Raw genomic sequence first — 136068 nt, forward strand, 5'->3', positions numbered from 1 at the left:
ACACACCCTGAAGTGGAGCTCGGCTCAACTTCTCTCTGTGTGGAAGTAATTACTGAGGTGTTGAAGTTGTCACTTTTCCTTTCACACATTCGTTTAAACTCTCACACAGACACACTCTATTTCAGAGGAGACTTTATCCTCTGCAGGCTCTGTAGGCTCACCTGTGTGGAGCAGTGGAATTAGCATGTCCCTGTTTGGCCGATAACGACGGACACACCGACTCTTTCCAGTTCAGACACATAATGTTTTGATTTTACGGTCGTTTAAGTTGCAATAACCTCAAGGTCTCACCTCTGCCAGCCCACTGCTGCTCAGCCTCATGATGAGAGATGACAGTTTCTTGCAAAGTAAAGAAGGTGCTAAAATCTTCAGCAAATAAGTTGGAATTAATAATTTTCCACCTGTCTACTTTAAGCAATAACAGCTGTTAAATGAAGGCATGACTTTGACCTGACCGTGTTTTTGAAGTCCTCCTCAAAAAGTTACAATACATACAAAGATACAGTAACTACTGAAGGTGACAGGTGATTGTGCCGGGATTACATAATAATGTTTATACCTCAGTTTACGGGCACCATAGCCTAAAAAAACACACCGTCTGCTAGCTTTTTGTTAATCCAACTTGGAAAGTTTTTTACAATTGACAAAAAGAACTTGTGAAGTCTAAAAGAAAACACAATTTCTGGCAGTTTCTTCTACAAGAATTAACACAAATAAATATTTCTACTAATATATACAATTCATCTAACTTTTACTATTTGTTAACATTCTGGTTGCACTCATTAAAAAACTGCTCTCAATACGTAACACCGCAAAAATTACAAATGCATGCACTGTATAATGTGAGCTCAGGGCTGGGAGTAGGGGTAACCATCTTGGTAAAATGCATGAATTTATTTTCCTATTTTCTTTTTAATTACATGAATTACATAACTCATCCGGCTGCCATCTTTGTTTGAGCAAAGAAACTATGATGCATCTTGTGAAATTGAAGAGACACTAGTTCCTTGCACACTTTTTGTGAAATATTTTTGCACTGGAAGCAAATAGTGCTCTCTGAAGTTAATTGGCATCTATTCCAAAAGTTTTGTTAAATGACCTAATAAGATTTTCCAACATACATAGCTAAAAAATTATAAGCATATCCATTTTTCTTTTTATTCGAACAAATCCTGTCAGTGCGATAAATATTGTTGTTCCAAATCAGAAGCCAATAGTTTCCCCATAAAGCACCATGTTAACGTCAGAGTAATATTCCTCACATGCAGTGACCTGTTAAGTGCATCAGCTCATACATGGATATGCATAATGATGTAACAGTAATCTGATCCCTTCATGTTTCACTGCTCCTACGGGGGCTGTGATTCCACATTGTCAGGACTGATTTGCAGCAGGAGTCGTCTCCAGCTGGCGTTTCCATAGATCTGTATCTAAAAGTAAATGTTCTGATTAATGAGAGAGTCTGTACCTAAAACCTATCTGACAGTTACTGGTTGAAAGCTGATGAACTGCTGGGTTTACAGGCAGCAGAGTGTGGAGCGGCTCCATCGTCCTATCAGAGGTGGCCGAGGGGACACGGCCATTTTACAAGAGAAGAGGTAAGTGTTTGGTTTCAGTGTCACTCAGGGGTAACTCCTGCATCTACACTCTTCAACCCCTGCCCTCCTCACCCTGTGTCCCCCATCACCAGTATCCATTATGTCCCAATATATGCCTTCCTCCCTCCCCCCCCCCCCTCCCCGTGGAGGTCTCGCTACCATCCCATGGCCCACTGCGCTCCCAGTCTCTGTTTCACTGCAGTAAATGTCACCTGAGTTACACTCTCTCGGCTTTCTACAGACGGCCCTTTATTCGCAACCCCTTTAAAAAAGACCCCCGCTCACATTTCATGTTTTCTCATTTTTACTACGTGTCAGAGAGCCCTTTTCCTCCCTATACGCTCAGCCATATGATAACATGCATATATTTTCTGTCAATGCCATAATTTCTTTCCACATTTCTAAGCAGCAGCTTTGGAGTTGTCTTTATTCAAGATACACTTGATCATTAGAGTGTTCACATATGGGCAACAGAGGTCTTGAGCTTATCTAAATTGAAGTAAACCGCTAGTTTACAGTTTTTAGTAAAATGCTTTAAACACAACTTACTATTTATAAGTCATTGTTGCCACGTCTTCTCATAATACCATGCATTTGTGAAAGTAAATGCTTCAGAAAGAAACATTTTCAATATTAGGATGAACATAAACCTCTATTATTTTGATAATGTGACATTTAAAAAATGTTTGACATGCAAAATGATGTAGCCTACTGTATGTACTGTTTGGGCATACACTTCTTTCACTGCATCATATTTTTGTTTAATATCTTTCTAGACGCTAGACTTTGCAAAGCTTAAGAGTTTTCTGATTTAAGTCAATACATCTATTCATTTAGGTGATTTTTCATCTACGGTTTTAAGCTAATCTAAATGTAACCTATAGTTTTCAGCTTTTTGATGTTGCAAGGCAATACTTGCTGGTTATAAGACAGTGTTGTTAAATCTACTGAAGCTCAGCGCAAGTTCAACCAGGAAGACCTTCTTTACTCATTCATTTACTATGTCCATGTTACTACTCTCTCTCCTCTCAATAAGTGATCGGGGGCGTCACTCTCCAGCTTAACCAATCACTTCGCTCTATTCTCACAAGCCTATCATAGCGCTCCGCTAAACCTTTTAAATCTGCTCTCCCCTCCGACAGCTGTCATTTCAGGTGACTCGACGCAACCCTCCTCCACCCCTTTGCACCTCCTGTTCCTCTGAATCCAGGGTCAAACCAAGCCACTCCTCTTCAGACCGACCCCAACTATCCATTCACCACCACCAGTGTCTAGACCCCGGGGGGTTTCATCGGATCGGTTCTCCCCTCCCGAATGATACTCCTGCACAACGGGGCCTAATCGCCAAAACTCCACTACATTCATTTGTGTATTCCTGGCAATAAATATGTATTCTTACATCAAAACCGTCTCTCCTGATTGAACTCATAATACCATGAAGTTGTGACAGTGATTGGTGGTGCAGAAAGACATTTTTTAAATACTAGGATGAACATAATCACCCCTCAGTAACTTGGAAAATGCGACATATTACAAATGTGTCAGATGCCAAAATCTCTGATCAGACCCAAGTTGATGTTGTTCTAACATATGGTTCATGCAAATCTCTAAGGCATGTTTTAACACATTTAACATTACACTATGTCTTTGAGCGCAGGAGGAGTCTGGGAACCGGGCCATTAGATCATTAAACACTTACGATCTTGGATTCTGACTGAACGCGATATACACACAATCCTTCCATGATGCAAGGTCTGTATTCTGTGGAGGCCGCGAGAGGCCGCGTTGACGGTGATGACAGCATGATTAATGCCCGCCTCCATTCCCACTCACACACTAACTTCACACAGAGAGTCAAAGTGGGTTGAAGAAAAGCTGAAGAAAACGTCCTGCTGCGCCGACAGAAAGTAGACTGTGTTCATCTGGAGATAAGACGCTGTTTGATGAGATACAGTTTGACATTAGCATGAAGATTCAGTTTAGATTTATACAGAGGTTTGGCTAACTTCAAGGCTGTTTCTGTGATGATCAATGCTTTACAAAACCTGCTTTATAGGCCTGTAATGTATACTTATAAAGTGGTTTAATGAACTTCTCTGGGATACAGACATTCCTCTCAATCAGCTTATTTACTACTTCATTTTATTTTCTATACCATACCTTTAAAGGGAACCTATCATGCAAAATCCACTCTTCTACATCAACATGTGTCCCCTCTGTGTAAAGAGACTCTGAAAGTTTCAGGAAAAAAGATTCTCTCTCTTTTTGTCCTGATCCATTTATATAAAAACCTGTCTGAAAATGAGCTGATCAGATTTTGGCCACTTTGTGATGTCATAACGATTTTTTGGCTTGTGTAACCATTAGCCAATCACCAACCAAGGTAACCCCCCCCCCCCCACCTTATCACCTGAATCTCCTCCTAGAGCACCATTGTGTTCTTTTTAACCAAATATCTCTCAGAGGGGCGTGGGGAGGGGCTCCTTATTTTCATCTAAAGTAACAGACAGAGAATCAGCACTTTTGAAACAGGGCTGAAACAGAGGGGATTATGGGTAATGCTGCAATGATCTGTTTGGTGTTTGGAGCCAAACACTTCAGAGACATGTTTTAGATATATCTGAGACCTATAATATATTGATGAAAAACAGTATAATAGGGGACCTTTAATGATTGATTCCTGAGCTTCAATTGGTTCCTGTTTTTAGTTTTGTGTTAAAATCAGTTGCAGATTTGTTAAATTTCCTGATAGTCATTTCATTTTTGACTTTTTTTAGCATCGTCTTTCATAGTTTGTCTGAGGGACATGCAGACATCAGAGGTTACAAATGTATCTTGTGCAAAATCACATAAGACAGGCAAAAACAGGAGAATAAATGTAAAAAAGTTCTTATAATGACTAACTCTTACTCAATTCAATATGTAATACAATAGGTGGCAGAATAACCGCCTCCCCCCCTCTTCTCAAAAAGTTCAGAAAAGTTGGTATTTGTGCAAAACATTGATTTTATTATGATGTGATTCTGCAGACAGAATCCCACTTTTAAACAACAACATATCATCCTAACTGTGCTGCAGATATCTTGCCCTGACTTGCATCCAAACTTTTCTTTGAGCTTTAATTAGTTAAAATAGGGCCAGACATGCAACGTGCGTCACCAAAAATAAATGTACTTTGTGGCTGATTCATCCTTCGACATTTAAATAAAATCACTGAAGAGATGCAGTGATGTGAACTCCTTCTGAAACCACCTTTGTTCCCCTTACCACCTTCATTAATCTTCCATGCAGTCTATAAAGGAGCCTGTGTGGAGATTGAAGAGGTTGGTACATCAGAGTAAAAGGAAACTGGGGTTGGCACGACGGTTCGATGCCAGCCTCTGCCAATACAAGCTATCAGGCCACATAGTCCAAACCCTTGACAAACGGCTGCAGACTGCCAGAGCATCTCTTCACTGCCAAGGCTTATGGCAAACCTGAGCATCCCTTAATGGAAACCACAGATTAAAAGGGCACGTCTGTGTTTTTCTTTCTCCATTTATACATTTCATGTGATCATGATGTATGAAATCCTATAAAAAATGTCAGCAACACACCTTATAGACCCATCCAAAGTTCACATATGAAAAATGTTTTTATCATCGGAAATGGGTTTTTCCCCATGTTTTACAACATATCATTAATTATGTTACAATGTGAGCATTTTGTCCTGGATATTTTTACATTATCTGTTAATAATTTACGACACATGTCATGTTAAAGACTCTTAATGTATAATTCATTGAAATGTCCTCCCCTGGCATTGAAGTACTGAAGAAATTAAACTTGTATTGCTCTGTACAAATGCAAATACACCCATTCTAATGTATGATATAGTTGCCTTATTTAATGTATCACTCATACTATAGGGACATTTAAATCTCAACAATCACAGTGAGGCCTTTGATTGATTTCTGTTGCGTTTTTTGTTCATGTCGTGTTCAAATCTGGATCAGTTTTGATCAGATCCGTTGCAGCCCCTTTTTTAGAGATTTGGGTATGGAGGAAAATAGAGAGGGTTGTGTTTTCTGACACTTGGTGAGTTCCCTGGAACACCGGGGACACGTATATAAAAGACGTACAAAAGTGCATTTTGCATGATAGGTCCCCTTTAATGTATCACTCATACTATAGGGACATTTCAATCTCAACAATCACAGTGAGGCCTCTGATAGATTTCTGTTGCGTTATTTGTTCATGTCGTGCTCACACAAAGAGTTTGTCGAAGCAAGTCAAGCAGTATGGCTTCCCTTGCTGCTCCTTGAAGATGCCTTGGCTGAGCTGCCGCAGACAGAAGGCGCACACAAAGTGCTCCGGGTGGAACTTGCGCTCCAGAGCGGAGATGCAGCGGCCCGTGATGGGCTCCCCGCAGCTCCCGCACAGCGTGCCCTGTCGGGAGTGGAAGTGCTGCGAGCAGAGGGGGCGGCCGTTCAGCTCCATGAAGCAGCCGTCAGTGAAGGGCTTCAGACAGTCCTGGGTACAAGAGCAGAGGAGAGACGTTAGGAAGAGATGTGGAGGATAAAGAGAGACAGATTTTTAATTATAGTGTCTGGATAATTAACCCGTTAAAACGTCGCCCTTGGACTCCTTTATTTACTTCAGGCACATAATGACATCACTATGTAAATCTAACGCTTCTATTGGCCAGCGCTTCAACACATTGTAGGTGATAGGCTAAGGGGTTGGACATCTCTAAGCGGTTGACCAATCACCACAGAGCCGGCCAGATAACCAATCAGAGCAGACAGGGCTCTGGTTTCAGACAGAGGGTGAAAAGAGGTGCTGCAGCACAGGCAGTATGAGTACAATAAAGAGCTTTTTGAACATTAAAGCATGGAGACATGTCCCAGTAGAGACACTACATTAAAATATGAACCAGAAAGCATTATAGGGCCCCTAAAAAGGCAAGCACGATGAGTGGAATGCTAAATGACCTTAGATTTGTTCTCAACGGCTGCAGATATAGCATTCCCAAGCTAGCCTGCTAAACATACATTGAGAACATCGAAGAACAAGGATGTCATTAAAATAATGATAATGTTATGTTTATAGCTTCGTGCGTTCACGGCCTGCTTCTTGGCCGCCGGTGTGATGAATAACTGCGTTTTCCTTGGTTGACTAATAAGGGAAGCTTTGAATGTAATTCATTTTGATTAGACCCTGCTCACAATTGTACAATCATGCAATTATAATGTCACTTCTACACATGTGAAGTTAATCTTCATGTGATGGATTAACTCCATCGTAAGTATCTGTCAGTCCTCTGTCATTTTTACAGTCTGGTGAAATGAATTCAAAACAAATGAAGATACTTCTGATCCTAATCTATACGGCATGCTTTGTAAAATGGTCATCAGTAACGTAAAGTACGGCTACATGCTCAGCAAAATCACTGACATGCATCTTCAATAAGTAATGAAGAGAAATTAAAACAGTGTTACAGATGTTTCTGTTCATAATCCATCAATACTTACAGATATAATACTAGCATGTTAATGTTTAGCAGGTTACATTTATCCACATGTAAAATTGTGATCATTACCACTGAACACACTTTACTGAGGCCGAAGGGAACATTATGAGTATTTAATGCAACAGCCATGCATCTAAAGAGGCTAAACACTGTTATATGATTTAATGTGGCTGGTGTGTCTCCAGCTCATCCATTAGAGTCGTGGAAGGTACAATTTGTCGGGTCATTATTTACCCTTACTTACAACATAAACTAAATGTGTCTGTACAGGGGGGATGATGCATATGGTTTCTCTTGGCAGACAGTTTGACATGTCATAGCAGTAAAAGCACAGGTGTAACTCTTCACATTAGCCTTGGCTCTGTTCTATTTACACCTGAAAGCAAGCCACGAGAGAGAGCCAGAATGCACAACACCAGCTCTGGCACAGAAACACCTGAATTCATCATTAATGACTTTAGTAACACCTGTTTTTAACAAATCCAAACGCAAATCCAATGTGAGAAATGTCAGTGTTTCTATAGCTGGGTGCAGGTACAACTGAAGACATGTTTGATCATTTTAGAAAATGTTTATACATTTTAAGAGTTGTATGTCTCATATAACACACAACCTCTCTGATGTGCATAACACTGCCTGTTAATATAGAACTTTGTGAAATACACACTCGTGCAATATACCCTTGTGCAATGTACACTTTATTTTTCTTTATTTTAATGTATTAACAATTTGTAAACATTACCAGCTACTTCAATATGTTATATGGTCACTCTAAAAAAAAAAAATTACCTATTTTTTTACCATGTTGTTCTTATCTGTAATTTGTTTTTACTAACTGGGTTTTTATAATGAATAACGCGTGCCTACTTTTCTTTATGATATATGTAAGTCCACCCGCATATACTGTTGCTGTTTTAATGCATTTATCATTTAATTCTGATCATTATAAATGGAGTTTCGATGATAGCTTATCGACGAGCACGAGGAACTTCCTATTTGGGTGGTTTTAAGGTAACAAATGGTATTTTATTCAAATCTCTCTGCAGTTGTCAAGAGCCGGCTGTAGCACAGCATATTGAGAGTGTCCAAAAAGACCAGAGGTGCTACGTTTTGAAACCACCTTGTTTATTTTCAGCTGGAGGTTAATTAAAAAAAGGCTCGGACACTTTTTGAGTGTCCACTTCATCCTATATATGGAGTGTTTGACCTCCTGACCTCTGGAGTTAAGATGGAGGTTATCGAGGGTTAGGTGAAATCCTGACCTTACTGATAATGACTGCTCCGTGTAAAACAATGTTTAGTTTCTGTGCTGCTGGTGAGACACAGTAATAATTGGGTATGGTAGTCATCGTTGGATGTCTATGTCTGAATGTAATGTCGTTAATCTGAGTTGTATTTATGTCATTCTGATTGGTAAGCTTTAAGAGCAATACATTTCATGTTCAGGTTTACGGTCATTGTATTTTCAGTCATTGAATGATCTTCTTTAGGGGCCATAAAACATAAAGAGTTGCTACCTCATGTCAGATCATCTCTGCTGAGAGCGTTTTATGTTCAACAATTGCTCAAAGCTGCACGCTGAACCGTTTCCCACCAGATGCTGCACACAGAAGTAGGTTGGAGGAGAATGTAAGAGATACCCACACGGAGGAATATGGTTTCCTTGATTTATTTGCATCATTTCAACCGCAACGTATTCATCAGGCATACGGTTTGCATCAGCCTTGTGGTCAAAATGTTGCAAATAAAGCAACTGTGTGGGTATCTTTCTCATTCATTCCCAGGCGTGTGTGTGAGCCAGAGCTGTGTGTGTGTGTGTGTGTGAGCGAGTGCGTGTGCGTGTGTGTGTGTGTGTGTGTGTGTGTGTGTGTGTGTGTGTGTGTGTGTGTGTGTGTGGTGTGTGTGTGTGTGTGTGTGTGTGTGTGTGTGTGTGTGTGTGTGTGTGTGTGTGCGTGCGTGTGTATGTGTGTGTGGTCTGAGGTAAGAGGCTCACTGCGCAGACGAAGCACTCTGGATGCCAGGTGCCATTGGCTGCAGTCAGGTAGTTTTCCCTCACTGATTCCCCACAGCCGGAGCACTTTGGAGCGAAGAGGTTGTAGAAGTCCTTGCAACAATACGGCTTCCCGTCCTTTTCTAGGAAACCTAGCGACAGGTACGAGGCACATGAGATTCATTCTGAGCGAACATGCCTGAAATGATTTCCAAATGTTTGCTGAAGTTGTGGTTTCCAGTGAGAAAGAAATGAACGTCTCACCGTCGGGTCCAAACAGGCCTCCGCAGTGTGTGCAGAAGAAGTGGTCGGGGTGCCAAGTCTGGTCCAGAGCTGTCAGGATGTTCTGGAGAAGCAGCCAGACGGAGAAATATTACAGCTTTACTTCCTTTAAGGATTTGTAAGTCTCATCTCATACATGGATGTAACAATAAAGTGGATTGTGCACCACATGAAGCAAATTATTGGAGAAGTTGCATTAGTTTCTGATGAATGACTTTAGACTGCAGCTTAAGCCCGAATGCCGAATCCCAATATGGTTTTATGTTTTACTTATTTCGCTGACATGTGGGATTTGTCGAGGAAAATGACCTACATGCTATTGTATGTCATCACCCAATCATCGAGAGATAATACATTGATGTAGTATACGACAGCACAAATAAGAATCAGAAAACATTTAAAGGCATTTAAATTGAATATGTTCTGAATATCTTAAAAAAAACACTTTTGCAATGTGTATTTGTTTGTTTATTTATTTGTTGTTTGTTTGTTTTTCAATAACAAATGTATTTCTTTAAGAAAAAAAGAAATATATGTTAATAATTTAGTTTTTGGGAGAAAAGGTGGGATTAAATAAGTGTAAACTTCTTCCCACCTTTTTTCGGATGTGTAATTGAGTAGATCATTTGTTTATACATAATTTAAAATCAGTAAAAATGTTGTATATCAATTTGACACTGCTTAATTTTGTATTGTATAATAATTCTCATGTATTATTGTTTTACACATTCAAAATAAATCTAATCAAATCCAATCAAATGTCATGGTCAACAAAAAATGGATATGAAGCTTCCTCACCTTCACAATGGGCCCCTTGCAGTAGGCGCAGCGTGGGGAGAACAGCTGATGGTAATCTTTGTCGCAGTACGGCCGCCCCTCCCTCTCAAAGAAGCTTGTGGTGCTCAGCTCTGTGTTACACGCCACACACACAAAGTGCTCAGGGTGCCACACTTCACCCAGCGCCGTGATCATCTACAGAAGGTAAATAAAATGAAGGAACACAAGAAAATACGTTTTTTTTAAATCAATTACTATTAAGAATTTGCATGTAAGGATGACATTGCATCCTTTATGTTAAAGCAGCCCTATCATGTTAATTGGCATGTTCATATTTGTACGTTGTGCCTCTACTGTAACATGTTTACATGCTTTAATGTTCAAAAAGGTCTTTATTTTTCTCATACTGCAGGACATCTTCTCACCCTCTGTCTGAAACCAGAGCCCAGTCAGATCTGATTGGTTAGCTGGTCAATGGAGATTTTTTGGGGGGGGATTTACAAGCACATAATAACACACTTGTTTTTAAACTATCTGTATCTCTTTTAAGCATGGTTTTTATGAATCTGTTATTCCATTATGTTTATGTATTGTGTTCCTTTCTTTTGTCTTCTTAATGATGATGTAAAGCACTTTGAGTTGCCTCTGTGTCTGAAAATGTGCTATATAAATAAACGTATCTTACCTTACCTTACCTTACTACTGGAAAGGGAAAATACCAAAAGCAGAATAGGGCCTCTTTTAATTAACAATACATAGATTACAATGCTTATTATTGTACCTTTCCCACAATGTTCTTGTTGCAGGACGCACAGTGGCCCTTGGCTACGGTGCGCACGCCGATCTTCTCCAGGTCGGAGCTCAGCCCTCCGAGCAGCTCATCTATTGTTTCTGTCTTCCTGCTGGAGGTCGAAGCGTTAGCGTCTGACGCTGCTCTGCTGCTGCTCTCCTTCTTCTTCTTCTCCTGCTGCCCAGATTCAGTTTTCTTTCTCACGGACAGTTTTTGTGTCAGAGGTGGTGGGGTCGTTGAAGACTCTGGATCCTGAATGATGATACAAATTAGCACACACGTCTATTATTTCTAGCATTTGATACATGTATTGTTTTGAAGTTATTGCTTATCAACCATAGACTGTATATATAAAGTTATCAACACTCCTATATTGCATTTATATTAAGGCAGTGCTGAGATTGGTACAATGCTGCCATCTGTTGTTAGACCTGGTTCACTTCACTCATGTTTGGAAAGTGTATTAGTGTTTTATCATAATTATCAGCGTGTTATATGGAATATAAAGGAAAGTGTTGCTTGAATTATTATTTAAAGGTCCCCTATTATACTGTTTTTCATCAATATAGTATAGGTCTGATTCTCTGTCTGTTACTTTAGATGAAAATAAGGAGCCACTCCCCACGCCCTAGCTCCGGAATGCGGTTCACTTCCAGCTCCAAAAAATTGTCGGTAAAGAGGCAAGAAGCGGCGTCGCTTACGTCGAGGCGTGCAGGAAACTAAACCCACCTCCCCTGAACATGGGTCGACTGAAGAGTCTCGTCATGCCTGCCTACAAGCAGTAGCGCTGAGCAAAGTGACTAGAAGGCAACCACACACTTATAAAAAAAAACACACTTTATAAAGTCAGGCAATACTAACCAGGCTTCGTGTGGTTCTGTTTATTTGTACCTTACTTTTATGGGCTCAGAACAGTCTCATAATACACACATGCACACAGAAGGATTCACACTTGTATTTCATGATCCGCAAAAGGAGTCACACTTGTATTTCCGGATCCACACTTGTGTTTTTCAATGCACAGACAAATGTGTTCCGTTTCATATTCATGTAAATAAAATCCAAATACAGAAAAAAGTTTTACATATGTATTTTTGATCCTCACATATTTGTTTTCCGTTTAAAACCGCTGCACCTGCAAACACAAACCGCTTTCTGTGCATGGATCGCTGTGCATTCGTGTGTGGGTTTTTTGAGACTCCCCTGACGGTGACCCGATTCGTACTTGTAATTTTTTCTATCTATAGCCAATCAGATGTCTCCTCAATTCTAAGCCAATCACATGAGCGCGCCCCCACGAGGGTAGATTTATTGCGTTCATGACGTAGCGCTTCATGTACGCATTTTGCGCTGTCCGGAGCTGACAGGTCCATGGAGCCGATATTCAGTCTTAATAGTTTGATCGGTGCTCTCTATAAAGGCCGATCAGGAGAGCTGGATCTGATCGATATGGACATAAACGCGAGTGAAGTTTTAGCGAGCTGCATGAGAAACTGACGGGCTGTCAGGAGAGAGGAAGGGAGAGAGGAAAAGAGATGATCCTTACTCCCGTGTTATTATCCGGTCATAGTCCGGTAATTACCTAACGGAAACGCTGCTACACAATTCTTATTATTATTATTATTGAAACATGACCGGTAAGTTTCAAATTTGTCCGGTAAAATTAAATTCTGTCCGCGGAAACCCTGCTCCGGACAGCGCAAAATGCGTATATGAAGTGACATGAACGCAAGAAATCTACCCTCGTGGGGGCGCGCTCATGTGATTGGCTTAGAATTGAGGAGACATCTGATTGGCTATAGATAGAAAAAATTACAAGTACGAATCGGGTGACCGTCAGGGGAGTCTCAAAAAACCCACACACGAATGCACAGCGATCCATGCACAGAAAGCGGTTTGTGTTTGCAGGTTCAGGGGATTTAACGGAAAACAAATATGTGAGGATCAAAAATACATATGTAAAACTTTTTTCTGTATTTGGATTTTATTTACATGTATATGAAACGGAACACATTTGTGTGTGCATTGAAAAACACAAGTGTGGATCCGGAAATACAAGTGTGAATCCTTTTGCGGATCATGAAATACAAGTGTGAATCCTTCTGTGTGCATGTGTGTATTATGAGACTGTTCTGAGCCCATATACTTTGACCATCCGTTCGCTGTTATTGATCATTGTGGAGAGCAGGCAGACGTTTTGTTTGTTATTATAGCAGCTATCGGATGGAATCAATACATGGGCTGCACAGGTTGTCATGTCCGACTATCACAAGTAGAATCATAATGAAAAATACGCCGGTAAAATGTGCCTGTAGAAAACGGCTTAGCAAATAGTCAGTTTAGCTTCGGTTGCTATGCTAACATCACCCATGTTATACCAGAGAAACTTTCATAACAGCGTTGTGATGCCAAACAGCGTCAATTCAGACTGACACACATTCACTTAAGGGGAACTGGGGATATGTATCAGCTGCTTGTGTGACAGTCAGACAGTGAATACTTTAGAGCCGTATGAGCTAACGGGAGAATAAACTCCCGTTGAAGAGCAGCCAGCACTGCAGCGGTCGGTAAATGCCGCTGAAACACATTAATAAACAATGAACCACGGCACTCTGGAGAAAAGTATAAGGTTGGAGAAGTCGTTATTTAATTTAATCTGGCTTCGTATGATTAAAAGCAACACGATCATCGACCCGACGCAGTCCCCCCCCCGTTGTTGTTGTTGTTGTGAGCTCCGTTGGGGAGAAAATCAGCGATGTAAACGGTGACGTCATGACGCAGCAGCGGCAGCTCTGGGCGGTGTGAACAGAGCGGGAGCTGAAAAGGGAAACCGGAGCTGAACCAGAAAAGCTCTAGCTAGGAGCTAGAAAGGGAAAAGCGCTGGTGTGAAAGCCGCATAGGAGGAGATTCAGGTGATAAGGTGGGGGGGGGGGTTACCTTGGTTGGTGATTGGCTAATGGTTACACAAGCCAAAACATCGTTATGACATCATAAAGTGGCCAAAATCTGATCAGCTCATAAATGGATCAGGACAAAAAGAGAGAGAATCTTTCTTCCTGAAACGTTCACAATCTCTTTAAACAGAGGGGACACATGTTGATGTATAAAATATATGAAAAAGTGGATTTTGCATAATAAGTGACCTTTAATGTGCCAAAAAAAGATTAATGATGACACATTTCACTCATTCTGAGATATGCTTTTTGCAGACGCTGCACTGACCTCTTGTCCCAGACCCAGCATGTCCTGCAGGATAGCATCCAGTTCTTTAGTGGGGGAGTCGGGGGTCGGGGAAGCAGCCACAGGAGCAGGCAGGTCACTGAAGCCCACATAGGAGCAAATAAGAGAGCATAATAAAACAGATTATTTATTAAATGTACCTGAAAGAACACCATATACCCCATGATTAATGTACAAAATCCTATTGAGGGAAAACTGTGTTTCGTAAAATAATTGTGGGGTGATATTTTACAATAATTTAAAGTTGGATTTAAGAACTAGGGCAACAAATGATATTCACATAATTAATTTCCACACATAAGCCATTTTGAGGTTTTCACATGGGAAATCTGAGGCCATATGTGAACTGTCTGGCGTGAGATATGTCAAAAATTGTGGTTGAAAAGATGTGTTGCATTCGAATTTAGTTCAAAGTAGACAGATATAAAGTAAATAAGATAACTGTGTACATGTATATTAAGAGGCTTTAAACAAGTCGAAAAGAGACCTTGTAATTATAACACTGTGCAATGAATTTTCAGTCATTTCCTGTTTCCTATTCAGAGTTACACAAGCCTTAGCTTCACCTGTAAACATTTGAGCAGACTTTTCCTTTTTTGGTTGATGCTGAATTAACTGCAGCTGGCACCTGTGGACAAAACACCAAAAGACACCGTCAATCTGTGATTAAAGTACCAATATTACAAATGATCATAGAGTACAGTTGATTGAGATTAAATGACAGGTTTGACTACAACCAAGAAAGGTGATAATTATAGTTATTATACAGTGTAGTTTGTATTGGTGTGGCTTTTTCTTCACCTCTGCAGCAGCTGTGTCTTTGCTCCTGTTCTCACTGAGACTCTGCAGACCCCCTGGGTTCAGAGCCAGCTCCTCCAGCAGCAAATCTGTGGCAGGATACAGGCCATAAATCTTCCAAACAAATTCATAGCATCCTTAAGAATACTTTAACAGTAAAACACATGAATTGAGCTTTCAGGTTAACTATGAACTAAAACGATGTGAAGAAAGAACCGCTTGCATATCGATGAACAGATAAAGGTGCCGGCAGATATCTTTGAGGTTGCTTCATGCAAGTCAGCTTCCTCAGGAAGTGATGCACGACGTGTTGCAGAAGTGAAACCTCGATTATGTTGCAATACGCTGGTAGAAAAATATAACCCCAAATCAACTCTCCTTCACACAGTGTTAACCCACACATTTAAATAAAAGTGGGAAGATATGTGTGGCGAAGTACACAACACAGCAGTTTAAAAAAAGGTATTAATGTTCATCTTTTAGTACTATTGTCTTTAAAAAAAATTCCGCCTATGTCTCCACAAAATATGCACATCGTCAAATCTATTTTCAGATGAAAGACTTTTCAAAACGTGTGTGTTTTGATAATCAGTAAAGCCCACTGTTTTCCTTGATTTAGTTTTTTAAACGTTATCTCTCAATAACACTCTTTTTGAGATATAGTCCTGGCAAGAAATAGCATCATATTTCAAGATTCAAAGGCTTTATTGTCATATGCACAGTAGCTACAGTGTAGAAATGGCAATACAAATTGTAATACCCAAGCTCCTCCAACATTGCAACATAGTTATATGACATAAAACAAACTATTAAATCAAAATAGTGCAAGAAGAAATAGTAGAATCGATTAAAGTAAGATGCAGATTATGTTGCAAGACCAATGTGTATATTTAAACATTTAACAATAAATATCACAATGGTTATGACAAACCATTGTGAAAAACAGAACCAAGACACAGAGTTATTCAAATGACAATCTGGACTACTTTTATGAAGTACAGTATATTGTGTACTTTGTTCTTGGTAGCCCCATAATACATCCTGTTAAGCACTTTCATCTTATTGTATGTTCAATTATTTATTTTCCTTCTCCTTTATACAGTTGTAAATCATAGCACTCAATGTTTTAGAATGATATTAATGTATTTATATCTAATAATCTGTGTACGGATCATTTTGTGGATGATCAGTTGCGTTAAAAATGACTGACAGTTCCTTACCGAGCTCGTCCATGTCGTCTGCTGCTCTCACTTCTTCAGAGTGAACGTGTGTGTATTTGTGCTGCTGGTTAGTTACTAAGGTAACTGCCTCAGAATCTCATCTGGTAAAAAAACATCACTTCCTCTGACTAAAATGTATTTTGTGTTCTTCTGAAGTGAGACTTATCTTGATCAGTATCAGATGTTGCCGTTTCCTTTCTGAAACTGAGACAACAGCTGACATTTTCTTCTCTGTTTTTTTTATGTGTTTAAGTCTTATACAACCATTACATTCATTGATTGTGTTTTTTGTATAATATGTATATTCATGTATATGACTGACCGTATGTTCATAAATATATGGGGACATGATCTCCACTAAGTAAGTAATGCAAAGTATTTATCTGTATATATATTATTTGTTTTAACACAAAGGCATTTTAAAGTGTTTACTTGAGCCTAGAATTTGAAAAAAATGCAATATAGTAACATAAAAATAGATGGTGGAATATATGGTGCTCTCTCAGTACAGTGCATATTCTATTCTATTATTCAACTGATTATTAATTAAGTATTTATTATACAATTTGTTTGTTCAACAACTTTATGTGTATGAGATTTTAACATTTCCGGGTAGCTTTAATAATTTATAATATTATAATGTAACTTACAGTCTTCCATTATAGGATCTGGCTATACAAAGAACAATTTAACAGTAAATGTAGCACAACCCCATTTACCACTACAACAAATTATAAATCATACTTAAAGCAGAATAATAATTTAATAAAAGGTCCCCTCTAATCACATCATGAAGTTCATGGCTCCATGGAAGAATTGACACCTGTAACTTCATATGTGTTCATACCTCTATTGTTTTTGTCTCTACGTTGCCCTTTATTTGTGTAATTGTGTATTTTCTTAAGGCAGATTCTAACCCATTTGGCCTTAAATAAACATAAATAAACTGACTTGTCATTCCACATAGCTTGTTTGTATTCCAGTATTCATAATGAACTCCCTGATTGTGTGATACTGGTGGTGGTGACCCCAACAACAAGTTCACAAAACAGACCACAGACTCATCTTTAAGATTTATTCTGACTATTTCCATTTCAGTCACTATCCACGCGTATCTGCGGTATCTCACACCACTTTGGATGCAACCATTAGCTTTTAGCGGAGGGGGATTTGGTACAGTTCTGTTTTTATTTTAAAAGGTAGAATTAAACTGGTTATTATGATATTTAATTCCTTAGTGATATAAGTCTTTCATATACCGAAAATATGTTTCCAAATACGCCTTAGTGACTAGTTTCTCAAATATTTTAAAGTCACCTCGTCCCCTGCTCCATGGTTTCGTCCTATACCGGAAGAGTCCGTGTTTACAGCTTCTCTCCACGTTAGCACCGTTGGTTCGTCCAGAAGTAAAACAGCAACGTATTTTGCGTTTTTCCTTGCGAACAGTTCGATCATTTTGTCAAATCGCTTGCTTAATTTTGCGCTAAGCCTCCATTAGCATGATTGTTTGCAGGCGGAAGGGTTACAGACACGCATAGCGATGACGAGCTGGCTAACGTAGCTCTGAGGTTAGCCAGCTAGTCAACTGACAACATTAGCTAACTCTACTTATCCTACCTACAGAGGAACATACAGATAAACAGCAACCAGGTGAGGTCACTTTATAATAAGCATTTATATTTGCATGCTTAACGACTGACAACATGTGACGTTGGGCTGGAGCAGTGGTGTGAAGTAACTAAGTACATTTACTATTAAAGTCAAATTTGCTTATGTGTACTTCTACCCTACTACAATTCAGAGGTCAATTATGTACATAGATTTTGATTTATTAAAGGAAATATAATCAACACTTAATAATACTTTAGTTACCTGGAGTAAATCCACAAGCTACCCTGCAGTATACAGAGTCATTGAAACTAGCTGCACCTTTACCTGCTTTTGATAACACTTTAATGATCAATAATTATAAAACATATCATATATATTATTCTGAAATGGGCCAATCTGCATAATGAGAACTTTTACTTTTGGTACTTAAAGGATATTTTGATGCTGATACTGTTCTACTTTTACTTAAAGGTCACCTATTATGCCAAATCCACCTTTTTCTACATCACCATGTGTCCCCTCTGTGGAAAAAGATTCTGAACGTTTCAGGAAAAAAGATTTGCTCACTTTTTGTCCTGATCCATTTATATAAAAACCTGTCTGAAAATGAGCTGATCAGATTTTGGCCCCTTTATAACGATGTTTTGGCTTATCACCTGAATCTCCTCCTAGAGCACCATTGTGTTCTTTTTAACCAAATATCTCTCAGAGGGGTGTGGGGAGTGGCTCCTTATTTTCATCTAAAGTAACAGACAGAGAATCAGCACTTTGGAAACAGGGCTGAAACAGAGGGGATTATGGGATGCTGCAATGATCTGTTTGGAGCCAAACACTTCAGAGACATGTTTTGTTTATATCTGAGACCTATAATATATTGATGAAAAACAAGTAACCCTTTGAATACAGAGCTTTTACCTGAAACAGAGTATTCCTACACTCTGGTAGTTCTACTTTTACTCAAGTATATGATCTGAGTAGTACTTCTTCCACCTCTTGAGTGTTTAACGTCCCTCTGTCCCCCCCCTCTGCCCTCCAGGTCTGGCGATGGGTGCGGAGAGCAGCGCGGCGCGGGGCTGCGTCCTGGAGGAGCCGCTGCTGACCCTCCCCTCCGGACTCACCATGTACTCAGCCATGCTCCAGGATGGAAAGCCTGCTTCCGTGTTTGTTTACAAACGTGGCAATGAGGACAAAGTCAACAAAGTGGCTAAGGTAGTTATCCTGGAGCCTCATCCTGGTACACTGTCACACTGCTGGGGCTGCACTACAACAGGTTACTAAAAGTAGATTCAAGATTCAAAGGTTTTATTGTCATATGCACAAAAGCTACAGTGTAGACATGGCAATGAAATTCTTCTGACCTGAGCTCCTCCAACAATGCAACATATATAATAAAATACAAAATAACAAATACTGCAAGAAGTCTATATACATGTAAATAGAATATGATATGTACAATAACAGAATATGAAATTAAATAATGTACATTAAGACAAAATTAAATACGGTTTGTTGCAGTGATAATTATTTATATAAATAAGTAGATTGATATAGTTATTTTTAGGGATGCACCGATCGATCGGCCGCCGATTGATATCGGCCGATACTCACTCTCTGCCGATCGATCGGTGCTCTCTAAAAATGTAAAATCGTAAAATTATGACGTAAAATACATGACACTTTTCTCTGTGCGCGGCAAAACAAGCTCGCCAAAATGGCTTCACCAGTCTGGCAGTATTTTAAGGTGTCCGAAAAAGACAGTAAAATAGCGGTATGCAACGTGTGTGTGAAGCAGAAATCCTGCAGCTCCACCCGCTGTGACGGACCGGTGAGCGGAGCGAAACACACAAGAGTTAGACCTAACACTCTTAGCTATTTGATCTACCTCTGGAACAAGCTAAACTAGTTATACATATGTTTGTTCTTCACTGTCGGGTCACTCATTACTGGATTAGTGAGCTGCATGAGACGATACTGACAGGCTGTCAGGAGAGGGAGAGAGAGGGGGGAGAGGAAAAGAGAGCGCTTCTGCTCATTTCTCCTGTGTTATTATCCAAAGTTAATGTAAACTTGAATAATGTACTTCATTTGAATGTAATAATTATGTTGGTTGTTGTTTGTGGAAGCGCCAGTGAATGAGCCCCATTAACTGAGTTTTAAACATCACTTTAAATGGAAGATCCCCATAGGCCCCGCCCACTCGATCGGATCGGCGATCGGTATCGGCCGATACTGATTCCGGCGATCGGCCCCAAAATTGGCGATCGGAGCATCCCTAGTTATTTTTGTTGGTAATTATTAGTGCAAGCATTGTAGTAGTGTTTAATTTCAATCAAACCTGATTACATTTTAGTTAAGGGATTTCAGTTCATTATCTACCCAAGATCTTCCTTCATGTCACTTATTTATTAAAAAGATAACATAACATTTCGACAACATCTTAGGTAAAGATGCAAAAACGAAACCATTTCTACCACCTTGCCGTTTTCAAGTGCAGTTCTCACAGGAAAACATTGAATAATTGGACTTGTGCATCTTACACTATCTACCATCCACTAAAAAGATTATCATTGTTTTTTGGGCTGGTGAGTGAAGCAGATCCAGCAGCCGCCTGCAAACGTCACCAGGATTTGGATAGTGCTGATTTCAAACCTGATTGCTAAAGTCATTGCCAACATTCTGTTCACACTTGCATTATCATGACAGACATTTTCCATGAAACAATTACCACCAAATTAATCATTTGCCAGCACTGCAGTCGTTCTTATTTTAATTGCTAAGTAGTGGTTTGTGCTCTCAGGCGGCCTAATCACTTCCTACTCTTGGATTTTCCCTTCAGCTGCATGGCTCTCACTTTTTACAGGAAGAAAATAAATACTTTTAATTTCCTGCAGCACCTGAAGACCTTGAGGCACCCGTGTCTGCTGCGCTTCCTGTCGTGCTCGGTGCAGGACGGGGGGGGCATCCACCTGGTGACGGAGCGGGTGCAGCCGCTGGAGCTGCTGCTGGACAGCCTGTCGCCGGAGGAGGTCTGCGCCGGCATCTACGACCTCCTGCAGGCGCTGGTGTTTCTGCACGAGAGGGTGAGCCAAAAGAAGCATTTTTAAAGTATCGCCTGCACAGTTCAAGATTCAAGGCTTTTATTGTCATAGCTACAGTGTAGTTATGACAATCGTAAGGTCACAGGCTCCTCCAACAGCGCAACACAATAAAACAGATAAAATAGTGCAAGTAAATCAAATAAAATAGAATATAATATAAATAGTGCAGAATAGTCTATATACAAGTAATTGGAATATTGATATGTATAAGTTGCAAACAGATGAATGTTATGGATGTTCTTAATGCATGGGATAAATAAACGTTAGGGTTCCCTTGCGTCTTGGAAAACAATCCAACCACATTCCAGTAATTACAAATAAATTCAAAGTAGTTCCTAACTTGTTTTTCTCGACCCGCAGGGCAAATCGAGCCACAACAACGTCTGCATTTCATCTGTGTTCGTCAGTGAGGACGGTCACTGGACACTGGGCATGATGGAGACTGTCTGCAAGTTCTCTGAAGCAACACCTGAGGTAAGACCCTGAATAAAGAGACAGAGTTGATCCGAGATGCATCTGTTGTGTGTGTGTATATATATATATCTTTTTTGCTTCACCAAGGTCACATTTGTGAGTGACTATCATTTGTATTTTTTTATTTTTACACTTCTACTTCTCAGTTTCTCGCAAGTATTCAGAATGTGAGAGAGGCCAGCTGGGTTCCTCCAGAAGAAAAGGTATGCGATTTAAACTATTTGGATCTAAAAATGGAAGAACCGTCCCCTTTTTTATGTTTCCAAGTTCTCATGAAACATGTTGCCTCCAGGTTGAGGGCTTTAAAATGCTGCCTGATAAAAACGCTCACTCTCGGGACTGTTACTCTTTTGGAATGATGTTGGAGACCCTCGTCTCTCTCCTGAATGGCTATGGTGAGCAGAGAGAGAACGTCATAATGTAGCTAGTTGCACCTTTAGGTCAGTATGCACTAATAACAGGTTAATCCTTCTGTTTCCTCGCTTGCTTCAGTGTCTCAGGAGCTGTCTGACAGTCTGAAGCAGACCCTGCAGGTCGGCCTGCTGAACTCTGACCCCTTGTGTCGACCCCCACTCAGCTCCCTGCTGACTCATGACTTTTTCAGGTTAGTGTGGTTATGTTTGCTTTTGCTATACCTTCACTACCTACTCAGAAATCATTGTTCTCAAACATATTTTCTTCTATGAATAGGAATGACTTCCTGGACGTGAGGAACTTCCTGAAGAGCCTGACCTTGAAGACGGAAGAGGAGAAGAACGAGTTCTTTAAGTGAGGATCTGGTGTTGGTTTACACACACCTTTTTCAGGGTGCTTTTTCTATGCAGACAGAGTACCAGTATCTTATTTTGTTTTCCAAGGCAGCCCACTCAACTTGTTGTCTTCTAGTTAGTTATATATTGCTCTGTATTGTTTTTGGTAAATTGGATATTGTAGGTTAATACAATTGGAAAGTTAAAATACTGTTTCTTATACGTCCCCTCAATTAAATAATGTATCATTTAAACTATGCTACCCAAGGAAACCTTTAACATGCTCACTGTGTGTTGTTGTTTTTTCCTCCATGTAGGTTTCTTCTCGACCGGGTCCAGAGTCTGTCTGAGGAGCTGATAGCTACGCGTCTTGTCCCCAAACTCCTCAACTCTCTCGTTTTTGCTGAACCCATGGCTGTCAAAAGCTTCCTGCCTCATCTGCTAAAGCCAAAGAAGGGTAAGATGGTCTTTTAATGAAACACTTTCTGCTACTGCTAACAAGTATATGGATACTTTAGTTCCCTACCAAGGAGAAAGAATCATTCTGTCAGGCAAAATGACTTGTGTACTAATGCTCTTTCTACTTTTCCTCTGTGCCACAGACTCCAGTGGTGGCGGTGGTCACGATGATGAATGCCTGCTCTCTGTGCCCCTGTACCGTAAACATGTGGTTCCTCAGCTGCTCAAGCTCTTCAAGGTCAACGAGGAACACGTCCGGATCGTGTTGCTGGCTCACATCCACATCTACGCCGAGTTCTTCTGCCAAGATGAGCTCAAAAACCACATCCTACCTCAGGTACAGTGCTGACATGGAACCACAATCTTTGACAGTGATATCAGTGAGCTAAATGTAAAGGAATAATTTGACACTTTGGGAAATGCTTGTGTGCTTTTTTTGTAATACCACTCTCGTGTATTAGCATTACTTCAGAGTTGAACTAGGAAGAACTTAGCTTAGCATAAAAACTGAAGCAGGTGGAAACAGCTAGCCTGGTCTGTTTAAATTAAGTGTTAAACTATTACTTCAATAATTCAATATTGGTTAAGATGTTTACGAAAAGGCGAAGAACACTTAGAATGTCAGCAGGTTTTATATTTGAGGTTGCACAAAAATACAATTTTGCAATCCTCCAATCCTTAACTTTTGTGTTGCTTGTTGCAGGTTTTGTTAGGAATGAGGGACACCAATGACTCGCTGGTTGCCATGACGCTGCAGAGTCTGGCGGTGTTGGTGCCGTTGCTCGGAGCTCAAGTGGTGGTCGGCGGAGAGAGGACGAAGGTCTTTAAACGCACCACACCCAACTTCACCAGGTCCACAGAGGTCACCCCTGAGAGTGAGTCAAGGTTACAATTGAATTGAGAGCATATGACTGGATACATGAGAGATGGATTATACTTCTTAGGTTGTGTTTTAAGGGATGTTCTGATATAGTTTTATTTCATCAAGAATTAGCTCAGTGTGTTCACTCTGCAGGCCTGCCAGAAATATTTCTTCAAGAATTCAAGTTAACAATGTGAGAGTAACAAATATACAATGATCATTTTCTGGTTTAAGTGTTCCTTTAAGAACAGTTTGCCGTATCAAACAACAAAGCCATATTAGATTTGTTAGAGAAAGCAAGTTTATACATGTGAAATTTAGGCTATGAAACAATTCATGTGGCCTTTTTTGAGTCGGATGGAAGATTTGTGTTCATTTGAGCTGAAGCTTATATAGAATTTTAAAACCATCAGTTAACCAGTACAGAGAGAGTCCAACTGAAATACTTGTTTGACTAGAGGAGAAACTCGTGCAGGAGTACTTTAGAAAGGTGTGAGGTGTTGGGAATGTCGCTCGATCGCTGCTTTTGTCCGTCACACACTGAAGGAACAGGTTTCTCTGGAATGAACCAGTCTGGATTTGTATAATCAAATGTCACTGGTTACATTTGCTTAACATTTCATCTTCCTTTCCCTGTATTCCTCAGCCTCTCCTGTCCATATATTCGGAGGCTTCCACCCTCAGCTGGCCCAGCCCTCAAAAGTCTTGAATATGTTCCCCAGACCAACAGGGACTGAAGGCCCGGTGCTCGGGCACATCGGTAACTTGAAGGCTTGTGTGGAGACTCCAAGAAGTTACTCTCTGCCTCCAAAATCAGGTAAATTAATACATTAACGGAGCGTCCACACAGCAGCGTTAAAAAAATCTTGGAGGTGGGCGTATCTGAAGCTTGGGGATTTTTTGCGAGCAAGGCACCAACAACCAATCACATGAATCTCCCGCCCCCGACATACGAAGCAAAAAAACCCGAAGTAAACTGGATATAAACTCCCCAAACAGGCGAAAACCTACCACTGTCTCTGCCACCTCCCTCCATGCCTGGCTCCTCCGGTTTATATCCCGGTAGGTAAATAGGGACTGGTCATAAAGCACCGGGTGATTCCCTACCGCTAATTTCTCCTCCATTTTTTGGAATATGAGGAAATGACCTGCGGTATGTCTCTCCCAGCATACATGCGGTTTGATTGGCTAGCGCTTGAACTGTCAGATTTGCGTACACGGGATTTGATTGGCTGACGCTTCCACCTCAGCTTCAAAAGTTGAACATTGCTCAACTTTGAATCCTGAAAATCCTGAAAATCTCCGCTCTGCTTCCCACAATGCAGTTCGGCGAAAAGCGAGGCAAAGTGACGTCACCCCATTCAAAGTGAATGGGCAGAAGCGTTCCAAGATTTTTTTTTTAACGCTGCTGTGTGGACGGGCCGTAAGAGGACATATTATGCTCATTTCCGGTTCTTATTTGTATTTTGTGTCTCTGATGTGACGTGTTTCTATGCTATTTAAAGGGAACCTATCATGCAAAATGCAACTTTTGATTTCTTTTATACATACATATGTGTCCCCGGTGTGTCAGGGAACTCACGAAATGTCAGAAAACAAAACCTTCTCTCTTTGCCTCCATACCCAAATCTCTGAAAACGGAGCTGATCCAGATTTGCGTCCGATATGACGTAATATCTGAAATGTGGACCTTCGGCACTATCAGAAAGTTGCTATCAGGAACAATGCCCGACTGTTTTGGACGTAATATGGTCTTTGTTTACATTAGCATCGCTAACACTCGGAGCTAACGCTGTACTGAAGAGAGCATGTGTAAAAAAGCAGGAAATAAAAAAAGGAACTCACCTTGTGGTAAACCCGCAAGAGAAAAAGTATTTGAGCTCCAAACTCTTTCAGAAATAATCCTTGATGTGGTTTAGAACATGATGGTGTTTAATCACGGCAGCATAACTGAACCTGCAGTTCTATAACAGGCCTGAAATAGAGGGATATGGGATGTCTAAAATGCATGATCTGTTTGGTATTTTGAGCAAAACATATCATAAACATGTTTTTTATATATTTTGATATATCTGAGAGACTCATAATATATGCCTAAAAATAGCATGATAGCAGACCTTTAAATCATCCGTTCCTGTGTCTGAATCTTTTTCTCTTCGCTGTGCTCCAGACGTCAGCAGACAGATGTCTCTACCTTTGAACGGCTTTCATCAGGAAGCTGAGGTGGAGTCCTTCAGCCCGGAGAAGGCTGTCAGACTGAGAGAAGGTCCAGTGGAGGACTGGCCCGACTGGAGCGACCCTGAGGGGAGTGAGGACAGGGGGGGGCAGTCGGTCCAGATCCACATCCAGGCCTCTGAGAGAGAGGATCCCGTCAGCAGCAGACTGCCGCTCTCAGCCGCGGAGCAGGAGCCGTGGGATGACTTTGAGGACACTGAAGCCACCTCAGATCTGTCCCCCACAGCTCCTTTATCAGTCATACTAACACCACCCAGAGGGGGCCCTACCACACCTGTACTACACTCTCCTGAAACACTGATTGTGGCTCAATCCAAACCCTTCAAACTGACCTCAGCCCAGCGGCCATCCACACAGAGCAAGACCTCCATGGAAGAAGGCTGGGCTCAAGAGGAGACAGACTTGGAGTTATCACACCACCCGAAGCATAAAGCGCCAAAGAAGAGCCGTGGGGGGGGGGGGTCTGGGGGAGGAGTTCACCATTAAAGTGAAGAAAAAGGAGCAGCCTGACCCGGAGCTGGACCTGTTTGCAGACATGGTGCCGGACATCCAGCTGTCCTCTGCTGCCTCTCCAGAAATCACCTCATTTCTGCAGGACTCAATCATCGACACGGTCACACTCACTGCCAAGTTCGCTGTTGACAACCAGACGGAGGTGAGTGTGTGTGATGTTTTGATTTATTTCCTTAGATTTTGATTGGATCAGGTTTCTATAGGATGAAATACTAAACCTCTCTTAAAAAACTGAAAACAATTCTTCCCTTTTTTTTAATCAAATACCATCATATAGATATTATAGGGTTGACTATTTGTGATTTGCACGATGAGCTTTTTGATGAATATTTATCAGTTCTGTGGGTAAAAGCAAATAATGGAACAGCTATAACAATGCCTTAAAGGGGACCTATCATGCAAAGTGCACTTTTGTACGTCTTTTCTACATGAATATGTGTCCCCGGTGTTCCAGGGAACTCACCAAGTGTCAGAAAACACAACCCTCTCTATTTTCCTCCATACCCAAATCTCTAAAAAAGGGGCTGCAACGGATCTGATAAAAACTGATCCAGATTTGAACACTGTCCTGACGTCAGGACGGTGGCGCTACGGCTATTGGGCCAACTCCACCAATCAGGAGGAGACGGCCATTGCCGTTCGAAAGCGCTGGAGACGCTGTAGTACATATGCCAGGCCAGTAGATGGTGCTGTTCTCACTGAATCTGCCCTTGCAAAAACAGAGCTATAAATTGTCAAATTGAGCAAAATGAGGCATGGCTAAAATGCATGATCTGTTTGGTATTTTGAAAAAAAAAAAGTATAAATATACCTTATATAGGTATGGTCCTACACTATATTATTCAAATATAGCATGATAGGTCCACTTTAAGTTTAGGCCTTTCAAACCAGGGTTGCAATGTTGATATCCAAAATGTAAACTAATATCTCGCCTCATACCAAAATATAGTATTGGTGTATTGCCCAGCTCTACCTCTATACTTTGTTTAGCCTTCCACAGCTTTTTTTTTACATATGATTAAGAACTATAAGAACCAGAGCTACACAAATGTTGTCTTGTATGATGAATATTTTGTGAGCCCTTAATGTGAAGGACTGATTGCAACCATAGCGTGCATGTTTGAGTTGTGAAAAGCTGTTCATCTCAGATCTGTTTAACTTCAATACTTTAAAGGGGACCTATCATGCAAAATGCACTTTTTGATGTCTTTTATACATAAATATGTGTCCCTGGTGTCGGGGAACTCACAAAGTGTCAGAAAAGCATCGCTAACACTCAGAGCTAAGCTGTACTGGATGTGTGTGAAGAAGGAGGAAATAAAAAGGAACTCGCTTTGTGAGGCAAGAGAGAAAGCCTTTGAGCTCCATACTGTTTCAGAAATAATCCTTGATCTAATAATCCTTGCGTTTCTTCACCGCAGCATTTGACAGTATCTGCCAGGTCCTGCATGAGCCGGCATAAGCTCCGCCCCCTCTTATTTTTATTTTTTGTTCAGTTGAAAAAGAAGAAAAAAAGCTTTATACCCAGAATCAGCACTTTTGTAACAGGAAGTGAGATGTGGGATATGAGGCATGGCTAGAATGGGTGATGGGTTTTGTTTTTTGACCAAAACACTTCATAGACATGTTTTTTATATTTTTGTATATATCTGAGACCTATGCTATTGCCTAAAAATAGCATGATAGGTGACCTTTAAAACCACATCATAAACACAGGGTTAGGAAAACGTATCTATATGTTGCACATTAGAGTATACTGGTCTGTATACTGTGTTTTTTAATTTGTTTAGTTGCTGGCCCTTAGTTAATTAAAATACAATTCAAATGTTGTTATTAAACTACACTTTGTTACTGTTTTTTTAAAAGGTGCTTTGTACAAATGTTTTGCAACCCATATTTGTGAAACTAGACTGAAGACAGCTTGATGAGAAAAGGGTAAACAGCAATGACATTATATAAACAAATGCAGTGAACCATGAGCTGATAATGGAATATACAATTATGTATTTAAAAAAAAAAGTCACTTTCTGTCCTGGTAATGATTGCATAGCCAATGAAGCATTAGAGCTTTCCTGTCATTTACCTGCCTTTCAATGATTCATGATTATTCTCCCTTTTCTCTCTCAGACGGAAGCAGAAGGCTGGGGAGACGGAGACGACGACGACGACGACCTGAACTGGGAGGAGAGCGTCTGGTGAGGACGTTTCCTGTCGTCTGGAGCAAAGACTTGACCACTTTAAAACTCTAATCTTGAAAGCTGCTCCAGTTCTGTTTGAACAGCATGATGCAGTCACGGCTGAGACTCTTTATAGCCCATCCTGTTGGGTCCTGGACGTTTATCATCAGTCTATTCATTCAGATAACCATTTGAACTGGAAGCTCATCACATTGTGCTGGACTTTTGAAGCCATCTTTTTATTGTTTGAGATAAATGAGGATCTGAATCAGAGGTCCTTTTTTTTTTTTTTTTTGGACTACTTTTTCTTTAGTGCCAACTTCTTTACTGGCATGAAAATCAAAATATACTTTTTGGCAAACAATACTCGGCCAAAATGTGTCCGGTTTGATTTACAAAAGGCTTGCACTTTGAATGAATGTGAATCAGAAATTACGTAATTTATTAGCTCTTTGGTTGCTGGTGAAGTAAAGATTTTACTGCATCATAATATGACCCTGTTCTGTTTTATAAGACTTTTTATAGATGTGTCTCATTAAGTAGGAATATTATAAGTACTTTAAGGAGTCAGACAACGCCTCGAGCCAATATGGGTACTCAATAGACTCCTGTTTGACTAAGTGCTAAATAAATACAAGTGAACAATTATCTGTAATCAAACAAGTTTAATAAACAAAACAACCGGTTTAAAAGCTGATACTTCACAGCAGCAGAGAAAGGGTTTCACAGACTTTAAATAGTTTTTCTATATATGAAGTAAATACATCTGGGGCTAGCTTGTGTGTGTGGCTGTTCTGATGTGTGTGAGGATGGTCTGGAGCTCCTGCAGTCTGGACTCCAGCCAGGGTGGAGGTGTTGGAGGAGAGGTGCGTTCTGTGAGAGCCTGCAGAGCTTTCAGAGCGCTCTCAGCGGTGGTGACGTAGCGGCTGAACTCCTCCTCTGCACAAAACTCCTGCCGAGCTTTCTTTGGACACGGCTGAGAGAGAGGAGGAGGAACGACAAGGACGTCATACATCCATTTATGAATCTAATTCTCACAACATGATTTAGTTTGACATGAGGCAGGATCGCTTGTACAAATGAAATGGTGACTTGCTGAGCAGGACGTTATGTAATAATCTGACTGAGAAGTATTTTGCTAAATAAAAGTACTATTTTACTTGTGTTACTGCTAAGGAACGTTTGTACTGAGCTACGAGAACGATATAAAGCATTAGGATTGTTGTAGTAGTGTATCATCCTACAAACCTAATAAAAAACCTTTACTTGCTAGATACTCTTGAAAAAAATGCATAATAAATGTAATCCCCTCTAGTGTTTTAACACATATCACAATTGCAATGTAAGTCTAAATAATCGTAATAAGTTAGATATCCTACAGATTGATACATTCATTTAAAATATATATAAATGCTGATTACAATTTGCAAAACTAACCAAACACTTAAAGGTAGGGTAGGTAAGTTTGAGAAACCGGCTCGAGATACACTTTTTGTTATATTCCATGGAATGCTCTTAACATCCAGATAGCAATGAATATCTTAAGTGCTTTGACAACAAATCCATAAAAAAATGTCATCTGTGGAAGCCGTAGTACTGTAAAAAGCACGACCAATCATTTTAGCCAGCCCGGCTCAAATAACTGGATGGCCTACCTGCCTGTCAGCCTTCCATCTGTGCACAAACTTATCTCGTGCCCTCATTGGTCATGTGCGCGTTCGTGTGTGTTGAAGGAGGGGCTCTGTAAGGAAGTGGCAGATTTTCTCCGGTTGTGTATTTTCAAATTCTCGCGATCTCGAGCCGGTTTCTCAAACTTACCTACGGCACCTTTAAAGGTAGGGTAGGTAATTCACTTCAGATACACTTTTTGTTATATTCCATGGAATGCTCTTAACATCCCGATAGCAATGAATATCTTAAGTGCTTTGACAATAAATCCATAAAAAAATGTCATCTGTGGAAGTCGTAGTACTGTAAAAAGCACAACCAATAATTTTAGCCGGCCCGGCCAAAATAACTGGATGGCCTACCTGCCTGTCAGCCTTCCATCTCGTGCACAAACTTATCTCGTGCCCTCATTGGTCATGTGCGCATTTGTGTGTGTTGGAGGAGGGGGCAGATTTTCTCCGGTTGTGTACTTTCAAATTCTAGCGCACTCGAGCTGGTTTCTCCATTATTACCTACCCTACCTTTAACTCGCATATCCTTCTCCTATGCCTCTTTAAGTGTTTCCTGGAAACTATCAAATTAAAATAAAATAAGCCTGGTTCATATTATACTACTACCTCCTAGTGAACATGTGTTAAATTGTCCACTAGGAGGTAGTGTTGTACTGACCAGCTGCCATTCAGAGTGACCTGGAGAGTCTAAAGATGAAGCAAGACTGCATGGTGAGGAAGATTCAGGAAACCATTGAATGAAGTTGTAATTAAACTTTGTGACACCACTCACCTCTGAGTCTGCTACAACTTCAGCAGCCAGTGTTTCAGCAGCAGCTTCAGCAGCCAGTGTTTCAGCAGCAGCTTCAGCAGTGAGTGTTTCAGCAGCAGCTTCAGCAGTGATTCTGTCAGAAGCATTTTCTTTGTCGCTCTCCAGCCTCTCGTTGTGTTTCTCAATAACGACCTTCTCCAGTTTGATCCTCTGCAGCCGTGACTCCACATGTTCCCGAGCATTTACAGTCTGCAACGACACATTGACTCGTTTATGTCAATCTGTTGAAGTGAATCTGATGAAAATAGTTTTCATTAGAATCTCCTTACCTTGCTCAGATAGTTCACCACCTTCGCCTTGGTTTCTTCAACACACAGACTCTGGGAAATGACCTCTTCATGGTTTGTAATCTTAAAGAGCAATATGACACGTTAAGTTTACAACACAGTCAAGGGCAGTACAGGATAACTTCTGAAACAGCTTTTACATCCCTGCCGTACCTCTGCAAAGTGAGAGAAGGCCTCCAGAGCGTGCTGGTGCAGCGGCCAGGACCTGTCGGACAACATGGCTCCAAACAGGCCGCTCAGCCTCGGCAGGATCTGACTCTGTGGGACACAAAGTGGGTTTGAAAGAGAAATCATAGGATTATATTAAAATGTTCTCATTTCATATCCACAGTTTTGACTGTTACTGATTAATGTCAAATACTATTACTTTTTTTAAATGTAAATGTTTTTTTATTACATACTATACAATAGAAATGTTATGAAATGGCTTACTATGACAATATCTTGACTTTATTTACATTTTGAAAAATACAATTTTCATGACTTTTTGTCTGTAAAATGTCTCAAAAGTGCACATCTTAAATTTGAAGTGAAGTTTTAAACTGCATACGTGGCAACGCTGAAATATCAGTAACTTCATGAATATAAGAGAGAGAAAAGCAACTAAATACAGAACATGATTAGCATATTGTTAATTTGCAAACAACAGACAAAAGATCATCCATATTTTTACTATCTTCTTCAAAACTAATTTGCATTTATATTTGACCTATCTGTTGGCCTAAATGTTGGGAGCAACTTCGAAGGAGAACAGCGGTAGAATAAATGTCTGACAACATCTGGTGAGGAGTGCAAAGAACCAGAAGGTGAGACACTGTGCAGCAGAGGGGTGTGATCACCTGGCTGTCTGTGGGGACGAAGATCTTCCCCAGAGAGGAGAGGAACTCCAGAGCAGCGAGCGTCAGCTGATCGGCACACCGCTGAGACACCACGGCGTCCACACACAGCAGAGCCTGGACACACACACATAAACACACAGTTACAGTCAACAGAAGCTCCCTCCAGTCCTGATCTAATACATGTGAACTCTGAAGCTAACGTCATACCTGGTAGATGACTTGAGGTTCGATGTTTTTCACTAGAACGGCTGATATGGAGAGCAGCAGCTGCAGCGTGCAGTGGAGCGCGGGCTGGCTCTGCACCTGGAGCAGGGCAGGGGTCAGGGGTAACGGTAAGAATGTCTGTATCTAATCTCAAAGATCAGCATCGTACAACATCAAAGCATTTTTTAACTGTTCAGATTCGATATGTTAAGCCTGATCTGATCCTTTATTTATGACTTAAAAAGAAAATACATGAAGGAACAGCTTGTTATTTGTTGTTAGGGTTAGCCCTTTTAATAAATGAAATGTCCTTGTTTGCACTGTGCAGCTGTTCTTGGAAGATAGAAGGATCAGATTAGGACTTGGCATCATCAGATACTCAATATTAAATTACTTGGATTGAGGGGGCAACAAAACCCTGACTGCGACATTCCTGGTTACAGTCATGCCCTTACACTACACTCATGAGTGTGTGCATGTATTAGGATCTCACCTGCTCTGGACTCATTCGTAACCACAGCTGTGTGAGGACCCTCAGAGCAGACAGCACACACTGGTCCTCAGGAGAGGTCTGCACCCGGACCACCGCCAGGAGGGGCCGCAGCACCGTGTTCTGCACACAGGAGGGACTGTCAATTCCAACATTTGTGCAGATTGTCCCGTTTAACTATCCCCACCCTGCTTCCTAGCATTGTTTTTCACAGCTGGATGTAATCATTCTGCCCAGAGTTTGACTGATAGCAACTGGACGACAATCCTGCAAACACTGTGACACATACATCTGAACTAAACTGAGAACAATTCCACAGTGACTAAAAACCAACAAGATCAAAAAATAATCAGACAACTTTTCACATGAACTTTGTATGCCTGAGTAAACACTGAAGGCTTAATCCTACATCTGAGTCTAACAGCTTATAACAATCCAAAATGAATCATAAAAGAAATACAAAATAAGACAAAACAAACAAGTTATAATTCAGTGCAATAAGTTTATATTATGCCGTCAAGACTTAAAACCTTATTAAAACGTCCATGTAACGTTAAACTGGCGAGAAGGTGGCCTTTCCTTCAAGTGAGAAAACTACTGCCTCTACATTTGAAGGCAAAGCAGATATTAGGCTACTTCTAATTCATGCTAAGGGTTGGTTAAAACTAACAGACGTAATCAGAGCCGTATCTAGGGTCGTCCTCACCATTTTGTCCACTTGTCCTAGTTTGTAGCCTCCATTCTGCCAGTCAGTCAGAGCTTTTTGAGCGAGGCTGATGATGTCGGTCTCGACACGGTGACGAGCATCTTGGGAAAGAGCTCTGAGGAGGACATGTCTCCACACTGAAAGGTTTTCTACCTCAGACGGCGGGAAACGAGTTAACAGCTCCATCTGGAAAAACAAAACACTTTGAGATGATGGGGGGGAAAGAAATCACCTGATATGAAGGTAATCATCTTACACAGCAAAATATGTTATTATTAATTTACGGTTAAATGGACACAATCAGAAACCGTCATCCAAAACAAGAAAGTAGGATTGTTGGACAGATTTAAGAAGTAAACCTGAGTAGTTGTGAAATGTACACATGACGGTGATTATATGCATTACCAGTATCCCAATAATGTGCTATAGCCCTTGCATTCACCAGATCTCAACCCAACTGTTATGAGAGACTAATGTCTTGCCACTCTCCATCGTCAAAACTTAAAATAGTAGAAATATTTCAGAGGAATGGTGTTCTCATCTCAATTTGTAGTAAAAAGATAGCCATTGCATTTGACCGTACTGAGGAGGATATTCAGTCAGTACTGTACAATTGTTTTTTTTGAAAAGGCTAGAATACTTGAATCACAGAATCATCTTTTATCTTGTGTGGCCTTTCAGTGTTCACATATATCAAATAGTCAAATTTGATTGTAGTAAGTATGTGAGTTAGTGTTTAATACAAAACTGTGAAAAATGTGATGTGAATTGACACCCTCAAGTTACTCCTGAGATGATCAAACTATTCATTTCTCCAGTGTTTCTGACCTGGTGTTCGGGCGTCATGAGGAAAACCATGCGTTTGAGCAGCAGGCCCAGGTGGAGCGACTGGTAACACTCAGTGGTGCAAGCTTTCACCTGGGGGAGGAGAGGGAGAAGAGAAGAGGGGGGAGGAACAGTGTGAGGAACAGTGTGAGGAACGGTGTGAGGAACAGTTTACCTCATTCACACCAACGGTGTTTCAGGGCCGGTTCGGAGCTGGAGCTTGAAAAGCACCGGGTTTTCCTGTTCACACCGCAGCGGAGCAGCCTCTTAGCTCCGGAATCCGGTTTGTTTCAAGCACCAAAAAATTGTCCGGCTAGAAGCAAGAACCGCATACGTCACGCTTACGTCGAGGCGGGGGCAGGGGCAGGGGCGGGATCAACTCCTGAACAACAACAAAAAGCCCGCGTTTTATCTAGTTTGTACACAACGATGGAGAAACTTAACAAGCGCTTCAACACAATCGGCCATTGTTGTTGTTGTTGTTGTTGTTGTTGTCGGTGTGAGCTGTGAGGGGTTTCCGCGCGGTTTGGCTTTATGAAGCAGGCACGCAAACGGTTACGTCATGACGCAAACGATGACGCAATGACGCAGCACCAGTCGGACTCTGGGCGGTGTGAAAAGAGCCGGAGCTAAACCGAAGAACCGGTTCTGAACCTGAAAAGCTCTAGCACGGAGCTTGAACCGGAGTTGCGTTGGTGTGAAAGGGGTAAGTGTGAGGATCAGGAGGGGTCCAATCAGCAAGGAGGGAACGAGCATCAAAATGAGTTGGATCCAGCTTAATCTGATGACGTAAGAAGTATGTAAGTTGTCCCTGAGATCCAACAACACCAATTGTCACCTCTGTTGGGGGGCCAGAGTAAACATGCGGGACCCCCTACTAACTCATAACCCCACAGGGAGAGATTAAGGGGATTTAGAGTTATTTTAGAAAGCGCTCAGGAAGAGGTCACAGACATGGGGAATCATCCGTGACCCTGTGGAGTGAAGATTTCAGACATTGGATGAGATCCTGGAAACTTTCTGCTAAATATATCAAGTCTACAGTCTTTATGAATCAGGTCTGGTTCTCTGCTTAATCTTTCAAAACAATGAATCCACAACATGGATTCTCTCCACTGGACTGTGTATAATCTTGATCTCTACCCACCAGCTGAGCAACAAGGACGACATGATGCAGACACAGTTCTGCTGTCCCGTACCTGCAAGCAGAGGAGAAAACATAACAGTAGATTTAATATACAGTCGCAGTACAGGAGTAGGCAACTGTGGCGGCGAGGGAGTGCGGTCGTCTTTCAACCAGAAGACAGATAGATGGATAAGATAGACAGACAGACAGACAGACAGACAGACAGACAGACAGACAGACAGACAGACAGACAGATAAGATAGATAGATAGATAAGATAGATAGATAGATAGACAGACAGACAGGATGGATAAGATAGATAGATAGATAGATAGATAGACAGACAGACAGACAGACAGACAGACAGACAGACAGACAGACAGACAGATAGACAGACAGACAGACAGACAGACAAGATAGATAGATAGATAAGATAGATAGATAGATAGACAGACAGACAGGATGGATAAGATAGATAGATAGATAGACAGACAGACAGGATGGATAAGATAGATAGATAGATAGACAGACAGACAGACAGACAGGATGGATAAGATGGATAAGATAGATAGACAGACAGACAGGATGGATAAGATGGATAAGATAGATAGATAGATAGATAGATAGATAGACAGACAGACAGACAGACAGACAGACAGACAGACAGACAGACAGACAGACAAGATGGATAAGATAGATAGATAGATAGACAGACAGACAGACAGAAAGGATGGATAAGATGGATAAGATAGATAGACAGACAGACAGGATGGATAAGATAGATAGATAGACAGACAGACAGACAGACAGACATACAGACAGACAGATAGACAGGATGGATAAGATGGATAAGATAGATAGATAGACAGACAGACAGACAGGATGGATAAGATGGATAAGATAGATAGATAGATAGACAGACAGACAGACAGACAGACAGACAGACAAACAAGTACTTTATTGATCCCAATTTGGGAAATGTTTGCGTTACAGCAGCATAAAAGGCAATGTACGTAAGAGAAATTAAGACACTAGAAATACACAATCCAAAATATTTCTGAAATAGAAATAAAATAGCATTCAAAAGTAAAAATATATTCATGTGGAAAATATACATGTGGAAATACAAATACAAAGGTTGTGGGTTCGATCTGATTCCGTGCGGTCAACATGTCGATGTATCCTTGGGCAAGATACTTAACCCCAGGTTGCTCCTGACGGCCAACGGTGTGTGAATGTGTGTGAATGTGTGTGTGAGTGTGTGTGAGTGTGTGTGAATGTTAGCTTCCTAAAGCCAGTGGTACTGCTCTGTATGAATGAGGTGTGAATGATTCGTAGTATGTAAAGCGCTTTGAGGGGTCGTGATGACCTGATAAAGCGCTTAATAAGTACAGTCCATTTACCATAGTGAAAACATTTGCACTAATACAACTTTAGTGAAACAGTGGCTCAATAATATAAGTTATAAGCAGCCTTAAGTAGTGTTTGTTTTATACTGTAGCTTGCTCTATGCATTACATTGAATGATGCACACAATGTACAACAATATCTGTTTTCTTTTTTTATAACTGTCGATTTTTACTCCATATTTTATTCCATTCCATTTCCATGTAAATACTGTTATATTTGACTATATTTTGTATTATTTTTAATATTTTTCTAGTTCTCTTTCTGTGTTTTCTTTTACGTATGCACCACGACATCAAGTCAAATTCCTCGTACGTGTCAACCTACATGGTGATAAACCTGTTTCTGTTTCTGTTTCTGATTCTTGATACATCTGCCCAAAAGTATGCACGGATCAGTTGTTCAGCTATATGTGTGAACAGCGCTCACCGTGCAGTGAAGCACCAAACATCTGTGGCCAGCAGAGCGGTCTGAGCGTCCGCCTGCAGCACCGTCTGCACCAAGCAGCGCTCCTGAAGAGATGAAGAGAGGTCAGAGAGACAGGGGGAGGAGGGGGAGAACGAACTAATTAAATAAACATTCGAGCAATTCCACAAAATGTAACAGTAACAGAGAAAATGAAAGTGAAAGAAAAACTAGCAGTGAATGAGGGGAAATCCTGCAGCAACACACAGATAGAAAGTTATCCAAAATAAATAAAAAGCTTAAATCCAGAGTCCAACCAGCCGAGACGTCTAGCTCCATGTGTTCTGTTCTAGTTTGCCTGCTTATATAATCGTTGAACAATACATGTTTTTTTACTTATTAAAGTCTACAATTATATTAAATAAAACATATAACAGAAATATATAAAGTTAGGTTGTATTAACTAATGATTAAATGGAGCTATACATGTTAATGGGCTACGATCTCTTTTGGTATTTTTGATCAAATACAAATTGCCAGTATTTAAAAACAGTATATGTCATAAACCAATATCAGCCAATTACACCTTATAACATTATATAGTTATAATAAGCAAAGTAACTAAAGATTATAAACTCATGGCAAGCACGCATGTACAGATGAGTTTAGGGTTAGTTCAGGTCCAAGAGAGACTCAAGACGTCTTGGCAGGCTTTCATCGTAACCCTTCAATATGGCTTAGCAAATGAGTTCTTGCCAATTAAATCACATTCCTGCCAAGATTATATCATATTCCAATCACTTGTATATAGACTCTTATTGCACTATTTCACTATTTTTATTTACTTGCATTATATTTTTTCTGTTTTTCTGTTTTATTGTGTTGCACTGTTGGAGGAGCCTGTGACCTAAGATTGTCATCGTCATAACTACACTGTACGTATGACCAATAAAAGCCTTGAACCGTGAGAGTTGCAGGTTTTTATCAACTCCTTGAGGATAAAACACAAATTCCAGACAGTACATGCGATAAAATAAAACACAAAAGTCTGGTTTCAGATTTAGTTTTGCTTTCTTTATCACTCTGTAATTCCCAATCGGTTTTTCTCAAACTCAATTGACATTTGTTGTTTCTAAAACGTGGGGGGGTGAATTGCTAGATGTGTGTGTCCAGTAGGGAACGGCTGATGAGAAATAAATACTTTGATTGCACTTTCACTTTTAAAATCACAGAGCAGTGGCTCAGTCGGTAGGGGCTTGGACTGTGAGTCGTAGGGTCGCCGGTTCAAGTCCCCGAACAGACCTAGGGTGTTTCTCAATCGCGAGTACGCTTGCTTGGTAGCACATGTCTGCCGAGCATCTTGCTTCAGAAGCGAGTCAAGAATACTTCCTGGCATTCGGAAAACGAAGAGTGGAACACGCTAGCAAGTGTGCAGGTGTGCGTCATATGAGAGGCCCCGCCTTACATTTTCCGTCACAGATTTGGGGAAATTGGTCCGTGCGCAAAGCATTGTGGGGATTTTAAGACCGCGAAGTCTACTCATGTGCACACTCGATATTTCTCCAAACGGAGTACGCCGGGCTCGGTAGATTTCCAAGTATGCTGGAGATTGGAACAGTACTTCGGCGGCACTCGATGACGTAGTATGCTTGAAATAGTGGCTCTGAAGCAGCTTTACTCGCGATTGAGAAACACCCCTAAACATGGAGTGTGGACTGCTACTTGGAGAGGTCCCAGTTCACCTCCAGCCCTGCCGTGATGCCCTTGAGCAAGGCACCGGACACCCCCACTCCCATTTCTCCCCGGGCGCTGCTGCCCACTGCTCCTAGCACTAGACTCCTGGTACTAGGATGGGTTAAAAGCAGAGAACACATTTCACTGTGTGTGCCGTGTGCTCTGCATGTGTGACCATTACAGAGGGGTTCATCCCATTCTATTCTATTCTATATATCTATAGTGCTTTCACTTCCAACAGATCTTTGCAAACAACTAGGACTTTAAAATAAGTTTCTTCTTCACCTGAATTAACAGTCATGTTTCCCATCTGATATCTGTTGAAAAGTACTCCTCTACTACTACTAGACTCCAACTGCTACATTTAGAACAATTGACAGGCTTCTGCGGGATGAAAGCTCCTCAAAGTGAAGACATAACTATTCCATCCCTCCCCTGTAGCTGGCTGTTGGTTTAGAAAGTGCTTGATGTGATTAGCAGATAAGTGGAGCACACATTTCAAAATTATATTATATAATATCGCAGTTGCACATGTACCCAGAGATGAACCAAAACATACACGATGGAAAATAGTCTTAATGTTATCAGCAGCACTGGACACAGTGTGTGTGTAGACCTCACCAGCACAGGGAGGAACACCGGAGGCACCGCAGCCACGCTGGCACAGAGCTGCACACAGAGGTGGTTGTGCAGAGAGACCTGGACCTGGGCCTGACCCTTCATCATCACCCCCGGCAACAGCACCGGTACCTGGCGCTCAGTGTAGCATCGCCTGAAACTGGTGAACAAGGCCTGGTAGAGAGGGAGCCTGGAAACAGAAGGGGTGGGAAAATATTTAAAATACATTTTAAAAAACACGCATTTCTGAGATCGTTACACATTAGCGTGAATACATTGATGAATAGTATAATCTTTTTCATGCAAAAATGCAATCTAAACTCACCTTATCTTAAATTAAATCCTATCCTATCCTGTTATGTTGGATCTGAAATTAATTAACTCTTTGAACAGTAAGAAACTGGAAATTAAAACATGTTTAAAAAGTGTTTTATAGGATTAGTAGAGTATCTAAATAATGGTGTCTGGTGGATTTAGTGGAATAAAGGCTTTAGTTCCCCGTTGGAAAGGGCCATCTGACAGCAAGACAAAGCATTGAAAATATTTAAATATAGCAACACTCTGATATTCTTTAAGGTGGCTAAAATAGTTTTGCTGCTGCCTCCAATCACAGCAATACAATGTCGTAAGTTACCCCCGTCTGCTTTTCCAAACTAGGAATCTACTGCAGGTAACAGACCAACTATGGATAAGTCTCTTTAACAACCCCACTTCCAAAGATCCAAACTATCTCTTTTAGTCACATGTTTCAACAGCACAAATTCTGGGGATGATAGCCGTTTATTACCTGGGAGTTTCCTCTGAGAAGTGGCTGCCAGAGTACCAAAGCTGCAGCACCTCCTCTGGTTGGGAGGAGAGCTGACCCAGGACGTTCACCAGCAGGAGACAGTGAGGAAGCTCATGTTCAGGAGACAGCCCTGCACACAAACAACACAAGGGACATTTTAACATTGTATGTTGGCAACCTTGTTTTAAGACATCTATTATCTTGTAATAGGCAAGGCAAGGTGTTAGGAAAATATCACTCGTCACCGGCTTGATCTTCAATATCAGGATATACGTATTTATTATCCTCTCAAGAATGGAAGTAGTCATCACATACAGAGCATCAACTAGTTCCTGAACAGTGTCCTTCACGTGCTGATATACAGTACAAGAGAATGTTACAGTCACAAGATGGAGGAATACCGGTTCAAAGCAGTATTCAATGTTTAATTCAGATTAGCTAAAGCCTGCGTAAGCAATAAACATGACAGTCATATGTCTATCTCCATAGAGGCTGAATCATCATGTTAATCACATAGCTATCTTATGCCTAAAACAGTCCGGATGCTCTTCTAGGTAATCATACATCCTGTTATGTACACAGCTACGTAGGGCCTTTGTTATCATGTGCTACTCTGATATTGGAAGAGTACATTCAGTATTTTCCCAACACAAGGCAAGTTTATTTATATAGCACCTTTCAACACAAGGCAATTCAAAGTGCTTTACAAAAATGAAAGACATTAAGAAACATATTATCAAAGGGCATTTAAAAACACTCATTTAAAAGCAAAGATAATAAAACATGAATAACAAAACGGTACATTAATTAAAGTGACAGTGCAGTGTGAGATACACACATCTGAAATGTTTAGGTCTGACTCTCAATCATTGCTCACTTTTTAGCAGAAATTGTTTTCTTTGACCTCACTTTCTTTCTACTTTCTTTTTTAACTTATCCTTAAGTTATCTCAAGTGTTTCATGCTAAACAAACCCCCCTTTGCAAATTCTAATCTGCAACCCAAAATTCCACGGATCCTGGCCATATTTCTGTAGCATATAAAATGTATTTGCTCCCAGACATTCATGTGGCTTGCTAGTTTTGGACCCCATCTGTAGTCAAAAAGTCGCCACTTATGGTCCTTTCAGTATTTCTAGTAATCACTTAAAGGTGGGGTAGGTAATTCACTTCAGAAACACTTTTTGTTATATTCCATGGAATGCTCTTAACATCCCGATAGCAATGAATACATTAAATGCTTTGACATTAAATACATAAAAAAATGTCATCTGTGGAAGCCGTGGCGCTGAAAAAAACACGACCAATCATCTGAGCCGGCCCAGCTAAAATAACTGGATGGCCTACCTGCCTGTCAGCCTTCCATCTGTGCACAAACTTATCTCGTGCCCTCATTGGTCATGTGCACGTTCGTGTGTGTTGGAGGAGGGGCTCTGTAAGGAAGTCTGAAGGAAGGGGCAGATTTTTTTCGGCTGCGGACTTTCAAATTCTAGCGCACTCGAGCTGGTTTCTCCATTCTTACCTACCCTACCTTTAAGCATACAATAGTGACTTTGGACTTTCTGTTTGATAGGAGCGTCCTCCTACCTAAGGTTACTTTACGGGCACAACCTCACAAAAGTACATTATTTCGAATAAGGAATGGTCTCAACTCATCACTGAAGATCCTCTAAAACCTGGCCACAGCAAAGGGAAACAGAAAAGCATCTGCCTGAATATCTTGAAATAAAAAGATTCAACGTTAAACTCACGCAGGTCCTGCTGGAGGACAATTTCAGCGAAGGGCCTTAGAGGCAGCAGCTGGAGCAGGAAGGCATCGATGGGAACCAGAGCGGCTGTATGCAGCTCCCCGGACAGAGCGGGGGGAAGAGCTGGAGCACACAGGCTGGGAGGGAACTTACTGAAAGACATTCAACTGTAAGTTTACGCACTACTCAATGATAAAAGATCAATTAAAGGCTGAATCTGCAACTTAAAACCACACGTACCACATTATCTGGAGGTAGAGTTGGTGAAAGTCGTTGCAATACTTTGTCAGAAAACATTTAAACTCCTGTTCAAATGATAAGAAATGATGGGATTTAAGTTCAGCTGCTTTGTTTTCTGAAGCCCAGAATGAAAATGTAACAGATATAGAAATGATCAAGAACATCCATTTCTTTACCTTTATGTAATGAACCAACGTGTTGGCAAAGAATCTGCACATCTTTGCAGTTTTCTGGAACAGTTTGTATTCTGGGCTTTGTGTCGACTCCTTTGGAAAGGGAAAAGGAGCAATAATTTTAAAAAAAGGTCACCAGGAGCTCAAATCTATTCTGATAATCCAAAGGGTCATGTTTTCTGTAAAACACACACAAATAAATGCTATAGTGGAGACTGTAGTTGTGTTAAGGACTGTCCTGTTCCTGGGTTGACATATTTACGTTTTCTATAAAGCTTTATTGGACAAACCACTGAAATACAATGTCCTGCCTATCTAGAAATGTACAAATAATATCTTGTGGATCTTTTTTCACCATTAAGAGCTTTACTACCTGTAGTCCAGCGTGTGTGATCTGTTCAGCGAGCTCCACAGAGGTGAGGAAGGAGGCCAGCAGGTTGTCACACAGGCTGCTGCTGATGTCTCCGTGATGCAGATGTTCCTCCACCAATGACTGGTACTTCAGACTCTGTCTAAACAGATGTAACCAAATGAACTATTACATGATTTCCAATACTTAAACTCACAGATAACATGACATTAAGTTTGACAACATGAGTGTCTGCAGTACTGACTTGATGACAAACTTCCATGTGTTTGCATGCAGTGCCATGTCCAAGTTAGAGGTGATGGAGCAGATATCCAGCAGGTTGTGAATCACTGAGGAAGATAAAAAATAACTTTTAACATCAGAAGGGTTTAATACTAAAAGATGTGTCAGTGGAAAACAAATACACACACAAACACATACCTGTTACGATGTCAGAGACCTCTTCCTCGGAGGCGCTGCTGTCCAGTGAGATCGGCTCCAGCAGCTCCAGCAGAGCCTTCTGGAGGGAGTAGGCCTCTTTAAAGAGTCCCTGCAGCAGGTCGGCCACCAGGGACCGGCGGCCGCAATAAACCACCTCACTCTCCTGAGGACAACATGCACAGTATGCTCAAATCATTTTCAATTAGTCACATTTTCACACAAATAAATCAATATTAAATAAATGTTTTTTTGTTTTTTTTTACGCTTCTATACGGTGGCCCGGAAGTGCAAGACACCACAGCATTTCACAAAACGCCGGAGCATTTCAGAAAACACAACAGCATTTCACAAAACACAACAGCATTTCACAAAACACAACAGCATTTCACAAAACACAACAGCATTTCACAAAACACAACAGCATTTCACATTGGACGGAAAGGGTATTCCTTTAGGGAGAACACTTCTTGCTTGTGATTGGACAGAGCCAGCCAGAGAAGCACTGCTGTGATTGGTTGTTTTTGCTGCCAGTCAAGAAATGGCGATTCGTGATTGGTCAGCACCCGACAGCGCAACATGTCCCAACACATCAACCGTTAGCTGTTAGCACACACTCAGAGCTCACAGCTCCTCATATCTGTTCAGAAACTGGACAAAAGTTAAACAAGTACAAACCACAGACTGTCTATGTCATGGCGAATACAGTCGCTGCTTTATTTATGTCTGTATGACGCTGTTGTGAGTTTGGACGGAGCAGCTACAGGTTAGTTTAGCCTGATCGATCCGCCCCCTCTCCAGCACGTCTTGTTTGAATGACAGGAGTAAACACTGACAGCTGCGGTGAAACTCGACAACAAAATGAACATATTGACCGTGATTTAACTGTAATACACGTTTCAAAGTGATGCCGAAGTAACTACATACTGATACCGGTTAGTAAAAACCATGAATTAATGCTTTGACAAGTCTGCAGACAAGAAGGCAGGCGAAAAGCTTTTAAAATGCGTGTTTTCTGAATGGAATCGGATCCATCAGGCTAAACTAACCTGTAGCTCAGGGGTGTCAAACTCAAGGCCCGGGGGCCAAATCCGGCCCGCGACTTCATTTTATGTGGCCCCACAAGAGCTTGCAAAGAATATAATATGTTTATTATACGGTTACATGCTACTTTACAGAAGCACGTTGCCCATAAACGACATGTCCCACAATGCATCTCAAATTTGACTTTTTCTCAGAATTTGACTTTTTTTGTCCAAATATGCCTTTTTTCTTAGAATTAGCCTTTTTCTCATAAATAGATTTTTTTTTCAAAATGTCACTTCTCTTTTTCAAAATGTCACTTCTCTTTTTCAAAATGTCACAATCAATGTTTTTCCAGAATGTGGCTTTTCTTTTAAAATCATATTGTGACATTCTTACTGAAGAGACTTGCAATTATTTGCTCTAGACTTCTGCTTTCAGACGTAGTTAATTATGAAGTTATATTAATTAATGATATAGTCTTAAAGTTACAACCGGCCCTTTGAGTGCAACCATAATGCTGATGTGGCCCGTGATGAAATTTAGTTTGACACCCCTGCTGTAGCTGCTCCGTCCACACTCACAACAACGTCATACAGACATAAATAAAGCAGCGACTGTATTCACCATGACATAGACAGTCTGTGGTTTGTACTTGTTTAACTTTTGTCCAGTTTCTGAACAGATATGAGGAGCTGTGAGCTCTGAGTGTGTGCTAACAGCTAACGGCTGATGTGTTGGGACCATAGACTGTATATATAAAGGTTGGGACATGTTGCGCTGTCGGGTGCTGACCAATCACGAAGCGTCATTTCTTGACTGGCAGCAAAAACAACCAATCACAGCAGTGCTTCTCTGGCTGGCTCTGTCCAATCACAAACAAGAAGTGTTCTCCCTAAAGGAATACCCTTTCCGTCCAATGTGAAATGCTGTGGTGTTTTCTGAAATGCTGTTGTGTTTTGTGAAATGCTGTGGTGTCTTGCACTTCCGGGCCACCGTACTTCTATGGACAATTTTGCACTAATGATATTGAAGTGACTGTTATTTTGTATATATTGATTTTTGTGTTTTTTGTTTTAATCTTAAAGGTAGGTAAGAATGGAGAAACCAGCTCGAGTGCGCTAGAATTTGAAAGTACACAACTGAAAAAAATCTGCCTCTTCCTTCATACTTCCTTACAGAGCCCCTCCTCCAACACACACGAACGCGCACATGACCAATGAGGGCACGAGATAAGTTTGTGCACGAGATGGAAGGCTGACAGGCAGGTAGGCCATCCAGTTATTTTAGCCGGGCCGGCTCAGATGATTGGTCGTGCTTTTTACAGCGCCACGGCTTCCACAGACGACATTTTTTTATGTATTTAATGTCAAAGCATTTAATATATTCATTGCTATCGGGATGTTAAGAGCATTCCATGGAATATAACAAAAAGTGTTTCTGAAGTGAATTACCTACCCCACCTTTAATGTGTTCACATGTATAAATGTGTCTGTTGATTGTGTAGGACAGGGGTGTCAAACTCAGATACACAGTGGGCCAAAATTAAAAAATGGGTACTAGTCGAGGGCCGGACTGGTTCAATGTTTATTGCAAAACTTATTGAAATGAACTTATTGCACATATTAAACCTGGAACTAACAAATCTTAAATTATTGCCTATTAAAAACAACTTTAAACATTAAATAATCAGTTGCATTCATTTCTTATGGCTCTATCTGCAGCTTTTCTGGAGTCATTTCTCATGATTACATTTTCCCACAGGCCAACAACAGCTTCGATTTCCCTCAAAGAAAAAACCAAACATGTCCTGTTGTTGCAAGAAAGAAAGTGCAGAAGGAAACATCCATTAAACTCAGTTTGCTGCTCTGTGATGCTAGTTCAAGCCAGATACTTGGCATCTCATCTTGGGTGCAAGTTCATCAATGTTTGGGGTCAGGCTCTGAGCTGAGGAAACCCTCAGGATTGAGTGAAGGTGTGCGTGCAATATACCGGCGGGCCAGATCTAATAGTAATTAAACATTATCCTGCGGGCCGAAATTAAATCCACCAAGGGCCGGACCTTGAGTTTGACACATGTGGTGTAGGATATACATATTTTATACATATTTGTTTTTTTATATTCGGGATTGTGGGAAACGGTATTTCGATCTCTCTGTCTGTACACACCAACTGAAAGATTGACAAACAAGTTGACTTTGACTTTGATAACTCGTTTCTATTAAAATTAGGAATTGAATTGATGTTCCCTTTTTATCCCCGAGTGTTTCCTGCGACAAAGAGATGCTTATCACAGTTTCCTGTTGTGAGGTTATCATGAGCTGTTGCACCTAAAGTTACACTTCTGGTAATACATGATTGCATAAGAAGAAAGAGGATAATGAGGAGGAAGTACAAATGAGTCCCTTTAGGAATGTTTGAATGTTCTGAAAAAACTAAGCACTTTTTTATTACAGTTTTTCCCTTTTGAATAAATAACAATAGCTAAATAGATCAAATCCCATTTTTGAATTCTGATAACTAAATGCATGATTTCTTATGTCATTGTAATAATTATAGATGCATTAAGAGCTGCATTACAAGTTAAGAGTGACTAAGCAGACGTACCTTGCAGTGCTGAAAGGTTTCCCTCAGGACTTTCAGGATGCAAGTTGGTAACGAGCGGATGGCGTCTATATCAGGAGTTTCCTCGAACGAACCAACATGACGCACGCAGGTGGATAGAGCATCGATTATCTGCATCATTGCCTGAAACACACAACAGCATCTTGTCAACATATTGGTTGGTATAGAAGTTAGGGCAATGTTTGTCAGAGAATATATAACTTACATAGCATAACATGTCATTCTAATTTGAACATTTTGATAACAACAAGCAGTACCTGCAGGATGTTCCTGAGAAAGGAACACAGTTCAGTGTTTTGACTCGACAGGCCTCCAACTTGGTTCATGATTTCTTTCATCATGCGGTCAAACATCGTCACCGCCTGCAGACATTTATGACAGATAGGGGCAATAACAGTCACACAGACTTATCAATAAACACTTTTAAGGGAAAATGTAAATGAACCAGATATTCACAAGATAAATAAAGCTCTATCAACAAGTCCTACAACTTCTAATATGTAGGAAGTACTCGTCAAAAGAGATCTCGTCAAAAGAAAGACTTTAAAGAAACATACAACATCACCAACTGACATTGAAAAATCTTCAATTCAATCAAAAATGTTATGTGACATTTGGAAAACAACTACCTATATATTGTGCTGTTTGAGATCTTTAAGGGCCTTCAGTTCAGAGATTATCACCTAATTTAAAGACTTTTTCCATCACATGCATTCACTCTGTGTTATGCAACTAATTCTATTCACGTGTATTTGCATTCATGACATTGTTTAATGTTTACCTTTGGTAGGATCTTGGAGAAGCATTCATCTTCCAGCTCAGACAAACCAATATGAGGGAGGAACATGTCTGTAATGATCTTCAACACACCTGCAGGGATGCAGTATGATCATACTTAGATCACAAGTAACACTCAAGGCACAAAATGAGGTGATTGATTATTATAAATTGTGCAATGAAGAAACTTACGTATATGGTCATCCCAACTCTCAGAGTTATTATGCAAAGAGTGAAAAACAGTCAAGGAAAACCACTGCAAATTCAAATCATATATATTTCCTTATACAGTAGATAAGGATTGCAATAACAGTGAAAAAGTATGATGGATAAGCTTGAGCAAAACCTAACCTGCACAGATTTCCTCGAACATACTAAACTACATGTTTGTCAAACTTTAACATCTTAGACTGTACGGGCATACTGATTCCCCCTCATAAAACACTTAATTTCATAGACAGGTAGACATAATCCCACATTTAGTGTGTCTATTCCAATGCTTTTTCAGTAGTTTGAGCATTTCAAAACTTCAAAACAAGACCTGCATATCACTGGACTCTCCTTATTGAAAACACTAGTGTATGATGCTATGAATCATGACATCAAATGAGTAAACCTGATTATGTCTGAGAGGATATGGTGAGTTTTGGCAGGACGGACTTGAGCTCCTGGCGGCAGGTTTCCTGACTCCACTGCACCACCTCGTCCAGGAGAGAGGAGTTGGTCTGGGACATGATGACAGCTGAGCGAGGTCAGGACGACTGTGTACACACCACACAATGATTGAGTGATTGATTGATTGAATTGATTGATTGATTGATTGATTGATTGATTGATTGATTGAAAAGTTTATTAACAGCTTGTATATTGGGTACAGTACAGTACAGCTCAAAACATACAATTGTTAAGGGGATGCAGACCAGAGAAAGACTTTCGTCTTGTTTACATCAGGGTCCCCCATTTCCAATTCATCATATGAGAACAATGGCAGCGACTGAGTCACCCAAAATGTCTCAAAGTAAGAAAGCTTTAGGTGTATTTTTGGACAAAACATCGCTGAGTGTGTAAACAAGAGAGCTAGCTTAACGGTGTGTTATGCTAAACATTAAACATGGTTATGGTTAATTTAGATAATACGTATAGCTTCTTACCATAAATGACAGTCTGTGTCTTCTGTTCAGGAGCATTAAGCCACAACTACGAGTTTGTGTTGCCAAACGTCACCGTTAAATCTTTGTTTTAAATGTAGAAAACTGAAAGAAAACCGAGTTGTTTGTGGACATCAGGCAGAAACATAGCGCGCGCCGTTGTTTGAATCGGATGTGACGTAGAGAGTAAAGCTGCTCATCTGCCCTCAGTCTGATTGGTTAAAAATGTTACACTGCAAAACTTTCAACCAGTGAGAGAACGCAATGGGGGGAAAGCGGTGAAAATAACAACTGTCTAGATGAAGCTTTAAATAAAAGGTGAAATATGAATATAATATGCGTACTAAATCAACAAATCTGTGAAAAGTATAAATATAATGTCATTCATATTTTACCCCAAAAAATAATATGGGTGCGAATTTATTTATTTGTTAATTGATCCAATCTCTTCCTTTTAAAGAACTTTATAAAGAGTAATTCATTAAGTGTAAATATAATGACCTATACAAAAACAATACCTTCCCTTCAGAACAAATCCCCAAATCCAGTTTGATATATTCATGATCAATGAGACAGTCTCTGACAGGTATTTATTTTCTCATTTTAAGCTACATAATAATAGGTGAGGAGCCTTTTCCAATCTGTGTTCGTTTAGTAAAACCAAAAGTATGTTATGCACACTTGTTATATTAACCCTTATGTTGTGTTCTGGTCTCCCATGACCCGTTTCCAGTTAAAATTATAATATCACTACGCTCTAGTTTTTTTTTATCGGAACAAGGCTTCATGATATCCATTTTAGCCAAGTCTGAAGGTCTCTAAAAAAAAAGTGTATAATTTGGTGTTGGGGTCTGGGAAGACCCAGCAGCATTGTTGGGGGTGACTCGAGGTCAAATTTGGCCCAATCAAGATTCACCTTTGACTTTAGACACCCCAGCCCCACCCCCTTCATCAACTGTAACAATAATTTTTCGCAACATGCACCTGGTCTCCCATCCATCTGCCCCCCTCCCCCCACGGGAACTCAACCTTTCTCAAAGAATATGTACACTAACACTTGAACCTGAACACACATATGCACGTGTGCAATATGTGGTTTAATGTGTTTTGGGCCATAACATTAAATTACAACAGGATTGTACGGTTATGAATGCATTATAAGTTAGTTATGATGTAGTTAAAACAATATTGGATGATAGTCATCTTTTTTGGTGTTTTGGACTGAGGTAAATCATGGGTCAAAATTGACACGCAAACACCATGAACGGTAACAGCTTTTGAACACAACACAAGGGTTAAGTTATGCTTTATTAATAAGTCTTGAAGAGCTATTAAGAATATGTTGTTCAAGAGGATTTGAGCCAAAAGCAACATGATTGGCCTAACGGTTACCTCATAATGGGGTTTTATAGTCTAATCCAAATAAAGAAATAACATAATTGAATAACAAATCAAGCTGACATGGCCACCAAGGGCCTGCATTTAGGACACATTAAAACCATGCACCTGTAATCTGTTAGGGTTTTGGGTCTGTTCGGTTTAAAAGCAGTTTCTATCTTCTCAAAGTGAGCAAAACACATCTTTGATTGAGAAATGTCACTTCATGCTTATCCATTGTGACCTGGCGATGAACTCCGTGAAAGAGTAATAAAATGAATCACATCATGGATGAGTATTGGAAATCACAATTTCCGAGAGACATTGTTATGAACTTGATTTACTGGCAGTACACAATCCACTCACTAAGCCCTTAAGAAAACACATAAGGACTATGTATAGGCGGGTAGATCATGACTGAGATGTTTAAGAATGTTTAGATTATATTCTAATCAGTTATGGGAAGGCTGATATTCACCCATTAGCAGTCTGGAATTTCTCTTGGCTCCGACCCCGTTGACTCCATCAAATCAGTGTCTTGTGGGCTATTGTTTCCCTGATAGGATCTTGAGCACTGAAGTAAAGCAGCTGGCTTCTGCTGAATCTTTGTTTCCCGACAGCCTAAGGTGTCGGCGGCTGGTGGCTCAGGAAGGGCCGGACTTCTTGTTTAGGAAACGGGACTCCACATTTTATGTTTATCTCTCTTCACAAACAGTTCATTGGGATTTTGCATCCAGTGTACAGACACTAAAAAGGAAATATCAAGATATACAGTATTCTCCCCCAGCTGAATCAGGTTGCATGATCTACTCAATTTTGTAGTGTTTTTTTAACATTAACATGACGAGTACTAATACAATTCCTGTACATTCGTGTGGCTTTACCAAGTGAAACATTTTTAGATCTGACGTGAAAAAAAATGTTGCTGAAAATCTCAGAATTATCATTATTTTCTAAATTTTTCTTTAAATGTTGCATTGAAAAAAACAAAAACACGTGGGCCTAATCCTCTTCCGTACTTTTGCAGGCTGACTCAAAGCAATTTTCAGATTTTGTATTGCTTCCCAAAGAATTTTTTTTTCACTTTGTAATGATGGAAAGTGTCTTTCTTAAAGGTGGGGTAGGTAAGTTTGAGAAACCGGCTCGTGATCGCTAGAATTTGAAAATACACAACCGGAGAAAATCTGCCACTTCCTTACAGAGCCCCTCCTCCAACACACACGAACGCGCACATGACCAATGAGGGCACGAGATAAGTTTGTGCACAGATGGAAGGCTGACAGGCAGGTAGGCCATCCAGTTATTTTAGCCGGGCCGGCTAAAATGATTGGTCGTGCTTTTTACAGTATTAAGGCTTCCACAGATGAATTTTTTGAATGGATTTTTTGTCAAAGCACTTCAGATATTCATTGCTATCGGGATGTTAAGAGCATTCCATGGAATATAACAAAAAGTGTATCTCGAGCCGATTTCTCAAACTTACCTACCCCACCTTTAAAGTTAAACTATACTCCGTAAATTAGACTTTTTTTCATTTTACAATGTATACAAATTCTTAATCAACTTCAAAGTCAATATCCAAGATATATTACAAATAACATATTGTAGATCTAACTAAGAAACTCTATTGTTGGGTTTATATTTTGTAAGATTGAAAAGATTATAAGTAAGGCAGCTAAAAAAATGACCTTTTAACCATTCCATAACTAAACTGAGTGATTGCAATGGTTATGTTTCACCTGAAATCTCATTAAACACTTTCTGTAAAACCCATTTTCCAAGAGGATGGTTTCAGTGTAACACAATTGAAGTCTTCTTCCTCCCTAGCTGAACTCCAATAGAGAGGTTATCTTTTTTACAGGAAGCTGGCGCCGGATTGAGATGGAAACTGGAAGGAAGAAGCCTTTTTGTTTTTCTTTCTTTGAGGTCGCTGGGCAGCCGGCAGAACTATTGAGTATCAGAGTCTATGTTAGGTCTGCTGATGAGGGTCAAGGTGAATGGAGCTCTCTTCAGAGAATTGACAGCAGCTAACTCTGTTCATATAATCACTGTTTTCTTTACAACTCACCCAGTGAGTCAGGAGCAGGAAAAAAGTAATCGAAAGAATGGGCGCCACCGCTGGCACACAACGTGAACCTCATGTGGGAAAACCCAGAGGAAAAGGATGTAGATTATAGTGATATTAATAGAATAATCTTATTATTATAGGTTATATTTTGTAGTTAACACCTTCAGAATAATATAGATTTACAAAACCAAGCGTAAGCAGCTTATCAACACAGATTAGAACTTCTGACTTATGAAGGGTCAGAAATAGTTATCAATGTTTCCATCATATTAGGAAAACCCAGAGGGATTTTCTTTTTCATGTTGGATTTTGCATTTCACAGATTGATTCATCATACATAAAGTCCTACAACAACTATTAGATGTATTACTTACTATACAATGTTGTAATATGTTGTTGGTCCCCAGAGGATGAATAACTTAGTGATCCCTGAGCTTCTCCCTCCGGTGCCTCCGTGATATATATCAACAGCGTCCTCCAAGATAAAAAAACTACTTTGGTGACCCTTTTTTCTGTAGCATCACTGCAAGAATTTTCTGTGTTTTCACTGAAAAGTCTCAACAGTTGAATGGACAGTCATGAAATCTACTTTTGCCTTTGCGCCACCATAAAGCCACATTTTCATTTGTCCATACATTACTTAGAACTAAATACCTGCCTAACTAAAGACATTGCCATCAGCCTCAGCTGTACTTTGTGTTCAGTGCTTATAAGTAAACGTAATCATCATACCTGCTGTGGCTCTTTACTCATAACCTGTGTCCCAAAAACCTTCTAACCAACTGTTTAATTTTACTGTCGTAGAAGTTTATATACCTACTTTATCATTGACTCCCAAATGACACAATATTATGTGTACCTTTGGTTGTCAATCAAATTGCGACTTTTGTACTGCACTGCAAATCATAATGTATTTTCTTTTAGATTCAGCACTTATTTTAAAAATATTTTGGCAACTGTTTCACCACCGACCACAATGTATTTGAATGGTTTGCAACTGTAAAGTACCTCAACTTCCTTTGTGCATTTTCATCAACACAACTGAAACAATCAGAGATCAACCGTATTCATAATGAATGCAGTTTGCTTTGAGAATCATTGTTCTAAAAACACATACAAACTAATAACCTGATATTTGTATTTGGGAAAAATGCTTTGTGTTCCTCGAACTGCTCAGAGTGAAAAAATAGATCTCCTCACAGTTGTTTCACATTTCACTTTAGTAATTTAAAGGTTAGATAAAATACATTATATTAAACTGGATCAAATCTTTGATAAATGTATATTTGGGAGAGAAGAGAGGGGACCAGCCTTTGCTCAAATGTGTGTGCATGTTAAACCATGGCTCAGCTCAGGCTGTTTTATCCAGCTGTGATCTTATTTATAATTTTTGTCTCGAGTTTGTTTTTATTTCTGGCTTTTATTTATTATTGCTTTATTGTCTGTAAAGCTCTGTCACCATTTAACCTTACAAGCACATGAAAGTGTGTAACCATGAGTGCAAATGAAAGCCCCTCTTATCTCCGCTTTCTAATTTCCAACGACAAACTTTTCCTCAGAGGAACAGGATATGCTAGTGACTCCAACCGGCTCACCCCTTCCTGTATGGACTTCACACTTGGCACCCGGCCCTTAAATTCTGATAAACTAAATCAGTCACCAAGCAAAAGTGAAATGAAACACTTTAATTAGAGGATTTATGTTAGAATAGATAATACCACATCCTTTACATCGTGCTGAATGAAGAGGAGAAAACGTGTAATCAAAGAGGACATTTTTGTGCTTCTTTTGTGCTTTTAGAGAATCAGGACCATCTATTATATGCAGAATGGTGTGTTTTATTTAAATTATGGTTGGACATAAGGATTGGAACTGATTAACAAAGGCAGACATTTTAATGAGTTGCAGATTTACTCTATTTCTTGTCGTCAGACCAGGTGATCTCGTAGTCGCTGAAGGCACTCTTCAACTTCTCCGCAGACACAGAATGGTCTGCTTTACCAAACGCCTGGAAATAAGTCAAAGCATATAACCATTAACATCACATGATATAGTATTTGTAGTGTATTTGATTCAGCTCTTAATGCATGTCCAATCAAATGAACTTACAGTTGATTCTCCAAACACCCTCAGTTTTTTCTCTTGGCTGTTGTGCTCTATCTTCCCTCCTCCAAGGCATTTACACTCCATCCCCAAGGCCTCCATAGCTGGATTGACCTTCTCAAATATATGATCTGTAAATAAATAAAATCATTAATCAAAAACATGCAATCTACAGTACAGTACATACAGTAATTCCTGTCTCATATGTTCTTTTATGGACGTTGGCTCCAGTATTTGTAATGCAATGCACTATGGTTGCAGTACATACAATACTGGTCTTTGCATGATATTTGCACCTAAAGTACAGGTGTCAATTCTGGTCACAGCTTTTTCATTTGCAGCTGATCTGACACACTCTGCAGCAAACTAAGGTTATGAACTTACTGTGATACTCTGCACTTTTTGTGCCTCGGACTATATCTTTATGCACATCCCCATCTTTCACTTTCACTGTGAGCAGAATGTACTTAAAGGTTCCCTCTGAGTCAATCTCTACCACGGGGATGTTAGCCAGGGCGTCTGCCATTGCAGCTGAAGTTATAGAGAAAGCTCCGGACAGTCTGGCACTGAGCAGAGATCTACCGAGGACTGACAGCAACATGGGGCTCCTTACGAATTACTTTATTAGGATCGGGACTTCTATTTCCTGTCTTAAAGAGACAGACAACCTGCACGCTGTCGCCATTACTGTGCAGGATAATGCAGGCGACCCCGTGTGGCCAAAAGAGGGAACTGCTACACAAACCATAACACCTCCGATAGATAACAGTGGTGCAATGTGGATGTACTAAAAAAGTATTATGTAACTTCATACATAAAAGGTAACAAAAAGTTCTTCACAAATCATAAACCAAATCAAAGCAATACTAACCCTCCTCCCAGTACAGAGCAACAACACATGACTTTTTGATAATTAAAAACTCAATTTACCAATAGAAGACAATGAACAAAGGACTAAATAAAACAAGAATAAATATATTTGAATTAAAGGTGGGGTAGGTAATTTTGGAGAAACCAGCTCGAGTGCGCTAGAATTTGAAAATACACAGCCGGAAAAAATAAGTTAAGATAAGTTTGTGCACAGATGGAAGGCTGACAGGCAGGTAGGCCATCTGATTGGTCATGCTTTTTACAGTACTACGGCTTCCACAGATGACATTTCTTTATGGATTTTTTGTCAAAGCACTTGAGATATTCATTGCTATCGGGATGTTAAGAGCATTCCATGGAATATAACAAAAAGTGTATCTCGAGCCGGTTTCTCAAACTTACCTACCCCACCTTTAAAAGCCAAATTAAAAAGTTGGGTCTTGAGTTGGCTTTTAATAAATATGAATATATCTGCCAAGAAGTACAAATCTGAGGTACTTCAGTTAACATATCTTCTTCTTAAAAACTCTTTTACTTTATACTTTTAACCCATTTGATACACATATACATTAGTTACTAGCTAATTTGCAGATTAAGGTTATATATACAAAAAATCTCAATAGACCAACAAATTATAATATATTTGTATAGGACAAGCTACACAGCAGTATCCTAAAAGATTTAATAAGCTCAACTTTTACAACATTTAAGTGATAAACACATGAATGCATCACTAATTATATTTGTATGATTCTCAAATTGGCAATGCTACTTCTAGTATATTTATATGCTTATATACTTTTGTACTTGTATGATTTTGAATGCCCGAAATGTACTTGTCACTGAGTATTTATACACCGTAGTATTGCTATTTTTACTTGAGTAAAAGATCGGAGTACTTCTTCCTCCTCCGGTATCAGCGTAACGCAGTTTATATTTGATCGGATCAACAATCGACTGTTGGCTAGTCCATTTGTCACTCAGGAGTCCATTTGTTTGATCTATCTATTAGATTTGTTATTTCCTGTAGCGAGAGAAGATTTTCCGCTGGTGTCTATCAGGAATGTCAGAGGTCAGAGACGGAGCTGGTGTTAGTAATGTAGTATAACAAATATTAAATCATCCAAAATTGCATTAGACAGTTAAAATACAAACCTCTACTTTTCTGCTTTATCACGCCAAATAAGATATTGATGTAAATAGTAGTTTTGTTTAAATTGAATGTGATTAATACATATCAAATTTAATCATCATTTCATAGGCGTACTGTAAACAGTAGCAGAAAATTTAGTAATATTATCCTTTTCAAAGGATTAAAATTGCTTTGCCCTAACCCACCTCTTAAATGCATGATTATCTGCCGGAATATATGCTTTTATACAGTTTAAAGATATACATGGAGACTCAACATTAATAGACATTTCTGTTAATCCGCCAATCGAGCCATCTTGACAAATGTTCAACTTTAGTTTCTAGTCAGGTGTAATTACAGCTACAAAAACAAATACAAAAACATTAAAATAGGAACAACAGTGCTGTACTAATATAAAAACACATTTTAGGAATAATATGGACAGGAAGGACAACAATAAACACATTCACAACCCTAACCCTAACCCGTCCCTAACCCTAACCCTATGTGACAATGTGTATGATGATCTTACTGTGTTTTTAATGATATTTTAATGCCAGAAATAAAACATTTGATAAATTGGAACCACGTCTCCTGCCCCTCAGTATCACGAACCTGAGTGCCTTGTTGGTACTTGGAATAAATTATTTCCTTGGGTGCAATTCCCAAGGTGGCGTTGTCTGGCTTTTAGTGGAACAGGATTTCCAACAAACACCCCCACGTGCCGCCACAAACTGTCAAACAGTTAAAAGGTGTGAAGCAACAGTGGTTCCTCTCCTCTGCCCGGGTCGGAGAGGAAGGATGTGAACTGTCAATTCTTGAAACACAGACAGCCTGCAGGCGCCTCTGCTCCTGCTGCACACATTTCCCGTCTCTGGACAGTCATAAAATAGTACATTTAAAGTGTCTGTTTGCTGCTATTTCATTTTTTTTTTTTCTTTATTTGGAAGAGCACATCCCAGGACATGTTAATGTGTTTATTTGAAGTGTGAAGAGCGTAGTCTATGAGTTGTCTACTAATAGGCATCAACTCATGAAGACGTCACTTCTCTTCTTTTATTTGATGGCAATTATCTAAAAGGTACTTTTCTGAATAAGAGGAAACACTGGGAATATCTTTGGCACTCTAAATCTCTCTCTGGCACTCTTATCAGCTCACATGAGCTCACAGCTTTCAAAACTGGAATTTCCTTTTCATTGCCTTTCACTTCAGTGTGTGTTCTGTACGCTCTCCTCTCTTCCCCAGGAAACGTATTGCTTACGTTATGCTACTTATTTTGTCTTTGCTACTGTATGTGTGTGCTAATTTGCCAAGTTCCAAGGAAGGCCCATTCATAAATTATCAGTGCGTTAGAGCGTTTTTTTATTAAGTTTGGATACTTTATGAAACTGAAAATAAAGATTCAACTAAAATACTCCGTCAAAAGTCAAACTGAACATGTTATTTATGTCAAAGTGTGATCAGTGTTATGTATCAAAGTGTAGTCTGGTTAGAGACTGGTTGTTATTTAGGCTCCCCCATGCAACTGCATCATTGGCGAATAACGAGATATTAGTATATCTGGTTTTATTGTAAATATATATATGCTGTATATTTTACAGTGAAGATAATGTGTGCATTTTGAAAGGCATGTCTAAAAAATCTTGAAATGTATATAAAACATCAAAATAAATGTAGAATGGCTCCTTTTAATGTGTAGGATAATTGTATATTTTACATTACTTATCATTAGTGAAACAAAACATTGTATTTTATTTATATATTAAGGACACCACGTGTTTTGGATGAAAAACTAAAGTAACTATATCTCAATTGTATGTAGTGTAATAAATATACACTATTGTAAAGTACAACTACTTCAAAATTGTACTTAAATGTAGTAATTAAGTAAATATGATGGTCTCCAGTGAGAATGATAGTAAAAGGAATAATTGAAATTCCAATAATAACAGAACATTTCTCCTGAAGCCAAGGATGTTTTGTGTGAGAGTGAGGAAGAGAGAGAGAAAGTTGCCAAGGACCCCCGGTGGGGAGGAGGGGGAGGTTGGAATTTCCACTGAAATCCAGCTTGTGATCAGGGCTTCCAGGAAAAGGGGGACCAGGCTGATGAAGGGTATAAAAGGCAGGCATCGCAGCTCATACAACTCAGAATCATTTCATCCTCTGACGTGCTCAGACTAAAGAAATACTGAGAGTCTTCTGAAGGTTATCACATATACCACTTAAAATGGTGAGTGTGGAACTTTGTAATACAGTTGTCTTTACTTCAAACGCCTTCATTCTTTGTCTATAGTCAGTGTTGCATTTAATTGATCTTTTTAACTTTATCCTTACAGGAATTCTTCTTTGGATTACTTCAAACTTGCAGTTCTAAGACCTCATGGATCAACCTTACCTTTCTTTGTTCAAGTATGTTCATCCAGAATCACACTTTCCATTTTTCTTTTCTACTTACTTTTTTAAATGTATCCTTATTACACTTCCATCTAACTTGTGTCCTCCGTCCTCAGTGCTGTGCATGTGGACAAGTGTCGAGTGCTGGTCCTACGTCTACTCCGACGACACAATGTCTTGGTCAGCTGCTCGAACCTGGTGCAAGGTCAATTACACGGACATGGTGGCCATCCAGAACCAGGAGGAGATCACCCATCTCAACAGCTGGCTGCCCCGGAAAAAAAAATATTACTGGATCGGGATCCGCAAGGTCAACGATGTCTGGACCTGGGTCGGAACCAACAAGACTCTGACAGAAGAGGCAACCAACTGGGCAAAGGGAGAACCAAACAATGGAAAGCGTTTGGGGTCGAATGAAGACTGTGTGGAGATGTACGTTAAGAGGGAGCAACAGGCGGGCAAATGGAACGATGAGAGGTGTGCCAAGCCTAAGACCGCTCTGTGCTACACAGGTGAGCAAATGTTAGGAATTAGGATACACCACAACAGGTTATTGTTAATAAACCTGATTCTGATTCTACAAGAGCTGCTAATTTCTGCTGCCGTAGTTATTTTTCGTGGCTTTTAAATTCAAAAAGACTTAGGGAAGTAATACAAGTTATATTAAAGTATTGCTTCTTTCCCCAGCTGCCTGTAAGAACGACTTGTGCCAGCATGGAGAGTGTGTAGAAACCATCAACAGCCATAGGTGTGCTTGCTTTGAAGGCTTTTACGGAGACCAGTGTGAGCATGGTAAGTAAATGTTAATGTTAAATCTACATTACGTTAAGTCATTTACAGCCAGGTCCTGATATCTAATTGCGTCTTGTTTTCTTTGTTGGCAGTTGTCGAGTGTAAGGAAGAGGAGGTGACCGTTCCAGATAAAGGAAATGTACATTGCACTCACACAAATGGAAACTTCTCCTACGACTCCTCGTGCCAGTATTCCTGTGAGGAAGGATACCAGTTGAGTCTGTCCAGACCCCTGAGGTGCACTGCGTCCAAACAGTGGTCGGAGCAGCCTCCTACATGTGAACGTGAGTTAAGCTGCAAAAATAATGATATTGGTATTGTGTTTTCAAGTAATTAGATTCGGAGAAACAAAATTGTGTTTTCACAACCATGGAGTCTAAAGTGTTTTTGATGGTTTTGTCGTCAACAGTGGTTCAATGTCAGCCGATGTCGACTCCAGAAAGGGGATCCATGACGTGCTCCAATCCCCTCGGCTCCTCCAGCTTCAGCTCCACATGTGTGTTTGCCTGTGATGAAGGCTATGAACTCGCTGGTACACCTCAAAACACTCTGCAATGTGAAGCATCAGGAATATGGAATGCCTCACAGCCATTTTGTGTTGGTACGTACATGTTTTTATCTTGCAAGACTCTCTTCGTATCCATTATACCACTGCTTATTTATTTTCAAGTCTGTTATTAAGAGGGGAAAGCTTTATGATGTTATTAAAAGGCTCCTTCTGACCTGTTCTTTCCTCCTTCTGTTTTGCAGCTGTCCAGTGCCCTGATCTCCAGGAGCAAGATAACGGCCTTCTGAACTGTGGAGACGATGCAGATGTGAGGTTCAGCTTCGGAAACACCTGCAGCTTCAGCTGTGCTCCGGGCTACCAGCTGGTGGGAGCTAGCAGGGTGACGTGCACGTCTGCAGCTGAGTGGAGTGAGAGGATGCCTCAATGTGAAGGTGAGGACGCAGCTTAAGTTGACTCCAAACTACTTTTATGTTTTAAGCCTTTGTGACAAACTTTTAAAATGTGCTTTTTTACTTTCTTGTGTTAGCCATCACTTGCCAGAATCCAGAGGGAGCTCACATCATCACACAGTGCAGTCCACCTGTGAATGACCTGCGACCAGCCTCCACCTGCAGCTTCACCTGTGCAGCAGGCTTTGAGCTGCAGGGAGCACACAGCACTCAGTGTTCTGAGGACGGACAGTGGAGTAATGCCATACCTACCTGCAAAGGTAAGGAAGCCTTTGTTCACATACATCTATGCTTGCACTATTTGCTTTTTCTTGGCTTCGTCATGACATCTCATAATCTTTATTTTTCAGCTATTGGATGTCCTGCCCCTGAGATCCCATCAAGTGCCCAGATCAGCTGCAGCCCTTCTCTGTCGTCACCTGTTTCTGCCGGGACCCCCCATCCACTTGGTATGGTCTGCATGTTCAGCTGTGATGAAGGCCATGAGCTGACAGGTGCACTCAGCATGGAGTGTGCAAATCCAGGCCAGTGGACCTCCACACCTCCAAATTGCACAGGTTTGCACATTATACTTAATATATATCATGATACCTACTTCTTCTACATGCATTGGTTAGAGTTGATATGCCCTTTATCAATATGTGATGGTTCATATCTAAATTCTTACTGTTTTCTCCCACAGCAGTGAGATGCCCTCAGCTCGAGGCTCCTGAAAACGGCCATGTCAACTGCTCCAACAGTGATCCAGTATTCAACTCACAGTGCTCCTTCACCTGCAATCAAGATTTCTCTTTAGACGGACATGACCTGCTGACCTGTGACCGTAATGGCAATTGGACTGGAGAAACACCCACCTGCAAAGGTAAAATAGGAAGAATTGTTAGAAGAAATGTTAACGTAATACCAGTTTTAAAATTCATACGTTTAAAAGGTCAATTTATTCACATTTTATAATGTTTCCTCAGCTCCCAAGTCTCAGTTGGCTGCCATTACCGGTGTTGCAGCAGCAGGGGGCGCTCTGTCATTAACTGGTCTGTCTTTGGCGCTGTGGATCCTGAAGCGACTGAGGCAAAACGCCAACAAGTTTGAGCTGAGTAGGTAAGCATTCAACACTCTTAAATCATACAATTACATTTTTTTAAAAGCCCATGTTAAATTTGCAATGCTCATTTTCTTTGTCTGTCTTTTCTTGCAGCAACTCGGACATAGAGACTCCTCCACAAACCTACAGAAACAGCATCGACAGCCTCATATAAAACACATATTAAGAACATTTCTAACATAACATAGTGAGTGACCTGTCGTAGTAATGTGAATAATATGTATACAAAACTTAAAGAGCTATCTATGCTGAGAGGAAATGTTTTTTTAGATCTTAGCAATTGATTACTGTACTGTTATTTCTAGAACGTCATGATTTCCTCTGTGATGTTTAGACATGTATTTCCTCCTAAGGGGAGTTCATATGGAACACATTGTTCTACAGCCTAGTGAACATGTACGAAAACTGGCACTTTTTATATTGCTGTAAATGTTAAAAAAAGGTTGCCGGTGAAATGCCATGTCATTGAAGAACTGTGAATATTTTGAATATCTAGATTTCAGTATTTATGTGCTATTTATTTACCAGATTGTTATTGCATTTGAGATGCTTATTCATATGTCTGTATATTTAAAGCAGTGCTGTGTTTTATTCTTAATAAAAAGTCAAAATATCATTTGTGTTTGCTCATTTTTATGCATCTTCCAGTATTATGAACGATGTCTATCAGTTAAGAAACATAGATAAACTGTCAGTTGTTTCATAAGACTGATACACGGGACAAAGGTTCAGCTGTTAACTCCACACCAACTTTTCTGCCAATTAATGCTGACTCTGCAGGACACCATGTATTTTTTCAGAGGTCCAGGAGGAACCTTTTTACAAAAACAAAACAGACCACTTGTCTGTTTGTGTCACCTTCATCACAATGGTCGGCACGAAGGTAGTTGTATAACAGTGAGATTGTGAAGCAGGAAGGGCTATATTGCTGCAGTAAGTGGTTTGACAGATCACCATTGTTGTTCCACCAAATGTATATTCTACATGTCAGCACTTCAGCTGAACCACAAACAGATCTCATATCTGCTGCAGAATTAAGGCAGCACGGTCATTTGTTGCTGTCATGACTTACAAAACATTTAAGGTGAAAGCTGAACATAAACATTTTAAATAAAAAGCACTTTTCGAACATTAAATAATTTAATCATGTCACAGTAGAGGCACAACATGAAATATGATTGTTATGACCATAATATGTGCCCTTTATTTGTATATATATATTTTTTTAATTGTTTGGATCACATTTCAACTTCAGTGTACACATATGTTGTTAAATAGTTTTACAGAGTGGTCCGTCTTTTCTCTTTTTCTTGACAAAACAACAATAATAAGCACACAAGAACATGGGGTGTTTCCTTTTCAATATAAAACATTGACAGTATAGATCACTAAATAAAAGATTCAAACAGTTAAACAAAAGAAGGGCGTATCGGGGTAATATACACTTTCCATTTCTCCCAAATGTCCTCAAATTTAAGTTCCTGGAGCCTCATAGAGAAGGTTATTCTTTCCATTACAAAGATCTCATCAATTATACCTGTAAGGAATGCGTGGAAGGGTAGGACCCAAATGCAGACTATCAGAAAAGGTAAACGGTCTCGAAACAAAAACGAGCTTTATTCTCAAAGCTTAATAGCATGGCATGAAACACATAGGTTCTACAGAAAACTGACCGTGACCAACATGGTGGGAGACAGGAGAAACAAACAATGAACCGACAAGGCACACAGGGGAAGACAAGACTAAATACAGAGAGGGGTAATCACAAGACGAGACACAGCTGGGGTAAGGGAGGCAGAAACACAAGGGCAACAGGTGAACACAATCAAACAATCAGACACACCAGGGAAACTAAGACAGGAAGGCAAACACAGGAAGAAGGAACAGAGAAGACACAAGGAGGAAAACATTTCAAAACAAAACAGGAACCAGAGACAGAAAAAGACAAGACAAAACACAACACAGACAGATTGTGACATAACCCCCCCCCTCAAGGGACGGATCCCAGACGTCCCAAAAAACATAGTCTAACACTTCCAAAAGGGTGGGTGGAGGGGGTCCGGAGGACGGGCCCGAAAGGGGTCCCGGGCGGACGGCCCGGGGGCAAGGCAGAGTCCAAAAAGGGGCGACGGCCACAGCGGGCGAACTCAGGGGGCCGGGCATGAGAGCAAAGGCAGCGGCTCTCAGGGGACCGGGCTCGAGGGCGAAGGCAGCGGCTGGAAGAATCAGGAGGCCGAGCCCGAGGGCGAAGACCGCGGCTGGAGAACTCAGGAGGCCGGGCTCGAGGGCGAAGACTGCGGCACTCAGGGGGCCGGGCTCGAGGGCGAACAAGAAGGCGGCGACGAGACAGCTCCGGAGGACGGGCAGGAAGGCGCCGACGGGACAACTCCGGAGGACGGGCAGGAAGGCGCCGACGGGACAGCTCCGGAGGACGGACAGGAAGGCGCCGACGGGACAGCTCCGGAGGCCGGGCAGGAAGGCGCCGACGGGACAGCTCCGGAGGCCGGGCAGGAAGGCGCCGACGGGACAGCTCCGGAGGCCGGGCAGGAAGGCGCCGACGGGACAGCTCCGGAGGCCGGGCAGGAAGGCGCCGACGGGACAGCTCCGGAGGACGGGCAGGAAGGCGCCGACGGGACAGCGCCGGAGGACGGGCAGGAAGGCGCCGACGGGACAGCTCCGGAGGACGGGCAGGAAGGCGCCGACGGGACAGCTCCGGAGGACGGGCAGGAAGGCGCCGACGGGACAGCTCCGGAGGACGGGCAGGAAGGCGCCGACGGGACAGCTCCGGAGGACGGGCAGGAAGGCGCCGACGGGACAGCTCCGGAGGCCGGACAGGAAGGCGCCGACGGGACAGCTCCGGAGGCCGGGCAGGAAGGCGCCGACGGGACAGCTCCGGAGGCCGGGCAGGAACCAGTATCGGCCGGACAGGAACCGGAGCCGACGGGACAGGCGTAGACGGGGTCCTGAACATGACATGGGCTGGTGTCGACTGGACCCCCAACGGAACAGGGCACAGAGTTGGCAGGACCCCCGGTGGAACAGGTGTCGGCGGGACCTCCAACAGGACAGGACACAGAGTTGGCAGGACCCCTGGCAGGACAGGTGTCGGCGGGACCCCCAACAGGACAGGACATGGATTTGGCAGGACAGGTGTCGGCGGGACCCCCAACAGGACAGGACATGGAGTTGGCAAGACCCCCGGCAGGAGAGTAGTCGGCGGGACCTCCAACATCACAGGACATAGGGTTGGCAGGACCCCCAACATCACAGGACATAGGGTTGGCAGGACCCCCGGCAGGAGAGTAGTCGGCGGGACCTCCAACATCACAGGACATAGGGTTGGCAGGACCCCCGGCAGGAGAGTAGTCGGCGGGACCTCCAACATCACAGGACATAGGGTTGGCAGGACCCCCGGCAGGAGAGTAGTCGGCGGGACCTCCAACATCACAGGACATAGGGTTGGCAGGACCCCCGGCAGAAGAGTAGTCGGCGGGACCTCCAACATCACAGGACATGGGGTAGGCGTCGGCCATAGAGCCAACAGGACACGGGGTGCTGGAGTCGGCCGGACCACCGACAGAACACGAGGGGCTGGAGTGGGCCGAACCACTGACAAAACACGGGGGGGGCGGAGTCGGCCGGACCACCGACAGGACACGAGGTGCTGGAGTCGGCCGGACCACCGACAGGACACGAGGTGCTGGAGTCGGCCGGACCACCGACAGGACAAGGGGGGCTGGCGTCGGCCGGAGAGCCAGTACTGGAGCCGAAACTGAAGCCGGAACCATGGCTGCTGGGGCCGGAACTGGGGCCGGAACCATGGCTGCTGGGGCCGGAACTGGGGCCGGAACCATGGCTGCTGGGGCCAGAACTGGGGCCGGAACCATGGCTGCTGGGGCCAGAACTGGGGCCGGAACCATGGCTGCTGGGGCCAGAACTGGGGCCGGAACCATGGCTGTGTGGGCCGGTACTGGAGCAGGCACCCTGGCTGCTGGGCACGGAACCGGAACACGGAACCATGGCTGTGTGGGATGGTACTGGAGCACGGTACCATGACTGTGTGGGGCTGTACTGGTGCACGGAACCATGACTGTGTGGGCCGGTACTGGAGCAGGCACCCTGGCTGCTGGGCATGGAACAGAAGCCTGGAACCTGACTGTGTGAGCCAGGTAATCGAACACGGAAGCATGGCTGTGTGGGCCGGTACTGGTGCACGGATCCATGGCTGTGTGGGCCGGTACTGGATTATGAGCTGGCTTCCTGACCTTGCGTTTCTTTGAGGTCTTTTGGAGGCTCCGTGGACCTCCAAACGCCAGACGGGATCCCAAAAAAGGGTCAGAGAATGGAGACTGGCACTCGGGGCTACGTGCAAAAACTCTGAGCCATTCAGGCAACGAGCTCCTCAGCCATGGCATGTTAGACACCGCCATCTGTGCCTTCTTGAGGATAGCCTCTTTGTCCCTTCTTGACGAGGTTCCACTCCACTCGACATAGTAACATTGAAGGGTAAAGTCTAGATTGAACAGATCTACCTTAAAATCTTCAAAATCTGCTGGGTCCATATTTGGTCGGTTCATTCTGTAAGGAGTGCGTGGAAGGGTAGGACCCAAATGCAGACTATCAGAAAAGGTAAACGGTCTCGAAACAAAAACGAGCTTTATTCTCAAAGCTTAACAATAGCATGGCATGAAACACATAGGTTCTACAGAAAACTGACCGTGACCAACATGGTGGGAGACAGGAGAAACAAACAATGAACCGACAAGGCACACAGGGGAAGACAAGACTAAATACAGAGAGGGGTAATCACAAGACGAGACACAGCTGGGATAAGGGAGGCAGAAACACAAGGGCAACAGGTGAACACAATCAAACAATCAGACACACCAGGGAAACTTAAGACAGGAAGGCAAACACAGGAAGAAGGAACAGAGAAGACACAAGGAGGAAAACATTTCAAAACAAAACAGGAACCAGAGACAGAAAAAGACAAGACAAAACACAACACAGACAGATCGTGACAATACCGTACCAATCATCCATGGATGGGCTGTTTGGTTTGAGCCATACTATGTCCTCTTTAAAGGAGAACATCATCTTACCAACAACAACGAAAACAGCTAAAGTGACAAAGATTATGAAATAAAATGAAATTGGAATAATTATCCATTTTTGATGTATGTCTTTGTGTTGGATCCATGGACCACACTGGGCTTTGTGTCGTTTGTGTTTCCTTGATTTTTCTCTTTCCATGCATGACTTAAAAATGCCACTGAAATGCCCCGATCACACGCTAACCAGAAACAGGGGGCATTCCCAAAAGGTCTGTCCAGGTCTAACAGGTCAGTTAGTCATTCATCACATGCATTCACTTTGTAAAGTAAACATCCAGTAATTCTCTTATAATGTTGGACAGATAGCCAAAGAGAACTATAAAAGCCTGACATTGGTCCGTGCTAAACTCACATTCACTTAACTGCCGTGTTATAATGTTTTGATTTTGAATAGGAAAACCAGAATGTGTCTTAAGTAGCAAGCTTATTGACAACTATTTTCAAGGTATACTGTTCATATATTACCATTTCCAGGTAAGTATGTTTTTTCCGTTATATTTTTATGATTGTATTCATCAATATTTCAGCTTTTGATAATTTTTTCTTTGCACAGACAACAGGCATTTGTGATCCCTCACTTAAAAATGAGGTGGATATTAATCATTTTCCTTGGTGAGTATTAACTTTAACACTAAGGCACAAAAGTTAGGTTTAATGTATAAAGTAATCTACAAAAAAGATTAGAAGGGAATGGAGCTGCAGTATTGTTAATTGATGCATGTGCTCAAAAATAAGTATACTGGTTTTATTATCTTTAATAATTGTATTATATATTTGTATATTTTTATATAGGTTGTATGTTTCCTAGTGTATGCATTTGATGTATTTTATTACATCCTATTTTTATACTTATGTTTAATATCTTATTTCTAGTGGTATTATTTTTTTTATATGTTTTATTTGTAATTTAATTTTCAGTTTACCATGGAATCATATCAATCCCTTTTTGTTAATCATATCTATTATTCAATTAGATATTTGTATTGTTACGTTTTTTTGGACTGCAATTTTTGTCAGGTGCTTCTATTGTTATTATTATTATTTGTATTTTCCTTTAGGGAATGATGTTTTTTTTTCTTCCAAAATGTGTACTAGGAAGCTCATTGGCTCTCTCTACCTCTGGCTGGACGTATCATCCCTACAATAAGCGCATGAACTGGACCCAGGCCCGGCAGTGGTGCCAGAGCACCTACACTGACATGGTGGTGCTCCAGAACCAGAGAGAGAACGACTATCTAGTGTCCACGCTGCCAAACAGAACCAGCAGTCCATATTATTGGATTGGAGTCACCAAAAAACACATGAATGAACCCTGGACGTGGATTGGGAATAACAGCACGTGGGTTGGTAATAATTCATGGGCAGCAAACGAGCCGAACAACAACCACATCACCGAGTTCTGCGTGGAGATCTACGTGAACACAGGACCGAACCGAGGGAAGTGGAATGATGAGAAATGCAGCTCTCCGAAATACCCTGTTTGTTATGAAGGTATATGTCTTTTCTTGCTGTAACAAATGCACATTTCCCCTCTGGAAGAATAAAGGTATTCTGATTCTGATCTGATTCTGAAGTAAAACTGATTGGGTTTCAAAGTTGTTACAGTTTCAAAAGTGGTAGAGGATTAGTGTTGACGTTTTTCTCTACAGCTCAGTGTAATGAAACTTCATGTGAAAGAGGAAGATGCCACGAGACCATAAACAACATGACCTGCCTGTGTGAGCCCGGCTTTGAGGGAGACAGGTGCCAGACAGGTGAGGGGTCAGCTCTCACCAACAACTACACTAAGTGAAGTTCATTTAAAAGATCTCATTTTGTCTAGTCCATCTTAAACATTTCTCACATGCATATATGTACACCTGTAGCAATACGTTAATGCACATAAGCTGCAAACTGTCAGTGACGGACATGTATGTTTAGAGAAAGTAGTCATTCTTGAAAAACCCGCATTGCATATCCTGTGATATATTATATTATACATGACATACAGTAGACAAAAAGTGTTGATAGACAAACTTATAATGACTTGGACTTTCTTAACTTTTTCCAAAAATATATTGGCTAATTTTACCTTTTTTGAATCTCATCTCCTTAATGTAGTGGCAGTAAAGTAGGCCACAGTATTTGAGAAAACGTATATTTTCCACCACCGTAAAATACAAATAGGTGATGAATTCCACAAAGAAAATGTACTGGTATTTTTTTAACAATGGGTTTCATATGTGCTAACTATAAGGTTCAACCATATCTAGTTATTTAGCTCAACTATGACTGAACAGTGGCTTTCCAGGGGATGGGTTTAGCAAATTCAATCGATCATTGGCCAACTCTACAGTTTCCCCTCAGCTCTCTTTCTCTCATATCGGTCTTTCTGTAAACATGAGGCACCAATACAACCTGTAATGGCCTTTTGATAAGCCTGTTATTTTCCTGTACCAGACAATTGTTATGTGGAGGAATTTCTAAATAATACCGCAGTCAGAAATGTCAGATGTAATTTATTTCACATTACTAACTCACATTATGATCTGATGAATGGACTTCACTCCCTCTTTCCTCTGAATATCATATTCATTTCCTCTGTGCTTCTTGTTAAATACATTATTGTTGTATGTTAACATGCTCATCATAAGCCTCGCATCTGTTTCCTCTGTTTCCTAAGGCCAGGCTTAAGATCACTTTTTAAATAGTGACCAAGATTGCTTCAGCATTATGTGCCTCTGAAGATGAATTATGTTCACAGTACAAAGCGAGCGTAAGAAGTTAAATAATTGCATCTCTGTTAAACTTTAACCTGTTTGTGCCCCCAGCTGTCCAATGCCCCCCTCTGCCTCGGCCTGATAACGGATACCTCAGTTGCTTTGGAGGAAACCTCACATTCAACTCAACGTGCCGATATGGATGCAACCTAGGCTTCCTGATTTTAGGATCGCCAGAAGTGACTTGTGAGGTCACCGGGGTGTGGAGCGGCCCAAGACCTACTTGTGCATGTAATTGAAGTTATATAGCAGTTTAAAAGAGGATAAATACACCAACACCATTGTAATGTTTTAATGTTTCTCTGCAAATGTCATTTATCTTATGCACATTTAAAAGTTCTTCATTTTTCTCATTCTGCCTGTGCTGCAGCTCCTCTTTTCACCATTGATCTGAATTGATTGGTTAGTTGGCCGGCTCTGTTGTGATTGGTCAACCACTTAGAGATGTCGGCCCCTTAGCCTCTCACATACAATGTGATGATTTCAATGTTTATTTATACGTTTATTTCGTATTAACTAATAATCAGTAGTCAAAAGTAACATATTGGCTTTCAAAACTTAGTGGAGTAGAAGTATAAAGCAGCATAAAATGAACACATTCAGTACCAAAAATATATATTTAAGTACAGTTCTTGAGTAAGTGTACTTCATTAAATTCCACAACTGTTTACATGTATACAGCAGAAACAGCAGTAGTAGTAGTAGTAGTAGTAGTAGTAGTAGTACTAGTAGTAGTAGTAGTAGTAGTAGTAGTAGTAGTAGTAGTAGTAGTAGTAGTAGCAGTAGTAGTAGTAGTAGTAGTAGTAGTAGTAGTAGTAGTAGTAGTAGTAGTAGTAGTAGTAGCAGTACTAGTAGTAGTAGTAGTAGTAGTAGTAGCAGTAGTAGTAGTAGTAGTAGCAACCCTGTTTAGAAAAGTAAACATTGTTCTGTCTACGATTGTATGACTTCGGATAAAAATGACTGTTTTCCCCCAGACTACAAGCAGGCCCTCCTGGCTGTAGCTGGGAGCGCGGCGCTGTCAGTCCTCTGCTGCCTCTGCTTCTGCTGGATGAAACGCAGAAAAAGTGAGTGTTTCTCAATCACGCTTCATTGAAATAGAGATGCATGTTATTGCAACAGACCATAGTAATCTTTTTGTCTGTTAATTTCTCACAGGAAAGAAACTTGCCCAACTAAGGTCAGTGTTGAAATGTACTCATCTAAAGCAGCTACACCCATTTATGCACAACCAGTGTGAAAGTTTATTGCTTTTGTTCCTTAAAACGTTGGTATTTAGTTCACTGATATCATTCTGTCAAGTATTTTCCGAGAATGCAACCTCAATTATATTCAGTTAACCGTACTAAAATAGTAGAATAGATCAAGTGGTTTACGTAAGTTGCAGGTATAGGGAAAATGTAAGTAATTGTACAACAAATTAGGATGTAAAATGAAATACTGTACATTAGAATATATTCTGCACACTGAAATAATGTAGATGTCGATAAAAATATGTGACTCTATTAATCAATGTGTTTGTCCTTCATAGGCAGCGTGAGGAAGTGACAAGTCCGTTCTCTGAGGGACAAACATGAAGGACAACTGGGACCTCATTTATGTCTTAATAAAATATATACTGACTAGGAATAAAGTTAATTGGATTCTTTTGAGTAAATTATTAACATTTAATGTAAGCAGTCACCGGCTGTAAGCATTTTTTCCTGATATATTGTATGTTAAAGCTTCATTGGGTTATTCTGTAGGGATAAATGTAAGTGTGTATTTGTGTGTACATGATTTATTTTTTCTCAGATCATACATATGTAAACATATATATATATATCATTGTTAAAGAAACATTCAAATGAATAAAACTAATTAAAAAAAGTTTGTATGATGATGTCTGTATGAGTTTGATGCAGGTGTATATGAGTGTGTTGGGGTGTGTGTGAGTGTGTGTGTGTGTGTGTGTGTGTGTGTGTGTGTGTGAGTGTGTGTGTGTGTGTGTGTGTGTGTGTGTGTGTGTGTGTGTGTGTGTGTGTGTGTGTGTGTGTGGCCGTGTGTGGCCGTGTGTGGCCGTGTGTGTTCCCAGAGAGTTATGGGTGGTATGGTATTGTCCTTCCTGAGAGGAAGTTACGGCAGATGTGATATTACAAAATTGATCATTGACTCAATTACCACTTTGCCATTGATCGTCAGCAAAGTCAATGCAACAACAAGATTGAGTGAAGACAGATATGATGGTAAGACCTGTGATATATCGGTGTTGTAAATTCACGTTTATGTGCAAGTATGAAAATAACTCTTTGGATTTCAGATGTTTCAACAATCAGTTGATACCAGACAAGGCCTGCATCACATTCTGCTGATAGCTGCACTCATTGGATTTGTCCAAGGTAGGTTTTCATACTTTTACAAATTATTTTATCTCTTGTTTCTTCACTAGTTTAATTGTTGTATCATCATCCTTTGACCTCATCTTAGACCTGAGCAGCGGAGGAGGAGCGCATGCATGGAGCTACGACTTCAACATCATTCCAAACCGCAGATGGCTGGAGGCCCGTGAGTGGTGCCAGAATCACTTCACAGACATGGTGCCCATCAGGAACCAGGAGGAGAGTGACTTCCTCAACAATTTGCTACCTTTTAACGCAAAATATTACTGGATAGGCATAAGCAAAAGGGAGGGAGAGTGGGTCTGGAAAGAAACCGATGAGAAGGTGCCAGAAGATGCTCAGAAATGGGCGCTAGAGGAGCCAGATAACATCGCCGCTCAGGACTGTGTGGAGATTTACATCAAGAGGGATAAAGACACAGCCAAGTGGAACAATGAGAACTGTCGCAAGAGGAAGGGAACCGTCTGCTATACAGGTTACATTTATGTATTTATGATTGACACATAAACTGACTCCAGATTTATTGTAGCATGTGAGATTAATGCTGCAAATGCAGAAATTATTTTGTAACAGCAACAAGATGTTATCAGGCAGTGCACACAAGTTAAAAAAACAGTAATTACATGTCAACAGGAGAAATATGTATATCAATTGAGCAAAATGCAATATACACCTTTTTTTTAAATTAATGTTATTACTGTCTGCTACATCACTACTTTCATATGTTTAGTCACTTTTTTTACAATGCTGATACTTGTGTTTTTTGTATTTTTTTAAATGGCTGTGAACTTATTGGATTTGATTTAATTAACCTGTGCTTGCTCTTCTTTAAATCATAGTCTATTCATTTTATTTTTGCTTTTTATCTGCACCTACCCTTTGCTTTAACAATATAAGTTGTTCGACAAATTCAGGATATCTAATTATTTTTCTAAATCTGAATACAAATAATGCATAAGTTTGAATACACAATAATAGAACGACCTATTAAAGGTGGGGTAGGTAAGTTTGAGAAACCGGCTCGAGATACACTTTTTGTTATATTCCATGGAATGCTCTTAACATCCCGATAGCAATGAATATCTTAAGTGCTTTGACAAAAAATCCATAACAAAATTTCATCTGTGGAAGCCTTAATACTGTAAAAAAGCACGACCAATCATTTTAGCCGGCCCGGCTAAAATAACTGGATGGCCTACCTGCCTGTCAGCCTTCCATCTGTGTACAAACTTATCTCGTGCCCTCATTGGTCATGTGCGCGTTCGTGTGTGTTGGAGGAGGGGCTCTGTAAGGAAGTGGCAGATTTTTTCCGGTTGTGTATTTTCAAATTCTAGCTGGTTTCTCCAAAATTACCTACCCCACCTTTAATGAAATACAATCACGGGATGCCTGATACTTTATACACGTGTGCTAAGTAGTTGCTTCTTTCTCTATGTACGCAGCCTCTTGTAAACCAGAGTCCTGCAGTGCCCATGCAGACTGTGTGGAGACGGTGGGTAACTACACCTGCCAGTGCCATCCTGGTTTCCTGGGGTCACGCTGTGAAGAGGGTGAGCAAAACTTTAAACCACTCATAACCTTTTACTCTGAGTATAATAAACTGTCTAAAAATATATTGTTTTTCTTCTTTAGCAATCGCGTGCAAACGCCTGCTGGACCCAGAACAAGCTTCCAGCAACTGTTCCCGTCCCTATGGGTCAAATCGTTTCAACTCTTCCTGCCGTTTCCTCTGTGATCTCGGCTTTCGCATGGTGGGCGAGTCCCCTCTGCTGTGCCAGGCCAGCGGACTGTGGACCCACCCCGTTCCTCTGTGTCAAGGTACAACTGGGGTTCAACAATGTTAAAACTGTCCCAGCTAGTGGAGCAGGGTGGACCCAATGCTGAGGGCAGGAAGACTTAACAGAAAATACCTTTATTTAAAAGGTTGGGTACAAAAAAATGCAAGGCAAAAAAAAAACAGAACAGACACTGTACATTTTACATTTATACATCAGTTTAATATTTAATATTCCATCTGTCACATACTTATGTATATATAATACCTTGCTTTATATCTTGTTATTGTTCATTTGTAAATTCAAATTTTTTTATTTTCTACTTTCTTGTTTATTTCTTGTCTTTTAATTTGTATTGTACAATGCCATGCCTTTTTATGCTGCTGCAACACAAAAATGTCCCAAATTGGGATCAATAAAGTACTATCTTATCTTATCTTAATACATGTTGCCCGACGTACACAAATCTGAAAAAGACTAAACAAAAAAAACAGGACCTTAAAGGTGGGGTAGGTAAGTTTGAGAAACCGGCTCGAGATACACTTTTTGTTATATTCCATGGAATGCTCTTAACATCCCGATAGCAATGAATATCTTAAGTGCTTTGACACAAAATAACAAAATTTCATCTGTGGAAGCCTTAATACTGTAAAAAGCACGACCAATCATTTTAGCCAGGCCGGCTAAAATGATTGGATGGCCTACCTGCCTGTCAGCCTTCCATCTCTGCACAGACTTATCTCGTGCCCTCATTGGTCATGTGCGCGTTCGTGTGTGTTGGAGGAGGGGCTCTATAAGGAAGTGGCAGATTATTTCCGGCTGTGTATTTTCAAATTTTAGCGATCTCGAGCCGGTTTCTCCAACATTACCTACCCCACCTTTAATACAAGCAGAACTGGATAAAGGAGGGGTCAACTAGTTGCAGAGTTATTGAGAAACAGGTGGAAGTAATAAAGATGGACTTATATTGAAAACAGGCGGGAAAATTCACAAACATAGGAAGTGAAATCAGACAAGACACAGGGAAAGAAAATGTTTTAAAATGTAAAAAGGACACACAAAAAACAATTGTGATTTCCAATGTCAAAGTCACAATTAAAATATTGTTCCTTTCCTGTCTCAGTTGAACAGTGTTCAGTCCTGAACCACAGCAGCATCAAGAACTGCAGCCACCCGATCGCCTCGTACAGCTTCAAGTCCATCTGCGAGGTTCGCTGTGATGAAGGCTATGAGCACCATGGACCGGACCAGATACGCTGCCACTACAACGGCCAGTGGACATCCATAGTCCAAGATTGTACAGGTAAAGTCATCGCCTTTTAAATATACCCCCAATCATGTTTTAAACCAGCCTGTAACCTGTCTTAAACTGTAGAAATTGAAGGTTAAAAATGTGAATATCTTTTGTGAAATTCTCCGTAGCTGCCACTTTTCATGTGATTTCCTATTGTGTAATACTTGACTCTTGCTAATAGAATTACAGCCACCTTTTGGTTATACATAGCTGGCCTCAAAGTGCAGTCACATCCTGTCCAGACTGCACTGCGGATCAGATTCAGGTCGCACATGTTATCGCTTTACTTCACACTCATTTTTGCCAGCATTGAGAAAACACTATTGTAATTTAATCTGGGTGGGACGTTATTGTTTCCTTTGTCTGTACATTACGTAAGAAATAATTCCCCCACCTCATGCTTTTGCTATGTTTATATAAGTGGAGTCACAATACATGTGTTTCATAAGAGCATTGATTTCCATTGAGTGGCCTGATTTGTATCTACTGTATATCCCACCCTCAGTAAAAAGGTGCTCCCCCGCTTTCTTTCCTGTCTCGGGCAATGTGACCTGTGTGGACGCTGTGGAGCCTTTCTCTTTTGGTTCACGATGCAACTTCACCTGCCAGGAAGGCTACTACCTGACCAGAGACGACGCATACACCTGTCTGGCCTCGGGACAATGGAGCAACCCTACACCTACATGCAAAGGTGGGTCACAGAAATGATGTCAGGGCTCCCAGAAAGCATCAAAATCGTCCTAAAAACCAAAAATGTACACTGCTCTGATGATTGATAAGATGTCTTCTTCTGCAGTGGTGCAGTGCAACAGTTTAAAGGCTCCACCTCACGCCTCCATGCAATGCCAGGACCCAGGAGTGAACAGCTATGGCTCAATATGCTCCGTGCTATGTGAAGAAGGATTTGATCTGATTGGTGGAAACGTGACGAAATGTTCTGCCCAGGGAAACTGGAGTCATGCACTTCCTGTTTGCCAGGGTACGTGATTAAGTCTGTTCTTTTTGCTATTTTACCTTAAATTGAAAACAAGTTTGTGTAATCCGTCTCCCCCTTGTCTCTGTATATCTTCAAGCTAAGAGGTGTAACCCAATAAATCCTCCTCATGGCTCCCTATCCTGTTCTGACCCAAACGGACTGTTCAGTTTTGGGTCTCTGTGCAAGACAACCTGCGACGAGGGCTTTCTTCTAAATGGGACCAACAGCACTGAGTGCACCTCCCAGGGTGTTTGGAGTGCAGACATCCCACAATGCTTGGGTACATCTGTTGTTGTCATTTCTTCCCATGTACCACTTCACCACATGCAATTCAAAACATTGCTAATCTTTCCCTCTCTCTGATGCCCTCCAGCTAAAAGATGTCCCACCCTGAGCTCTCCCTCTCATGGCTTCATAGTGTGCTCTGTTCCTCATGAGGTGTTCAGTTTCGGTTCTCAGTGTGTATCGACATGTGAGGAGGGTTTTCTCCGGAATGGGACGGCTGTCAATGAGTGCACCTCTCTGGGAACATGGAGCACAGAAATCCCATATTGCTTAGGTATATTAATATTATACATCTTTGAATGCAAATCTGTTAATTGTCATTTGTTGGAGGAACCTTCATTTAATGGTTAAGGTCTCTTGACGGTAGTTTTATTAAATGATTTGGTTTAATTGCTCTCTACCCCTCCAGCTAAAAGATGTCCCACCCTGAGCTCTCCCTCTCATGGCTCCTTAGTCTGCTCTGATCCTCATGAGAAGTTCGGTTTCACTTCTCGGTGCACGTCAACCTGTGAGGAGGGTTTTCTCCTGAATGGGACGGCTGACAATGAGTGCACCTCTCTGGGCACGTGGAGCACAGAATTACCCCACTGCCTGGGTAATAAATCATATGAGAGCTGAGCACTTTATTTGCCTTATTTGTTCTGAAACTCATATTTTTTGGTTGCTATCTGCAGCACGGCCATGCCCCCTACTGGACAAGGCCCCACATCACGGGAGGATGAACTGCAGCCACCCGTACTCCTCTTTCAGCTATGACTCCAGCTGTGACTTTGAATGTAATGAGGGCTTCTGGCTGAGAGGAACACCAAATATGACATGTAATACCTCAGGACACTGGAGTCAGGATCTACCCACCTGCCAGCGTGAGTGCTTCACTTAACTCACTCTTGCTGTTCTGGTTATCCAACAACCGACATGACATGCAATTTCTGTCTCTTGTCTCAGCGTTACAGTGTGAGGCTATCCCTGCCTTGTTTGGATCCCTGTCTATGAACTGCTCCCATCCTCTGGGGAACTTCAGCTTTGGCTCTCAGTGTAGTTTTGCCTGTGAAGGGGGATTCTCCATGCATGGCACTGAGCTGTTGTTCTGCTCCTCCTCTGGGATTTGGAACGACAGCCGGCCAAACTGCACAGGTAATTCGATTTATGTCTGTGATGAACATTCAAACATGCTGATTTTCAACACTTTATTAGCTAACTACAGTGCACTAAAATGACAGATTGCTAAATGTAATCGGGTTTGCAGGAATTTGATCTTAAACTCACACTTTGGATGTGTTTCTTGGGTATTTTTGTATTAAGATTTGTATCCTATGGTGGCGTTAGAGAACAAATTAAGGGATAACAAATATGATCTTCCTGAGGGGGGCTTACAAGTTATTTATACAGTTCAATCAAAAAACACCACTTCATTGTGGCATTAGGAAAGAAGATACAAAATTCATAAGTATACATCATCTGCCACCCATAATGTCTATTCTCTCTTGTGCCAATCAGATAAGAGGTTAAAAAGCAAACTGTGAACGTTTAAACATTCACCTGATGGTGGCGCCAGAGGGAAAGTGAGGGGATTCACCAAACTGAATACCTGTGCAAATTTTGACTGTGATGTGTCTTGTTGGGATATTGCAGTTTGATCAAGAAAACATTAGTTAGGAATAAATACAAAATGTTAAAAACTATGATCTCTATGTGTTTCTGTAGAGGATCTGCCAGTGTGGGCTGCCTTGCTGCTGTCTTCAGGTTTTGGAGTAGCCTACGTGGTCGTGCTGCTGGTCCTGATTGGACTGGTTGTGTTGATCATAATGAGATTTAGAAAAAAAAGAGGTGAGACCGACTGAAATGCTGCTGTCCAGTTTCACATATGCAGCATGTTGTAGCACTCACAGTTGATTCCTGTTTCTGATGTTTGCAGGAGATAACATGATGTCTGAAGCACCAGCATGGGGAGACCGAGAGAACCCAGCATTTGATTTTGACTCCTAATTTTTCTAATCATTTCAATTTCTTTAGCTTAATGCTCTCAATCAATATATCAAGCTTGTTTACTATACAACACTGGAACCAAGAAATTGCACGTAGTAGGAATCGAGCTTTGCATTGATGGGTTATTAAAATGTCCACTCAATAAAAATGTAGATCATTTAAGATTCAAAGACTTCATTTGCAAAAGTGCAATATAGTGGAGTTGTTGTTAATGAAAGTCTTAAATCCTAAGCTAATAATTCACACCTTCACATGTTCTTAACGGCACAAAGTACAGTCAATGTGCATCTTTTGCTCTCTGTCTCACTTTGTATATTGCTTGATTGACAATAAACTATTTTGAATTGTCTCCTTTAATGTATTACAGACTCACCAAATACCTCACACAATATAAGATGAATGGGATAAAGACCACTTCCTGGTCCTAGTGAACACTCAAAGCTAAGTTGCAGCACATGCCGGCATTCACCTATTCACACATACAATGTATACACTGGTGGCAAAGGCAATACCATACACTTGATTACTTATTATGATTCAGTACATTTACATACATCTGGAGCAAATTTGAGTTTGGTATTTTGCCTAAGGACACAATTCGAATTGTAGACTGCAAGGATCAGGTATCGAAACCTCGACCCTCTGATTGATAGACGACCACTCATGACCCACAGGAGGCTCAGGAGGCTGTGATTCTTTATCCATGTCCATGTTCATTGGTGCTGAATGGGTTGACCCTGTGTTGCTGGTGCCCTCCCTAGCAGCTCAGTTTGCTGACCTCCCATAGTGGAACTAATACTGAGGGGTCAATTTAGGAAGTGACAGAAAACCTTTGAGATTACCAGACTGCCACAAAGTGTCACATTGGCACATTTAGTGTCCAGAAAGCTTGTGTCACTGAATGGTGAGAAAGTCATCTATTATCAGTGTCCGCTCAATGTGTCACACTGGGCACCAATCCAACATTTAGGGACAATACACTGCCCCCGAAGTACAGTATCCTGGATTAACATGAACCTCTCACATGTTGTAGAAAATTAGGGCTGTTTTGGATTTACTAATTTAGCTGTAAATCCATTGTCTGGATTGTATCGATATTCTTCCGTATGGCTGTATCTACTGTATTGAGTCTTCCCAGTGCATCTGTGCCAAACGTATACCCCCAGACTCTTAATATGAGCTGCAAATGGCCAATGGAGTGTCTTCAGCAAAGCGTGTGCATCTGTCTTGGCGCTCCAACAGCATGAAGCCAATTATAGCGGTTAAAAGACAGAGGGTTTGTGGCCTGTGGTTGGCATGAAGGGTGCAATAAATAACCACACTGTCGACAGGAAACTGTTTGGCTACCGTCAGAATAATAATGAGGTTATTGCTACCCGCTATGACCGTATGATCACGGTTTGATTATTTTTCACAACCCACCCACTGCTGCTGGCAACCATGCACACGTGCCAACTGTGCACAGACTCACACACAAGAAGGGGAAGCAGGGCTGCAGGTGAGCAGTGGCTTCATTTCCTCATATTTGAGCCTCTCTTTATCTGAAGACACAAGGAAGTACATTATGATACTTCAATCCTTGGAACAAAGAGAGTTGTTCCGCGCGCACACACACACACACACACACACACACACACACACACCGGCAGCAGAGGTGGAAGAAGTATTCAGATGCTTTACTTGAGTAAAAGTATCTTATATTAATCTCAAAATACTTCATTATAAGTAAAAGTCATGCATTTACTTAATCTTACTTAAGTAAAAGTACAAAAGTATTACCAGAAAAATGTACTTAAATTATAAAAAGTTTTTGGAGATGCATTTTTTTTTTTTTTAATGTAGCTAAAGATGTTTAATAAATTAGTAAAATTACATTATTTCCCTTTAAAATGTAGTGGAGTAGAAGTATAAAGTAGCACTAAATGGAAATACTCAAGTAAAGTACCTTAATATTCTACTTGCATTTCACATAATGTTATTAGGTTTGTTGAAAGCAATAATATTACGTTTGAATAACAAATGAGGTTCAACTTAATATTAATGCCTTTAACTAACCTGTGTGAAATTTGTTGACATAATACATTGAATTAAAGTCAACGTTACAGTTTGTTCAGTGTACTGTATGGAAGTTCAATGTTGAGGTACTTGTACTTGAGTACTTCCCACCTCTGGCCAGCAGACACTAGCAGATACAGACACAGATACAAAAGCAGAGAAACACACACTGTGTATACTCTGCTGCACACTTCTGCAGCGCCGCTTGGCAGGAGCATACCGCGGTGACAGACAGTTAGATTGTTCCTGACCATTGACTTGCGCTCTCTGCTCGGCGAGGTCTGATTTCATAGTGGGAAATATGAGAAGGGTCCAGGAGAGGGTTCACGGCTGGGGCAAGGAGGCACTCCATACAGTGGGGCTTCATATCTCTGTGTCACCCTGGGCATTCTCCCCTGACACAGCTTTCAGCCCCTCCGTTGTCTGGAGGGTTTTCTCAACCTCCCTCCCCAGGATCGGTGCATTCCAGCTGGCCACAGAGCCTGGGTGGTCCCCCTCCTCCCCTCCACTCCTGTATGACTGTGAGGAAGGAAAAGGCAGAAAAATGCAGCGAGGGCCTTTGACCGCGAGGAGCACAATGTGAGCGTTGATGATGGCGGCGTGGATGTGATGGTTACCTGCCACTGACCCATACAGCTGTCATAGCCCGGCGTTTCACAATCTGATGATCCACCCAACAGTCGGGGGGGGGGGGAAGATGCCTCGCTGACCTGTCACCTAGATCGGATTGATAAGCACCGAGGATGGACTGACCCGACTCTAACCCTCAGCATGAATACCCCATCTTCATCATGAATCAGCCCCACATTGTACACATTCACTGTTTCATACAGTATCAACAGCATCTCTGAACCCATGACCTGAACAGAGAATATGAATTGCAACAAATCGAAGATACCCGCAATTTAGTAAGGTCTCACTGAAGCATTCTGTTGTGCACCACACTGAAGAAATTAAACATTGACTTTAATTAAATGTATTGTCAACAGATTTCATATAACTGTATTGGGTTAGTTGAAAGCAATAAAAAAACGTAATATTAATGCTTTTAACTTACCTAAAACAGATATGTGAAATCTGTTGACCTATACAATTAATTAAAGTCAACGTTTCAGTCTTTTCAGTGCATCTTCATCATGAATCAGCACCATATTTTACACATTCACTGTATCTTACAGTATCAACATCATTGCTGACCCTAACCATGTCCTGAACAGTGAATATTAATTATTACCATTAAATCGGAGATACAGGGTCCCATAATGTAATACTGTGAGGTTAGACTGAAGCATTATTTTGAGCACCAGACAATGCTCAAATTAAATACAGAGCTAAATCCCATATTTCTCTTCAGTGATCGTGATGTTTTGTTAAATGTTGTTCCCTTGTTTCTTGTCTTAAAGGGGACCTACTGTATCATGCAAAATGCACTTTTGTACGTCTTTTATACATGAATATGTGTCCCCGGTGTTCCAGGGAACTCACCAAGTGTCAGAAAACACAACCCTCTCTATTTTCCTCCATACCCAAATCTCTAAAAACGGGGCTGCAACGTATCTGATAAAAACTGATACAGATTTGAACATTTCTCTGACGTCAGGACGGAGGAGCTCCGCCTATATGGCCAACTCTCCACCTATCAGGGGAATGAGAGGTTGCCGTGGCATGGTAACAGCATGGTAACAGCATGGTAACACGACGCTCGTAACTCGGCCCCCTCCTTTGCAGGGGGGCGTGGTCAGCTGCAGCGCATGCAAAGACAGGGTGGAGGAGAGCAAAATAGAGCAAAATGAGGTTTGGCTAAAATGCATGATCTGTTTGGTATTTTGAAAAAGAAAACGTATAAATATGCCTTATATAGGTATGGCCCTACAATATATTATTCAAATATAGCATGATAGGTCCACTTTAAATATTTATCTCTGTTGATGTTGCAAATGGAGCTTTTGTGACGGAAGAAAAATGTCAGACTCGATCTGACAATAATCGTAACGTATAACCATTATTTATTGATCATTGTTGATTCATTCAAGGTAAACAGCATACACACATTGTGAGAATAAATACACACAAACCGTTATTTACATTAGTAGATGCAGTTAATAATCAAACAGAGAGGTCTGCGTCGTGCTAACACAGGAGCCTGTGTCGTACAGATTGTAAAGCATTGGAGGCAGTAGTGTAATCGTGTTTAAATGGACATGCACGTTGCATATTGCTTGGTGTCAGTGTACCCACGGCTCCCTTTTGCAACCACTTCTTCTACTTTCTTGTGCACGGTGCAGGAACAAAGGGATGAGGGAGACACACCGTTTCTCTCTGAGTCCGATCTCCACCCTCAGGAGGTGAAGTAAGAGTCCTGCATGGAGTAGAGGCGGTCGATGGGGGTGAGCAGAGAGGAGTCCCCCAGGGAGAGGCAGTCGCTGTCAGGCACGTGACACAGAGCGTCTCTGTCCATGTCCCCGTACAGACCCTTAAAACCTGAAAAAGACCAAAAGTATTTCAAGATGTGCAAAGCTATGTGAAATATATGCCGATATATTTAATTATGCCAATATAAATGACTATGTTTGTGATAAAAAAACATTAAACTTTAGTGGTATAGAGGTGTTGATTGTTGGTGGTTTTGTAATTGAATTGTACCTTAATATATAATTTTGTTGTTAATTTCCATTTTATGCACCATTAAATTAAATTGTAACAGTATTTTGGATTGCTAGACAGACAATTACATGAGAGTTTCATGACAAAAGGAGCTTCTCCACCAACTGAACTAAAGTAAACAGCCACAAAGAGACTATCATTTATTTTGCATTTTAAATCTTTCATTTGGTCCCTTGCAAAAAAGAAAACATGGTAAATTCGACCGCACATTGACACAAAGCAGGACACGTTACTGCAAAGCTGGAGCAAAATAGGAACTACTGTACTGTATGTGAGAAAATAAACAAACTATAATGCATTTAAAAATAATAAAATCCTGATTATTCTTAAGTAATCATGTTGCAGAAAAATTGCCTTTAAGTGTGTTTATAATTACATGTATATATGTGACATTTCCAGATAATATTCTTGCATCAAGTATAGTTTTACTGTGGTAGACAAACCAAGTTCTGAAAATGTGGTACATACTGCAGAAATAAAATCAAACCTCTCTTAACATAATGCTCCGTCACGGTTTGACAGCGCTCTTTACCGTAGGGGTGCATGTGATCCCCGGGCATCTGAGGAGGGGTCAGGCCCTGTCTGAAGGGGTCCATGTCGTAGTCCTGCTGCTCCAGGGTGGTGAGGCCCATCTGCTGCTGCTGGATGTGACTGAAGGAGGAGCCCAGGTGCTCCAGCTCAGAGGTCAGGCTGCCACAGGAGGGCGCTGTGAGGCCCAGGAGGAACACAGGAGGAACAGGAGTGAGTTTAGTAATGGCTGTTACAGTAATGTCTTAAACTAAGACAGAAGAAGAATGGAACCCTCTTCAATGGTCACACATGCAGAGCACAGTGAAAGTTGTTCTCTACTTTTAACCCATCTACTAGGAGCAGTGGGCAGTTATTGTACAGCGCCCGGGGAGAAATGGGAGTGAGGGGGGAAGGGGGTTGTCCAGTGCCTTGCTCAAGGGCACCACGGCAGGGCCCAGGAGGTGAACTGAGACCTCTCCAAGTAGCAGTCCACGCTCCATATTGTAAGTCTTGTCGGGGACTTGAACCGGCGACCCTACAGCTCACAGTCCAAGCCCTATACTGACTGAGCCACTGCCACTACCCTTCATAGCTCAATTAAATTACTTTTTGGCCCTCAAAACTCACATAAATCAGGAATTCATCCTAATCTGACCCTCCTGCCTTTGTAATAAATAGAAATGTGTACATTTATATTATATTTTTGTCTTTTTCGGTCATATTTATATCTTTTGCTTATATCAATTCAAGTAGTAGGTTTGTCTATTAAAGTGTATTCTAACTTAACTTGCATATTTTATATTGTGTATGCTATGTACATATAGTATATATCTTTCTAGTGTTGAAGGGGACATGTTTAATTAAAACATTTTTATTGTAATTGTTATATTTTATAACATATAACATATTTTATTTAATTTTAATTTTATATATTTATTTTTTATTTTATATCTTTGCAATGCCTTTTTTACATGCTGCTCTAACAAAACCGTTTCTCAGATTGGGATCATAAAGTATAATTTGATCTAATCTTATCTAATCTAATATAAATAAATACTTTTTTTACCTACCAACATTTGGAAAACTTTATACTTCCACACATTTGGGGAAACCATTTCTTAAAGGAAGATATCATTTCATATGGGAGTAATTATAATATATTTGTAATAAAGAACCTCGGACAGTATAATACCTGTGTGATGTGACGTGTGGTCGTGTGGCTCCTGAGTCTGCTGCTGCTCCTGCTGCTGCTGCTGCCTCCTGGCCAGCTTCTTCATCTGAAAACATACATTAGCAGACATTAATCTCACATACTGTAATACATCTTTCTCACTCCACACTCCCTCCGCCACCCAGGCATACGAGTGTGTTCAGTCAATGTATTAACAGGGAGGTAAAGGACGTCTTTCAGTGGCGGAGGGAAGCCACACATGAGCCCACTTTGTGAGGAAATATGGGTTTTAATCTGCAGTGATCGCAGCGAGATGTCATCAGTTTCCTGTATGAACAGATAACCAGGCAGATTTCCACGCTGGCATACAAACACGGTGCAGAAAGAGTCCTTTTATTAGTAGTGTGTGTGTGTGTGTGTGTGTGTGTGTGTGTGTGTGTGTGTGTGTGTGTGTGTGTGTGTGTGTGTGTGTGTGTGTGTGTGTGTGTGTGTGTGTGTGTGTGTGTGTGTGTGTGTGTGTGTGTGTGTGTGTGTGTGTCTGCACTTTGTATTACTTTGGCTCTTTGGTTCTGGAACCAGACCTGCACCACCCGGACGCTCAGACCCGTCTCCGCTGCCAAGGTCTCCCTTACCTTGGATTAAGATTCAGGGGGAGGGGAGAGAAATAAAGGGAGGGGGAAATTAGAAAATAGAAACACAGAAGAGGTCACTTGAAGGTTAAAAACTGAAATATTCCTTCACCAATCCACCTCCAACACAAGAAAAAAGGATAAGGGGAAATGACTTATTTCTAAATGTCTGTGCTTTGGGATTAGTTACAGCTTCATAATGGAGTCGTGACTTTTGCATCATCTGCCCAAATGCAATAAAACACTACTATATATGATGGATAACTGAAATCCTGCCATACTTCTGTAATCTTTTGTATATCTTATGCATTGAAAAGTGACTTCTTTGTTTGTTATTTTTCAAAGAATCATGATAGCAACATATCATTCAGTGGTTTTGAATGATAACATTTTCAGTTGTTGATAATACAGTAAAAAAAAAAACAGTTCATATTTGGTATTTTCTGCCAATTGCACCCCCTTTTATGCAAAACACATTGCTCCTATGACTTATCTTTAACGAAAGCTACGGAGAATGACATTCATCAACTCTACTGGATAAACAGAATAATGACGGTACCTTTCGGCAGGGCTTGGATGAGACCTCGAAGGAAGCTTTAAAGGTCCGTCTCTGTTGAGTGGTCAGAATGGTGCGAGGCCTTTTGGGACGTTTGCTCTCCAGATCTTCTGATCTAACTCGTCTGCCTGTAACTCTTCCACACTCCTGCTCTACTTCTTCTTCTTCTTCATCTTCACTTTGACCTAGTGGGCAGACATGATTAAAAGCAAATGTTTATTCACCTACAAAGCATTCACATGAAGAGACACATTTGGAAAAAAGAGAAGAACTCATGACACCAATCTGTTGGCATGATGTTGAGATGTTCTTCAGTTTTTTTACTTTCCTGATTCCCACTTCAATTTGTGGTTGTCTCTATTTCCCAGAGTGCTTTTTAACAGCCCCTAGACCACTTGAATTTCTTAATACGGATGTGTAGAAAGTTTTGTGGTTTTAGTCATAGCCGGAATTTGATAAATATTTAATACTTAATCATTTTGTTTTTTTATCGCAAAGTTGCAGGGAACTTTATCCATTACCAGAGGGTTATTTTGAACCGTACTTAGTGTTTCTTTTTCATGCAAGTTCTGAGTTAAACCAAACCCAGACATGGTTATTAGACACTAGACACAACAAGCTCAAGTTGTACTTAAGACAATAATATACATTAAAACCTCCCAAAGATGAACAAATCACTTACAATTTGTAGCACACAGTGGAAAATCATAAAACTTTGCAACCAACTTTATTTTTGGTACACGGCCCAAAACTGTCTCACAACAACCCCATGCTTGGTTTCCAATGTCCTAACCCAGTATTGCACCATGAGTTTGATACAGTGTTCATGTACACACACACACACACACACACACACACACACACACACACACACACACACACACACACACACACACACACACACACACACACACACACACACACACACACACACACACACACACACACACACACACACACACACACACACACACACACACACACACACACACACACACACACACACACCTGTGTCGGAGGAGGGGGGGCTGGCCTCACTCTGGTGGTAGTGGTCTCTGGCACACAGCAGCCGCCCCCCCCTGAGGACACAGCGCTCTCCGGTCTGCAGGCGGCAGGAACACTCGCTGCAGGTGAAGCAGCGCAGGTGGAACACAGCGGCCCCCGCTCGCATCACCAGGTCAGCGGGGGAGACGGGCTCAGAGCAGCCCCCACAACGCACTGCAAACAGACTGAGAGAGGGAGGGGGGGGGGTGTTACAAGGGAGGAAGTGGAGAGGAATTGTGAGAGCTCAGTAAATATCACAGAGTCAGGCTTTTGTTTGGAGCTTGAGTATAAGCTGAGACACTCGAGGACCCCTCACCTCAGTAAGAAGGGTCTCCATGAGAAAAAAAAAATGCTTGGTTGACTCGGGGAATGTTGCTGAGTCGAACTGTCACTCAAAACAACTGCCAACCTGTCTCCCCCCCCCCACTCCCCACCTCCTCCTCAGACACATACTCTTAGCGTGGCGGGTGTGCATCTTAGCGCCTGGCAACCGGGACTGGTGGGCTTAGCCTCAGAGACTGTTGCCTTGGCTCCGGCTGCCTTGTCCGAGGCTGTGCTCCTGGGGAGGCGGGAGAAAAAGCTCTCGGCAGGCCATGGCTCCAGGCAGAGGGGGGGAATCAGACGTCCCGGTGGGAGAGGCTGAGCCGCCGGTCCCATGAATTATCCGCGGAATTATCCCTAAGTCTGCTTAACCAGAGCGGGACAAAGGGCGAGCCGGCCCCCGAGCAGCGGGACTACTGTCCGCTGGCTGGCATTTTGGGTCTGTCCCGCAGGACGGTGCGTCATCGTTCAGGATCTGCAGTCTGTCTGAGGACCGGACCGGGTCAGCAGGCCGCGCACAGGCATGAGAAACTGACAGTTTTTTCCAGGTTTTTTTGTTTTCACATAGAAATACTTCACATGGCCCATAAGGAGGGGCTTCATATATCACTGAGTCCAGCTGAGATTCTTGTTTTTGTGCCATTTTGTAGCCATTATAAAAAATAGGAGCATTAAAGGTTAGTTTAAATAAAAAAACCTTGCTTCTGGTCAATGCAACTACTCATAGACAAATGTAAAAAACTGTAAACTTTGGAATAAGAGAATACAATAATAATTATCATTATATAGTGTATTATATTTATATAATTAATAGAATAAGTCTTATAAATTAGAGTGATAATTGTATTAGTAATTAAAATAATAATGTCATTTTAATATTTATCTTACACTGTCTACCAATTTGGTCAGCAGCAGATTTGAAACGACTTTTTATGTTAAATTATTTATTTTTATTTTTAGGTTAACTATTTTTTAAGAATCATTTAACATTTAATTCCTTATTTTTTATCTATTTTTTATTATATATTTCTTACTAAATTAAATGTCTTCTTTTTCCTGGTACGGCACTATTATACGTGAAGCACGTTTGACCTAACCTGAAAATATGCTAAAATCTCAGCAAAATGTAATTAATGTGAATCAAAGACTTCACATTACCTTTCAAGTAAAACAAATATTTGCATTTGACATCCCTAATTGCAATTTAGGACAATATTTACCAACAAACACATCCTCAGACTAAACCCAGAGCAAACCCTCAGGTTGAGACGTCCCTGTCACCGTCTGCAGCGTCCTGAACACAAACATACCCGGGACCCCTCACTGTTGCCGGGGGGGTCGCTAGGGTAACGGTAAAGCCCTTTCCCAGCAGCTCAGGAGGGTCAGTCGGGCTGCTTGACCCATCCGAGTCGTCCGCCCCACGGCCTCAATGGTATGTGCTTTAATATGGCCACCATACCGTCTGTGGTATGTGCATTCCTGTGGTAACAACATGCATCAATGATAGGTTTTCAAAGGAAGTGTGTCGGAGCAAATACCCGGAATGTTCTTCTGTTCTGTGATACATCAAGTCTCATTATGATGCTAATGCTAAGTGTCAGGGAAGTAGCAACTGCGGGCATTAAAGACAATCACGTTTCTAGAAACCTTTTTACCATTATGCGCCTCGTCTAGCTCGTCTTATCCTACCCAGTAAGCGTTGTTAATGCAAAGGTAAGAGTACCTTCCGATGCTTATGGAGGAGCTCAAGGTGTTTAATATTTCAGAGTTTCCGTTGACATGATTGGACCACAGAGGCCCTGCCAGGAGAGCGGGAACACTCCGTCACGCTGGATTTAGACATGGCAATTAGTGACAAGATCATTACAGAGAAATAAGTCAGCAGAAATCCTCCTGCGCTCCCACACACACACACACACACACACACACACACACACACACACACACACACACACACACACACACACACACACACACACACACACACACACACACACACACACACACACACACACACACACACACACACACACACACACACACACACACACACACACACACACACACACACAACAACAAGCTTTAAGCTGAACACATGTACAGACTTTGACTCTTTTCCCATGGTGCAAAGAAATGGATATTGACCAACCAGTCTCTTCAACATTTACTTGGCAGTCATTTGAGTTTTTTTTAAATTGTATTGTAAAATGGTATTGATAAATGTGCTGGTATTTATATGTTGACCCATGGTTTGATCTGTGTTTATAATTTTTACTAAGATGTGACTTTGTGTATGTGTTTTCCTGATGTTGTGTACTTACCCAGGGACTGCAGGGAAATCGGCTAATAGCTAAATTATTTTTTATATATGGTCCTTGTTTAATAAAAGTATAATAATAATAACAATAAGAAGAAGAATGAGAAAAAGAAGACACACACACACACACACACACACACACACACACACACACACACACACACACACACACACACACACACACACACACACACACACACACACACACACACACACACACACACACACACACACACACACACACACACACACACACACACACACACACACGCCCTCTCTCATTGTTCCTGCCCTGTCTTCAGCACAGACAGACTGCAGCTCTAGTGGACATGCACAGAGATCTTGTTTCTGGATCAGGTTAACCTGGATATTTTGCTTCACACACACACACACACTCCGACAGAGGCCGTGTATCAGATACACATCTGCGGGTCAAGTGTGCCGCCAGTCCCACCGCTGATCTGACGACCAATCTGCTGTCCAGGCCACATGCCCGCTGAACCGTTCAGCCAATCTAAACCGACGACAACCCCAGCGAGCAAAAAAAAATCCCATTGTCAGACAGGAGTTTGCAGACTGCGTCATTAAATTACAGAGCAGGCTGTGTGTGTGTGTTGTGTGTGTGTTATGCTCAGGGTCAGGCAAACAAACTCAATGAATGGGTCAATATAATAATATCTGGAAAATGTGTTTAAGATCTCTGACAATCTTCTTTTGTTATATACAGTTTTTTAGGTTCTTATGTTTGTATCTATTCCTCCTTGTGCGAGCTCTGTGCTGTCCTGGTGCTTCTTAAATACCTACATTTCTGTACGGGGATCAATGAGTGTTTATCTTATCTTCTAATGTGTTGGTTGCTTGTTTTTGCGGAAAAATCTTTTTATATAATTATTGAATATGTTGTTTTATAAGACTTTTGTTCACCATATTGTTTAAAATTAATTAAAAAGATAATAAAGTTGTCAAATATTTATTTCTCAGGACATCAAGAAAATACATTTGGTCAGGAAAATGAATGACTTGGTCCTCTAAATCAAACATTGCCTGTTTTACATTCTGGTGATGTATTGCATAAGTTTAAAGATGTCAGATTAAGCAAAATGGATATAACATAGATATTTAAAAAAATAATAATGTCCTTTTGTCAATGCAAGTTTCATAATTTTTCGTTGTTTTGGTTTTCATCTTGTTTGTTTTTATATCTTTGCTTGATCAAATCTGAATTTACCTGGATACCGGTTTAATTAAAATGTCTTAATGTATGAACCCCTTCTGCTTGTTCTGGCATTAACCTTTACATGAATCTTGACGTTTAGAAAACGCACCACCCTGATACAAGTTGAGTAACCTCTCGGAGTAATAAAAGCAAGCTCTCGTCACAAATTGTGGCATTGTTGTCTTTTAGCTTCCATAAACCAGTCAAACCTGGCTATCTGGCTGGCATTGATTCACCAGAGGAGCAAAAGGAAGAACAAGGGGAGATTCAAACAGAAGATACAATATGTAATCAACAAACAAATGTTGTCACAGTATGGAACAATCCTCCATTAAAAACTGTCTTTACCCTAGTCCTGGACTATAAAGGAACACAGTTTGAGTGCTAGGGAAACACTGGCACACTCTCTCCGCCCTCATTGAGGACAGAAGTGGTGCTCATGTGTTTCAGGGTGTCCTAACCCCGGACAGGAGCAGCAGAGAGGTGCAGGAGCTCTGGCACCCGGCCTCCTGCTAATTGGTCAGGTCAGATATCTCACGGTCGGCTGGGCGTCGTCCCATCGCTCGACACTCAGGCTGCTGTGAGCGGATCCTTCCAGATGCCGCGGCACGTTAACGCCAGGGCTCATGGAGCGCTCTGTCCCCCAAAATAAGTTCACACCATCCTCACCGGTTCTGCTGCAGGAGGCTCCAGACCTTCTGACATATGGCTCTGCTTCCTAATTACCTCTCAGTGCTGCTTCCCTGTCTGCTTTAGACAAGTGCTATGATCTACTCTGATCACGCTAAGCACTTTGAATTTGGTGGATTTACAAGAATTCACTTCCATTTAACCATTAGAATAAATGGTTGCATAAGTGCTTTGCCATTTAAAAATTGCATTTCTTAAATGTTAACAGAGCTACCTCCAACACTGCTGAAGTGCACTTTAGTAAGAGGTGGAAACATTACTCAGATCTATTCCTGTAGTCAAAATAGTCTAGTCTGAATTAAAAAAGTACAAAAGTATTTGCATAAAAATATACTTTGATATTTTCAGTTTTTTGCAAAGCACTTTGAGTTGCCTTATTTTGAAATGTGCCATGAGAATAAACGTGCTTGCCTTGCCTTGACTTAAAATACCAAAAGTAAAAGTACTTACTATGAGAAATTACTCATATCATGTATTTTAAATGACTGTAAACGTATGTATTATTATTCATGCTGGCAAAGGTAGAGCTTTATTATTATTATAAATAAAATTATGAATAATAATGAAGCACTTACTTTAAATATTGTATAAGCTTATAAACTCAATCTGTAAAGTAACTAATACTTTAAGATGTCAAATAAATAGTAAAGTTTAGTAAAGTGCAATAACGGCTCCCAAAATGGAGTGGAGTAGAAGTATAAAGTAGCATAAGATGAAAACACTCAGGTATCGTACATCTTGAATACATGAAGGTTATTATTTCCACCGCTGAACTGAGCTGAGCAGCGTTTTGTGTGAATTTTTCGTTTCCCCGCTTCTTTGGCAAAACCACCATCACTAAATTGTTCAGAAATAATGCGAGCTGCTGCCTATTTCTATCTTGGCTCTAGTTTAGGTGTTATGGAGGTATATGAGGGGATGAGGTAGTGGGGGGGGGAGGGAGTCGGACGATGGGTGTTGATGGTGGGAGTTTTGGGGAGGGACCGTCTCGACTCGACCATATGTTGTCCCCAGCTTGCAGTTGCCACGCCAATGGGCCTCCAAATTTTAACACTTTTTGACAATGTGTCAGCTGAGCTCTACCCCTGGTTGTGTGCTGTGTGTTTGTGAAGGTGTGATTGTGTGTGTGTGTGTGTGTGTGTGTGTGTGTGTGTGTGTGTGTGTGTGTGTGTGTGTGTGTGTGTGTGTGTGTGTGTGTGTGTGTGTGTGTGTGTGTGTGTGTTGATGTACACTATGCTAGTGATCTCACATTCCTGCTCCCTCGCCTCCCCTTCCTCCTGCAGTCACCTTGTTCTCTTGGTGCACTGTGCCAAGTTCCCTGGAAGTCGGCTTACACCATACACACACAAATAAGCACCTATACGTGCACACATACACACACACTCAGTGCCTTTGCCATAGACTATGAAGTGTTCCCATATTAACAGCATGCAAAACAAAGAACATATGTTTAAGTAAAAAGAGTTTCACCACTCCCTTTTCAACCTATCCCTCTGTCTGTCGCTGACACACACACACACACACACACACACACACACACACACACACACACACACACACACACACACACACACACACACACACACACACACACACACACACACACACACACACACACACACACACACACACACACACACACACACACACACACACGTTCTTAGTTCTTATAGTCAAGGTCAGACCTGGACAAGGGTTCCGTTGTGAAAACAGACCTAATAACACGCAGTAATCTTTGGACCACGGGGCCAAAAAATGAAATAAATGAATGATGTATAAAATCCAAAGAAATAAAATAAACTGCATATAACTAAATTAAAAGAAAAACCAAATTTGATGTTATTTCTATAAAATGGACTATAATGTTGGTAGTATGTTTGCAACATATGTGCCAAAGCTAAAACTGCATTTTAACAGGACTAGAAAAAGAAAAGTTATACTGTGTGCTGAACAATTTTGGTTTCAATGAGGTGCAGCTTAATTGTGATTATTTTACCATATTGAATTTTAGAAGAAAATGTTGCAACAAAAAATGTAACATTAAAACAAAATGATGTATTTGTGAGCCTTTAAAAAAATGTAAAGGTCTCCTTTTGTTTTTTTATCACTAAGGACAATTGTCATAGTAGCATGAGTTTAATTGTCCATAAAAAAAATCCCATTATTTTCAACCTAGTTAAATTTGAATGTTTTAGTGCAAGTGTGTGGAGCTTAATATAAGATGTGCTTAACCTGGGGAACCTGTTGAAGCTGTAACCCATGCAGCCTCTCCACAGTGAAAAAGTGATGCTCAAGTGTTTCATGATTTCAGTTTTAACATCAGGAGAAAACTAAACATAACAAAGACTTCAGCACTCACTCAGCATAGTCCCTCTTGCAGTAGAGTTTGCGGTCCCGCAGAAAGCAGGAGTTTGTGAGCGCGTCCCCGCACGCGGCGCACCGCACACACTCCTCGTGCCAGAGGCCGTCAGTGACTCTGAGCAGGAATCTGTCTGTGATGCTCCGGCGGCATCCGGCACACACTGCGCTCTGATCCATATCTGACGGGGAAATCCTTTAATTAGGACACTTTTCCAATCAGCAGCACACACTGGCTAATTTAGCTGAGCAAAGTTTGATGAAGAGGTCATTAAACTGCGGGTTTATTTCGATACAATGCGCAAAAGTAATAGAAAGGGTCGTTTTTATTTCTGTAAAAAGTAAGTATTAAATATTGAGACTATAAAGAGTCAATTGTAGTTAATTGTTGTTTAAATTGACACACTTAAACGCTCGTCTGATGATGATCACGTGCCAAAATAGTGCGAAAAAAAAATCAAACAACAGAAGTTACATTTCAAAGTTTCACAAAAAATTACTTTCTTTCTTTGAACGTTAGTAATGAAATGTGTCCTGTATATAATAATTTCATCGAGTTTCACGCACCTAAGCATGCCTGTCGAACCCCATTGCAGTCCTCTGAAGAAACGTGGTAAAATAATACTTTTTTAAAACCAATTCAGGAAAACCAATACCGTAAATGAACATGTTTAATATAGTTAATTCCGTTTGAACGCCATTACCTGTAAAGAGGTATCTTCCAGGAGCTGTAAAGTGTTGTTGTGGTCACTCTCCTCCTCAGAGCATCTCCGGCTGAAAGTTGCTGCTCGGAGCGTCAAAGTTTCTCTCGGAGCTTCAGACGACCTCTCTCTGTCCTCCGGTATCGACTAGTTAGGCTTTCTGTCAATTATTCCTTATTAGGCCAAGTGACACGGGAAAGGAGAGAGGGAGTAACAGAGAGAGAGAGAGAGAGAAGAGAGAGAGAGAGAGAGAGAGTAGAGAGAGAGAGTGGAGATGGAGAGTGCGGGTTAGAGGAGAAGAGGAGGAGAGAAGGCTCTAGAGAGACGAAGAAGAGAGAAGACAGAGAGGCGAGGACTTCCTGTGTCTCCCATTTTCTTCTCTCTTCTCTCTCCTCTCTCTCTCTCTCTCTCTCTCTCTCTGTTTCTCTCTTTCTCTCTCTCTCTGTTTCTCTCTCTCTCTCTGTTACTCCCTCCCCCCCCACATTGGATGGGCCACAAGTTACCAGAGAGTTTTTCATTAAAAAGCAATAATGCATAAAGTGCTCAGGAAGTAAAGTGCAGGTTGAAAGGTCATCATTTTAAGAGATAATATATATTATAAGAGTAGATAGATAGATAGATAGATAGATAGATAGACAGGTAGATAGATAGATAGATAGATAGATAGATAGATAGATAGATAGATAGATAGATAGATAGATAGATAGATAGATAGATAGATAGATAGGTAGATAGGTAGATAGGTAGATAGGTAGATAGGTAGATAGGTAGATAGATAGATAGATAGATAGATAGATAGATAGATAGATAGATAGATAGATAGATAGATAGATAGATAGATAGATATATAGATAGGCAAGGCAAGGCAAGGCAAGTTTATTTATATAGCACCTTTCAACACAAGGCAATTCAAAGTGCTTTACAAAAATGGATGGATAGATAGATAGATAGATAGATAGATAGATAGATAGATAGATAGATAGATAGATGCTTTAATACACTTTTTTGGGGCATTGTTAACAAAAATTTGATATATAAAAATCAAGTGCCAGAGATCTCACCATCTATCTAGCGGCTAGCCTATCAGTTGATTTTTACAACTTTGTATTTTATATTTTTTTTTAATTGTTAAACTTGATTTTTCAAAGGTTTAGAAATATGTAGGTGTTTAAATTCAAACAAAAACAATTATACAAATAAACTATTTTGTACTAGTGCTGCACTGATCTATAATTTTATCAGGCAGATATACAGTATTGATACTTCGACAATACATCTTTGAAATAATCAGATTTATGTTAATATCATTATTATTATTATTTTAATGTATTAACACATTTTTACAACATAGTTTAAACACTAACCAACTATGCATTTTTCTCCAGTCTTGTGACTGATATATCTCTGAAAAGACAATTGAAGCCATGTCCAGCTCTACAGTATTCCAAATGATTTCGTTTGGACATTTTAGATTCACATTACATTTTCTCCAATGTGTAACACCATGACTAGATTTAGCCCATCCCATTGACGATAAGGCGTTTCTACAGTCGAGTCCTTTAACCTGACAGAAGCCAAGAGGATGAAACAGGAACATCAAACATGATGAGAAGATCTGTGGACGCCATCTAGTGGACAACAACCAGAAACAAATATAAAAGGAACAGTTGTTGAAAATAGAACTGATTTTGGGTGACCTTTGTACGGTGGCCGACGGGTACAAACGCGCTACAATGGCTCCAAAAAACATTTGAATATCATTTGAACATCAACAAGCGCTTCGGTCTCCAGCTGCATGCATCACATTTGTTGGACGTTGTAGCGCGTTTGCACTTGTCGGCCACCGTACATTTGTGAGATGATACAAAAACATAGGGAGATCAATTCAATAAGAGAAAATGTATTCTATCTTCAAATTATATACTATTTTGTTCATTCAGAAATGTGTACATTGTTTCTCCACCATTGATTACGCTTTATGCATCAAGAATCTAAAATAAAACTCCTTGTGTTTCATTAGAGACACAACAAATATGCATTTCAGATAATTAAAGGTAGGGTAGGTAAGTTTGAGAAACCGGCTCGAGATCGCTAGAATTTTAAAATACACAACCGGAGAAAATCTGCCACTTCCTTATAGAGCCCCTCCTCCAACACACACGAACGCGCACATGACCAATGAGGGCACGAGATAAGTTTGTGCACAGATGGAAGGCTGACAGGCAGGTAGGCCATCCAGTTATTTTAGCCGGGCCGGCTAAGATGATTGGTCGTACTTTTTACAGTATTACGGCTTCCACAGATGACATTTTTGTTAAAAGCACTTAAGATATTCATTGCTATCGGGATGTTAAGAGCATTCCATGGAATATAACAAAAAGTGTATCTCGAGCCGGTTTCTCAAACTTACCTACCCCACCTTTAAGGATCAAAAGTAAAAATGGATTTGGATTTTAAAGGCAGCTTTTTTAAAACCCAAAAACAGATATCAAGTCAAGGAATGCCAGGAAAAAATACAATTAAAAAAATACCATTAATTTGAACTTTCCCTTGTGCAATCCTTATAGCTTGACTTGTGATGCAGTAGTATAATGTACTATTAGATAATAAGGTAAAAAAAAGACAATGCATTTCAGATACATGTTTAAATAACTTTATTCTGTAAGAATTCTCAAATGTCTTTTAAGAAATGTTGGATGGTTTCAGTTTTTTTATACAATTCCTCTTTGAATAAAATATGATTCGTATTTTCAAATTGCATTGGGTTGCTTTTAACAACGGACACCTGAAATTACCTATTTACAAAAAGAGATATCAGTTAACAATTCTATTAGAATTCATTTTGACTGCACTCGATCCTCCGTCTCAAGACTCCACCCTCCCCACAACCTCAAAATACTTTAAAAAATGTCTTAATTACAATGTTCTGCTTGGTACAAAATATGCTGTTTTACAATTTGAATCAAGTCTTTTTATATTCTGTCTTCATATCGCTGACAATGTGGGAGTATATACAGGGGGAAGGGGGGGCTGGTGTCATGTGATCTGATGCGGCGCCTCCAGCATCTCCATCAGGAAGGTGTCGATGGGCGTGTCTCCGATCAGCTTGAAGAAGAACAGATGCTCCAGACACTTCAGGCCGATGGAGCGCAGCGCGGGCAGGCGGAGCAACAGCTTAGCAAACCTGAGGAAGAAAGAAAGAAGAAGAAGAAAGTGAGAAGTAGTGAGACGTGAATAAGTGATCATTATTTTCTGTTATGGAGAAAATCAATATTATGTTTACCATTCAAAATAAAAAAACTGGTGTCTATTTACAGCATGCAAAACACTTTTAGTCTTATGTTTACATTTTTATCAGAATATATACTTACTTTCTTTGATTTGATTTTGTTTGGAAATAATACACTTTTACATGTATCTTACAACTGTAATCAACAGTTTTAAATCAAAAATCATAAATCCATTAAATGAAATCATTAAATATGATTCATTTATCATGTAGTGTATTTAGTTAGATCTACTTACAGTTGAATGTATCTGTAGTTTAATAACAGGTCTTTTTTATCAATAATGTTTAGGTATTATTTCCAAATCCTTTCATATACTGTATAGTAATATTTTGAATCCAAGAAACTACTCTTAATGCAGTGTTGTTTCATTGAATCATTTATACCCCTACTCAAGGAACTGATTATTCCAATAGAGTGCCACAGTGACGCGTCCTAAAACCCAGAAGTAAGCTGCGCATGGGTTCCTTCGTCAAAAACGCAATGCAATTTCTCCATAGGATTTTGGAAAATAGCTGGAAATAAGGTCTGTGGTTGACACACATTTAAGAGACGGATCACGTTTTGTTCAGTCGGATAATCTCCACATGTCTACTCTACTTTTATCATTTTCGAATCATAAATCTAATCGATAGATAGATTTATCCTATGGAGAAATTGCATTGCTTTTTTGTCAAAGGAACCCATGCGCAGCTTACTTCCGGGTTTTAGGACGCGTCACTGTGGCACTCTATAGGGTTACATTAAATGTATTCTCTCTTACACTTTTTTTGTGTTTCAGCTCAAGCAAATTGTGATAGCTCTTATGTTACATTACATTACATTACATGATACTTGTTAGACGCTTTTATCCAAAGCGACTCACATACTCAATACTGTGGACAATCACCACAGGAGCAATTTGGGGTGAAGTGTCTTGCCCAGGGACACAACGACATGCTGACTGCAGTGGCGTTTGAACCTGTGACCCCCTGATCCGAACACCAACGCACAACCCACTGCACCACACACACCTCCCTTATGTCATATGATTTGTTGATCTTGTTTAGCTCCCAACAGTTAAATACAATAATAAATGCATCCATCTTTTATAAGTACTAACACTACCAGCCTCTACATTTTAAATCTAAGGCTGTTGCAAGTGTGTTAGAGTTGTTTGGTAATGTAATCTGCGATCTACATTGATACATATAAACCATAGCATCAGTTAAGCATGGAGTCTGATATTGACTGATGTAATGTGATGCGTTTCCTACCTGCCAGGCTGGTCGGGGTATTTCTGTTTCGTGTACGACTCCAATGAGGCGTAAACCTTTTCCCTCAAACCCTCCACCTCTGGGGGGTTCGACAGACCTTTTGCATCTGAAACAAACAAAACACAGTCAGGTTAAGTTTGGGGTAATGACATTTAACGCATGCATTGCATTTACACAGCATAAGCTTTTCATTGCAAAAAAAACATTATCACTTTATTTAAAAAAAAACAGATAATCTAAGGTGGCGTTGCTGTCTGGCACATTGAGTAAAAGTGAACGGTGATGGAGGCTGACCTGGGTTGAAGAGGACGATCGCTCGCAGGCAGCCGAGCTCTGTCTTATCCATATGCATGTCTTTCATTTTGGATACCAACTCTGTCAGGACTCTGCAGGAGATCAAATTAATCACTTTAGACGATTGAAGAAGACGGTATTGAGCCACATACACATAATTCCATATATGAAAGCCACTAAGATAACAGTAGCCGAAACAAGCATTTGGTGAAAGTTTTCCTACCCCAGAAAACAAAATATCTGCAGTGTTTTGTGTTAATAACAACCACTTGCATTTTACTGCATGTGACTGGCAACAGCACAATACTATTCAGAAATGTAAGCAATAAAAAAACTGTATTTGTGTTTTTTGACAAAATGAAATGAGACCAACAGGAAGAGGCTGCACTTTAGATGTGTTAACAAAACTGAATTAAGACAATCATTTTTGTTTTAACAGTTTAAATTTAGTTTGACATATCTTTTTGGCTTTTATTTCTATTTGAAATGTGTGTGATGTGTTCTGTTATTATGTCTGTTCCTCTCAGGACTCCACGTGGTCTGTGTTTTGTTTTTATGTTGACCTTAAATGACTGCCTCATGTGGTTATTATTCATGTTTCTGTGGACTTAATTTTAACTTTTGTTCTTACTTGTAATCACTTTGTGATTTATATTATCTGTGAAAGGTGCTACAGTATAATAAATAAACATATTAGTATTATTATTATTATTACTACATACCTATCAAAGATGGAGCCCACCCCAGCACTGTGGGCGCTGTTTCTGTGGACGTGGAGGCCCGTCGCCAACAGGATGCCATCTTTCACCGTGACGGAGCGATGCGAGAATGAAGCGATTAGGAGCTCGTTCCAGCCTGGATGCAGAACACAAATAAAAGAACACAAATCCTGTTATCCCTGCCTTCAAGTACTACTTACGTTGTATGATTCATCAGATATCAAAGTCTCTTAAAGGAGAGGTGTCATGCTTTTCCGGTTATTACCCGTCCCCTTGTGTGTTATGAAGGTTTTTATGCATGTAAACGGTGTGCAGAGTCAAAACCCTCAAAGTACACCCTGTAGCGAGTAAAACTCTAACACAGAAAATACCTCCCCAAAACGCCTCGTTGGAGAGACGTCATTGTCCATTTGATTCTTCCGGAATGGACCAATCCGTGGAGCCGTTACGTTACGTCCGCGGAGCCGTTACGTTAAACCCCAGCTGATTGGTCCAAATTGACCAATCCACGGACTTCCTCACACACACATCTGTGTGCAGGGAGCAGGCAGCTCAGCTGATTTCTCCTCCCTGGCTGCAGGCTGATAACAGACAGTTGGGATCGCGGCAAAATTCTCTCTGCAGACCCATTCTCACAGCGTTTATCAACCTTTTTCTTACTCAATATCAAGCCACACTTATTGTTTTTACTTCGGCTGTGACTTTGTGTGTGCTCAGGATGAGTTTGGCTGTGTTTGGCTGTGTATCTTAAACAAGGAAACAACACCTCCACGGAGCTCAGCGCGATTCACAACGTCCCTGACCAATCAGAGCACACTGTGCTCACAGGGAGGGTGGGGGCTGGAGCTATTGGAGCTACAACGAGCCGTTAAAGGCAGAGAGTGAAATTCAGTGAATACACGTAGTTTACAGAGATGCTGGATGAGAAACCAATGTGAGAAAATTGCACAATATAAATCTATTTTAGTATACCTCAACAATGGAATTATGATCAGTGGAAATGGCCATGACACCTCTCCTTTAATAGCTCTGATGTTTGGCTTCTTTCCTCCCCCCTTCAGGCCTGTGTGTGACAAGTCTCACCAGCAGAGGTCAGCACTGCTGGGATTTGGCAAATAGTCCAGTTATATTTGGTTTCACTGCTCCATTAAACTAGATGGCCAAAATGTATTGAGCAAATGTAAAAGAGTCAAACACACTGCCTGGGGAAATGCTACAGTACCAGCAGCACAATGGGTTGTAGTGAGGCCTGTTTTTTTAATGCTTTTTTAACTAAACGACACATGTAAGTGATACAATGATAAAGCAATGTTTTTATTTCCAAGCGTTGCTCCGCCTTCTCCCAACCATCCCCTACCGTGAAAGTCCCCAAAGATGCAAGTTTAACACATGCAGATGGGATATAGGTTTCATATAAGAAAATAAAGCATTAGTATTACACACAAATTGAAAAAAGGAAAGAAACGAAGGAAGAAAGTCTTGTAATGTAATAGTTTTAAGGGCAAGAAAGCAAGAATAGAACGGAATACTGTGCATCCCATGTCAATATAGCTGTGTGTGTGTGTGTGTGTGTGTGTGTGTGTGTGTGTGTGTGTGTGTGTGTGTGTGTGTGTGTGTGTGTGTGTGTGTGTGTGTGTGTGTGTGTGTGTGTGTGTGCGTGCGTGCGTGCGTGCGTGCGTGCGTGCGTGCGTGTGTACCTGCTCGTAGTAGGATGACCTGGTCGTCGAGGGGGAGATCTGAGAAGTGAGGGATCCGTTTGGCCCACTCCACCAGGGTGAAGAGCTGCTTGTCTGCTGCTTGGCAGATATTGGTGACGGGGTCGTTGGTCTGGAGGGGGACAAGGAGGAGGAATTAAAAACAAAACAGTCAATAACTTTGGCGGTGAGCTTCTTCAGAGTTACATCTAAACTTGTCTGACAGCAGATAGTAAGCAGGTACAGCCGTGGCTATTTCTGGGTCATCATTTCCTTCTGCGAACGTTTTACTACATTCATGAAGTTCAAAATACACAAAGGGCTAGACAGATGAGGACCACCTTACAGTATAATACAATCTAACTAATGTTCAGTCTCAAAAATGACTGCTTAGATCAATCACTTCTTTTCTGACACTAAAGTTTCATCAATTTGAGTTTTGGGTGGTTTTATTGCTAAGCTGTTTGAGGAGATGGATTCCATGAGATTGTACAGGGCTACCCATAAATGATTAACTCTGCATCCACTTTACTGGTAATGTATTGACCTTTACATGATTCTCTCTGCCTTGCAAAAGAACAACAAGGGTAGCTTGATTAATTGATGGAGTACCACTAGAGAACAGCATTTTTCCTGAGTGAATAGACTTAAACTGATAATATTCCTTCATTCAGCTTCACCATAGAAAAAGAGCGTATTCACTCAGCTGTGTACATATTTGAGCACTACTGATCATGCGAACATAATAACCCTTACATTGATTCGTCCCTGTTAGGTACCACCTCAGCCTCGTGATGAAAACGGATAAATAATTCAGGGGTCTGACCAAACCAAGCTGTGATTCTTACCGAGTTGCTGGGGCTACCTTCGCTGTACGCCTCTGTTTTGGGCTCCACAGCCACCTCAGCATCCAGGATCTTGTCCACAGGCATTTCCTCGTTGAAGCTGCTGGTGGACTCCACCTCGCTCTCCCCCCGCTCCCTCCCCCGCTGCCTCTCTTCCTGCACCGCTGCACACACACACACACACATATATTTCAGATCAAACACCCCATGCTTATTGTCCCTGACTACATGACTCTGCAGTGGATAATATAAAAGAGACTATTTACTGTACAGGAAAACTAGAGCTCCTGCTGTGTTGAACATTTCTTATCCCCCTCCACATGCATTTGTAATGATTGAAAAGAAGATCATGAACACAAGCTTAGAGCTCATGCCCAGACCGAAACCTTAATCATAGCACACCTGCACACACACCTTCTCTCTTCATGCCCATGGCCAGGCACTTCTGGTAGCGACAGTATTGGCAGCGGTTTCGCTGGCGCTTGTCAATCAGGCACTCCTTACTGTCTCTGCATGTGTAGGAGAGGTCTTTACGGACCGTCCTCTTGAAGAAGCCTTTGCACCCCTCACAGCTGTACACGCCGTAGTGCTTTCCTGTGGTAAAAGTCCACAACATCAGTACTGATTTCACATGGAAATATGCCTCTAGCTACTAGTGAATATATGTTAACTTAATCTGTGTTTAGGTACATTTTTGTAAACATGATTGAAATGTTTCCCCTCCACTCCACAAAATAAACAAAAAACCTTTTAAATGCATTGACAACAGAGCAATAAAGAGCAAGAACATCAAAAAGGAAAGCAATGAAAAACAGAATACAACCAATTAAGTTAAAATAATTAAAGAGGTCCCTGGAAGGACAACATATGCAATAATAATAATAATAATAATAATAATAATAATACATACAGACTTTTAAACTGTTGTGCAATATTCACCTTATTTTTACAATTTATAAGGATGTGTTTACAATTTGTGAAAATGACCAGCTCCTGCAATGCTTTTATATCTTCATCTAATATTTATATATAAATAAATAAATATAACTTAATAATGTCTGCTTGCCTTTTTTTTATATGTACTGTAAGTCTACTCTTTCTACTTTTGCCTTTTACCTACAATGTACCTTTTCTGCTGTTACACTGTAAATGCATTTCTTATTTTTGGGTTTTGAGTCAAACCCCCGGGGGCTCCACAGGTCATGGTGATCCTCTCAGCTGTATGATCACCAATGGCAACAACAAAGCCCCTGCCTTTGAGATCTGATCCGGACCGATTGAGGACTCTGCTGGATAATCTCAGCCATTCACAACTAGAGGCTGCACTAAGAACAAGCAGCACTACAAGTGGTGTTTCGCCTGAACAATATAAATATCATTTACCACCTTAAGTAGTGCTTTATTGATGTCTGAACCCAAAGTGTAATCTTTCAACACATGTAAGTTGTTCCATTAGAAGGGGCTTTAAATTAGTAATTAAAACTTGTGTAGTGTTGATAGCCTTGCGTGTTTAAGATGTGTGGTTGCAGCAGTGGTCTTGTTTTCAAAGTTTCAATTTAAGGCCAATCGGATATTTAAAATGTTTTCACTAATATAAAAAAAGCCAACTTTTTACACTTATTGGGGAACAGGAAGTCAATTGTTGTGTGTGTGTGTGTGTGTGTGTGTGTGTGTGTGTGTGTGTGTGTGTGTGTGTGTGTGTGTGTGTGTGTGTGTGTGTGTGTGTGTGTGTGTGTGTGTTGGGGGATTAGTTAGCTTCTCAACAGTTGTAAATCAAACACAATATTCCTGTTGATGTTGTAGAAAAAGGCTTGTCAAGTATTCTTTAATTTAAAAAAACAATAAATTGTATTTATCTCTAGGTGCTCAAAGACGCTTTACAAAGATGTCAAATAAAAATCTAAATAAAATCAAACTCACACAACAACAGTTACAGTAACACTAGGAAATGAATCACGTTCCTTTCAGAAATGTTGCAACACCTTTCAGAGTTTTACAATCAAAACGATCAAAGAGCAAATCAACTCTGCACTAATAAACCTGACTCAAAAGTAGCCTTGACATCGATTGGTCTGAGCTATCTGTCCTTCAGTTATCTGGGCGGAGATGTTTGTGCTGAGTGTCTCTCCCCCCCCTCTCCCTCTAACATTACCTGAGGATCGGTCCCCACAAATGGCGCAGATGTGCTTTGACATTCCCCCGGGGCTCGTGCACTGGTAGTTGATGTTTCCCAGGTTCTGCAGGCCTGGTGGAGGCTTGATGTCCTCTGAGCTGCTGACGCTGTTCATAGAGTTCATCTGGGGATGACAGGAAGAGAGACAAAGTGTTTGAGCTGAGGTGGCCAGAACTGAGCAAACAGAGGCGAGGAGGAAGCAGAGAGGAAGTAAGAGAGAAAAGTGTTGAGCTGTCTCATGACACTCGTCCCCTTCCTCTATTTTGTCCTTCTGTCTTCCGCTCACTCTTGTTATTTCTTCTTCTTCCCACACACACACACTTTATTGTGAAAGTGATATGATGCTGACTTAGTGGGTGAGGCTTCTGTTAGAGGCTTGTCATACAGGTTTGTGGACACGGAGAGGTGTATGAAAGTAGTCAAGTGCAGTTCTCAGACACAAACAGCAGAGGGCACTAATCTCTAGTCGTCCACTTTCTGAGAATGGGGGAACATTTAGGAAAAATATGAAAAAACAGCTGACAGATTTTTTCACCAATCCAAATCTTTGTCTTCATTAATCATCAGTTTCTTATAATGGGGAAACAGCGATTTAAACCTTAATTAAAGTGATTCCGATGCCCATAAATCATTTCATATGTGACTTCTCAGGAAAATCTCCTAAATAAGGGGTGACACGTGTTTGGGACGGAGCAACAAGTCCAGATTTCGTTGACTTTTACATATCTCTCTTCCGCTCTTATCATCCTTTTGCGTTCTTTGACCCTTTCCTGCTAATGAACGCCAGGCCGGATGCATATTTATGCTTCTCATTTTAGTTTGTTAAGTTGCAAACATCTGCACAGCCGGCGGAAACAACAAGCGCGACCTACACATGCCCTCCCGTTCTATCTATTCGATGCTGCGTAGCATATAGGGCATCCTTCCTGCAGTCACCTCGGGCGATTCTTATCACTTATTTACAATGTGCACTCTCTTCTGAATTTGCTCTAATGGCAGAGTGAACTTGGGCTTGTGACCTTACAGCAGAGGATATCATACAAAGGCTTTTTCTGTCTCTTGAGTTTTTCTTAAGAAGACTCGTTCTGTAAACCGCCACCACCGTCTTCTGCTATAGATGCCCCCAAAGGCAGGAAGTCATACTTACATTAGCATCGAGCACCCTGTGTACTTACATGTGAGTCAATACAGAGCATATATTCCTCTTCAACAAAATAATCACAAATAAAAATAAGTCTTGTTGTGAATTCAAACAGTTGTCGTTTTAGACAGAGAGCATACTAATGTAGAAAAGTGCTACAAGCAGTGAATATGGATTATTGATGCATCATACATTCTTTATACAACACATGCTATGAAGACTGCATTGCATCATACATGAAAGGTTTACTTGGGCCTTTAATGGGCAAGACAAGCATTTACCACTTGTATCTGATATGCAACTAAACGTCTTGGATTGCTCATCCGACAAAAAAAGGCAGTTTGTGTATGTCAACATTTTTTGAGCTTTTTCCATACACTTCATGGGCTGCATGATTAATCAATTCATTGATAAAATAATGAAATTCATCTGGAAAATTCAGCCCCTGGCCCAGTATGTGGAAGTCAAAGCACATGAGTGGGGAGGGCTATCATCACATATATTTCGATACAAACCAGTTAAACATAACTTAAATTGGCCTCATTCTAGTGTGAGTGTGTGGGAGAGAAAGTCCCTCTTGAGGAAACTCTGGGATTTTACCCTTTGCAGACCATTTACATGCACACAAACCACACACACTACAGGAAAGGCGAAACTCCAAAACGCATAATAGGGCCCCTTTAATATTGAATATGTGTTGGTACAATGTTTGTTTACAATGAAGTGCAAACAAAATTGGTCAAACAAATGTTCATATTATCAGTTAAGAAAAACAAGACACTTTATTTTTAACTATCAGTCAAACTACTCAATTGTATGGAGATATGATTTATCCATTTATAAGTTCAGAAAATAAGGATTATGCATTTTAAAGTGGAAAAACCAGACCAGTAAGACCAGATCCATTTCTGTTCCCTCGGAGCCTAAATTTAGCAACTTATTCAAACCATCAGGGAAAAAGCAACAAATATCTACAATCCTAATGCTTCTCACATTCAACGGCTTTTCTGGCAGCAGCATGGGGACTCCCCCTCTGATCCTGGACCTGCTGTCTCTCCCTAGCTGACACAACCACTAAGCTTTATGCAAATACATGCAGAGTGAAGGCACACATTTGCAACTTTAATTGTAAAATATTTGGAAGAACTGTACAAGTAACACTGCATTCAGTTGAACTGGCTTTGTCGGGTGATTTGGCGTTGGCACACATATTGGAGAGTGAAAGCGAGCGAATAGGGAGACAATCTGAAATGCAATCAGCATTTACTTCATAATGGAGTTAAAGCGAAATACCTACAACTAATCAATGAACAAGATGATAGCGGCAAACAAAAATACAACCAGCATGAATGTACAACTAAAATATTGAATTTGCTCCTGTCAGGCCCAGCTCATGAACTTCATTTCACCCATGAACAAGATGTTTCATGACACGTTGACCTGATGGGAGCCTGATGGCTGGCTGTTGGCGAGCGGTGAAAAGATGGTTACACAATCGTATCAACCATGGCCGCCCCTCAAGGCACAGATCCATACTGTGATTGAACCAATGTATATCATTGTCTGCTGTGCCCTGCAGCACTGGCCCTGATCCAGCAGCTGAAGCACTCACTCCATGTGTGTCTCTGTATGTGCGGCTGATCTTCAAAGCACTGAGGGGCTTGTAGATCATTCAAAAGACCACTTAAAGAAAGCTGCTCCATTAGCCTTCTCCCTCCAAGTCTTTGTGCCAGACAGTAAAAAAGGGCAGTCTTAAGGGCGTTTGTCTAGTATTCATCCGATCTGAAAGATGCAGCTCACAGTGAAAGGCGCTGTTCATGAAGAACTTAAGTATCATAACCAAAGAGGAACCATAAAAGGAGACTTAGAGAAAAATTGACAAGTGAAGAGAGTGCGCAAAATGGCCGCTGCTCCTTATTCTCCTCTTTCTCTCAGTAATCCATTAAAGGGCTAATAGACGGCCTGCGTCTTAAGTCCCCTCGCATGACAGCAGTAACACAGAACTCAGGGATGACCTTCAGGGCGAGAAGTTTAAAGGTCAGCAGAAGGGTAGGGGAGAGAGAGCAAAGCCAAGGTATGCCAGCCGAACACATTGGATATGCCTAACCTTCAACCTCCTGTCCGCAGTTGGAGGTTGAGAATGAGAAGCACGTGATCGGCCAGAGACCATGATAGCTGGACACGGACGAAGCTTGCAGAGAGTGGTAATTTAAAGGAATGTGAACCTCTGTTGCTGTTTTATAACCATTAAAAACACTCACTTTATCATCTTTCTGGATGGTTTTTTAATGTTTTTTTTAATGTTGTTTTAATTAGTTTGAACTAACTAAGAAGCTTACTTTGAAAAGAGATGGTAAAAACAAGCGGTTAAAGTGACAGGGTGAATTACAACATTTTATTTCAAGTGAAAATCACACATAATAGTTCCTTAAAAAAGAGCATTTTAAAGGTCACCTATTGTGCAAAATCCACGTTTTCATGTATTTTATAAATAAACATGTGTCCCCTCTGTGTAAAGAGATTCTGAAAGTTTCAGGAAAAAAGATTCGCTCACTTTTTGTCCTGATCCTGATTTATATAAAAACCTGTCTGTTTTTGGCTTGTGTAACCATTAGCCAATCACCAACCAAGGTAACCCCCCCGCACCTTATCACCTGAATCTCCTCCTAGAGCACCATTGTGTTCTTTTGAACCAAATATCTCTCAGAGGGGCGTGGGGAGGGGCTCCTTATTTTCATCTAAAGTAACAGACAGAGAATCAGCACTTTTGAAACAGGGCTGAAACAGAGGGGATTATGGGTAATGCTGCAATTATCTGTTTGGTGTTTGGAGCCAAACACTTCAGAGACATGTTTTGTATATATCTGAGACCTATATCAGTGGTGAACCGTCAGGGCCTTCAAGGTGTTCAGAGAATACCCTGGGACACTCAGATAAAACAAACAAAAAATCGATTTAATTATATAAATGGAAATAAAATGAATAAATGAGAATCGTATCTGCGTTGTTGATCTGTAATATTACAGTGTTACGTTGATTTGTTTGTACTTCTTGGTCCACGCACTACGCATTTGAGTGGTTTTGTGTTAGAAAAAAAATGCAACCAATCAGATATTTGTCTGGGTCTCTGGGAAGAATATCCTTCAACCAAGGTATACGTGTGTCTACAGACGGTCCAGTAGTGATAGACACGGTTCACCACTGTAATATATTGATGAAAAACAGTATAATAGGGGACCTTTAAGACAGAGTCCATCTCTATCTGATGACCATCAAAAACCCCCTCACATTTCCTCACCTGTGGACTGCAGAGGGGTCCGAAGTTCATGTTGGGCGTGGAGGGCGAGCCCATCGAGGAGGTGATGACGGGGTAGGGCGAGGCCAGGCCGTTCATCGACATCGGGGACGGTAAGTGCCTGGAGGAGCTGATGACTGACGGGTGGCCCACCATGCCTCCCATTGGAGGAGGGTGAGTGTGGGTCATCGGCCCCGAAGAGTCTGGAAGAGAAGGAAGAATTTGTTAAACGGTGGGGAGATACAAGATAAAGAGATTTGAGTTACCAGTTGATTACATACACCTAGATATAATTGAAAGCAGACATTATTACTGTTAGAAAAATATCACTCGTCATCGGCTTGAGCTTCAATATCAGGAAACATGTATTTATTATCCTCTCAAGAATGGAAGTAGTCATCACATACAGAGCATTTGGTACAACTAGTTCCTGAACAGTGTCCTTCACATGCTGATATACAAGATAGGGAGTTACACAGTCACAAGATACATGTATACCGGTTCAAAGCAGTTACAATGTTTAGTTCAGATTAGCTACAGTCATATGTCTATCTCCATAGAGGCTGAATCATCATGTTAATCACATAGCTATCATATGCCTAAATCAGTCCTGATGCTCTTCTAGGTAATCATACATCCTGTCATGTACACAGCTACGTAGGGCCTTTGGGTCTCGACTCAATGTACAGCTCGGCTGCAGCTCATCCAGAGATTTGAGGTGACATTTATTGATGGTATATTGACATCATACCAGCAACATTTCTACTGTTTCAATGTCCGTACTTCTAGAGCACATGTGTCAAACTCAAGGCCCGGGGGCCAAATCAGGCCCTTGGTGGATTTAATTTCGGCCCGCAGGATAATTTCTAATTACTATTAGATCTGGCCCGCCGGTATATTGCACCTTCACTCAATCCTGAGGGTTTCCTCAGCTCAGAGCCTGACCCCAAACATTGATGAACTTGCACCCAAGATGAGATGCCAAGTATCTGGCTTGAACTAGCATCACAGAGCAGCACACTGAGTTTCAATGGATGTTTCCTTCTGCACTTTTTATCTTGAGACAACAGGGCATGTTTGGTTTTTTCTTTGAGGGAAATTGTTTTTTTGAAGCTATTGTTGGCCTGTGGAAAAATGTAATCATAAGAAAAGGAAAAAGGACAAGGACATTGCTTTGTTGGAGGGGCAAAGGAGTCTGGTGGGATTATTTTCGTCGCCAGCAAAGCGTGTTCCTGTGACGGAAAGTGTACTGCCGGCGAGCCTTGACGGGGGGGGTGCTAGTGGAGCACGCGCGTGAACTGCGAGTGCCGGAGCCTCGCAGCGGCGAAACTGAGGCTCCGTGGTAAACTGTGGTAAAATGAAGATATTATATATTTATGCATTGTGTGTTTTGTGTATTATTAATGTAACTTTTGTATATTATGTATTGCCCAAATAATTTAAAATAAAGTTTTTTTTTTTTTTTTAAAGTAAAATGAAGAGCCGTTTAGGAGCTGAAAGAGCCGGCTAGTGGGTGTTTCTCAATCTCGAGTAAAGCTGCTCCAGAGCCACTATTTCAAGCATACTACGTCATCGAGTGCCGCCGAAGTACTGTTCCAATGTCCAGCATACTTGGAATTCTACCGAGCCCGGCGTACTTCGTTTGGAGAAATTTCGAGGCTGCACATGTATAGACTCCGCGGTCTTAAAATCCCCACAATGCTTTGCGCACGGACCAATTTCCCCAAATCTGTGGCGGAAAATGTAAGGTGGGGCCTCTCATGATGCACACCTGCACACTTGCTCGCCTGTTCCACTCTTCGTTTTCCGAATGCTAGGAAGTATTCTTGCCTCGCTTCTGAAGCAAGACGCTCGGAAGACATGTGCTACCAAGCAAGCGTACTCGACATTGAGAAACACCCAGTATCTATAAAAGGGACGGCTCAATTCAAAATTCAAGTCACGTGACACGACGTGACGTCACACTCTCGGTGGTGGACGCCCTCTCAGCCCTGGTCTGGCGGAAACACTGATGGACATTAAAAAAGGCAGTCTTAATCTAGAAAGAAAGGACCGGCAGTAGCAGCAGTTCAGCAAGGTGGCTGAAATATGGCCTGGGCATGACATATTATCACCTTATAAATTTTAAATGTACAAAAGTGTTAACTAACAGAAACCTTATATATATACATCCAAAAGACACAAAGCACACAGGCATTTATTTACAAAATGAGTGGCTGAAAAGACCTGTAAAATATTCTGATAATAGTGACAGAAGTAGAGAGGTACCATATGAATTTACATATCTGAGAATCTGAAAATATATTGGAGATTACCAGCGCCATTGGTCAGTCAGTGAGGTGTAAATATGGCAACATGTGAGTGAAGCCCGTCTAGATTTTGGTCAGAGAGTGCTGACTTTGCTTTGCATCCATTGATGTAAACTGACAGGCTGGCATTTACATGGATGAACTACTTAGGAAAGCTGTCAGTCAACTGAGTAACAGGCCGCCATGGTGTGCAACTTCATGCATGTGCTATAGTTATGAGGACATTCAGTCATCATCAACAAATACCAACATATACATACATTCTGCCGCTTAAGGAACTAAATGTACAGTACGCATCGTACACTCAATCACACACACAAACGCCACAGGCTGTAAATGCTGGTGTTGTGATGTAGACTGATGTATTAAAAAAAAGCAGCTCCTCTCTGGGCTTATGACGGTGAGTCAAAGATATGAATAAAACGTTTTTTCTTTGAGCAAAATGTCACTGATGAAGAGTGACATGCCACCATATGCACATTTGGACTAATGTGAATGCTCAGAAAATGCCTACGCCTCTGCTTCTCTGTCAGTGCACCCTCCACACACACACATTTACACACACACACTCTGATACACAGTGTGATACTGGGCCCAACGCTGATGTCCTCAGTTAAATGTCACATTATGTTTGTGTGTGTAGGGTAGCATGGCACGCGATGAACAGCACCTGTGTTTTGTTTACTTTAAGGTTCAAACTAAATTCATGTTCTTATTTTTCAGCAATAAATAAACTGATATAACGATTAAAACACTCACTTTATAATCTTTATTAAGATAAAAAGTATACATCTGCAAAAAAGACCTTGTATGGCAGTTAATGTTGCCATAAATGATCTTTCTAACAGAAATGCAGTTCAATGCCAATTGAAAATCCATGATATATTAGCAAAGATTCCCTGTTGCCATTCCCAGTCTAATGCAGAGAGCTTTGGACTCACTTATGAGCCAACAGAGATAAAAAGCACCTTTTTATTTATGTTCTCGCTCTTATCTTATAACCTCATTGGGAATGGAATCCTAAAAGGCTTGATTGTTGTAATGATTGCGTAATGTAACCTCTAATCAAAGACCCACTTCAGTCATTTTTAACCTCAGCTTTATCATTTTCTCATCATAAAACATCCATATGCTGTTGGCTGGCGCTCGAAGTCCTGGTGATGCAGTCATGTGCGGAGGAACTAGTTTTACTAGTTTGGATATACACAGTAGTGAATGTACTTTCCCACGTGTCTGAGTTTGAACTTGTAAAAGATAATGACTGGTGGAGACATACCAGGAAGAGTTCATACAGTGTGAAAAATGCATTTGGCCTCTTAAAGGTAGGGTAGGTAAGTTTGAGAAACCGGCTCGAGATCGCTAGAATTTGAAAATACACAGCCGGAAAAAATCTGCCACTTCCTTATAGAGCCCCTCCTCCAACACACACGAACGCGCACATGACCAATGAGGGCACGAGATAAGTTTGTGCACAGATGGAAGGCTGACAGGCAGGTAGGCCATCCAGTTATTTTAGCCGAGCCGGCTAAAATGATTGGTCGTGCTTTTTACAGTACTACGGCTTCCACAGATGACATTTTGTTATGGATTTTTTGTCAAAGCACTTAAGATATTCATTGCTATCGGGATGTTAAGAGCATTCCATGGAATATAACAAAAAGTGTATCTCGAGCCGGTTTCTCAAACTTACCTACCCCACCTTTAATATACTTGTTTCTTTATATACATTTTACTTTTACATGGTGTCATTCCTGCTTTTATAATCCTTTTGAGACAGTTGTTTCATAATAAAGACACAAATAAGGTAGTCATTTGTCACTGTGAGATGAAAACACGTTGACTCGCCCTCAGGCAGTAGCTGTCCGAGGAACATATCTTATAGTTTGTTTGCATAGATGTGTCTGCGTCTGTCAAATAATTGCTTGTGTCCACAACATATCGTTCTGACTGTTTGTGCCTGTGCCTTCAGTTTGCAGGCGTTGTTGCAAGTCAAATAGAACGACTTGCTAAATACGTGGCAATAGTTCTGAAATGTTGCTGTGAGGCACAACCTCTGCCAGTGATTAGCAGCAGCCATTAGTTTCGTCTGCACTCGATAGGAGAAGCATAGGTTCTATTTTAGGGAAATGGAAAGTTTGAGCAATGCAAGATGCCTTCACATTTCAAGGAATTGGGAAACAGAGAGGAATGTCAAATTGTCTGCCTGGATGTAGCACTTTTTTTTTACATGGGGACACAGTGTATAACACACAGCTGGCCATTCACTCCCTCTCTACCATGCCAAGGAACAGATGTTGTGTAACTTCCTGTTTAGCACTGAGACTATAGCCTACATCCCCCCTCTCGTTCGCCCCCTTTCTCCAACTCTCCATTAGTGAACCCTGGCAGTCAAATATGTATCTGGGCCTCCCACTCTCTCCTACAGAGCTTACTGGACACACATTTTTCAGTCAAATACAATTTAAACGCACCAAACTCTTAAAAATGAACGCTACTGCCTGGATTTAAATTCTACAATAGCAGGAGTTTATCCCCAGCTTTTTGGAGAGCGGATTCACCTAAATAACGAGCTTATGTAATGGATGAGGACAGTACAGCATGTACTGTGCCTGATTTTGTGCACTGACCCCTCTCTTTATGCGCATGACAAATTCTCTCCAGGGCTCGTAAAGATCTATTCTATTCTGGAAGTGCTGAGTAGGAGATATAGTAACAAGGGTATCGTCACTCCAGCCAAAATGTTCCCAACGTGCCGCCAGCAGATACAGAGACCGATAAGTATCATGATTGAACAGGTCGGACGGGAAAGATGACAAGATAAAGATTGTTGGAGAGAAAGTGAAACGAAAGATAAGTGGCCAAGCATTTTCTTTGAACTAAACTCACTTGAGTGCTTATATTCTTGCTTGTTGTAGTGAATTGTGTCTACATTTTACGATTTAAAAGCAACAAACAGATCAATCAATAATAAAATAATAGTCAGGAGTTCCTATTTTAAAGCTATTACTCATAACGTGCAAGTTGGAGACGAAGCCAAAGAAGACTGCATTAGTTTGTCCAGACTTGGCGGTCTTATGAAGCTGCTCTACACAGGAGAGCTCAAAGCACATGCACAGTCAGCTGGTGGGATGCCTGAGAAGGAATAGCCAGCGAGTTGAGCATGCTTTGAGAGAGGAGTGTGTGTGTGTCTGCATGTGTGTGTGGAAGGAGGCCAACATGGTGGAAGCCTAAATGGGCCCAGAGCGGCTCAAAGGGGCCTATCCTCATATGACCCGCCTCAACCGGCTGTCCCCTCTCTATTCTATGTAAATCAGCTCCACACAATGAAGCCTCTGACATGTACAGGCATATCACACGTCACACATCAGAGGAAGGTATGTTTAAAAGCTTTAAAAGGATGCTGTTCATAGACTGCCTAGAAGGATCAAGACACACAGATTTAGCTCCATTCCTTTCTCTCTCAGTGTCTGTTTGAACTCGCTGCATCTATTTGAGAGAAAACAAACAGACAGAGCAGTGAAGGGCACCTTTGACCGCCGGCGTCGCAAATCAAAGGTCGCCTGTTGCCAAACTCCTGAACCAAGTTCACAAAAGCTCCTATCTGCAGGAGACCACAGAGTGACACTGATCATTCTCAGAAACGACTCCACCGGGTCCACACGCAGCCGACAAAGTGAAGCCCCGGCGCCTCGTGTCATAAAGCAGACCTTCAAAGTTTGATCAATTGAAGGAATGATTGAATTAATCATTTACACTACTTGTGATAAATTGTTGCAGTAACCAAAGCTGCAGTAAATGTTGCAAATACTTTTAAAAGAAATAATTACATCAGCATATTTGCTTTCATGTGTTGGCTCACATCTGATATGGTCCTGAATTTGTTTTAGATAAACTTGTTTAATAAGGTTGATCTGTTGGAGGCAAGTTTGTTGATTCAGTTAAGGGTTGAGTCCTAATGTGAAACCAATGTAACGTAGACATATCAAATTGTGAGTTAGTGACATCAGTGCACAAACTACAGTATATTTATATCTGGATATATGATATAAACTATATATATCCAGTGCTCCACTTACTGATACATGTAAACTGACACAAATGGAGCAAGGACAAAATGGCACCACATACAGTACTGGACTAAATGTAAACTATATACTGTGATCTAGCTTTAAAACGATGGAGGGTGATAGGCAGTTTCTCTCCCACACTGCCCCCCCCCCCTGCCTGAAATGCCTCCATTGGACTCTTTGGTTTACTTCCGTAACATAATGACATCACCTTGTAACACTAACGCAGCCTACACACGGCGGCGTGCGTTGCCGCTTGGCGGTGGGCGTGTCTTGAGCTTGGGGAGTTTACGCGAGCAACGCGACCAACAACCAATCACATGAATCTCCCGTGTCTCTCCCCAAGGGCTGGAAAATTGAAGAAGTGACCAGAAAGTCGGGTTTGTCAGCTGGAAAAAGCGATGTCTATTATTTTAGGTACTAAACGAACAGGGGCTTGCAAAACATTTAGCTGCTGCAGGACACAAGAGTTTGCGGAAACAAGACAGGAGTTGATAATTGGAAGGGGGGGTCTGTGTAAAGTTTGTGATGGGAAGGGGGGGGGGTTTCTGTTTGCAGCGGGGTAAAAAGGCTTTAAAAAGGCTCCCGTGTATGAATCTCACCATAGACATTAATGTCTAAAAAGCGATTTTTAATGAATGTCTATGGTGCTATTTTATGCAACATTCCATGCTGGCTAAATATACTGTCTATGCCTGCTGTCCATTCAAACGAAGTACACTGGATATAAACTCCCCAAACAGGCGAAAACCTACCAGTTTCACCCACTGTCTCTGCCACCTCCCTCCATGCCTGGCTCCTCCGGTTTGTATCCCGGTAGGTGAACAGGGACTGAAATCACCGGGTGATTCCCTACCGCTACGATTATTTTCTCCTCCATTTTTTGGCATATGAGGAAATGAACTGCGGTCTGGCTCTCTCAGCATACACGGGGTTTGATTGGCTAGTGCTTGAACTGTCAGATTTGCATACGCGGGATTTGATTGGCTGACGCCTCCGCCTCAGCTTCAAAAGTAGAACATTGCTCTACTTTTGCAGCGAGCACCGCGAGAAAAGCTACGCTTTGCTCCCAGAATGCAGTTCGGCGAATCGTGACGTCACCCCATTCAAAGTGAATGGGCAGAAGCGTTGAAGCGTCAACGCACGCCGCCGTGTGTAGGGGCCGTAACGCTTCTATCGGCTTGCACTCCAAGACATTGTACCAGATAGGTTAAAGGGGTATCTCACAAAAGAGCCGGCCAGCTAACCAATCAGAGCAGACTGGGCTCTGGTTTCAGACAGAGGGTGAAAAGAGGTGCTGCAGCACAGGCAGTATGAGAAAAATAAAGAGCTTTTTGAACATTAAAGCATAGAGACATGTCACAGTAGAGGAACAAAATACAAATACAAAAAAATACTAAATGTGCATATTATGTCCTCTTTAAATCTGACTTCCTGTTGGTGGAAGAACCAATGCCACATCATCTTAACCTTCACCATCAACATCACCAAACAGCTGCTGGATGCTATCGATGATCTTTATGTTGGTCAAATACATTTCATTCTCACATTTGAAGTAGACTAAGCCACCGCTGTATCCCACTGATGTGGTGATCAACAGGTTTACAGAAACTTCACAGACCACAAACCCTCTAAATCCCTCTCTGGTAATTAGTGGCTGGATGGACCACTTCACTGTGTGGTAATTCAATAAGCTCGTGGGCCACTAGCTAATAATATCTCCTGTCTGGAGAGCAGACCAGCGCTGGGAGTGTTTACTGGTGTGTGGGAGGGGCGAGTGATTGACTCCTGAACAACAAAACAAGCCTCAATATCCATCAGATTAGTCCCTAATAAGCTGGATCCTCAGCGCAGGCATTGATATGTTTAATACTTTGTGTGTCTGCTGTATTAGTACATGCTGTAATGTTCACATTTAGCGCCAACAGTGTCCAAGTGCCAGAGAGGTAATGAGGTAATAAGATGGAAAGCTTATTAGATAAAGCGAACACGTAATTTACGAAATCTCTTTACTGCCAAACCAGCTCCAGAGCGCCAGACATGGACTCTTCTTACGTGCACACACACTCGTCGTCATTTACATAAAAAACCCACAAGTATTCCATGCACACAGACGCAAAATCGGCACCCTTCAAACATTCATTTCTGTGCTAAATGAGGTTGATGTCTGATCAATTGTGTCAGCAAATCCTCTTATCCGCGGGTAAGTGTCTGCAGCTCAGCGGGGCCAGCTGTCAAGAAGGTGGGAGGCCGAAGAGGAGGGGACGAAGAGAAGGGGACAGAGAGGGATAGGAAGGAAGGGAGCGATGGATGGATGGATGGAGGAGACTGAGGGAGGATGGGGGAGGGCATTGTCCCGATCCCAAACAGCATCTCTGCCCAACGCTCACATGATCCCGCCACCAACACACACGCCTAATCTCTCCGCCTGGCTGACAACATTAGATCATCAATTGGGAAAAGCCCCAGGTTGTATTCTTCACAGCTGGGATTTAGGAGATACAAATGGTTATTCAGAATCAGAACCAGAATCAGAATACCTTTATTAGTCCCACGGAGGGGACATTTACATTGTTACAGCAGAAAAGAGCCAAAGACAGCTCATACCTAAGAGAGATGGGGGGGGAGACTAAAACTGTTAAGTACAACAATTCCTCAAGAAGGATCCATTTACTGACTGCATTTTTTGACAGCCAAAATAAATATAGCCTATAATATAAGATCAACCTAATTTAAAAAACAAACAGATGCTCTTTGGCATTCCTCTCTTGTTGAAACAGAGAAATGTTTCTCCGACAGACGGCTGTGACAACACGAGCACATGAGCTGCTGAACTTCTCTGACCCTCAATTCTGCCCCGTTGTGAACTCTCTAGTGAACTCACACACTTTCCATGAAAAGAAAAGACATGCACTCCCTTTCTATCCACGCACCGTCTTGCTCTGTAGTTTCCCTGAAGCAAAGCCTTAAACATAAAAAAGAAAATGCCAGGCAAGCTAATGAACACATCATACTGTATTTTCAATATGTATGTGGTTGCTGTCGTGTCCTCACATTCACAAACACTGGAGGCTTTTTGCACAGACACAGGCAGAGGATTGATTATGAGGCCAGGGCTGAGATACAGATTGTTTTTCAAGCGATAAAAAAGGTTGGAGCTCTAACAACAAGCGCTAACAGAGAGACAGAGCAAGCTGAGCAAGCAGTCCTGGAAAACAAACACACAGGTAGACTGAATGCCCACTGCAGACCTTAGCATCACACACACACACACACACACACACACACACACACACACACACACACACACACACACACACACACACACACACACACACACACACACACACACACACACACACACACACACACACACACACACACACACACACACACACACACACACACACACACACACACACACACACACACACACACACACACACACACACACACACACACACACACACACACACACACACACACACACACACACACACACACACACACAGACCTTTGGATGTGTGATAAGATCCTAGATAGTCAGCTACTACATAATCAGCTTAGTATCTACAGTTAACTTGTGGCATGTAAACAACTTGGAAAGAAATGATGTCCTACAACGGACAAAGATACACTTTAAGTATTAATTACTGAATATAAGGAACACATTTAAACATTAAGAGGACTTAATAATTAAAATGCTAAATATTTGCCTGAGCTGAAGAGAAAGAAAGTCGTGCTGGTAAATGCAAAATGGAAACAGATTTATACATACTGAAGTACATGAAACATGCAATCTAAACATCCACCGCTCTGGCTTTACTTAAAGAGGAATGGCTAAAAGGTCTATGGAACAAATGGGAGACTGAACATCTTCCTCAAATTAATGTATGAGACCAACAAGTTGTTTCCACCACTTGAGAGGTTTCACGAGAGCTGTTTATCTGAAGCTACTCCAAATGTGTTGCTAACATCAGTGAATGTAAAGTATAGGTGTTACTGGGCCCTGGTAGGTTGCCTTAACCTGGAAACGGCCAATATCATGCATTTCATTGGTTGCTAAGACTACAGATGAATAGTACATTTGCAGTAAGAGCATAGTTGTTCCGAATAAAAGTAATATGTCTCCAGAAACCTTGTGCTAGGGCGTCAGGGAATCTAAACTATGTGCAAAGTACATTTAAAAGTACAACTCAATCCATGCTAAGATTTGTAGTAGACAGTGCCTTAGAATCAACTTTTTTTATCAGCTCTGCTCATAAACCAATAAACCAATAAACCTCCTGGTTAAATAAAGCTAAAATAAAATAAAAATAAATGGATGTATTAACTTAGCTACAATGTGTTGAGACTCAAAATAAGCTGGAAATAAAACCCAACATGAAACGTTTGCTTGTTTTTTTCGTCGTCCAGGTTTATTTTCTGATAACTTACTTCATGAATCAACAAGTAGAATCAAGGCTCTACAAAGACGAGTTTAACATTATACTTGCATAGACAGACACCAAATCAATATACAAACCTAATCTCTTTAACTTAGAGTTAATTAGGGGTGTAACGGTATACATATTCGTACCGAAGTGTACCGAACTAATATAACGTTAAACGTCAAAAATTGAGAACGTGAACAACTTTTTGGAAGTAATCTCAGGTGCTGCGTCGCAGCGTTCAGTGTAATTTGCTCACATTGGGTTCAACGCGTCATAGAGCGACCAAGTCATTTCATTGGACGAGAGGCATACTATGAGAGCTGGTCACAGTGATGCGTTCAAATTGAGTCAGTAGTTTGAGGAACTGTCGAAATGGCGAACGCAGATAAAGTTGAGCTCGAAAATCCTCCAGCATCATTGAAGTCTCCGGTTTGGGAACATTTTGGTTTCGCAGTTACGTACAAGGATGACGGACAAAGACAGGTGGACCGAACCAAAGCTGTTTGTCGGCATTGTTCAACTAAAATTGGTTACGCGGCTGGCAATACATCAAACTTGCACACTCACTTGAAAAGGCATCACCCGAACGTGAAAATATCACCGGTACCAAAAGAAAAATGACTGAAGTGCAAACCCAACTCCCACTAGCATTTAAGCCTCCAACACTCGCAAAAAGTTCAGTGCCATGTTAGCAAAGCGCTACCTGGCTGTATCTGCTACCTCTGTCCCTAGCGAGAGGGTGTTCTCCACAGCATGAGACATTGTTAGTGCCAGCAGATCTGCCCTTTCGGCAAGCAATGTGGACAAGTAAATTTTTCTTAAAAAAAACATGAAAATGCAATGACAAGCAAGCAAGTCCAAATGTCAAGCTGGCTGCTTAGGTGAGTATAGTACAGTACAGTTCAAGTACAGATTATTTCAGTTCATCGAAATGCTGCACCGTAATGTTTATTTTATTATATTTTGTATTTATTTGAGTGAATACATTATTCACAGTTTAATAATAATTAAAAACCCCAAAAAATATTTTATGTTATGTGATAATTTTTTGTGCTGTACCGAAAACCTATACCGAACAGTGACCTAAAAACCGAGGTACGTACCGAACCGAAATGTTTGTGAACCGTTACACTCCTAGAGTTAATGTAAAATAGGTGAAAACATGCAAAACCTCTACCAAAATTAATGTTTTTAAACTTTTATGAAACTGCAATATGTGTAGGATTCAATGGGAGATCAAAAGGATTACCCTTGCTTTAATTTTCTGTCCATATTATTGCAGAGTGACGATGATATTATGGTTGTAATCACAGCTGTTTGCCCCGCTGTGCTTTTAGTGGAGAGATCAGAACAGAAAATGTTCATCGTGTACATGCAGCAGGGGAGGATTAGCGTGGATGGTTCATACTCCAGGGTATAGATGAGATGTGGACAGAATTATTCATCTGAAAAGGTGTTTGTTGAAAGTGTTTCCACTACCCTTACATCAGACAAGAAATGGGGACTGAATGAACATCCTCAAGTTTGACAGTGAAGAGAGAAAGAGTCCACACATGTAAACACACACACAAACACACACACACAGTGAGCCAGTTAATATGGCGACTACAGTATGTGTGCAAGTGAGCTCACATCAACACCTCTATACACTTAGGAAGGGGGTTAGAAGCAGAAAAAGCTTATCAGAGCGAGCGTTGATGGAAGGATGCATGCAGGGTGGCAGACAGCAGACAGAGAGAGAAAGAAAGCAGGATGGAGAGGGGACAAGTGTTGAGAGATAAACTGATACTGAAGGACACGGCAATGTGAGCTGGAAGCGTCCTTTTAAGTTGAGTGGCATCCCCGCTGACCACATCTGAGAACTGGAGTGAGTCACAAGCAACAGCAAAGCCTTGTACCTGTCACAGTCGGTTACCGTGAATCAATGGTTTTTAGAAAGTATTGGAACAGAGCTGCTGGGGGTCGATAAGATCATGAAATATGTATCTTAAAGATGCAATCCCAACCAAAATATAGTCCTTGGAGCAATGTGAGAAATGTATCACAATGAGGATTTATCCATATAAGCAAAAAGGCAAGAAGTTTACAAATCTTTCTGTTTGTTGCAGGTTTCTCCGGCTGCAGGAATAAATACAACTTGTCCATAGAGTGGACAGGGATTAGAGGCTTTACCATATATAGTGCATTTGTGCAGCGCAAGCATTACGTGCTCAAATTCTGTGCAAAAAAAACAGCTGTGCGGAAAAGCAACACCTTCCACCAGCATATACACTCTGTTCTGACCCAACAACACAAACACACATGCCAGACAACTCACTCAACTACTCACAGTGTCCAAAACTCTCCTTCCTTGAGCTGCCTCCAGGTGCGGGTGATGCCACAGGGTGCCACATGTCTCAGGGGGCAAGAGAGGCGCTGGCAAGACGCCAGTCACTCAGAACCAGGACTCAGACACGAGTGTTGGCTCGGTGACAAACTCAAAAGAATGATGTGTGTACTCCGGATGTTAAACACTTTTCAGGACCGAACAGACGGGTCGATGTTGAAAAGGGGCGTGCCGTTAGTGCAGCATAAAAGAGGCGGAGTCCACCGGCGCCGGTTATAGGATTACACAGATTATCCCTCCGCAGAGATCAATCCCACAGGAACTGTTTACTGAGAGACTGCTGCTCTTATACCGCCCACTCACACCGTGTCTCTCTCGTTCTCTCCTATCTGTACAGAGACACCTGTTGTAGTGGCAGAACAGGGTGTCTGGCACGGGAGGAGAGGTCGATCATGTGGGTGTACAAGTGTACCGTAACACCAGAAGTTTCACATTACTCCTTCTTAAAAGGCAGCAAGACCGGAGGGCGTGGGAAGACAGTACGACACATGTATGCGTCAATTTCTTCTTTCCTGCCCTTTTGTCATTTATTAGTCACATACTTTCTGTAGGTGGTATAAATAGGATGTGAGAAAGGAAGTGACAATAAGTGGCCAAAGGCTAAATAACCCACATAATGGTTTCCTCCTTTGCCAAGAAATAGTGGTGCAAGCATGCATGCTTAATGGTTCTGTTGTAGCATGTTGAAGTGCACATTGTTAGTATGTTTGTGTGTTTAACAAGTGTTATAGCATTCCAGGAAGTCAGGAATTGTCTATTTCAGAGCTCTAGGATGGTCAAGCAAACAAGGAGCAAAGTGAAAACCCAGATGCAAGCCCAGGCCAAAAATATACCTTAAAGGCAATGAAGAACAATACATGACAAACACCAAGCGAACCTAAATAAGCTGCTCGCAGGGATGGTTCTAATTTTGTGTCTGAATGTTTCATCAGAAAAAGCTTAACAAATTGCACTTAACTCAACTGTGGTCACCAGTGTGAGATGCAGCATACATACCGTACTTGGCAATGGATGGAAGTCATATCATCACCAGAAAATAGCCCTAGCCAGTAAATGTAAAATTGGCACTGATTTTTGTCTGCAGCTGCTCCGTTTAATCTATCCTGCCATCCTATCAAATGTTCGCCCGATCTACTCTTCAGGCTTGGGAAACGAACATTTGGATTAAAAGATAGCACTTAAAACTTGAGAAGCCTTCCCCGACATGTGTGCATCTATTAGCTGCATGACTCAACAGAGTTTTCTTGTGCGAGGCTGGATCAGATGTCTATACAGTGCTTGTAGGAGGGCCACCAGTAACCTGATCTCACTCCGTGACAGTAAGCTGGCAAGGAACTGGGCGAGAAGAAGAGAGGCCGGAGAAGGAGAAGAGACACTTGCTGCTGCTCATTCAGATTGAACAAATCCGCAGGGAGAAGCTCAAATAATACAGTCCTTCTTAAATGCATGCCGTGTTATAATAATGTGTCATGGCCCAAATCAAACACGCCAAATTAACCTTGAGAGCCTGAATTAGCATTCATGGATGTGTCATAGACTATGAAGACGTGAGAGGAGGACAATTGGCAAACTTACATTTCTGGCACACTCTTGGAAGTTTAATATGAACTGACTAATAATCTAATCACTGTTTTGTCATTGGTGTCATGTCTACTTATGTCTACAAATTATTCATCTTCTAGGCTTGATACTGAAACAGAGAAGAGATGAATTAGCCAGTTTGCTCCGCTAAGCTGATCTCAAGAGGACACTGTTTCTTTTTACGTGCTCCCCTCGTTGGTAGCAGTGATTTTGAACAGGAAGGACATTTTAATGCAACATATCAGTTGGAAAGATATATTGGGAAAAGGCAGTCGTAAAAGAATATTAATGAAAAACAGCATTAAGCAGAAAAACATGTTTTTTCTTCGAAACAGCATTGTGTGCCTGTGTTGTATTAATGCATGTGGGTGTGAGACAGCAGCAGCACACAAAAAGGGTACTCAAGAGAAACTCAAAATAGCCAAGCGAGGTATGCTTCATGTCTCTTAATGGAGGGATTTAATGAGACATCATTTTCTAAGCTTTTACCTGTTGCTGCCATTATAGCTACTGCATGGAGCCATGGACCCTTTGACTAGTCAGAGTAACTCACCGAGCCATAACGCTCCTCTCATCAGGCCCATTCAGATGTATGGTGTTAATGGTGCTTATAGTTGGGTATTAAGTTGCAACAAACAATTGTTTTCCTTTGTAATAAATCTGTTCTTTATTTATATGAAGTGACTTATTGTTTAGTTATAAAATGACAAATGCTCATGACAAGTCCCAACAGCCCAAGGTGAGTCATTTCTTTGTCAAGCAAACAATCCATCCAGAGAAAAAAAAATGTTTCTTTTGGTTTTAGCCTTGAAAGGACGTTGTTTAACCACACACAGCAATTACATTCACTTACACATGTCTCCATTGTTTGAGTATTTCTCTCTTGTGCTATTTTATACTAGATCTTTAAAGACAATTTACTAGTAAGCTACATTATGATTCCACTTACAAAACCTATGATCAGTTTATAAATAAATATCAGCAGGGTTAGGGTTACAAAATATTCCCTTCCAAACATGATTCCTACATTTGATCTGACCATCCCGGATGATAACCTTTTCACAGTCATATGACATACTTAAATGAAAGAAGGTGGAACTGGATTGGCCATGTACTCAGAAATGGCATTAAAGCAATCCTAGGAGTTGCATTACACTGGACCCCAGAATCAAGATAACATGGTACAAACTCCAACACCACCGACAGAGCTGGGGGGCCATTGAGAAATGTTCCAAAGGCAAACAAAGGAAATGGAAGGACTTTGTTGAAGCAATATGAGACAAGTAGAATGAGCTCAACTTCAACAAACTACGACATTAAAAGTGGGGTAGGTAATTCACTTCAGAAACACTTTTTGTTATATTCCATGGAATGCTCTTAACATCCCGATAGCAATGAATACATTAAACGCTTTGACAATAAATATATAAAAAAATGTCATCTGTGGAAGCCGTGGCGCTGTAAAAAGCACGACCAATCATCTGAGCCGGCCCGGCTAAAATAACTGGATGGCCTACCTGCTTGTCAGCCTTCCATCTGTGCACAAACTTATCTGGGGCCCTCATTGATCATGTGCGCGTTCGTGTGTGTTGGAGGAGGGGCTCTGGAAGGAAGTCTGAAGGAAGGGGGAGATTTTTTTCGGCTGCGTACTTTCAAATTCTAGCGCACTCGAGCTGGTTTCTCCATTCTTACCTATCCCTACCTTTAAAGTAGTGCTTACATGTCAATGAATCAATAACACAGTGCAATATTATCATAACATAAAACCATCTGAGTCCAGTCTAAGAGTATTTTAGATATCGGAACATCTCTAAGGGGTTGACCAATCCCAACAGCAGCTAACCAATCAAAGCAGACTGGGCTCTGGTTTCAGACAGAGAGTGAAAAGAGGTGCTGCAGTACAGGCAGTATGAGAAAAATAAAGACCTGTGAACCGAGGGGTCGCTGGTTCATGTCCCGATCAGACGGAAAAAAATAGTGTGGACTGGTAGCTGGAAAGGTGCCAGTTCACCTCCTGAGCACTGCCGAGGTATACCCTTGAGCAAGGAACCTAACCCCCCAACTGCTATGGGCGCCCGCTAACTGGCTGCCTCGTCGCTTTGCCAACTCCCATATCCTGCATGGTACTGTTTGTGCATGTATATCCTCTGTTCGTGTATATTAAGTCATTTCCCTGCTGAGGACTAATAAAGTATGTTTTTTTCCTCTTTTTCTTCTTCCTCCTACACAGAAGGAGGAGACCCTAATGTATTCAAACATTTGATGTGAAATGCAGCCATATATGTTGTTGTTATGCCTTTGCGATTGATGCATTAATTAAAGGCACACTGAAAGGGATGCTCAAGATCAGAGGGATGTTTAATGTTCACCGCGTGGAAAACTAGAGTTGCTGTGCGTTTATGTGTGGCATTCATGTTGTTGCTGCATAATTAGCAAGGAAATAGCTATAAACATCTCATAACCTAACACCGCTGCAGCCCGCGGGCCTTTCAAGGTTCTCTTGCTTGATTAAAGCTGGAATTAAATCAAGGCTCTGACCTTCTTCACTAATGACTAATTACTGGCAATTAGCCCAGAGAATGGCCTCCTTCCTTCTCTCCCCTCATCCTGTTCTCACAATTAGCACCCACTCACACAGTCAGGACGAGAAGCCTCTTTTACACAGACACATAAATACACACACTCAATCAAAAAAGGGCCTGGGAATAAACCCATTGTGTGCATTGTGTGCTAATTCATGTGTTGGCACTGCTGGTTGAATTCTTGAGCAAATACCTGCAGAGCCACACCCCTCTACCTGTGTGGTTTATTTAACTCTGCAGAAGAGGGAGGTCAAAGCTGTTGGAGAGCCGGTTTAATACTGCTGCACTTCACAGTCTAATAGAACCACCCACATTCTTTAAGTCACATGATATCACTGTGGCATTTCGCTGTGCATTAAGCTAAGGATATAGGAGCTGCGTATATATGCAGCTGTGAAGTTTTGGCATAAGTGTGAGACTGTGTGTGTGTGTGTGTGTCCTTCTCTGCCTCTGGGTGTGTCCTGAGAGGTGAATCACTGACCCCTGGCAAGTGATGAGAGTTAACATCAACTGGAGTGACCTTTTTCTCCAACCCCCCCAAACACACTTCCCCTTTATTTTGCTCCCTTCCCTCTGCCATCCCGTGCTTCTTTTTTCCATGACTTCCCCCGATCTGCAAGCTAAAAATGTTCTTACTGTCAAAATTAGCAAGTGGGTGGTAGTCGGCATGTCTAGAATCACTTCCACTGACAGAAAATTGAAAAAAATGCTGAAGTGCTTATAGAGAAAAATGCTGATTCTACTTAAAGCCTGCATCAAACCTGCTGAAACACAACATCTCTGGGAAAAGTGCAGCTCGAAACAATCCAAACACAATCATCAGTTTTCTTCGCCTTGGCCGCACACTAATTAAAGATTAATCTTTGAGCGATCCTCTCACACTCAAGAAGGGAGTCGTGTTTATGGCCCTGTTTTCATACATATTTTGGTGTGTGGGCTGTTGATGCAAAAATACATCATAAATCATACTTGTGGCCAACACAGAGACAAAACAAGAACAAATGAAAATAGTGGTTGTGGCTTTCACTCAGAGACAGCTTAGTGGTTTGACTACAAGCTTTTACAAGATTTTGCCCTAAAAGATAAGAACTGTCCTCATATGGGTTCTGATAGTATTTTATTAGCATTACTTTGAGACAGAAGAAAGAAAAATTACAAATATTTTACATTTGCCCCAGATTGCAAGTCATTGTGGGATGGGAAAGCTGCAACTGCATTTCTGTTGGACCATAATGGAACAACAACATTCTTGAAACCAACATTAATCAGATTTTGGAGATGAGCTGTTTTTATAATGATAACTTTCTATACTTTCTAACTTGAAAAACGTCATATAGACCAGGAAATGTAATTAAAAAGGCCTCACTGACCAGCAAAGTTATAGTGTGTTAGTGAAATGTTTTTCTAGCTGTAAACAGAGATGTATGTATCAGCAGGAGACTACATGACTCACAAACATCTAATAAATCAGCAACAATAATTCTACTTATCTTTTAATTGACGGAAAGAAACATAATTGCCAGTTAATTTTTATAAGCAATTCATCGTTAAAGCAATTTTTCATGCGCAAACAATGTTGTTTTATGCCTCTCACATGGAGATGTTCTGCTTTCCTTAGTTTTCATTATATTAAAGTGGATATCTTTGGGGTTTTTGACTGACGGACATTCAGACTCTTGTCATTATTTTCTCAGAATTGATAGATCAACTGATTACTCAGAAAATCATGTGCAGATTGATCTTTTATGGGAAGACAGGTTAGTTGTAGCCCTAATACTTAATAATAAAGCATGAACAAACGTATGCACTGGTCTGATGCTGTCCTGATCTACATAACACTTGAGATGCCACTGCTGTCTGATCAGAGTCAGTCTTTAGAGACAGAGAAGAAAGCCTGTAGCCCGGGGGGGGCGGCTCTGTTACTCCTGCAGCTCCCCTCTGCATGCTCTCCCATCCAGATGTCTGTCTCCCTCCCCTGGGAGCCACATTCATTATGGAAACAATTTTCAGCCCCTCAAAATGGTGCCGAGATATCCGTGATAACATAAAGGGGTTTGCACGGTTTTATCTTCAAATACCAGTTTTAGATGTCTCCTGGTAAAGCCACATCATTATTATTCAATCCCCCCCTCACAGAAGACAGTGGTTTAGGAGCACATGGTATATCTCTCCTGCAGAGGGGTTTGACAATCTTTGAGGAAGAGAGAAAAAAACCTCACATGATAAATGATGCATATAGTGTGTGACTCAGTGAAGCTCTCACAGCCCCAGATGCAATCCAGATAGTCTAATCTAAAAAAGATTTACCTTAGAAAATCAGGCCTGGAGCTTATGGAGCTCACTGTAAGTAGGATTTGTAAAGTGTGTGGCCCACATGTTGCAACTCCATAGAGTCCCACAAAAAAAATCATGATTATAAAAAATATAAAAAAATACAATCAGCTGGTTCAAGGGCACATTTGTCAGCCAGTCAGAGCAGAGTTCATCTTTACTGAGCAAAATCTCATCATGCTGTCAATCACCGAACACAGCGCTGACCTGGGCGCGTCTTGTTGTTTTACCACAAAGTACAAGTTTGTTTATCACTAATGATCCGCCATTTCTCAACCCTTGTACCATGCATTTCTCTGTGGATCCGAAGGGCAATCCCAGACCAATAAATAGTGTTTCTGTCTGAAACAGTTTAGCAAGAGACGCGCGACAAGCACCATAAATTACATAAACGCAATTAAAGTGCCAACCTCTGACCTTGTCTGACCGGCACAACCAAGATCACCTGACTTTTGTATTTGGCTTTCGTTTCAATTGGCACAGTTGCAAAACGATTATTAACACAGGGAGTAGCACAACAAAACGGATTCACAGACGGTGGTTAAAGTCCGCACAGCTCGCAGGCTGGAGAGAAGACGCCATGAAACAAACCCTCTCTGTTGTAAGTCAAAACAAAATGCAGCAGTTTCGCGGGGAGCACAGCGGCCAAACTGGGCTCAAAATAAACCGTCGAGGGCGTACTTACTGAGGTGTAAATACGGATCATTGCTTTCCATACTGTGCGAGTTGTTGCGTCGATTTCCTACAGTCGGTGCTGCTCCGCATCCCAGCGCATTCCTCTCCCAGCCCGACTGAACTCTGCGAGGCGGCTCCACACAGGGGCCCGGCGAGGGGGGGCGGCCAAACAGGGCTTCTCCCAATGACAACAGGGTTTGATATCAAGCTCCAACACGATCATGACGAAACATCTTCTCTCCTGCAGACACACCGTGTTGCAATGTGTTCACAGTAAATGTTAGGCTAGTTCCTGGAATCACGACAAAAAAAAGGAAAGAGAGAAAAAAAATGGTGGTGGTTTTAGATGCAACGTGTTTTTTTTCTCGCAGAAGAATCTGAACAAATCTCACTCAATACTGAAAACCACTGCAGCCAGCAAGTCTAAAAAGCTAATTTAAACATTAATAGTAATGCAAGTTTTTATAGCATATATATACCATTTTAGATTAGATTTAATAACATAATAAGGCTTGCTTTTATGTAGTTGGGATTTTCTTTAGCAGTCATGTGATACACTGCTGTGATCAACATTTAATGTCAATATTTGCATGTTGTGTTACATTTCCTGAAATGTTAATTTGAAAAGAAAGCTGCTTTTCAAATTATCATTTAAAAATATGTATCTTATTATTTAACCAGATAAAATATATTCATATAAGTTCATGTTTATTATAAGTGAATGCTTTAAAAATGTACACTTTTTTTACACTCATGCAGTCTCTCTCTGAGGGGATCTCTCCAGTGTTTACCTATTGCTAGTGTGGGTATGAGAAGAAAGCTACCAAATTATCATTTAAAAATATGTAGTTTATGTGATTATACAAAAAGTATCTAATGTCAGGCATTGCTTAAAATGTATTATAACTAAATGCATATAAAAATGCAAATGTACACAGTTTATAGGCTACTACTGCGTCTCTGGGATCTCTCCAGTTTTTACCTTTAGCTAGTGTGAGTAGAACATGTAGCCTTTTATTGAACCAAAACAATCTAATTTCAGGCATTGTTTAAAATCTATTCCAATTTAAGGCTTATAATTTATAAATCTATTCCAATTTAAGGCTTATAAATCTAAATTGACTGTTTAACTCTCCTGCTGTCTCTTTCTGAGGGGATCCCTCCAGTGTTTACCTATTGCTAGTGGGAGTTCTGGTCTGGGTACCCCCCGGAGCCCCCCCACACCCCTCTCCAGTGGGGTCATGCAGGGGTGAGGCTCCCGGTCCCTCGGAAGGTTATTCAGGAGTCAAGCCGCACTGAGGCATTCACAGCGTTGAACTGCGGAGCGGGCAGACGCTCCGTCAACGCCGGGCCGCTGACCACTCTGCGGCCGCTAATGGGACAGCCACCCCCGGCTCCACCGTCCTTGTAACAGCGGCCCATAAAAGAGCACAGGAGGATGCTAACCAAGATGAATGGCATTTTTTTCTCAGCTCATTCTACACTAATCAGAGCTTTTCATTTGTTATAGCCTTGCAGCCAGCCCCTCCACCGCAGTCTCCATTAGGGGGCCAGATAACGTATAAATTCATTAAAGTCAAAGAGGGACGTTAAAACGGTCATTTGTCAGATCTCTCTTTGTGTGTCCCTAATGGTGGCACATGGTTCAAGGCATTGAGGTGATTCTGGTAGGGCTTTTCTTCCTCTCCATGCATCAGGAAAGGAACGTGGGAACTCAGGAAAACATGTGTGTTTTTCTCTTTTCATGAATGGTGGCCCTTTGAAAAAATTGAATCCACATTTTTACAGTTTATTTATTCATATTTAATTGCTCTTTTATAATAAGTCACAACATCAATAACGTTTGCTGGCATTGTGTCGTTTAAACTGTTTTGTTTCTATCACATTTTATTGATTTCCCCCCCCATTTTTTTATTTTGTTTTTGCCTAATTAGAGCAAAATGTTTTCTTTTGGTGGCCATTCAATTCATCCATCAACTTCAGCACCCTCCACCCCCCACACACATACAAACTCACAGTCAATGAAGCAACCCTTTGCACTAATCCCTTTGTATTCATACCACCATTCCCACCAAACAATGTCCCAAAGCCTAATCCTAAACCAAGCTCTTCTAACCTGGGCCACCAGCGAGTCACCGTGCAGCTAAAAGGCTAACGCAAACAATAACCCGCCTGTTTAAAGACACCTTAAAACAGCACGCCATAATGGAGATTGGCGGCTTGCAAACACACACACACACACACACACACACACACACACACACACACACACACACACACACACACACAGGATCTTGTTTCACTTTTCTCTCTTATTTTGGCATCCTTCCTCTATTTCTCTCCTTCCCTTTCTGTATCTGTCCTTCTCTGGCGTCAGGATGGAGGTTTTTGGCCGCGTAGTCATGGGAGACGGCCTTCTCCATCTGCCTCCGCTGTCATTAACCCATCTCCACCACGCTTTATCTGGGGGACCCCCGCCACCCCCAACCCTCCTGGACCCTCTTCACAATTCTGACAACCCCTGCCCCCTGCTCCATACATAAGCCTGAGATGATAAGTGTTCCCCCTCTTTGTGTCGGGCGGGATAAGACAATGCTACACAGCACTACAGAACATCATCCATCTCATAGGTCATCAATCTGGCACACAAAAGATGAAATGTAGCTCGAACAGCCTTCTGCAAAAAGGGGTTTCTCTTTGCTCAGAAGAAGAAGCTCGTTGTCCTCGCTCCTTTTCACTGCTAGTGGTTCACCAGAAAATACTTCTTCCCTGTTTATGCATGTCAACTATTCTAAGTATTGAAAAAAAAGAAGCAATTGCACAAAAAATATCCAGACCCTATTTCAACATCTAGATGAACTCTGATTTCGTTTCTCTGAAGAAAAACATGTTGCAGAAATCAACGCCTGATTGGAAACAGGCTGTCGTCACACTAACAGACCTCTGCCAAATGACATGGATTTGTGTGGTGGTAAATACTAATTAAAAGCCCAGCGACACACAAATACCACCATCTAACTTTTCTTTCTCCTCCTTTTCTGCCTAATTAGGTTTACATTGTCTGATCACTAGCATGGGGGCTTTTTGTCTAGGGTCATTGTGTGTGACAGCATGGTCTTTATTTCTATTTATTTTTAAAGAACCCGGGGAGAACAAGATTTTCTTTCACAAGAGGCCAAAACACCAGAATTGAAGACACACAAATCACAGTACATTTCCTCAGAAATCAAAATTGAGCAATTGTAATAATGCACAAATTCTATGACAGTTTATCCATCTTAGTTTTTTGTTATCTCTCAGTGTCACTTTTTTTGGCATCATTTAAGGTATTACACACACAGTTGCTGTTTCCAATCCTGCACTGAAAATCAGCTCCAAACTTCACATCTTTTTGTTTTTTCAGCAGCCATAAATGGTTGGATTGTATTGGCAGAACGTTCTGAGCCAAAACAGATTGCTAATAATTGGATTCAAGTGCTCTTTTTACCTCACTTCATCTCTCTAATGTGCAGGTAATGTTTTATCATCTTTAGCCATCATGACTTCAGATAATGACAGCGCCCAAATGTTAAGTGCTTGAATTGGGTTTAAATTGTGTTCTGAGAAAGACACAGACATCTTCTGAGTATGGAGAGCAGATTACCAGAAAAGAACATAGATGTTGTTTGCGGTTTTGTTTACTTGACATAATTATCTGTTAAATTGTTTGGAATTTTTGCAATTGGTTAAGCTAAAACAAGACTGCCACCAATTTTCCCCCATTGAATTAACTATTATGATGCCATGGAGAAGATATTTCTTCTTATTAAATGTGTTACGTTAATGCACATCTTTGCAATTATCCTGGTATCTGAACGCTCCAAACTCTTTCTTATACTCTGTACTGTGAACCTTTGAACATTTTTCTATTATTTTATTTTTGCAAATGACAAACACTTTTAATTCCACATTGAAATCAAATGTATTGTACATATTTTTTTCACAGTAATTTGTGATATTTTCATTGTATTTATTTTTGTTATATATTTATGCTTACCTTACCTTACCTCTTTATTCCATAATAGTTTTGCAATTATTTTGCTCTTATTTTAAATGTCATTGCTCTTTCTGTGTTTATGTAAGCACCTTTATAGACAAAAGCAAAATCCTGTACAGAAATGTATGTAGAAACCTACTTGGCATTAAACAGGTTCTGATTCTGAAGTTGCTTCTTTTGACATCCTTTTGTCATATCAATCTTCCCCGAACATTTTTCTTGTACATACCTAACCCTAATTCTTGAATTATCATTCAAAATACTGTAAAAGTCTTGGTTAGTATTGTAATAATGATTACATTCTGCTTCATTGTAAAAAAATAAACAGAGTTAGGGTTAGGGTTAATTTGTTCTAAAAAACTATAAAAATAAATTAAATATATTGTAGCAGCTTCATCAACAATGTGTCCAACGCTCTTTATCCATTTTACCCAAATGTTCCGTTAAAGCCTTCTCCAAACAAATCAGGTTAACCTGTTAATCTGCTGTCCATGTCTGGGCTGAGGGGCTTTACACACAATCAATACGATGAGCCGTGAACTATCCGCAAACTAAAGACACGCCATTACTACCACACCACTCCAATCCCACACGAGTGCATTATCATTACCACCAGGGCACGTGATAAAGCCTTATACGCACGGTTTATATTGTAAAGATCTGCAAGGAACGTTTGACATTTTGACTTTGACGTGAAAGGCAACATTGGATTTGAACAAAGTGCCCAGTCACACGGTCACGTACTGTAAGCCCTGATTCATGAAACAAGATAGCTTACATTAGTTGATTAGGTGTATGTTATTATATTGTGAACTGCAGACTCCAGGCAGATGGCTGACCTCTATATTAGTATTTACCTTGCTTTAATAACTTAATACAGACTGGGGGTTGTTCTCTCAGAGTGGTGCTGAACCAGGGAATCAGCCGGACCATCTCAGGTTAATCTCACTACGACATGAAATGCAGCCACTGATTTTTAGCACACAATGTGTCACAAAGTTTAAAAGCATACCTTGTGGAAGAGAGTTTATTCTGCGGCAGACAAATGTCTTTCTCATGAGATGAGTTATGTTTACGGATAGAGCGGATATGAAGCCGTTCTTTTGGAATGCATTCAACAGGAAGCTGACATAGCTTTAGGCCAAATGTGTAATATGTCATGTATGTGTTCGTGTGTGTGTGTCCAGTGTATACACAACCCACAGGATCTATATGTGTGAATGTCAGTAGCAGCAGTTCAAACACATCTTGTTCTATAATCACAGGCACTCAAAAGAGCTAGATCAAATTATATGTGCACTGACATTTAAGTGTGCTGGTTCAAATGATTAATATTCTGATTGAACAGAGTTATCATCAACAAACACCAGCGATTTTCTTTAAGAGTCATGAAGACAGCTTTATATGAAATCTCTTGAATTTCAATCTAGGAGATAATTATTGCACTTAATAAAAATTACACAGGGAACTATTTTAAAATAACTGTTGGGGCAGAGATATGATTTTTACATGAACAAGGTTGCATACTACACTTCCCATGATGCAAATCTATAGTGTATTGAAATAGAGCCTCCCTGCCTGATAAACACCTGTTTTTGTTAAAAAGGTTTTCATCAAACTTTCTTCATGGGACTCTGTATGGATACACACTTACTGGTTGAATTTTGAAACTACAATCACATTCGTTACAGTTTTTCAGAAATTTCAATCATGTTACTTTTAAGGATGGATGAAGCATGAGATTCAATGGCTTGACAAAGAATTGCTAACAAAGCACTTGTATACTAATAAAGGACTGGCTTATCTAAAGCCTGTTGAGTAGCACTTGAAATGTTTTGGCTCTATGAAACCTGATGTACTTATATGATTCTGTTTTCTTCAAGTTTGTATCTTGTTGGTCGAATGCACTTATTGTAAGTCGCTTTGGATAAAAGCGTCAGCTAAATGCAATGTAATGTAATATAATGACAGGTAAGCTCAGTAGCTTAGTCTTTTTAATTGATTTAAAATAATATCCCCTTTAAAACAATTTATCCATGCCGGTTTAAAATTTAAGCTCCAAAGTTGATTATTGAGCTTGAAAACAGGCAAGGTCCACTTGCTAGTTTGACTTAATTTCAAGAATATAAGAGACTATCAGGTATCGACCCCTCTTTTCTCTTAGCTCACAATAAGTGCAAGTAACCAAGAGAATACAAATTCAGAACAGCAAGAATTCTTCAAGTACGTTAGCTCTGAATAATCCAAACATGTTAAGTGCTACTTACATAAAGAGACTGTTTATTCTTACTTAGGCCTTTAGCTCACTAAGCTAATGTGTGAAATCCTTGACTCAACATTAGTTTACAATCATTGTATTTAAGCAAAATTGCATATACAGTTGTGCAACAGAACTTATATGCTAATAGTTACTACTGGCTGCTACTTCTTAGGTTGTCCATTCCAACAAGAATCTATAGCCTACTGTATGTTAAATATATTATTTTATTTGACCACTGCAATCAACCCTCTACCACACAGTATACAGCAATGTTACTCCTATTTTAATTTA

The 136068-nt window shown here is 41.0% G+C and overlaps 8 protein-coding genes across 12 annotated transcripts; 3 read left to right on the forward strand and 5 right to left on the reverse strand.

The window, feature by feature from the left end:
• Positions 1-4584: 4584 nt before the first annotated feature.
• On the reverse strand, positions 4585-16310 carry lpxn (leupaxin). The gene is made up of 9 exons (XM_034146362.1): positions 16208-16310; positions 14991-15076; positions 14756-14817; positions 14172-14268; positions 10941-11201; positions 10181-10354; positions 9365-9446; positions 9104-9252; positions 4585-6110 (listed from the first exon to the last, which is right to left on the reverse strand). The coding sequence occupies exons 1-9, from the start codon at positions 16218-16220 to the stop codon at positions 5844-5846; spliced, it is 1191 nt and encodes a 396-aa protein (XP_034002253.1). The 5' UTR covers positions 16221-16310; the 3' UTR covers positions 4585-5843.
• A 1254-nt stretch (positions 16311-17564) lies between these two features.
• On the forward strand, positions 17565-28898 carry scyl3 (SCY1-like, kinase-like 3). The gene is given in 15 exon segments (XM_034146331.1): positions 17565-17857; positions 18855-19027; positions 20710-20898; positions 21277-21390; positions 21537-21593; positions 21683-21785; positions 21883-21994; positions 22081-22158; positions 22457-22596; positions 22742-22935; positions 23302-23473; positions 24107-24277; positions 25631-26150; positions 26152-26350; positions 28336-28898. Coding segments are annotated over 14 exon segments (2286 nt in total). The 5' UTR covers positions 17565-17857; positions 18855-18862; the 3' UTR covers positions 28408-28898.
• A 137-nt stretch (positions 28899-29035) lies between these two features.
• Positions 29036-48977, reverse strand: cunh1orf112 (chromosome unknown C1orf112 homolog). 2 transcript variants are annotated; one of them, XM_034146321.1, is made up of 26 exons: positions 48825-48977; positions 48312-48434; positions 47866-47905; positions 47678-47766; positions 47154-47258; positions 46879-47019; positions 43252-43414; positions 43076-43160; positions 42835-42973; positions 42465-42554; positions 42289-42353; positions 42052-42200; positions 40303-40432; positions 39519-39705; positions 37188-37270; positions 35374-35425; positions 34230-34319; positions 33402-33587; positions 32699-32818; positions 32209-32304; positions 32002-32115; positions 31316-31420; positions 31145-31225; positions 30944-31064; positions 30837-30889; positions 29036-29361 (listed from the first exon to the last, which is right to left on the reverse strand). In XM_034146321.1, the coding sequence occupies exons 2-26, from the start codon at positions 48405-48407 to the stop codon at positions 29158-29160; spliced, it is 2784 nt and encodes a 927-aa protein (XP_034002212.1). In that variant the 5' UTR covers positions 48408-48434; positions 48825-48977; the 3' UTR covers positions 29036-29157. The 2 variants fall into 2 exon arrangements, with proteins under 2 accessions (XP_034002212.1, XP_034002211.1); XM_034146320.1 differs by having other exon boundaries at positions 30837-31064.
• A 4961-nt stretch (positions 48978-53938) lies between these two features.
• On the reverse strand, positions 53939-54999 carry si:dkey-51e6.1 (uncharacterized protein LOC558617 homolog). The gene is made up of 3 exons (XM_034146380.1): positions 54754-54999; positions 54376-54500; positions 53939-54274 (listed from the first exon to the last, which is right to left on the reverse strand). Exons 1-3 carry the CDS (start codon positions 54968-54970, stop codon positions 54182-54184), a joined length of 435 nt encoding a protein of 144 aa, XP_034002271.1. The 5' UTR covers positions 54971-54999; the 3' UTR covers positions 53939-54181.
• A 3526-nt stretch (positions 55000-58525) lies between these two features.
• Positions 58526-78535, forward strand: LOC117496160. The gene is made up of 32 exons (XM_034147869.1): positions 58526-58602; positions 58709-58781; positions 58883-59278; positions 59454-59558; positions 59651-59842; positions 59968-60159; positions 60309-60497; positions 60593-60775; positions 60866-61072; positions 61198-61377; positions 61481-61613; positions 61711-61760; positions 67827-68222; positions 68381-68485; positions 69542-69721; positions 70465-70554; positions 70646-70667; positions 71019-71031; positions 71787-71865; positions 71954-72340; positions 73308-73415; positions 73498-73683; positions 74764-74943; positions 75440-75625; positions 75731-75913; positions 76008-76190; positions 76284-76469; positions 76605-76790; positions 76870-77058; positions 77141-77329; positions 77900-78022; positions 78111-78535. The coding sequence occupies exons 1-32, from the start codon at positions 58600-58602 to the stop codon at positions 78179-78181; spliced, it is 5145 nt and encodes a 1714-aa protein (XP_034003760.1). The 5' UTR covers positions 58526-58599; the 3' UTR covers positions 78182-78535.
• On the forward strand, positions 67118-71280 carry LOC117495224 (L-selectin-like). 3 transcript variants are annotated; one of them, XM_034146372.1, is made up of 8 exons: positions 67118-67205; positions 67285-67343; positions 67827-68222; positions 68381-68515; positions 69542-69721; positions 70465-70554; positions 70646-70667; positions 71019-71280. In XM_034146372.1, exons 2-8 carry the CDS (start codon positions 67316-67318, stop codon positions 71062-71064), a joined length of 897 nt encoding a protein of 298 aa, XP_034002263.1. In that variant the 5' UTR covers positions 67118-67205; positions 67285-67315; the 3' UTR covers positions 71065-71280. The 3 variants fall into 3 exon arrangements, with proteins under 3 accessions (XP_034002263.1, XP_034002264.1, XP_034002266.1); XM_034146373.1 differs by having other exon boundaries at positions 68381-68485; XM_034146375.1 differs by lacking the exon at positions 70646-70667.
• Positions 78536-82252: 3717 nt separating the features above from the next.
• On the reverse strand, positions 82253-93892 carry lmx1a (LIM homeobox transcription factor 1, alpha). Its single transcript, XM_034146368.1, has 7 exons — positions 93714-93892; positions 86775-86995; positions 85770-85951; positions 85136-85213; positions 84603-84687; positions 83433-83606; positions 82253-82717 (listed from the first exon to the last, which is right to left on the reverse strand). Exons 1-7 carry the CDS (start codon positions 93890-93892, stop codon positions 82575-82577), a joined length of 1062 nt encoding a protein of 353 aa, XP_034002259.1. The 3' UTR covers positions 82253-82574.
• Positions 93893-97052: 3160 nt separating this feature from the next.
• On the reverse strand, positions 97053-129746 carry rxrgb (retinoid X receptor, gamma b). Of its 2 annotated transcripts, none has more exons than XM_034146352.1 (10): positions 129492-129746; positions 109121-109320; positions 104661-104805; positions 102923-103102; positions 102512-102672; positions 101667-101796; positions 99973-100105; positions 99251-99342; positions 98957-99062; positions 97053-97597 (listed from the first exon to the last, which is right to left on the reverse strand). In XM_034146352.1, exons 1-10 carry the CDS (start codon positions 129520-129522, stop codon positions 97450-97452), a joined length of 1326 nt encoding a protein of 441 aa, XP_034002243.1. In that variant the 5' UTR covers positions 129523-129746; the 3' UTR covers positions 97053-97449. The 2 variants fall into 2 exon arrangements, with proteins under 2 accessions (XP_034002243.1, XP_034002242.1); XM_034146351.1 differs by having other exon boundaries at positions 102911-103102.
• Positions 129747-136068: the final 6322 nt, after the last annotated feature.

The sequence above is a fragment of the Trematomus bernacchii genome, unplaced genomic scaffold (assembly GCF_902827165.1).
Source record: "Trematomus bernacchii unplaced genomic scaffold, fTreBer1.1, whole genome shotgun sequence".
Taxonomy (NCBI): Eukaryota; Metazoa; Chordata; class Actinopteri; order Perciformes; family Nototheniidae; genus Trematomus; species Trematomus bernacchii.

What these genes read in the sequence shown, in the direction of transcription:
- si:dkey-51e6.1 (XM_034146380.1), bottom strand. Translation starts at nt 54,970, where the DNA reads ATGTTGCTGTCAGTCCTCGGTAGATCTCTGCTCAGTGCCAGACTGTCC. An exon ending in AAAAAGTGCAGAGTATCACA is followed by an intron (nt 54,501 to 54,753) that starts GTAAGTTCATAA and finishes ATTTATTTACAG; the next exon opens with ATCATATATTTGAGAAGGTC. An exon ending in GGGTGTTTGGAGAATCAACT is followed by an intron (nt 54,275 to 54,375) that starts GTAAGTTCATTT and finishes ACTTATTTCCAG; the next exon opens with GCGTTTGGTAAAGCAGACCA.
- cunh1orf112 (XM_034146320.1), bottom strand. Translation starts at nt 48,407, where the DNA reads ATGTCCCAGACCAACTCCTCTCTCCTGGACGAGGTGGTGCAGTGGAGT. An exon ending in CTCTACCTCCAGATAATGTG is followed by an intron (nt 42,201 to 42,288) that starts GTACGTGTGGTT and finishes AATGTCTTTCAG; the next exon opens with TAAGTTCCCTCCCAGCCTGT. An exon ending in TGGTGAACTATCTGAGCAAG is followed by an intron (nt 31,065 to 31,144) that starts GTAAGGAGATTC and finishes GTGTCGTTGCAG; the next exon opens with ACTGTAAATGCTCGGGAACA.
- lpxn (XM_034146362.1), bottom strand. An exon ending in GCAAGGGGCCCATTGTGAAG is followed by an intron (nt 9,447 to 10,180) that starts GTGAGGAAGCTT and finishes CTGCTTCTCCAG; the next exon opens with AACATCCTGACAGCTCTGGA. An exon ending in AGGCCTGTTTGGACCCGACG is followed by an intron (nt 9,253 to 9,364) that starts GTGAGACGTTCA and finishes ACCTGTCGCTAG; the next exon opens with GTTTCCTAGAAAAGGACGGG.
- rxrgb (XM_034146351.1), bottom strand. Translation starts at nt 129,522, where the DNA reads ATGGAAAGCAATGATCCGTATTTACACCTCA. An exon ending in GAGAGAAGGTGTGTGTGCAG is followed by an intron (nt 102,673 to 102,910) that starts GTGTGCTATGAT and finishes GTGTGTGTGCAG; the next exon opens with CGGTGCAGGAAGAGAGGCAG. An exon ending in GTGGGCTCCATCTTTGATAG is followed by an intron (nt 99,343 to 99,972) that starts GTATGTAGTAAT and finishes GATCTCCTGCAG; the next exon opens with AGTCCTGACAGAGTTGGTAT.
- lmx1a (XM_034146368.1), bottom strand. Translation starts at nt 93,892, where the DNA reads ATGGATCAGAGCGCAGTGTGTGCCGGATGCCGCCGGAGCATCACAGAC. An exon ending in CCCCCCCTCCTCCGACACAG is followed by an intron (nt 85,952 to 86,774) that starts GTGTGTGTGTGT and finishes TCTGCCCACTAG; the next exon opens with GTCAAAGTGAAGATGAAGAA. An exon ending in CATCCAAGCCCTGCCGAAAG is followed by an intron (nt 85,214 to 85,769) that starts GTACCGTCATTA and finishes TCTTAATCCAAG; the next exon opens with GTAAGGGAGACCTTGGCAGC.
- LOC117496160 (XM_034147869.1), top strand. An exon ending in AGAATTACCCCACTGCCTGG is followed by an intron (nt 76,791 to 76,869) that starts GTAATAAATCAT and finishes TGCTATCTGCAG; the next exon opens with CACGGCCATGCCCCCTACTG. An exon ending in CAGCCGGCCAAACTGCACAG is followed by an intron (nt 77,330 to 77,899) that starts GTAATTCGATTT and finishes GTGTTTCTGTAG; the next exon opens with AGGATCTGCCAGTGTGGGCT.
- LOC117495224 (XM_034146372.1), top strand. Translation starts at nt 67,316, where the DNA reads ATGAGGTGGATATTAATCATTTTCCTTG. An exon ending in ATACCCTGTTTGTTATGAAG is followed by an intron (nt 68,223 to 68,380) that starts GTATATGTCTTT and finishes TTTTCTCTACAG; the next exon opens with CTCAGTGTAATGAAACTTCA. An exon ending in AAGAAACTTGCCCAACTAAG is followed by an intron (nt 70,668 to 71,018) that starts GTCAGTGTTGAA and finishes TGTCCTTCATAG; the next exon opens with GCAGCGTGAGGAAGTGACAA.